The 144,179-nt window shown below is 31.4% G+C and overlaps 2 protein-coding genes across 6 annotated transcripts in view; both read right to left on the bottom strand.

The window, feature by feature from the left end:
• The window catches only part of LOC118201612 (DEP domain-containing protein 7-like), a 63,053-nt gene extending 7,926 nt beyond the window's left edge, over positions 1 to 55,127 (bottom strand). Inside the window, exons 1-7 of the mRNA XM_035373738.2 lie at positions 55,041 to 55,127; positions 46,868 to 47,067; positions 42,587 to 42,747; positions 42,262 to 42,488; positions 16,051 to 16,580; positions 8,218 to 8,377; positions 1 to 2,285 (exon numbers count right to left, since the gene is read on the bottom strand). The exon at positions 1 to 2,285 is cut by the window's left edge and continues 7,926 nt beyond it. Coding sequence (XP_035229629.1) covers positions 2,089 to 2,285; positions 8,218 to 8,377; positions 16,051 to 16,580; positions 42,262 to 42,488; positions 42,587 to 42,747; positions 46,868 to 47,067; positions 55,041 to 55,104 — 1,539 coding nt within the window. The 5' untranslated portion in view covers positions 55,105 to 55,127 and the 3' untranslated portion in view covers positions 1 to 2,088. The remainder of the gene's footprint in view (positions 2,286 to 8,217; positions 8,378 to 16,050; positions 16,581 to 42,261; positions 42,489 to 42,586; positions 42,748 to 46,867; positions 47,068 to 55,040) is intronic.
• Positions 55,128 to 63,482: 8,355 nt separating this feature from the next.
• On the bottom strand, positions 63,483 to 143,666 carry LOC118201606 (uncharacterized). Of its 5 annotated transcripts, XM_085819374.1 has the most exons (7): positions 143,409 to 143,666; positions 94,447 to 107,902; positions 80,063 to 80,111; positions 77,500 to 77,671; positions 72,240 to 72,319; positions 63,793 to 63,875; positions 63,483 to 63,713 (listed from the first exon to the last, which is right to left on the bottom strand). In XM_085819374.1, exons 4-6 carry the CDS (start codon positions 77,539 to 77,541, stop codon positions 63,794 to 63,796), a joined length of 204 nt encoding a protein of 67 aa, XP_085675500.1. In that variant the 5' UTR covers positions 77,542 to 77,671; positions 80,063 to 80,111; positions 94,447 to 107,902; positions 143,409 to 143,666; the 3' UTR covers positions 63,483 to 63,713; position 63,793. The 5 variants fall into 5 exon arrangements, 2 of the variants coding, with proteins under 2 accessions (XP_085675500.1, XP_085675499.1); XR_015041816.1 differs by having other exon boundaries at positions 63,483 to 63,875; positions 71,905 to 72,319; XR_015041815.1 differs by lacking the exon at positions 77,500 to 77,671 and having other exon boundaries at positions 63,483 to 63,875; positions 71,905 to 72,319.
• Positions 143,667 to 144,179: the final 513 nt, after the last annotated feature.

Genomic DNA, 144,179 nt, shown 5'->3' with positions numbered 1-144,179 from the left:
ATGATATATACAAGTTTGCATTTTGTGAAACGTAACGTTTTCTATAAGCATACAAAGTTCAAAAACAAAAATTTCCAAAAGTGTCCACAATTTCGGCCACCACTGTAAGTATATGATTTCAGATTTAAAAATAATGAGCCATAGTCTGCAAAGTTTTAGTCCAGAGGGGCAATTCACCCTGAAGGACTATTAATTTCGTTTTAGCATTTTGCAATGAAAACTATATATGGTGAATCACTTTTCAAACTGTTGCCACCAAATATTAGAGCCCTGTATTATATTTAAAGAAATTCAATAATGAAGAACCTGCATGAATGTATATATTTTTCTCACATTGTGATAAAACAACAGTACCTAGAGCCATCAAAATTTGAATAACAAAATCTTTCATAGAATATGGGCATGTGGAAGCCCTAATTTGAATTTGTTTTATTATCAGTTTCATATTTTGTAATGCTTTAACGAATTTTTTATTAATAAACTCGACGATTTCAAAGTGAGCAATGGCAACACTGTATGGGGGGAGGGGACATTTTTATCTCCAACAACACTCTATATCAGAAATTCTAAAGATATGCTCATTTAAAATTTATTTTGAGATATTGCTGTTGAACTGAATTTTATGGTTTGAGTACGCAGAACACGATATTTAATAAATGAAGGTAACACACAAAACGTTAAAAAAAATGCCCCTTTGGATGTAATTTAAAATCTGAAACCTTTCAGATTTTTTATTTTTGTTCATTATTTAGTTATTAGTCCAAAGGGGCTTTGCCCCTGGGGAACAATTGTTTTCATTTTGGCATTTTTCATTGAAATCTTTAAAAGGGTGTATCACTTTTCAAACTGTTGCCAACAAATATTATCGCCCTGTATTACATTTGAAGAAATTAAATAATGAAGAATCTGCATAAATGTATGAATGTTTCTCGCATTGTGATAAAACAAAGGTACCTAGAGCCATCAAATATTTGAAGTAACCCTACTGCAAATATGGGCATGTGGAAGCTTAAATTTGAAATTTGTTTTATTATCGATTTCATATTTTGTAAAACTTTAAAGAATTTCTGATTAACAAAATCAAGGATGTCAAAGCGAGCAATGGCAGCATTGTACAGGGGGAAAAAAAATAATTTTTTTTTTTTTTTTTTTTATTATTATTATCTTTAGCACTTGAGACTGTGTATCGGAAATTCTAAAGATATGCTGAATTTAAAATTATTTTGAGATATTGTTCTTGAACTGAATTTTATGATTTAAGTGCGAAGAACAGGATATTTAATAAATAAAGGGAACACACAAAATGTTAAATAAATGCCCCTTTGGACGTAATTTAAAACCTGAAACCTTTCAGATTCAAATTTTCTTTATTATTATTAGCATTATTATATTTTTTTGGTACCCTGAATGATAATGAACAAACTATGGAGGCAACTTTAAGGCTATGTGAGTCACTGTCAATTGCATCTAGTGTTAATTTTCAATACAATCAAATTATGACACTTCGTTAGTGATATTTATAGCAGATACAGGTTACAAAACATTCTATTAGATACTATTCAGCTGGCTCCTTGACAGGTAGATTTAGGTAAGCTGACTATAGTATATATTCCATTAACAATTTACTCAAGAAGGGAATGATTCTCTGAAGAAAAGAATGCCTAATGTACTTGTGAACACGTCTTCTGAGCCTAAGTGTAAATACTCATTTTTTTTCACTATTAAATCTCCTGTCTTGTATATTGTGAGAGCTCTTATCTTTTTTAACTGTCCAATACATATCAAAAAATAGAAACACGTGCAGAAAAAAGTTCCATAATGCAGAATAGATGAATCAGCATCTTTTTAAATGATTCAAAGATCCAGGTACTATATGCTTGCTTATCATTTAATTGTAAATATTAGTTTCACATCATAATATATTGCAATATCTAATATTATTATCAACTATTTCCTCTTTGGTAACTGTAACTGGAATGTAAATTTATAAGAAACATTTGGTATATATGAAGAAAGTGGAATGCAAATTTATTACGAGAAATTTAAAAAAAAAATCTTTACATGAAACATTTGGTATATCTGAAGATATCACTCTGTAAAGCAGCATGCATCATAAACTTCTGGGTGATTTTTTTTAAACTTTTTTAGCCAAGTTTTCTTTTCAGCAAGTTTAATATGAGTGCTATCAACTACACTTGTGGCTAAACTTGCTAGACATTTTGAAGTGTATTCTTTTGTAAAAGTCTGTAGGCTTTTACTCTGTACCTTTTTACATGATCCAAAACCTAATAAAATTTCAGAAAAGCATTTAGTTTCAATGAAATTAGCATAAAAAATGCAACATTTATTACATTTTATTTAATTCAAAATGTTTATAATCATAAATTATGCCTGGAATTTTCAATTATTATGTTTCAGAGAGAAATATTAAATATCATACAAATAAATATATATATTCATTGAAATCCTTAGAAAACTTTGTAATGACAATACGGGTACAATATGGTACTTCTGGTAATTAGATGTTCTCAAGATAATTTAATTACATTGGAAGCAGATGGATAATTTCAGGTTTCTTTCCACAGAAACACATTTCACATTTTGATTTTACATCAAATAGATTTCAATCAAAATAAATCAAATAAACGATCTATTGAATTTTTTTTTTAAACATCAGCCGGAATTTTTTTCAACGTTGGAAACAGGGGAAGTATATTAGTTTACATTAAATATGAATACACCGAAAATCTGCCGACCTAAAATCCCCCAACTCCTGAAATCCACGTTGCCTCTCAAAATATAAACATTCAGTTATAGGTTCCGGAAACCGCAACATTGAGTACGAAATATCGAAGAAAAAATACTTACTGAATAATGGCGTCATAATTACCGAATAATAATGAGTCATAATGGAAATACCAAATTATTGACATCATGATAGAAGCTCCCCCCCCTAATCTGCATCAAGGTAAAAAAGCAGACGATTAACTCAACTCTTCTATCAAGTTCACGATTCACGTTGTTGTATTTTCTGAGCTTTGTTATTTCACAAGATTATTTGGTGCTGCCTTCTTTTTTTATCCGAATATTTTGTGGATAAATTAAAAATATTTTAAATTTCACCCTTTTTTAATACAATTACAGATTTGAAACACACTCATGATTTTACTGCTTGCAACATTGAAAAACGTAAACACGTTGCATTAACGGTAATGCAAGAAGTGCAAATTCTGTGAAAAATGGAAACAGGTGCTACTCCTCGATTTATAACAGAATCGTATGGAATTGCGACACGATTGTGTATGATATTCATAAAAATAAAGAAAAGCTGTTGAAATTTTACAGCAACAGTGATTCTAACACCGGAATCCGAAACCAAAAATCTCTGCATGAGGCAAAATTGACAAACCTCGATGCTGTGTACATATAATAATACAATGAATAATATAATCAATTTATATATGTAATAATAATTTAACGCATATAATAAGTTATTGCAATAATGTATATAATAATTTAATAATATGTATCTAATATGCCTTATTTATTTTGCACTTTTAGTCTGAATATTATGATTTATCTTTTCTGTCCTGAAATCTGCAAAATCCTAAAATCCGCACAACCTCTGGTCCCAAGCTATGTGGATTTCTGGACTTCTACTGTAATACGAGGGTGAATCAAATATAAATGAGCTTTTACTTTAAACAAAAATTATTTAATAGGAAACATCTACATTTCTACAAATTATTTTTCTAAATAATCCTCTCCTTTTATGATACAATTTCTCTATTGTTCTGGTAATTTTTTCTTTCCACTTTCGTAGAATGAAGTTGGACGGGTACCTAAGGAGTTGCACACGAATGTTTCCACATGATCGTCGGTCTCAAATTGCTTGCCTCCAACTGCTTCTTTGAGGGGTCCAACATGTGAAAATTGCATGGCGATATGTCTGGACTGTAAGATGAATGATCAAATATTTTCCAGCATATTTCCACCAGTTATGCTGCGTTTCTTTATGTGTGGGGCCTGGCATTGTTGTGGAGGATCAACACCTGGCGGATGGGACAGTCTCGTCTTTTGCGTCGACATTGAAGCCTATTTTGATCCAAGAGACCGTAATAGTAAGTTCCCCGCAGACAATCGAGTTTTGGCTTTCATGGGGTTTTCTTCACTTTTCCACTGCCTACTTGCAGGCTTTGACTGGGAGGTCTAATGATGCACCCACGTCTCGTCACATGTGACAGTTTTATGCAAAAAGGCTTTTTTGTCTTCAAAACGAGTTTGAAGCAATTGAGAATTCGAACTAGTGCAGTTTTTTTATCATCATTCAGTAACTTTGGAACCTATCTAACTGAGTTTTTTTGAAGCCCAACTGCTTTCTGATGACTGATTGGATACTTCTATAGCTGACACCAAGTTCATCCTAATTAGAAGCAATGTGCAGCGTCCATCCCATTTGATAAGCTCACGAACACATGCAGTGTTTTCATTAGTCACACTGGTGCGATGATGAGGGAATGATCTTGATTCACAATACATTCACAGCTTTGCTTGAATTCATTGCACCACTTTCACCCTAGACCATAGAAGGGTAGCTTCCTCGAACTGGGCATGCAGTCCGTAGTAAATTTCGGCTAGTTTCACATTTTCAAGGACGAGGAACTTTATAATTATGCTTTGCTCAATAGAGATGTATGTGCACACTCCTCTCACTCATCATAAATGTTACTAAATAAAGCACTTTTACAAGCGGGCTGGTGGAGTAAGGCCATTAGTGCTTAGAAGAGGATGTTCTTTTTTATTGGAAGGTAATTTCGACCAGCAAGTCACCTCCCCAGATCATCACAAACATTTTCAATATGATTTAGATCTAGAGAATGTGCTGGCCATTAAAGGTCTTGAATATTCTCGCTATCTAGACAGTCCTGAACATCGATGATGAGGTGCATCGTAGTCCATTAAAAGAAATGTATCACCGAAAGTACCATGAAAAAAGCAAATATGAGGCAGTAGAACTTCGTCAAGGTATTGCTGGCCAGTCAACACCTGTAAGTTTCAACCACCTGTAGGGGCATGCAGCTGACCTATATTATGGTACTTCATGCAGGATATCGATCCCTTTCTTGGATATTTTCTGGACGATAAGCAGTACAACTCTCATGGCAAATCAGTTGGTCTCTACATCCTGATGACAGACTGAACCTACTCTCATCTGAGAAGAGTATGTAAGCCCACTCCTGTTGAATTCAAGGGTATTGCATGTGACACGACTGCAAACGGTGTAGTTTTAACATTGGGATACACACAACAGAGTTGCAGGCATATAGTCCTCTTTCTTGCAAATGCTTGGCTACAGTACTTCGGGAGTTCCTCTGTCCAGTGGTAGCAATAAACTTATCTGCCACCTACTGCTGTGGTGCGCCAGTTTCTTTTTGCTGATAGGGCAGTGTACCTGACTCCTATAGGCATCATACATGTAACAACCTCCTCCCACAAAGCTGGCTACATGTTCCAGTTATATAAAATGCTTTCCACAGCCATAAAATAATGCTGTGGGTAGTGAAGAAATCTCTGGAAATATCTGTTATTTTGTACAGTTCTGCGATCTTTTCACTAATATGGACACTCAGAAAATCATCTAAATGATGTCAGGAAGACATACAGAAATTTTCAAGATCATCAATTAAATCTTTGCCATAAAACTTTCACTTGATACATCAGCTTCCTGCACACGCCAAATGCTTTGAATCTTTTATCAGCACTATCGTATAATGTACAGGCGAGGAAATGAAAATTTGCATATGCACACTCCTTTTTGTTCTAATTTTCCAAATTTTGCTTCCTTTTATTTTGTGGTTGCTGTGGTTGATAGCATTGTCTGTCCTTACAATTGTCAAGCAGTGTATTATAAAGTACTTTTAACCTTTCAGTGGTTTAAATAAAAAGTTCTGTTTTCATACATTATGATGTAATTGTTTGTTGTTAATATTTGGTCTCATAAGAATGAGGTGCCAAATTATCAAAGAAAATGCAAATTCAAAAATTTTGAATTTTAATAAATAATGTGTTTATTATTGTACTTTTTAATTAAAATTATCATAATTTCATACAGTGAGGCATAAATTTCCTTAGTTTATACTGCAGAGGTTAAACCACTTCAATTTTACTACATCATGAAGTATCTAAAGCTCCTGCAAGATTAAATCTGATATAGTCTTCAAAAGAATTTGATGAAACAAAGAATGAAATGTTCCCACTGACCTTTTACTGCATCATTCGTTATTAAGCTTAGAGTGCAAACAGCCTACAAAATCAAAATACCTCAAAATTGTATTTCAATGAAAACTAAGTCATTTCTTTCATATTTTCTCAAATGTTGTACCATAAAGTGTCCATATTTTGAAAGAAAATACATTTTTTCAGAAGTTTGGTTATTGTTTTATATAAATAAAGACTTCTAGAGCATGAACTTGCAAACAGATCTTAATGAAGACAATCTTAAGTAACAGCGAGAGCATTCTTTTAAGTGCCCTGTATGCTCATTACCCTTTCTTTATATATGAAAACATGATTAAAAGGAATTATAAGATTATTTGGAGCTTACAAAACTTGGAACTTTGTATGCATAGGAAATAATCAGGCCATACTTGCAAAAACTCTAAAATGTTTTCACATATTTTGATCATTACATCAATACACACGCAAAAAAAGGGGGGAGGATACGAATATTGATTGCTGTACTTTTTTTGTTTTTTATAGTGTTGCTCAACCAGTATAGTGGTTAGCGACACTGACTGCCATGCCAGTGGGTTTGAATCCTGGAGTAGGAATAGATGTTTCTAAGCATAGAGTTTCTAAGCAATAAGGAGGCACATAAAATACATGGCAAGCCAAAAGTTCTCTGGAGAGGTTTTTAGTAGGGGAAGAAGGGTAGGAGGCCCTCAGACTACTTCCCAGGGTGTTCTCTCTCAAAACTAGGGCAGAATTGCACTGTTAGTGTAGTGGGACTATACCCTTATGACCAATTCTATGTCTTGCTCAGTTTAACTTGTATTTTTCGGTTATTCTCATATAGTATTTACGAATAGCTTACAAATAATTAAATGTGTATTTTTTATTTATTTATTTTCTGGGATTGAAAATATAGCAGGAGGTAAATTAAAGCATTTTTGAATGATTATGGAAAACGGAAATATGATAATGCATATTTTTGTATGTTCTGTCTTGAAGAATGTTTTAATTTATCATGTGAAAAACTCAAATTATATCTCAATAAAATTCCGCACAAAAAAAAAGACACATAGCAGAGTTGTTATGCAAGTCTTATAAGTTACATTTACATAAAAAGTATTTGCCGTGTAATTATTGAACTACAAAATATAAATGCTTTGTTAAAATTTTTTAATGATTTTTCTGTTTTAAGTTGCAGAACATGACAGGATTAAGAAAAAATTTGAAACAGAACAACTCCTTCACATTATAATAACATATTACAACAGCATTTCCCAAACGTCAGGCCATGACCCAGCATCGGCTCACAAAAGCAAAACACCAGGTCACAAAATTTTAAGAAATTACTATATTTGCATATTACGGTAGAATGAAATTATAGTTTGGATGACAATGGAATTCAGTCATGTCTTTATAGATGGTGGACATGTGGTACTGACCTTATCACATACTAATTTATTTCTTAATTTAATTTCTATTTTAATGTTACCAAAACTTGATTACGCTTGACTGGAGTATCTGGCAGCAGACACAACCAATGTATCTCTATAACAGCAATGACACCAAGTCTAGACTAAAGCAGGAAAACATTGCTAGGTTCTACTGCTATATTTAAAAATATTTAAAATATTAGGTTGGCAAAAATCAATTTGTTAAATTTCATTGAAAATATAGTAAAACAAAAACTAAACCCAAGTGAAAAGAACTTAAAATCAGAATAATGCTCAAATTAGGTATCATTATCAATTTTAATACTAAGACAATTTTGAAATTATTGTCAAATATTTTCAACATTTAAATTTATATATAGCTACAATTTATATCAATTATGTTTAATTTATATCAAAGAACTGAGAGAATTATTATTAAAAAAAGCTATTATAATTTATAAAAGCTCTTCCCTCATAATGAATATTTATTCAGAATCACACCAAAATTTAAGTGAAATTATAATGATAAATTAGAAATAATTAATAGTTGTCTAACCTGACTCTTTAATGTTTCGAAGATTTATGGGAATGGAAAAAACAGCTTCAGATTTTAGAAGCAGAAAATCAAATAAAATTTTCTGTGGTTCTTCAGATACCAATGGATGCTTAAACACAATGGGAAGAAAATCTCGCAAAACAGCCTCATAATTTGTTACCTGAAATAATAATATAAAAAATTAAATGACTGTTAACAATACAATCATTAAATGTCCAAATAAAATTGCTTGAAATTATGCAAATTAGTCATGAAAAGTGATAAGAATATAAACATTTGTTTTTCATAAATTAAAATTTATACACCAGCACATAAAAATACTGACAAAATAGAATTGCATGTTGCATAACAAAAGTCTGCAAAAATAACTTTCAAAATTCCAAAATAATGTGCATATTTTTCAATGCATCTTAAAAACAAATAATTTGAAAACAGCTAAGACAGACTTAGAAAGTACACTGGTATCACACATCTTAAACTTTAAATTATAACTTTCTTCATATTATAGTCCACTTCATAGTTTGGATATTGTGTTTATGTCGCCATTTAAGAAAAGAACATTTTAGCTTATTTTGCTGTTAGTCATTAAATTAAATGATGTAAAATGACAGAGCTTTTTATCATTCACAGAGATCATTATCATTTTATCATTCTCATATAAAGAGCTAATGCAACTATTTCTTCGACATTTTTCATGCAGATATCTATCAGGAAAAAACAAAAATTAAACATGCAAACTAAATATAGTACCCATACACATATATTTATATGCAAATCCATAACTTTCTAAATTACTCGATTTCTTGAAGATAACAGCAATAATTACATAGCATAAAAAATTTTTTAGCCCTAAATATGATAAATAGATATATCTTCTTTGATAAAAATATTGTTAGATACTACTTAATTAATTTATCCCCTCCTATGAGGGGTACACTAAAACAACAAGAATTTTTTTCGATACAGAGTTACAAATATTAAAATTCACATTTACATATTTCAGTCCCTTCAAAGCATTCTCTACCAGCGTAGGTATACTTTTCATAACATTTAACTCACTATTAGAAATAAATCTGAACCTCTTGACCCAGAATACTTTTTTTCAAGGCATGCAACGTATTTTCTTGCATATCATCCACATCACTGAATTGCATCATTAAGAGAGCTTTCTTTATTTGAAGAAATAAAAAGCCACATGCAGAATGATTCAATGAGTGAGACAAATATCATACATACAAAATCAGACTTTTTAAGACTTAGCAGACGCATAGAACCGTGAGGGGGGCAGAGTATTTTCATGATGCAGAAACCAATCTAAAACTTGTCCACAATTCTAAGAGATTATGATGTACTTTCCTGTGTCTCAGTTGAGGGGGGCAGAGTATTTTCATGGTGCAGAAACCAATCTAAAACTTGTCCACAATTCTAAGAGATTATGATGTACTTTCCTGTGTCTCAGTAAATTTGAGTGTTTCATTGGATTGATGCTTATTTTGTTTCTGAGTCGAGACTCGTAGCACCAAGACTCATCACAGTCACAAATTTTGTAAGGAAGTTTGTGTCAGCATGCAATTCCTGCTTCGAGTTACTGTCAACATTCACAATTTTTTCTTCTTTTTTCTCTGTATAAACATGCATGATATAAACTTGGCAGACAGCACTCTTGTTCGCAAATTCTTCAATAAAATTCCCTGGTAGGTACTCTTTGACAAATTAATTTTTTTTAAATCTAGTGAATGGTCTTTTGATGATATTTATAAAACCTTGTAGCACATTTTCAAATACTCCTCTCAATTCTATTTGTCAATGCATGGCCAAAGCATGGCTGGTCTTCAAGTGACATGTTGCTATTTCTGAATCAATCACTTCTACTCTTGTGATTTACTCAACATTCTCTTTAATGATTTGCCAAACTACAGCAACAGTCATGGCTCCTATTTTTCCTAACAAAAAAGAAAATTTCATTTACATTGTTTGCTCTCTGTAATTACCCATAATAAAAATCACAGGACCCTCCGAATAGAAATACAAACAAATTAGCTTCAAGGGCACACTACTTTGTAAGACATATTTCTAGGCAGAATGGCATGGGTAATTCCAACACTGCCTAGAATTACAATTTGTTATTGCCCGAGTAGTTTTTAAAAAATTAGTTCTGAAAATTTTAGCTCCTCTATGTTAATTGAATTTGGTATATATTTATTAATATCTCATTTTTATTAAATTTACTTGATTCCTTCTTTCACAGTTCAATATTTAGGTTCAAATAAAATTCGCAGGTATTTTCTGATTTGTTTTTAAAATTTGTATTTTTTAGTAATTTTCACAAACTTTTCGAAAAAAATTTTGTATTATAGTCTATCAAATTTTTACCATCATCTTAAAGCGGATGTATTTCTAGGCATACTTGCAACAAAATTACACAATTGCAATTTTTACAAAATTTAATATTTGGGCATAATTTGAGTCGCAAAATCGAAATCTGGAAAAAAAAACTGGCATGCCGTTTCAGAAAAAGTTTGATTTTGAGTCAAAATACCTACATTAGAACAATGCTGTCTATGCAATTCGGATTTTAGAAATTAAACCCCGATTTCTAGCAGCTATATTTATCCCTTTCTTCTGCCTCTCTGAATTGCAGTTGAAGTGAAACTGTTAATACCTCAGCAGATACAGGGTTACAAATGCACCTTAGAACTCCTGAAAATTGCAAATTAGAAAATAAAACTTTTTAAGGAGTAATTTCTTATAATAATATCTTTAGATTACTTCTAATAGAAGACAGAACGCTTAAAACACAAACTTTTATATGCAGAAGGTCTGAAAATAAGTACTTGCTGGAGCTGCAGGTGACTATTTGGCATACATCATGGCATAGGATGAAAGGAAGGCTGATTATTGAGCTTAAAGGAAATCAAGCTTTTTTTCTGAATTTAACAGTTCATTTACAGAAATTGGTCATTTACGATGGAATCATATCCTATATTTTATCACGTTGATGAGCAAAGAATCTCATAATCATGCAGTTTAAAAAAGTAGCTACTGATTGTAGGACAACTTGCATTTTCTGCACTATAAGAAAAAAAAAGTGATTCTCCCATTAACAGATAGTATTAACACTCTTCTATGAGTAAGCAACATATGCCATAGTAAAAGATTTTAGACAGAAAAAGATGAAACGTAATAGATCTGAAGTGTGCACATTTTAAAGTATGTTCCTTTACAGTTGACATGCTATGTCACCTAAACTTTCCCAACAGCAGTTATTGTAGATGCTTAATACATATTCTCACTATGCTAGAAAAAGGTGGCAAGTGCTGCACAATGGTGATGAGAAAAGATATTTTATGCAAGTATTCCTTGATAGAATACAAAAAGTCACAAGGAGTAAAATCTAGGCTGAAGCCAAATGAGTCACTTCTTTGACATTTGGGGCAGAGGAAAATTACCCATATTGTTATATGGCTCAAGCTATTATCATAGTGGACAATAGTATGAGATTTAAGTGATCATTTTCCCCAGAGTTTCTGCTGAGCAGCTGCTAAACAAAAGTGGCATTCCCTAAAGAATGGATGATATCTATCACAATATAGCCAACTTAACTGAAAAACATGGCAACCATTTGTATAGCAGCAATGTGTTCTTACTTTTGATAGCGAAGATTCATCAGTACAGGTTCATTGCATAGACTGATATTTGTACTGGAAACCTAATAATAATAATTATCAAATAAATTTCCTATTGAGTAATATTTATTGCAATCAGTCATCAAAAAACTTGAAAATATTTATAACACTTATTCACTATCCCTTTATACAGCCATACTTTATGCCTAAAGTAAAACTAATCTGATGTGAATACAAAATTGAACACAAATTTGTATTCATGCATTTTCATTAATTTGTATATTCACGATTTGATGACTTTGTATTTTGCATGATTTAATGATTTTGCCACTCCAGTATATCCTAGATGGTGAAATGATTTTAATGAATCCTTTGAAAATTTCAAAATAAATAAATAAAAACTTGTCATTTGATCTCCGGATTCTAGCTCAATATCTGAAAAAACTTGTTTACTGAAAGAAAAAACGGATTTAACCATTTTTCACTCCTAACTCTGATATATTACCATAAAAAACTGATATGCAGGTGAAAGAACAGAACAGAAAATTGTTGCAATTGACAAGCATTGCAATATTAGGAAATACATATATTTCTCATATTATTCTGATCAGCTAAACCTCAATAATTTGAAAAATGATTGAAATATATGCCAGTGTCATACTTAGCAACATTATATAAGTTATTTATAACACTGATCTGCGTTATTTGCTTCACTGCATGCAGGCAAAGTTTATGTGCGGTGGGACAAGCTTTAATTCCACTTAGTTAGCTAAGGGCAATGCTGCATTTGAACTTAAATGAACCATATGTTACTGACTCGCCATTAAAAAATGAAAGCTATTTAACTTAATACTCGTGAGATCTTTTGCTTCATTGCGCATATGCAAAGCTTGCAATAGGTTCTGCAGACAAAAGATTCAATGGCTCAAATAGCTAATCACAATGGTCGTTATACTCAGCATGCAAGTTATTCATTCACTTATAATGGAAAGCACAGATCATTCTATTGCAAGATTGGCAATAGTAAATTTGGAAGATAAATAAAAAAGATCTTAAAAATGTGAAATTGCAATAATTCTCTACTGAAGAAGTTGCAAATTTTTCTACTAATAGTTAGCTGCTTGGTTTCTGTGAATATTTTGAATGTTAAAACCAATACCATCAACTTCCATATGTTAACTCTTTCCGGCACAGTGTGCCCACTCCAGGCACACCAAAACAATTCCCTCTGTACACACAAAAAAATTTAATGAAAAAGGATTTATTTATTTTAGGTTACTTTGAACCTTGTTTATTTATACTAGATGGCAGCACAGCACAAACCAGTTCGTACATTTTAGCCATTTAGCCATTATTAGTTTTAGCCTCACTTTCCAAAGAAACCTTCCAGAATTTTTTAGGATATAAAAAGAATTGTTTGAAAAGAAATATCTACGTTGTTTTCTTGGCTGTATGCTGATTTCTTTATTCTGTATTAGTTTTAAATTTTTACTTTGAAATCTTGCCTAAAATTGGACAGTAAACATCTTGGTGAACATCAAAAATTGAACGGCCCAGAGTGGAATTGCTAAAACACTAGGACCAGACCAACAACTATATGTTTGTTTTACTGCAGTTCTCCGGAGACCTTATTCTCCGGAGAGAGAAAAGTGAGTCCACATCTGCATTTCATTTCTTGTTTTTCTTTTTGGAAGGGAGGTTTGGTTATCATTTAAGATATTGTTAGGGTGTTTTTCTGAAGGTCAGGAGTAATTTTATCAGTTAGCTGTTTGGTTTTTCACTAGAGCAGTTCTCTTTTTTTTCTTTCGCTTTCATTGATAAAAGTTTTGTTAGCTCTATGTTTTGATAGTTTTGAGTTGTAGATGGTTATTTAATTTTATTTTGTAGTTTATATTTTTTTTAGTTGTAGATAGAATATTAGTTTATTTTTTCTAATTTTTAATTATTTTGCAAATGGATCAGAGAGAACAGATCATTTCTGAAGCACTGAAAATGCTAAACGAATTGCCTTCAGATAGTGAATCTGATACAGATCCCAGTACATGTGCAAAACATGCAATGTTGGGTTGGCAAATGATAAATGATTCAATTTGGTCAATAAGTAGCACTAGTAAAATGATGACATTGACGTTCATAGTTTTATATTGTGTTATATCACTTAATTGATTAAAGATATTATATGTTAAAAATTTTATAAAAAAAATAGCAGAGAGAAATTTAACCTGATGAGCTTAGGCCATAAAAATTGTCAATACATTGATGATAGAAAGTTCAGGAAAAGATTTTCGATGCTCTAGGAGCAAAAAAAAAATTTTTTTCTGATGCCTCCAGAAGACCTGGCAACACCATACAAATACAGCTCTGACAGCCATCAAAGAATCAATTTTTAGTCAGTTTTGAGTGATTTCAAAAGAATAGCAGGTCAAAGAGTATTAGTCAAATCATGTTTTAGAATTTCCTTTGGAAACTATGTCAATATTTTATAGTTCTTATGTGTTATAGAGAATTTGCCTAATATCTGCATTTTTCTGGAGTTATTTATAACTATTTATTTTGCTGTATACTGTTATTAATTAAAACAAATAGTCAATTTCTTTCTGCTCATCTGGAGTGATTATTTAGAGAGACATCCATAAGCCTGTACTAGCAACAACTAGTGTTAAAAGTTGGATTTCTCGAATACCAATGGAAGAGCAGTTATTATTGAAATGAGACTGAGAATGAGGAGGAGCAGAATGAGAATTAAGATAAGGATGAGGATAAGCTGAGAAATGAGAATGAGTAGACTAAGGATGATTAGGATGATCAAGAGTATGAGGATAGATGTTCAGAATGAGTACCAGAATAGAGATGATGATGAAGGGGGGAAGAAGAGGATAAAGATGAAAAGGAAGCTGAAGATTAAGAGAATGAAGGTGAGAGTGACTACGGGAAATTATGAGGGGGAAGAGAATGAAATTGATGATGAGGATAAGTATGAAGAGGATGAGGAAGATGAATGTGAAGAGGAGGAAGATGATAAGGAGGGAAAAGATGAGGATCAGGAGAATACTGATGAGAGCTACAGATAAACGCAAGTGTGTTCTGGTTTGGTGGTTGATGATCAGAAACTTGTATGATGCACACACACATTCTGATTGGTTGACAAAAATATTTGAGTTTCATGTGCAAATATTTTTTCAGTGTTTCAATGAATTATATGTCCTACAATATTAAATCTGTTGTCAAACAATTATTTTGCCTTCTCATTAATCAAAGAGATAGATAAGACTTTCCGATTTCACTAATGGTTCACAACAAAGTGTTCCCTTGACTCTCAAGAATATTTTCTGCTTATGATGGTGTGACTGGTCAACTTAGGTTTCAGTTCATCAATTGTTGAGCTGCTCCTACTTCTGTTTCAACTGTCCTAATTTTGATTCCAAAATGGCCCTCTCGTTTTGTATCTCAATTCCTTTTCTTCCAATATATAACCAACCTGAAATCAAATCCATTCAGAGATGGCAGAACTTTTCATGCATAATGAATTGGAAAGCCATCCTTCAATGTGGAATTTTGCACACAAAATCCTCAAATGGTTGAAGTTCTAAAATTGCCTTGAATTCTTTATTAGCTTATTCCCAGAATCAGTATGACTTTATTTTCAATACAGATTCCAGAAATCAAAGAAATGGAACTATTCTTTCACAAGAAATTGACAGCCAAGAGCATGCTTTTGTATACTTCCAAGAGCATGCTTTTGTATACTTCCAGGAGCATGCTTTTGTAAGCCTCTCAAAGACAGAAAGAATTTACTGTGGCACCTTTTAATTATTGTAAAGGCTTCCATTATTATCTATATAGCTACTAGTTCCTGTGGTGCACCAATTATGCCATGCTAAATTAGCTAATTAATTTTAAAAATACAAAGGGCATAAAATCAATTTCTCTTATCATCTTTCAAAAATCATCTATCCTTTAGTACATTATAACAAATATAAAATTCATAATTATATCTTTAAAAGAAATTTTTTATCTTCTAGGCTTTAAGCTAACATAAAATTTTAATTTCTAAAAAGATTAGTTAGTATGTACATTAAAAGAAAATTACAGAGCATTATATCATTTTGCTTGCCTTTTTAACATAACAATAAGTAAAGCATTTTAGTATTTTGTGTTTAAAATATAACAAATTTGAGAATTAATTCTTTAATTTACAAAGGCTTACCTTTTTATCAACACTGACAAACAGATCTTGAACAACCAGGTGCAAAAAATTGAGTAAATGCTGAAGCTGATGTTTTCGTTTCCAAGGCAGATGGAAAACTAGGAGCTGCAGGGCAAGAAGGGCACGTTTCCTCTGTTCTCCTTTTAGCATCTTTACAATTGCTATGCATATTGGAAAATATTCTCCAGGAATTAGAGATTCGGGTGAGCAGGAAAAGCGTTCCACAACAGCTTTGTAACAAAGCACTTTACATGCTTGAATTGACCACAAACCAGAAATTCCTGAAGGGTGCTGTCCTCCTAAACATGCTGAAGCTGCTTTCACCCAGGGTATATCTGCAACTGGACCTCGAAAATCCTGTTTAGAAGGCTTCATTTTCCTTGGAGTAAAATCATTCTCTAATACAAATGGCTGTGGAGCTTCAGGAAGTTCTGACAGATCAGGTGGAACAGAGAGCAGATTTTCTAATACAGGAACTTCAACAAGTTGCAGAAGTACTGCTAAGGCTGTTTCTCTCAGTTGTTCAAAAGCTTAAATTATAGTTTTTAAGAGATATCATTAGCAGGTCACAGGTGCAATAAAAATAATGTTAAAAAAATTATATTAAAATAACTAATTCAAATATATACAGTTTAAAATAGAAAAAAGCTTGATCATTTAATAAAACTGGAATTTTCATAAAACCAAAGCAAATTCAGTAAGATAAACTGGATGAAAATTTAACTGCATCCATTTCAGTGCAATCAAAATAAATAGCTAAATGTGAAAAGGAAAAGAAATATAGTCTGTAATAATAATTTAAAGAAATATATACTTGTCATTATAAATAGCAAGCTGAATTATTAAATTACAAAATTGGCTACTGATTTCTTGCACTAAAAATTTCCAAATTTGAGAATAATTGCACTATGGTTATTAATAAAATAATACTATTTTTAATTTAATTTTATTTTTAAAGAACCATTAACAGTTTTTGTGAATGAATTATATTTTCAAAGTACCTATTTTATAAATGGTGCCGATGCAATACATTCACATACAAAAATCAAGTACACTGCGGGGATGGGGGATGACAGTTCTATATTTTTTGTTCTGCTGGGCCGATTGACAAAATTCAACTTTACTTTTTCATGTCTTGAAAGTGCGACTTAGGATATGTATTAGATTTGTATATAGCCTTGTTCTAACATAGGTATTTTGACACAAAATTTGACTTTTTCTGAAACAACATGCCATTTTTTTTTTTCCATATTTCAATTTTGATTCTACAACTCAAATTATGCCAAACTACCAAGTTTTGTAAAAACCGCAGGAGTAGTTTTTAAAAAATTAGCACTCAAAATTTTAGCTTCTCAATGTTCATTGAATTTGATATATATTTATTAATATCTCTTTTTACTTCCTTGTACAAAGTAAAAAAAAAGTATTGTAATCGCGAAGAGTTTCAGGCAGCATATTTCAACGAAAATATCCATTTCGACCGCTATTGAATGCAATTTAACGATGTTTTTGAGGGACATCTGTACGTAAGAACAGAATAAAAGACTCGTTTCCTCCAAAAATATTATAAAACTGCTTTAAAATTAATTCTGAAGAGAATTTTTCATAAGTACAGATTACATGAAATGTGATTACATGAAACGTGAGTACGTACGTATCTCGCATAACTCAAAAACGAGTAGCCTCACAACGTTGAAATTTTGTATATAGAACTGCTATAACATGTAGATGTGCACCTCGTATTTTGGATGCAATCGGCCGCACCAAACGTATATAAATATATTTATATATACATCCACTCTGTTACCCGGCTCAGTGATCTCAGTTTCTTTACTTTTATATATTTGTAAATTGTACATTGTTTGCTTTAAAAATGATTGAATTATGTTGTTTTTATCTTCCGGTTAAGGTTTTTATGCCTTTGTAAATCATGTATGCAATATTTTTAGAATTATCAACAATTTTAAAGTTGTTTAAGTGCAGCTAAGCCTTTTTTTTTATAGCGGCCATTGATTGTTTACATTTGAAACAGCAGACTAGTGGATTTGTTGCCAGTCTAGAGAAACTTAACTTTGCAACGACAAAGATAACGCCTTCATTTATTATTGCCAATTAAATCATGCTTAATCCTTTCTGGAATTTTTTCGAGGAAATAAGTGTTTAAGATTTACTTCGTAATTTTTAATATAGATATTTTGAGTTTTTATGTATTTTTGTCTTCTCCTGAAGTGAGAACTGAATTAATTGAATGAGAAATACTCAATCGTCTGTGAAAAACTATTTCTTTTTTGTTTTGTTTGCTTAATTTCTTTTATACATCATTCTAGCTTTATTATAGTATTTGAATAGAACATGTGGCAATGATTAGATAATTCTATTCTTTAAATGATATAAATTTTGTGCATTATGAGTTACAATATGAACGAAATATAATACTGTTAAGTGAATCTAGCGCCAGAGTGTCGCTATGGTAAAGAAATACTAGAGTGAATTTTAAAGAATGCATTTATTCTATTGTGGTTTGTGCGCTGTCGGCGAAGTAGATTTAATTCAATCCAATAAGTTTAAATGAAATGCAAGAAAAAATGCGTATAATTTAATATTCCTTACAAGGAAGTCATGTGGTGTACACATCAGATTTTTTTATTAAACTTACTTGATTCTTCTTTTCATATTTCGAAATTTAGGTTCATTCCAAATAAAATTCGCCAATTTTTTATGATTCATTTTTTAAATTTATATTTTTAAACAATTTTTAGAAATTTTTCAAAAAGAATTTTGAAATATAACCTATAAAATTTTTGCCATCATCTTAAAGTAGATGTATTTCTAAGCATACCTGCAAAATATTAGAGTTTTTTATTCAAAACTTCCTAAGATATACCGTGAATTTACATTTTGCCGTATTTATTATAAGTGATAATAACGAAAATGTGGTGTATGCATTTTGTTAAAATTCTTTGAAATTATGAACGATGACTTTGCCCCCACTCCTGCACAAAGAAAAAAGGCAAAGAAAAACAGGTTGCTATAAATTAAGAAGTTCACCAAGTGAATTATTCTTGGTGCAATCTGGACAAAAATTTACCAAGATAAATTTTTTAATTTATCCATAAATTATGAACCAAATTTTACAAAAGTTAATATTTAGGCATAATTTGAGTTGTAGAATTGAAATACGGAAAAAAATTGGCATGTCATTTCTGAAAAAGTCCGATTCTGTGTCAAAATACCTATGTTAGAACAATGCTATATATAAATCTAATATATATCCAAAGTCGCACTTTCGAGACATAAACGCAATTTGAATTTTAACAATCGGTCCAGCAGAATGGGAGATATAGAACTGTTCTTTTTTTTGTGAAGTGTACCCACTTTAGTAATTATTATAATTTTCGAAATTGAAAAAAAAAAAAAAAAAAAAAAAAAGAAGAGAGAGAAAGAAGAAAAAAGAAAGAAAGAATGAGATTGCAAGAGTCTTAATATCCAACTTCTCTTGTTATAACCAATGTCACACATATTTAAATATTTTATTTCTGTCTCATTATCTCTGTCTTGATCTCAGAACACATAAAATGAAAAATATTGATTTCATACAAATAAATACCATAAAAGCTAATTCATTAGTAAAGCTTGTGCATTATATAGATGCTAGAGATACTTGAATAAATTTAATAACATTTCTGAATTTAAAGCCATTAAACAAACAAATTATTTAGTCAAACCCTGAAATTATACCCCAGCACAAAAACTTTATAACCTTATTAATATGAAATTAAATTAGTTTAAAAAAGTAATCATTTTCATAAGTACATTGCTTTTCAAAATTAGACAATTAACACTTGTTTACTTAAAAAACATACTGAAACCAAATTGGAAAATATGCAATTAAATAATAATTCAATAATGCAATAGTGCTGATGCTGAATATATAATCATATTCATGAATGTAAATGGGGCTATAACAGCGGTAAGTATGAAAAACTATGCAGACTGGAAGCAGGGCAATCCCAAGTTCGGGTTCCAATGTAATGCCTAAGCTTGTCTGCAAACTGCAGAAATAATTTCAAAAGACCAGATCTGGAAGTCCTAGTGAAGGTAGTCTGAAAGCTAAGATCCCCATTGGAGACCAATATTTAGTATTTTTAGTAAGGTACCGAAGGACTACTGTAACTACACAGCTTTCTGGTGCACTCTTTGCTGCAACTGGAACCTCAGTTTCAAGGGTTATTATTCCTTAAAGTCATTCTAAGACACATCATGTTACCAGAAGATCTGCCATTTGTGTTGACTTTATTGTCTTGTACAAGACAGTATGTCTAGCATGGTGCAGAGAATATCAGCCATGGATTTAGCTTCGAAGGACAAGTTCTCTTACGTGACAAGTTTAGATGTAGCTTAGGTATTGATTCTCAATACACTGAAAAGAACATGGAAATCAAAACCATTCCTCTAACTTCAAGGAAAAGAACAACTGTGGTGGCAGAAATGCCATATTCAGGCAAACAAGTTGTTAGATGGCTCCTCACCATTCTCCTCATTTCTTGACAAGGGTTTTCTGACTGCTAAACAGGCATACAAAAGAGATCTAGAACCTCACAGATGATTTTCTAGGAGTACAGCCAGCTGGCTCTCAGTTCTTTTTTATGGATAACATTCATTTACATTGGGCTCAGCTAACTTCAAAGTCAGAATATTCAGCGGATGGATTGGCCAGCTAGATATCCAAAAATGAACCTCATTCAGCATGTCTGGAAGGCACTAGGAATGGAAAATGCAATTCACCAGTTACCTACAACAACAATCAACGAACTAAGAACTGCTTTGGTGTAGGAATTAGTCTGGTTACATAGGAGCTTATCAATTTTCTTATTAACAATAAGAACCCATTTGTATTTCTTAGATAATCATTAATGATTTTTAAATTTGAAAACAATCTGTCTATTGTAGCAACAGTTAGTACAATCATTAAAAAAAGCAATAAAACTGTACACATTTCATAAAAGTCCCTTTTCAGTGACTGTTACTTTTTTAACATTAAGTTTCCAATTCTTAAATAGTCATATTTTCACAAATGTAGTGCATTTATAAATTATAAAGTAAATTCTCATAACAGTGTTTCAGAACAAATATCTAATAAATTGTCACATTTTTGTACTAATCCAGTTTCCCCAGCACAGATTATATATTAATTTTTCAAAAAGCTAAACCAATCTCTCACATTTTTCATGCCAATAAATCAATAATTTATTTGTCCTAAAATAATATCTAAAATGCAGTTAAATACATTGACTTTAAAATATTCTTTACAGGATTGAAATTTATGTGTCGAAAGCTTATGAAAATAACATTTTATCTTATTTTGTCTTTTGGTTAGAAACTCTGAAGCTATATCCCATTTTATGGCCATTTATTTCAATACTGCTGAAAAAAAAAGTTCCAATTAGTTTGTAGTTTCTTTACGCAGGCATTATTTAAACATTGGGTAGCCTCATCTAGATATAAGATATTCATCTAGATGTATCCGTAGATTATTTTCATTTTCCGCTGCCAGGTGTCACTGTAATATTTTGGCGCCAAACAACCAGTTCGCGAGTTACGACGCTGAGCATCTGAATTTTTCCCGCTTAACCCTTTGACAGTTTCATTTTTTTCCAGAATTCGGTCAAAAAAATGTTACATTTTTTTATTGCATTGTTTTGTTCATTTTACATTTTTAAGTAAAGATATGTTATTAAAATTAACATTTCTAATATTTTTAAGCATTTATTATAACTTTTTTTCTTTAATGAAAATAATCAATTTTCCCTGCAAATTGTTTTTTCCCCCTACATGAATGCAAAACAGGGAAGTTACATTTACAATCAAAATAATACAATTACTTAAAAGATATTTTTGATTACAATTCAATTACATTTACTATTATGTTTTGATACAAAACATACTTACCCTTCTTTTTTTAAAGATCTGATTTAGTGTGCTATATCTCAAAGCAAGGTGACAGGCACAGTCCAACATCACAGTCTGGGCAAAAATACCTTGTCTCTTTTCTAATTCTTTTGCCGTTGTCATTTTTTTTTTTTTTTCAATGAACACACATAACACTGTCTTGCGGGTCTTAGTTTTTTCTCTTTAGGTGAAATAACCTCTAAAAAATGTCTTTCTGTTAGTCTTAGTAGAGTTGGTAAATATCCAGGATGGCCTTTTCTTTCTTCTACTGCTGCATGCCTTTCAATAAGTCAATCGATAATTTCCAATCAAAACTGTAAATTCGTATCTTTACCGCCGTGCTTTTTATACAAAACATAAGGGTTCCATAAACAGATGTCTAGAAGGGAAAAAAATATTTTTTGTAGTATTTCTTTCCTCGTTTCTTTATTACAGGATAATTACTTAGGTTCTGGTCCATTCGATCTACACCACCCATTGTGTTATTATACTCCATAACTACTTTAGGTTTTCGTTTAATTTCATTCGAAGTGGATACTTGAACCATTTCCGGATTATGTATTGTAGATATGAGAGACACGGCTTTTTTGTCCATCTATTTCATAATGCACACTTTTCCCTTCTGGTAAGCAAGCATTTGCCCTTTTTGAAGTTTTTTTGTCAACAGTGCTTTAGGAACTTCCTTTCTTTGAAGTTTTAATGTTCTGTACATATCTGTACAGTAACTAATGAGGATATCTGCTATTTCAGGAGATGAATAAAAGTTGTCAGTTGTCAGACAGTATCCTTTATGTAAAAGTGGTTGCATAAGTGTAATAACTACCTGCGAAGATTTGCTCAAATGTTTGTACCTTTCATCAAACACAGTTCCTTTTCTGGTGTATATTATCATAGACCATACATATCCAGACTTTGACTCACAAAGCATGTACAATTTTATTCCGAAGCGTGATCGCTTTAGAGGAATATACTGTTTCCAACTTAGCCTTCCTTTGAACAACATAAGACTCTCGTCTATGGTAACATCACGTTCAGGGATGATCATTTCTTCGAAACGAGTTTTTAAATGCTTTAGCACGGGCCATATTTTTGCTAATTTTGGACACTCATGAGAATTTATGTCAAAATTGACATTATCTGAAAAACGCAAAATAATAATAAATAAATTAACTGTAAATTAATTGAAAGCGGCGATATGACATCACTTTTGGGAAAAATGGAACGGATGTTGAATGCCTCTTGCTCCAATACTGCTCAACAACTGGCTTTTTTACAATACCTTGCAGACTATTCAAAGCAAAAAATACATGTAATTCATCTTTCGATGTTGGTGTCCATTTTTTGCTCCTGGAATGCCTACAAAGTGTACTGTTTTTTATGCATTGCTCAGCATATCTATTTGTTTCAAAAACAATCAGGTCAAGCGAATAATCGTCTATAAAAGCATCATAGAACTGAAGTTTACCTTTAGTCTCTTCAATATCCAAGTTAATTTTTGGAATTCCAGTTAAAGCAAATCTAGGAAGTGGATCCGAAGGATCATCACAACTAATTTCAAAAAATTGTCTTGCTTGACTAATTCCATCTGTACTACTATCCAGATCATCTAGTAAACTTTCGCTACTATCATTTACAGATAATTCAGTTTCCGATTCCGAGTCACAGTTCGAATCACAAGAAATTAGCTCCATACACTCTGAATTATCCATTATTTAAAAGTAAAAATATATTATTCAACTCTTACATCAATAAAATTATCAGGCGGTTAGTAAAATATAACCAGAAAGCTATACACTGAAAGATAACAATTCGTCTTCTGATACAAAATATGCGAAAAAACCCATGCTTTTGAACCAATAAGACAATAAACTGCAAACTGTCATTTACTGGACAACTATTGCCATCTATATGAAAAATTTGTTACTAAAATTGGAAAAAATACGGCCGAAACAGTGCAAACGAAATAGAAATCAGATTGCCCATATGCATCAGTAAAGGCCCGAAAGACGGGCAAAACAGGGAAGGGGTTAAGCGAGTGTTGTTTGTTTTGGATTTGATATGGACGTAGAATATGACGTAGAATGCAGAAAGGTTTTGTTTACTAAATTCCATGTTATTGGAAATTTTTATTTCTGCTTATGAACTGTGAAAGTAAAGTACGCTAGCAATTTTTAGATAAGTAAGGTTATAATGCATATTATGAACATCACTAATTGCATAGAAGCTGAAGTAAATTTTAAAAAATTCTTTGCGTTTCTAGAAGCCTTAAATATAAATGAAAATATATGTATATTATTAAAACTAAAATGTACTGTTACTGAAAAAATAAACAAATAAATAAATAAATAAAAAAGTTAAACAAATTAAAAAAATAATTGGTACTTTACAAATACAGGGCAACTGTAAAGAAATGTTCATAATATTTACACAAAATTTGCTATGCTTGTATACCGCTGACTTCAAGGTCATAGCTGGATAATTTATTAGAAATCTCATTTGTTTTAAAATGCCCTATGGGCAGTTATATTTTATGCATAATCCATAAAATATTGTTTTTAATTTCAAAATTCTTAATTCCTATCTCTTTTTATAGAAGACGTTATAAAAATAAGCTTTTTCTCTTTACATATACACACATTAGGTAAAGAAAATGGAAATATTTAATTAATTAATTCCTGCACTTCTGCTGGAGAGGACTGAATTTAAAAGCAATTTTTTGTTACAAAACGTTTAGGGCATTAATACTGTCTCATGTTAATTGGTAATGAAAGTTTAGAGCCGTAAACATCCCAAAGTCTGAGCACATGTATATACATTCACATAAAAGTGAAACGAAAATATATATAAATATCTATAGGGTTTCAAAATAAATTAAATTTAAATAATTCTCTTGCGCCATTGCTGCAAGGAATGAAATTTGAATTTAACAAACATTCTCTATTTGTAAAAAGCAAATTTAAAGTTAATTAAATTTAAATGAAATTTAACGCAAACAAATAAAATAATTATTAATTATTGCTGCGAACTAATCTACAATACCATTTAAATTCTGAGAGCATATGTAAATCAAGTGCAAGTATCAAAATCCATGAATAAATATATATATCCAAAAATTTATTTATCCTATTATTCACTTTTGCATTTTTATAATTTTTTTAGGATTAATAATCTATCCTATTATTCACTTATGCATTTTTATAAATGTTTTAGGATTAAAAATCTATCCTACTATTCACTTGTGCATTTTTATAATTTTTTAGGATTAATAATCTATCCTATTATTCACTTATGCATTTTTATAAATTTTTTAGGATTAATAATCTATCCTATTATTAACTTATGCATTTTTATAAATTTTTGGAATTATATATTTATTCATGGATTTTGATACTTGCATTTGATTTACATATGCTCTCAGAATTTAAATGGTATTGTAGATTAATTCGCAGCAATAATTAATCATTTATTTGTTTGCATTAAATTAAATTAAAATTTAATTTAAATTTGCTTTTTACGAATAGAGAATGTTTTTTAAATTTAAATATATATGTACAGGGTATGCTTTAAATTCGTATTATATAATTTTCAAACTTTTTTGCAGGGAAAATTTAAATAAATAAAGAGCATAAATAAAACAATATATTTAATGCATATAATAATAGAAATAAATTATAAAACACAAATATAGATCAAATTGGAACAAAAAGCTAAGAAAGTTGCAGACAGGGTGCAAAAAGCGTATGGGATTCGAACTCATGACCCCAAAAGGTAAATATTGTTACCGTCAGCTTTACCACTAAACTAGCATCACACGGGAGTCAGATGCATATTTTGGCTTATATACATCATCAAGTAAATCAATTCTTAAAACTAAATTATTTGGTCTTATTTCAGTGTGCTATCGTCTGAAAAATTCACCAGAGTTTGTTCTTCAGCTTCTAGTATATTTTTTACAAATAACATTATCTTTTAAAGTGGCGTTCCGATTGAAGTTAAACGGGCTGCTAAAAATATATTTCTTGTGCTTACAAATATATGTTAGGCAAAAAGATATATTTATAAATAGGGAAATACGAATTTAACATACTCTTTAATGCAGTGGAATATTTAAAAGGCTATCAAATTTAATTCATAATTAATGTTTTTAGATTTTGCCTCTTTCAAAAGAAAAAATAATAAATCTTTTAATCATATCTAATTTGCTATAGCAGTTTGATATAGTCAGACATTCATTTTCATTAAAGGTAAATGAGTATGCAGAACTAGGAAATAATTGTCAGGACAAATTTACTATTTCATGGACTTGGAATTATAATTTTTGCCTCTGATATTTTTTTAACTGAATTTCTTGAATGCCTGATTTTATCTGTGAACAAGTACTGTAATTGCAGTTATCTTATTTTTCTTATCTTTTTTTAACTAAATTCAGCTGATTGCTGTCTTTTTTAGCACGCAGATTTCTCGCTATAATGTTAATTCAGAAATAAGTGTTTTTAGCAAAACATTAACATTCGCTTAGGGAAACTAAGTTAGCGTTCATCGCTACGTGTGCCGCCATTAATTTTTGGTGACTACACCTGATTGCTCCTTTTTTACCATATGACCCCGACACATCCGCAGACATACGGGTAGAAGTTGAACAATGTTGAACTCCATCAATACATCATCCGTCATTGCACATTGACCGGATTGCAGATATCAGTCAAAGTGAATTCGCTTGCTGATTAGAGAAACGCATACACAGCAGTGGAAACGAGCCTTTAGTGTTTGTTGATATGGCAAGCTTAAATACTAAAATGAGAATCTGGGATTTACCGAATTCTGAAGAAGATGCTATTAAATTTTTACAAAAATATAACATTTTAACAGACCTTAGGGAATGTACCAACTCTCATCTGATGAAGCTTTATTTTGGGAAAACAGAATTTTTTGGAAGTGCAATGTTGCAAGTAATCAGCATGCAGGAATAACTGGTACAGTCAAAAGTCTTTAATCCAGACGTCCATAATCCGGAATGATCTATAATCCGGACCTCAAAGCTACAAATTTGCTGCGCATGTGTCAACGTATGATGCGTTAACACATACGCATTTGCGTCTGCACATAATACGTTTACGCATGCACGTTTAATGTATAACAGACAGTATAAGCTAAGCTAAAATTATCTAATTATCTATTTCAGTTAATGTTGCAGATTGCGCTGTTCCTTAATCTTCTAATTGGATCCTTTTTTGCAGACCGTTAGAGTAATTTTATAAAAGTAAGCTTGAACTTTCGATTATGTCCCAAAGAATTTCCGATTCTGGAGCTGCCAAAGAATCTACAAAGCGAAAGCATGCTTCGATGTCCATCAAACAAAAAGTGGAATTGCTGCAAAAAATGGATAAAGGCATATCCTTTGTTTCTCTAACCATTCCGAAATCTGTTTATCAATTTCACGCTGCTCTGCGGGAGGGGGGGGGAAGCACGCAATGAATTGGAAGTTGATCTGTAGGCATTATCTTTATCTTCAGGGCAGATGTTTTTATTTTATTCAGCTTATAATTCCTTAATAAATGTAATATTTCATCTCGATGTACTCCGTCTTTGATATGATTTAAATCAAATTCCTCGTCATTATAAATATCATGAATACACATCAAATAATTTTCTGGTTGCATTGCAATTTGCTAATTTCGACTATGCGTAATGTATGCTTTGCGCATGCACGCGTTGAAAGAAATGTTTAATAAAGTAAACAAATAAATATTAAGTTTTTTTTTTTTTTTGTAAATTTTGATACCCTTTAGATCATAATTGCTCTTTATTTCATAAATTATGGTTTCATATTTTTAATTTTATAATTTCTGCATGCCATCTTACCATATTTAAACTGATAATCTATAATCCGGAAATATTTTTATACAAATTTTGACATACAATTTTGAAATACAAATGACAATTTTGAAATACAAATGAAATATTTTTATACAAACGAGACACAGTGGAAGAGGACATTCTGAATAACCAGCCTATGTAAAGCCCATTTATAAATAACTTTCATTATAATGATGAACCTTTTTTCACCTCTTTCTTTATCAGTATTTTAAAGTTTTGTATGAGATTTTAAATCTTCCTCACTAGGCTCTTCAGCATTATCTGACTTGTTTGTCTTCAAGTATTGCCACTTTTTAACCATTAAAATTTATAGAATTAAAAAATCAGAAACAAAACAGAATAAAATACAAGAAAAAAAGAATAGTAATATAAATTGAAATAAATAACAGTAAAATAACAAAAAATATGCATTAGCACTCTGTTTAATCAATCATATGATTTTATAATTCTTGCATTAGTAATGCATATACAGTCACACTAGATTCTAGTCTATAATAACTGAAAAGCAGCCTTTGGCTGTTAGGCTATGCTTGGTTAGGCTTGTGTTGTTGTGTTGCAGGCATAGCCTTGTAATGCCAATGTACAGTTTAAAGAAAATTGTTTAAGAATAAGTTAATCTTCCTCCTTTTTTTTCTCTCTCTCTTTAAAAAAGCTGTTTGATAACACAAGTAACAAAAAAATTCATACAACTGTTAACGACAGCTGATGAGTCTAACTGAGCATAGCTGAACAGTCAAAGGCAGCTTTTTAATTATCATCGGCTAGCCTCTCACAGTCACACATGCTCCCCCCCCCAAAAAAAAAATTACTGGAGTATGATTCCAAATCAGAGAGTCCACCAGTGGCCGAGCAGTAAAAGTCGCTGAACACTGGTAGCTCGCATAGAGCTGTAATGTACTAGAGAGAGAAATGGCAACCCTGAAGGGGAACAGGAATACGAACCACGTGACATTTGGTACATTTCCCAGATCGTATTTCCCGCGAATCTTCCTTACCATTACAGTTCTATGGAGAATTTGTGAGAAGCAAGTGTTTTGTGTGTAAGCGCATTGTTTCGGACTTCAAAAATGATACTTTCGTGCTCCGCATATGGATGTAATTCCAGATATGTGAAAGATGGAGGAGTAACATTTCACAACTGAGCTTTTTCTAATGTTTTAAAACCTAATTTTATAAAATGTAGAGGTTTTTTTATCCACTCTACTTGCCTTTTTCTAATAAAAAATAGATTTTCTAATTTTATATAATATATGCATACTTGAAATAACATTTAAATAAAAGTATCTTAATATATATGTATGTTTCTAATAACTGTTTTCTGAAAAAAATGTTAAAATTTTAGTAATACAATATAATTTTAATTAGTCTAGTATTCTGCTTTGGCGACGTTTTTTATACGCCAACAGACTGCTTTGAATGCGTTTGTTTATATATTTTTTGCGTTTGCTCATGCGGACATGTGCGAAGTAGTAATGTATGTATTTAATACTTGGTAATGTTGATGTAACACTGTGTAAGAACTGCATAAAATTATGTTTTTTTTTTGGGGGGGGACATGAATGACTTTATTGATATCCTTTTCTTGCATCCAAATATAACAAATTTACCTTCAATCACATATTTTCTTTCTTATATCATGTTTCTGGCATTTATTCAAATATTAATAATTTGTTAAGTATTAAGAAAATAGCAATTATATAGCAGTTAAATTTCAAAACTTTAATAGTTTTAAGTTTCTTTTTAAAAATAATGAACATTATTTAAATTTTACCTTCTAAAATTATTTAAAATAAGTGCGACTACATTGTGCAACGTGCATAATATATATATATATATATATATATATATATATATTTGCTAGTAAAAGGAAGTCTTAATTTACCACCTTTTTGTTTCATAATTTAATTATTTACCACTCTCTCTCTTCCTTTTAACTTATATCTGCTATATTGACATTCATTTTTAGTTCATTTTATTTAATATCTTTCTCATTTTGATTTGCCTACTCTGTAGTTCTCTGTAATACACCGTATTAACACTAAATTTCCTTTTTGTATTAACATTAAATTTCCTTTTCGTATTAATATTAAATTTCCTTTTTGTACTATTTTCTGTTTTCACTCATTCTTCTTATGTTATCTATTTTTTTTATTTTTTATTCTGTCCTGAGTACTAAAAAGCCTTCTTTTTTATTTATTTATTTTACTTATTTATTTTTTAGTTTGCTATTAGTTTATTATTTATTATTTAGTTATTAGTTTATTATTTAGTTTGTTCTCTCCAGTTTTTTTAATTTTATTTTAAATTTGGTAGACGCCGATGGACATATTGCAAAATATTATTCTACAGCATGAAAATTATTTAAATTTTAAAAATTAAAATTTAAAATAAAGTTAAATTTTAAAATAAAGTGTTCAATTTTAGGGAAATTATTAATTTTGGCTGGTGTTTATCGATCTAACCTCTTCTGCAAATTCAACGGCAGCTTCTGCGAAATGACGTCTTTCCAAGTTCGCATTACGAACTGAGAGAAAAGAGAGAAAAAAATCACCAGCCATGGCGATAGTACGCCAAAATCTGGATTCAGTTCCATTTCATGCCCAAACTCCTGCAGCTCATTCCTGTGCCACTTTTTCACCCGGTTTTGAATGGCGATGCTCCGTCTAGTATATAACAGGTCTATGGTAGCTCGGTCAAAGGTTTGAATCCAGCGAACAGGCTCGCTGCATGAGCATTTTCATGGTTTTTATTATGTGTCACACATACACGAGCCAGTTTCCCTTAGAAAATTCTCCATGTAGGCATCTCTCCCTTTAAATAGATAGCCCTTGAGACTTTGCCATAATATCATAAAACCAAACCTGAACCGGAGAAAAAAAGCGTTTTTCCTTTTATCACATACGTGTTATTTCACTATTTCTTATGAAACTGCGGAAACCTAGTTGAGAAACGCTGATTTAGACTTCGAAAAAGTCATGTCAATTGTTCATATTTTGCCTGGATGTATAGCATTCTGCCCCAAAATGCCTATTTTTTATTTAGTATCTTTTGGAATTTAGCCCATATGTCCTTTTCATTTTCATCCAAATTTATTAGGAATTTTCTCATATCATCAGTACAGGGCTCGTACACATTTCTGCACACAGAAATTAAGGACTTTTAAGGACCATTAATGAAAAAATTAAGGACCTATGAGCAAATGGGAACTGAATAAATTCAATTAAAATGCTATTCTATGCCTGAATTTCACTTTTGTAATACCATCTGTTAGCAATTAATTATTTCCTTTATTAAAAACACATTCCGTCAAACATTAATTGTTAAATACTTGCTTTATTCAGAAACATTACCGTCAACATTACTGCTCAAAAAAACTTACAGTTCAAAATATTATCGTTCTGAAAAAAACTGTTGTTGCCAATCGAGAAAATACATTTTAAATAAAATTAATACGTTGCGTTTACATTCGGGCATCCTAACTTAGTTACGACCTCGGAACATTAAGAACTTAGATTTAAAAAATTAAATCTCTAATATTAATGTTTATAGTTCGAAAGTCTTTAGCTGTCATATAAATTCAATGTCGTTTTCTATTCTTTTTCTGTGTCCTAGTTTTAGTAATATGCGGCGTGTTGTTATCGTTATCCCCAGTAACACTAATGTCATCACCATCATCATCGTCTTCTTCTGATTCAGCTTGACACTGCCATGACTTTAATTGGCTCACATGAGCTGTCGTACTAAAGAAATGTCCTTTCACCTTCTCTTCTAATTGAGTCACTCTATAGGTATCACTTGGTAAAACTTCTGTAACTACTAAAGGTCCTCGATACTTTTGCTGTGTTTTGGTTGATTCTCCAGTTGATTTAGGTACTCTTCTCATAACTACTATTTCTCCTCGTTCGAATGTTAAAGAATTGCTTTTCTTCTTGTCATAATTTGCTTTCATTTTCATCTGCATATCTTCAATTCTCTTTCTAGCTTCATTCTGTAAGATTACTGGATTCTCCCATTCATCTGCGTCTTCATCTGTAATCATCCTCATCAATCCGTCGTTAAATTTTGGTGAATAACCGTGAAGCATTTCGAAAGGAGTTTTATTTGTAGTCTTATTTATCATATTGTTTAGATTTCTTTTGTTGCATTCCTTAATCTTTTTGTCCCAGTCTCTCCGATTCGGATTTTCCATACTCGTTTTAATCGTAGCCAAAATTGTTCGATTTGCTCTTTCCACCATTCGATTACCACTTGGATGCTGAGTTGAATTGAGTGTATGACTGATTCCATTATTTTGACAGTACTCTCGAAATTCCTTCGCTGTGAAACATGTTCCTCTATCGCTGATAATTTTTTCTGGTAACCCAAAATCATCTACAAAACTCTTCAATGCAACTAAAACATACTTGGTTGCAGTACTTTTCATAGGATATAAATGTGTAAATCTCGTAAAATTATCAATTATTACAAATAATTCTTTATTTCCTCTTGAACTTTTTACGAATGGTCCTAAATGATCTATATGTATAATTGCAAAAGGTCTTCTACCAGGTCTAATTGGATGCAGTACTCCTTGTTTCTTACCATTAGGCATTTTATTTACTAGGCATTCGAAACACATCGAAATGTGATGCATAACATATCATTTCATTCCTTTAAACCAGTATGATTCCTCGATTTTGGCAACAGTTCTGTCTGCTGAAAAATGTCCCAAAAGATCGTGAAATTTTACTACAATACCTTTTCTCATCGATTTAGGTATGACATATAACAATTTCTCCTTTTCCTGATCTTTCACTTTACGAAACAATCGATTATTCTTCAAGACGTAATTTTCAGTTACATATTTCTCTGCATTCGTTCTATCATTTATCTTTTTCTTTAAAATGTCTATTAATTTGCGTAATTCTGGATCTGAATGCTGAATCATAAGAATTTGTTCATCTATCATTAGCGTTAAACAAATTTCCAAGTTGTTTTCAATTATAGAGTCTAAAGTTTCTTCTGGCTGATCGACTGGCGATCGGCTCAATGCATCTATGTGACTCATTCTTTTGCCTTGCCTGTGCTTTATTTCAAGATTGTATTCCTGGATCAGATTACTCCATCTTGCTATCTGAGGATTTGAAGTTTTCTTCGCGTTTAAATAAACTAACGCTTGGCAGTCTGTAATTACCGTAAATCGGATTCCAATTAAAAATTGTCGAAGTCGTGTCAAAGTCCAAACTATAGCCATTAATTCTAATTTGCTTGAATGATAATTCTTTTCTGTTTCTGTTGTTCCTTTACTTACACAATAAACTAAACGCCACTTTCTATCTTCACCTTTTTGCAACAGCATTCCTGCCAGTCCTTTGTTGCTCGCGTCTGTGTGCACTTCAGTCTCTGCTTCGGGATTATATAATGCTAGTATTGGTTCATTAGTTAAATGATCCTTTAAAGTACTGAATGCTTCTTGCTGATCTTCGTTCCAACGAAATGTTTCATCCTTCCTCGTCAGTCTCGTTAGCGGCTCAGCTTTCTCTGCGTATTTCGGTACAAACCTTCTAAAGAAACTTGTAAGACCTAAAAATTGTTTAACTTCATGTTCATTGGTTGGTTTAGGAAAGTTTAATATGGCTCGTACTTTTCTTGGTCCAGGTTGCATACCATTTGATTTTATTAGAAATCCCAAATACTCAACTTCATCTTTTCCAAATTCGCATTTTGTCAGTTTCAATGTCAGCATTGCTCCTCTCAATCTATCAAACACTTTCCTAAGTTTTTCCATCATTTCTTCCCAAGATTTAGTCGGAATTAATATGTCGTCCAAATAGCACAGTACTTCTTTATTAAGCAATGGACCTAAAACTTGATTCATAAGTCTCTGAAATTCTGCAGGTGCATTAGCTAACCCAAAGATCATACGTTCAAACTGACCAGTATCATCTGGAGTGATGAAAGCTGTTTTCAGTTTCGCTTCTTCAGTTAAAGGAATCTGCAAATATCCATGAGCTAAGTCCAATGTAGTGAAAACTTTACACTCACTAAGACATTCAAGAAGATCATCTATCCTAGGGAGTGGAAATTTATCTTTAACAGTTTGCGAATTCAACTTTCTATAATCTATCACTAATCGTAATTCACCTGTTTTTTTCTTTACGAGTAAAACTGGACTAGCATACGGAGATCTTGTTTCAGTAACAATTCCATATTTCTTCCATTCATTTATTATCTTCTTTATAGAAGCACGCTCTTCGGCATTGGTTTTATATGACTTCATGCAAATAGGCTTACTCCCTTCAATTTCTTTAATATCCATTTTTGTTAAGTTTGTACACCCTAATTCCTCCATATTTAATGCAAAACAATCTCGATACTCATTTACCAAATGTAAAACTTCCTGTTTTCTTTCTGGCGTAGTATTGTTATTAACTTTAATTTCTTCTAAAGTAATCGGTCTCCTAAACTTCTTAATTTCATTTATTATTAGTATTTCCTTTTGACTTGAATTTTCAGTTTTCTGATCTGAACTTGGTTCAACTAATTCTGCTACTTCCGCTCTACTGATACATTGATTCTCTTTCAAAATTAGTTTTCGATCGCTGTAGTTAGTGACTGGTATCACTGTTTCTCCCTGTATTACTTCCAATAATGAGCCTAACTCATCTTCCGATCCACTTATTAAAACATAACCATTATTTATTTCATCAGTTTTAACTTTCACGAAATTAACCGTATTACTTTCGATTTGAGTTTCTTGGGAAGCCTTCAGTTTAATTCGCGGAGTGTTGCTATCATTTTGCAACTGTGAAAATGGGCAGTCATTATAGCATAGCGTATGTGCAAGGTATTTCCTATCTTGGCGTATGCAATATGCGGTAAATCAATCCATGTTCGACCAACTAAAAAGTCGCATGGTTGCGTTTCATCTCCTACAATTAGAACTGTAAAGTCCTTTTATTCCACATTATCAATCTCTAAGTTAACAGTTACTTTTCCCAATGTTCTAGCGGCTGGTTTATTCTGGTTCCCAAAGCCAAACAATTCTTCCACATCAGGTTTTATAATAAGATTCAGTCTCTTAGCCGCAGACTGTTTCAATAAACACGAACTAGAACCCGTATCTATGATGGCAGTAATTTCTTCTCCATTATTGATGCGAGCATACTTTAAATATACAGCTGGTGAAACACCTGAATTCTGGTTCACGGATAAATTATTTTTAACATTTGTCAAGTCTGGATTCTTAGACATACACTTTTTTAAAGTATGACCCTTTTCATTACATTTCCTGCAAATAATTTCTTTTTTAGGTTGAGGACAATCCATCGCTATATGTCCATAATCATTACAATTGAAGCATTTCGGCTCACCCTTTTCATTGCGGATGCCAGAATTATATTCCCTTTTCCTTTCGTCTGTTTTATAAAATTTATCTCTCAGATTGTATTTATTATTAAAACTGTTTTTAAAACCCACTTTGAAATTACCATCTGTCTGCATGGAATCGTTAACATTTCTTTGTCTTGAATACTGATTATAGGATCCTTCATAAAATTTAGAACCAGATTTGGGCTTAGAATTATGCCTAAAAGTTTTATTTTCTACTTGAAGTACTTTTATCCCTGCCCGAATATTTTCATATTCATCTAGTTTTTCAGCTAACTCTTCAGGATTAATGAATTTAGACCAATCATCAATGAAATGGTCTCGGATAGCAGCGGGGACCCTCTTCTTTAATTGATCAGTAATAATAAGTTGTTTTAAAGAGTCAAAATCTGTTACACTTAATCCAGCAAGCCACTCTTCAAAATAATTTTTTAATTCAAACATGAAGTCCTTCCACGTATTACGCAAAGTTTTAATATGATCAACGAACTTTTGCCGAAACTGTTCAGGGCTTAACTTAAATTTTCTCAGTAGCAGTTGCTTAACGTGCTTATAGTCGTTAGCTTTCTCTTCTGATTCACGGGCAATTAATTGAGTTATTTCATAAGGCAATAGACCCAACAGCTGAGAAACCCAGTTTTGTTCTTCTAACCCAATACGTCGTGCCTGTCTCTCAAATAAAACTAGATAAAAACTTATATCACCTTCATTCAACTTATGCATTAATTTACTCATATCACAAATATTACTTCTACTAACATTAGAAGGACCAGAATCATTTACATTACTACTTCTGATTTCCGCTTCTATTTTCAATTTTTCAAGTTCAAATGTTCTTTGCTTATCTTTTTCTATAATTTCCATTTCAAATGTTCTTTGCTTATCTTTTTCTTTTTCTAAAATTTCTAACTTTTCCCTGTCTAAACGATCATTTATAAGAAGCATTTGTTTAGTAAAGTCTTCGTTATAATTCTTACTATTCAAAATCATATCTCTTAAGTCTACAATTTTAATATCAGAAGGGACATCTACATCAAGTTCCAAACCAAGTTCTTTTAAATCATATTTTTTGCCTCTTGCCAAATAAGCCATCTTAGACTTAAATTTTCAAATACTAATACAATAATTATACTTAAGTTCTTTCCGTTTAATACTTAGACATAACATAAACAGTTTATAAATTCACGCACCTTTCTACTTTCAGTTTTGGCGAGCTTCCGCATTCAGTTTAGGCTTAGCGTACGTTAAGGCAATACGTTGTTAAATCTAGATAATAATTCTAGTTTATCCCACTTCTGAAATGTTAGCAATTAATTATTTCCTTTATTAAAAACACATTCCGTCAAACATTAATTGTTAAATACTTGCTTTATTCAGAAACATTACCGTCAACATTACTGCTCAAAAAAACTTACAGTTCAAAATATTATCGTTCTGAAAAAAACTGTTGTTGCCAATCGAGAAAATACATTTTAAATAAAATTAATACGTTGCGTTTACACATCCTAAAAATAAAATAGATCCTTGAGTAGTATGCATTATTAGTAAACATGAATTAATTAACATAATGATTAATAAGTTTGAGAATAAAATAAACTTTATACAATTTATCAAGTAGGATTAAATATTTTACACTTATAATAGTTGGACATATTTGAAAGAAGATGACATTTACTTACGTTTTACTAATAGTTAGCTTTATGTTGATTTTTTTATGTCTCATTTTGTTACATACTTAGTCAGTTTAGAGGTTTAATAAATAGCAGGTAGATTTTATGTCAAACAGTATAGGTTAAAATGAGAAGTAATATCATAATCAGCATGGTTCATAACAAAAGATTGAATGTTGTCAACGCTGTTGCTTGTCTAGATAGAGACCTGCTCATTAGAACAAACGCGAAAGGTCTGATGTAGACACATTTGGCAAGTGTTGAAACTTAGTCAGGCTCTGTGTGATGCAATTAGTGTCACAGCTTTGTGTAGAGTTCCAAGGTATTGTAGCCCAGTTAATATACTTAAATGTTCCAATAAGCGATTAAAGTACCAGAGATGATAAGTTGTTTTGTATTCTTTGTAAGTTTCACTAGATGCAAAGAATAAGTTTTACTTGAATTTTAAATTTTTGCGTTTTATCTTGTGACCACAGTAAGCGTCAATGAAAAGCAGTAACTCGCATTAATATGTAGAGATAACTTTTAAGAGTAAGCAGTTAGTTATAAATAATTAAATTAGGTAATTAGATAACCTTAGTCATTATGGATTTACATGGCCACTATTAAATTTTATTTTTTAACAATATTTGTTAAAAAAGCCTATTAAAATCAAAATCTAATAAAATTTCAGTTTAAAATACATGTAATTTATGACATTGATTCTTAAACGATATTAGGATACACATTAAAAGCTACAAAACTTCCTTTTAAAAACATTTATGTTTTGTAACAACACTCAACAAAATATTTATCCTTCATTTTAATTTGAAGCCTTTCCAAACATTTTGGCTAGTTTATATAGATTTCTTTCTCTTTAAGCATCTTTTCTAACAATTAGAGAGTTGTCTCAATATGCAAACCAATGCTCTCGCTAGTTTCTGCGTGCTTATCTCCTAACTTGTCAACATCTCCACAAGGTACCTATGAGGGTTTACTTGATCTGGTAAAAGTTAAATAGTCCCAAACCCCTGACTGAATCATAAACTGAAAGGGTGAAATTATAAACAATTGGGTAAGTTACATAATAATAACTGCACATATCTTTGAGGAGTAATTTTCTTTATGTACTCAGTTTCTTTCTTCAACACGGTTCCTTTTCATTTTAGAATTTTTGGATCTAATTATTTCTGTTATTCTAAAAAACACTAAATGCATTTAGAATGTATAGAAAAAGTGGCTAATTCTATTTCTTTAGTAATATGAACATTCAGAAGAAATATGAAATATATATGGTAAAGCCCGGTTACAAAGCTGGTGTGGCAGAATTTTTAGAATTTAGTGACACACCGAACAAGAAAATCTACAAATAGCAAAACGTTTAGAATTTAGGATCCACAGAGATTGCATCAGGTGGGAAAATGCCTAGTGCCAGCTCTGTGTATGATGCATTAAGGCATATTAGATGAATCTTTTAAATTGTAAGTTTTCAATTTCTTTCTTAATAAAAAAATCCCTTTCTATAATGCCTGCCCAGTGATAAGATTAGAAGCATTTTTGATATTTTTGATGCTTGTGTCTAGTGAAAGGTAGAGAAAATAAAGGGAAGATAAACATGTTAAGAAAAAGATTCTAGTATCAGGAGTAAAACATTAAAATATTATGTTTTCATTGTTCTTCCAGACGTTCTCCAAAAGGTAAGAAATTCATCGCAAACTTTCTGTAAAATGCATCTATTACGTGTCGATATCATGCAGACATTTTTCATTTTGTCACATATTTCTCAAATCTTCTAGAATCGTGGGTCTATAAATCTTGACTTCAAACCCTTCTAAACTTTCCAAGCTGCAATGTCTAAAATACTAAAGAAAAATTATCACTACCAATTCTGTAACAGCAAAAAGTCACAAATATTTTGAAAAAAAAAAAGAAGGAAGGAAAAAGTGTAAAATTAATTTTATAGAGAAAACTGATGCCTATTCTGAGAATTTTGAATATTCCGAGACAATTGCATGGGAAAAACGCTTACTATGAAAAAATTAAAAAGAAGACATTTTTAATTAATTGCATAGCTAATTTTGCTCTTGCTAAGAGCTGTTTCGTAAATTATGCTTTATAGCAATATGCATTATTTATCAGATTCATAATATTGTATAAGTTGCCAAAATGAAACTTTATAATATGACAGCAAAAAATAGAATGTTTTATTTTAATGTTATTTTTTATATATAATTTCAATATATTACCATTATTTTAATGAAATTTATGAATGTTATGATGTTTTAAAAAACTGGTTGAAAAATTGTCAGATCTCGGAATTAAAAATTTTCTATAGAAACTAATCCTAAAATCGCCAAAATATTGGCAAGTCGTCAAATTTAGAGTTGTTTAATAAAAGAATTCACATCCCCAAAAGCGAAAAGTTGTTTAAGAGTTCTTTATTAGAAAAAAAAAAATTTCGAAATGCTTATGTTTCACTTCTTGCTTAGAAACTCGAGTATCCCATCATTTTTATTAGAAATAGAAACAAATTACAACCCATGAACACATTCAAAAGATAACCATATATGTCAGTGAGTCACCAAAAATATTCCTCCAAAATGCTAAGTCACACTCAAAATGGCAGCCATAAAAACAAACAGAAATTTCAGATGATTAAAATTAAGGACCTTCTGCTGATTTTGGCCAAAGTTAAGGACTTTTAAGGACCAAAAATCAATTCCAAAAAATTTAAGGGCTTTTAAGGACTCTTAAGGACCGTACGAACCCTGCAATCTGCTGATGTGAATGCATCTGCATTACTTATTAGTGCAGCCAACTTTAGCTGATTATAGTTTTTTTTGTTCATGCTGTTCAACCTTACTGGCAGAGATAATACTTACTAAAGAATTGTTTTCCAGATATGATGTTTTAATAATAAAGTTGCTCAATTTAGGGAGCTTTTTTCTGTCTTCTGCCTGTTTTTTCCTTTTCTTTTCACTTTTGGATCCCACTTTTTTGTTTTTCTTATCCATTTAACTAATAATATATACATATATATGCTTCATCAAATTATTTTAATATTTCTTACCTACAAATTTTATTTTCTAACCCATAACTTATAAAGCAGTTCTTAAGAGTTTGTAGAGCTAAATAAGATATTTAAACTTAGCTGTTATGGTTTTGTATACACCAAATGTGCAAGTGTAACCTAACCAAAGCTAGCCTATTTAATTTGTGATAGAAAAATTTTTTTTGGGGGGGGGCTATGCTTTAATACCTTTTTATGCTCAATTTTTAAAAACACAGTAAAAGCAAATACAAAATGATTATCACAAACAAAACAGATTAGTTTTTGTTAAATTATGCTTGTCCATTTGATGAATGCTACTATAATGCAGACAGACTAATGCCTGTAAACAAAAGAATTCATTATGCAGCACTGGAATTAACCACAAATGTGATAAGTTGCTGTGGTATTCAACCCTATTTCTAATTTTTATATTATTTGAAAAGAAGATAAACTCTTTTATAATTAATAACATGATTTATTCACAAAATTTTAAATTAAATCTGTACACATAAAATATCAAAGATGAATTCAGCAACAAATTTATGAAATTATTTAATTTTATTTTTGAATATTAAAAAATCACAAAATAATAGTTCTATAACTATGTCAGTAGAGGTGATCATACTCTCTAAAATCTCTTAGCCTTCTTTTAAACGCCATCTTACAATATCAGTTTTGTCATTCCTTCTCTTATGGGCATTACTCAAAATCATGAAAAGGTACTTTCCCTGCTGTATGGCATAAACTGCTCTCTTATATTATTCTATATCCATATCAAATTTCATTCAAATCTGTCTAATATTTTCAGAGAAGTTTGGGAGGTATTTTATTATTATTATTATTATTATTATTATTCTCTTAATTTTGTATACACACAAGAGTACGCATAAATTCTCTTTGTTAAATGAATATAAACCACAATGAAGTCATTTAATAAAGAATGCAAAATTTGCAATATCAATGAAATTAGTCTTTTCCTGCCTCTTTTAAGGCTAGATACCTCTTTATTCCTTTTTTTTTTTTTTTTTTTTAAGAGTTAGTTTAGTGATCTTCTAAGGAAGAAAAGAAAAGGAACTTTGCACATAATATAAAAGAGAAGAAAAAATAAAGCAAAACAGTATTTGGTAAAATTAGTGCATTTATTTAAAAGAAAAAAAATTAAATGAATATAAAAGTTAAAGCATTTCATGGTTCTCTATATGGTCAACAGGTAGATTCTCTTATGGGCGTTACTCAAAATCATGAAAAGGTACTTTCCCTGCTGTATGGCATAAACTGCTCTCTTATATTATTCTATATCCATATCAAATTTCATTCAAATCTGTCTAATATTTTCAGAGAAGTTTGGGAGGTATTTTATTATTATTATTATTATTATTCTCTTAATTTTGTATACACACAAGAGTACGTATAAATTCTCTTTGTTAAATGAATATGAACCACAATGAAGTCATTTAATAAAGAATGCAAAATTTGCAATATCAATGAAATTAGTCTTTACCTGCCTCTTTTAAGGCTAGATACCTCTTTATTCCTTTTTTTTTTTTTTTTTTTTTTTTTTAAGAGTTAGTTTAGTGATCTTCTAAGGAAGAAAAGAAAAGGAACTTTGCACATAATATAAAAGAGAAGAAAAAATAATTAGTATTTGGTAAAATTAGTGCATTTATTTAAAAGAAAAAAAATTAAATGAATATAAAAGTTAAAGCATTTCATGGTTCTCTATATGGTCAACAGGTAGATTAAAAAATAATATTTTTTATAACTTCTATTTCTCATGTAATGCTTTTCATGAATACAAATATCGTATCACAATGACATAAACAGAATTTTATTATTAATATAGTTTAATTCTGTTTCATAGTTCAGATCTAAGCCTCTATCAGTTAAATATGTTAAATATTTATGATTTGATTGATAGATCACTGCTAATATATTAAATAAAATATCAGTTACAGCAATGAACAATCTAACTACCTGTGTATACAATGAAATATGACATTTGGAATCTGCAATGATTTTGTCAATAATTCTACTTTGGATGATTAAAAAATTTTTGTTCAGTTTTTGATCAAACATACATATGAACTCTTAAATACTTTGACTTTTAAGAACTTTATACTAAGATTAACCCTTGTAAATTCTGTAGAGTTTCAGTAATCAAATCTACTTATGTTTATTAGAGAGAATAGTTCGAATCCTTAAATAAAATTAACTAATCTTGAATGAAATTATGAATTAAAATATCTCGATATAAATTAAAATCATTCACATAAAAGCTGTTACAAAAATTAGTTTTACTATAACATGAAAGAATACCTTCATGATCAGCGTCCCGTACATTTCTCTTGGATAACCGAACTGGACTAGGCTTTGTGTCTCTCACTCGCATAAGTGGAGTTCTTATCCGAAAAGAGCGTCTTTTACTGCTTCTTTTAACACTATCTATGATAATAACCTCTTGGCTTTCTGGTGTTTGCAAATTACGATTAAGATCATATGGAGACACAATAACATTTTCCATGTCTTGTTGAAATGAAACTAACCTAAAAACATGTAATGAATGAATAATTAAATTACATTCATAACAAAAAGTTGAATTTACTACATCGCATACAAATACTATTTGTATTTATTTTCAAACCTGGAATTTTCTTTATCTTCCATATTTTCTTTTCCGGTTTCTTCCTCAGGTTGATCTTCGACAAATCTATAAAGTCGGCTAGAGCTATCTTCAAATTTAAGGTTGCCTTTTGGAACTACACTTTCAAACAGCTTCTTTTTCTCCATCAAAACTTGGCATACCTGGAAATTAATATAAGCATTACATTTTAAGATATACATTTTTATTTAAATATACATTTGAATTTATTTTTTATGGTCTTTTATACATAATTAGAGGTGTCTAGGATTTATACAATAAAGCCATCTAATTTTTCCAAGATTATAATATATTGATGAAAATTTGAAAATGTAATAAATTTCATAAGAAGGCAGCATTTTATGGAAGCAGCATCAAAAATGGAAAAGCAGCATCTATTGATGAACTATGAAAATGCATATTAGAAATGCATTCAAACAAAATCAGTACTTTTCTGTTTTGCCGGTGCAAATCTCGCCGAGCAGACTTTATCGGCGGCAACGTACAGTATACACATAAAAAATGTTAACAAATATTAGTTCTTAAGAATTTTTTATGTTGAAGGCATAAACATTTTAATATAGTTTAAAATTTTGTAAAAAGGCAATATATAAAGACAATAAATTTATTGATTATTTATTTATTTATTATTGACTACTTACTTAAGAATTTACTATGCTTTTATAGTTCAACATCCTGATTCACCGGTTCATATAACGTGACCCCAAGTGATCTCATCTCACGTAAACACTACAAAAATCTAATTATCTACATTAATTTAAAGTTAAATCTTAATTTCGAATACAAGTTTAAATGAAAGAATTATTTCAGTTTGTACGAATAGCTTACTCAGAAATTATGTAAAACCTCAGTGCTTTACTTTAGAATGTACTTTACTTTAGAAACCTCAGTGCTTTACCTCAGTGCATTTTCATTAGAATTGAAGAATTTAACCCTTTGCCTTTTCTGTATTTTCGCCTTCGGGTGTGCAGTGTGATTGCATCCTAATTGACTTAATTATTACGAAGGGCCAGGGCTTTGGGGCATAAAATTGAACTATCTGGTAAAAATTATATGTAATTGTATGCCAATATTGAAAGAAACAATCAATCTGATACGAAATGGCTGTGACTTTTTTTAAAAATGAGGTGCAAAAGGTTGCCAGTGAAGATATTTTGTTTGGTATCAGTTGTACCATTATTGGCAACTTTATCGCCTATGCTGACAAAACGGAAAAGTACCATAAAATCATATACCACATATTACAGCTGCACGATTCCTTTGCTGCAATTAATAATGATTGTACCTCAGCTTAGAAATAAGTCCAGCTTGATATATGTCTTTGTTTGGATTGAAAACCTTTGTTTAGTGTATGGTATTTGTTTAGAATAAGACTCAAGTTCGATAAACCATGAATGAATGTTCTCCTTTGTTTACCTCTTGAGACAATGCTGAGATTGCCCATGAAGATCAGTATGCCTGCTGATATCATTCAGTGAACAATGCATGCTATACCTTTTAATTTTCACATGATTTTGCTTAAATTTTTAGTAAATTCGTTAACAATGAGTTTTAAGAGTCAAACAACAAAGAAAATTGTTAGGATCACCATGGAGGTAAAAGGAGAGATTGTCGAACAGAAAATGGTGGCATGCATATCATCGACTTGGCTGTTTCATCCTATGGCAAGAAGATGGTATCTATGATTGTTAATTATAAAACGCTATTAAATCAACTAATTTTGCAAAAAGGGATGAAACATTATTAAACAAAGATGAGAAACATTAAAATATGTTAAAAAATTGCTTTTGATCTGGATAACACAAAAACATTTATATACAGTATTAAATAATGATGTAGTATTCAATCTACCACCTTTTTGTTAGTTTGTTATTTCTTAAATGGTGCCACTAAAATGTTATATGAAAAAATATATAAATAATTAAGAATACATAAATGAAAATAATTCCATTAATTAGTTTAACAACCTGTTAAATGTTTAATTCCTTTATGTTCCTTCCAATTTTACAAAACAAAAGGTGTGGCCCTTAAAAAGGCCATTTTTAATATTCAGTACATTAGATTTATACAGTCATTTTATTAATCACATGCATTATGAATGTTGTGCAGCATAGCTGAAAAATAGTTATTTTTATTAAAATATTTTCACCACACTTTTGTGAGATAACGAGAAAGCATGCTGTGCAGAATCTTTAGGTTCAAAATCTTCCAAGACAATTCAATTGTTTGAGTATTAGTACTGTGCACAGGTCTGATAAAATTCTTTTGGTAGTTTTTGATTCAATAATGGTATCCCAGTCAGTCCAGACCCTTATGAGAAAGGCACTCATCATTCACAATCATAATAAATAATCAATTAAAATTGATACTTTTCAATGCTAAATCGAATTAATCAATATGCTAATTACGATCGCATACTACATCATGACTAAATTTTCTATCTTTAAAAATATATTATTAATAGCTACCTGTATAGCCAGCTACCCAAAATAGTTATTATAAAAAGAAAAATATATAAAATGATTGCAATTTCATGGGCCGAACTTGTAATTAATTATCATGCAGATACTAATTAATAATCATACATATAATAACTACATTTATTCTTTTAAATCGTTTAGTGTTTTAATCAATAACAGACAGATTCAATTTGACAGCAAAATTCTTTGCAAAATGACACCTTACTTGCACATGAAAGATGAATGTATTTTATTTTAAATAGTGACAATATATTTCTTTTAAGTCACTGAGTTTGTGGATTAACTTTGAAATGCACAAATATCTTATGCTTTCCCGAGTGGCAAAAAAAATTTTTTTAATCGCTTACATTTTCCAGGTTGCAACACATTGCTTTTAAAATGTCAAGTTTTTTTTTACATCAAAATGCCACTGAATTTGCTCAAAATGTGAAATAAATAAAAAGCAATTGCAAAATTTATAAGTGCATATGTTTGGGCGAAGGACTATGTGTTCAAAATTCAGTGGCTCGACATGCCACCGTTTTTCCACTATGCAAGAAATACACATACATACAGATTCTATATTTAATGATTGAGATTTATTTTTTTGTTTATTTATCTTTTCTCTACTGAAGATGAGCCCCTCCGATTTATGGGATCTAGACATTTCTTTTATTTCTCTATCAGTTAATTCATCAGATGCTGAATTATCTGATATGATTAAAAATTGGAAAGTGCAACTACAGTCACCTATAAGTGACTCTAATATAAAATAATAATGGAATTTTTAGCAATATAAGAAATTAAGCATAAAAAAGAAAATTTTGTGCAAAAATAACCCAAGGAAAAGATTTTGAATCCTGTTGCATACTAGGAACTAGTAAATTATATAAGTAATTATTTTCCTTATTTGATATTTAATTTATGGAACTTAAATTATCCATGTCAAGATTGTCTTCAAACGAATATCATAAATTTCTTCCACTATCTTTGGAGACAGGCAGATAATAACCGAGATCCTTTTCAGCTTACTGCATCATGCAGTACAGGTAAAAACCAAAATTAAAACTGAAGGTTTCATATTTCTATTATATATATGTCATATTATTATTATGTATATGTCATTATTAATATATATGTCATATTTCCTTATACTTCTTATTTGCATACAAGGGGAAATTTTTCTGAAGTTTCATTAGATAGAGATTTAGCAGGTAAAGGTTTAAAAACTAAAGATTAATTATACATAAAGAAGATACCATCCCATAATTACCAAACTTGCACGGTCATTTTTAATAGAAAAGAAAACTTCCTAATTAAAACAGACACCCCACAGATCTTTGATAATATTTAAAATTTATATTAAATTTCTCAACTTTGCCAAGTTTTGCGAAAAATTCTTATGGTTGCTTTGATAAAAAAGTATCTGTTTAAGTTTCTCTAGATGGTTTTATTTGGCAGTACAATATTCTTCAAAGCAATATTTAAATTTTTCATTTTTAATATGGAGTAAAAGTAATTATACTTTGTTACAATATAATTTTTTTTTTTTTTTAAATTCCATTGAACAATGTTATCTGATGCATAGCAGAAACTGGTAAGTAAAAGAGCAATAGATAACTGTAGTCTATTTAGTCATCCATTATACAACACTTTAGGGAAATAAAATTGTTCAGACTATGTCTTTTTAAGACCGGTAAAAATGATAATAGAATAGATTATTATATAAGACAGCAGTATACTTTTTATACCATATCTTAACAAACAGAAATCTTTTGAATTTCAAAATGTCACTAAAACTTACTTTTATAGCATTAGTTCTGTCAATGCGCTGAACATCAAGTTCAGAACATTGCTTTAAGGAGGAAAAAATGACATCCACCAGATCTTCTCCATTAAATACATTGTCATAATTCTTCAGAAAATGTCTTTGTCGGCAAACTTTTACATTTGACACAGCTTCTTTAATCAATTTCTGCCATAAACGTGTTGCCCAAAAAGGATCTATAAAGAAATGTTTGCAATACTATTAGTTAATTGTATTACCATTATTATTACATTAATTATTCATTATTACATTAATTACTATTATTTATTATTAAGATCTATTCCATTAACCAAGCAAAATTACTTCAGTTAAACTTTTCATTTTTGGTTAAACCTTAAGAATTTTATAAAAGAAACTGACAACACAATAACAATAATATAGATTTAATACAGTAAGTAATAAAACATAAATATTGATGCACAATGCTGCAATGTTAAATGGAAATAAATGCAGATTAACTACCTTAGATAACATTTAATAGAAGATGGCAAAGAGCTTTATTTATTGTAGCTTACTGTTATTTGAATGTAGCAAAGCACATGAGGAATATATGCCTAAGGGAAGGGATGCCTTCATAAAGGAAATTTCTAAAGGAAACTGACTTTTATTTATGTTGCACATGGGAAAAACCAGGAAGCACATTTCTCCATGTGCTCATATAACACATGAAGAAAAACACAAACAAGGCAGCACATTCACTTGTGGTTATACCTGGATCTAAATCCCAACATTCAGTGATCTTTATCACTCGGCCACTGATGGAGCCAAAAGGTAGAAATAAGGCTTTTTATATGTATGCTATCTGATAATTATAGCAAACTTAGCACAATAATGATAAATGACAATTTAATTTTAATACATAACAAGAAAGTGCAAACTTTTTTAAAGGTATCCACTTTGAGATTAAAGCTGAAAGGAAGATCCCGCTCCTTTAATACAAATCCTAATAATTGTAACTAATAACACTGTTTCCTAATAATTGTAACTTAAAGTTCATTAGTCATCAAACAGTGCTGATCAGTGACTTGCAATCACCAAACAGTGCTGATCAATGAACATTGTGTGAATGTTAGAAAGTAAGGAATGAGGTTACGAATTTCCTTTAAGATGGATTATTGACATGTACCATGATGTTTGCAGTTTCTTCAAGTAAAAACAAATGATTAAAATTAAATGTTTAATTTTATTTGAAAATAACAGGTGAGAAATGCATGATTAATGAACTAGGTATAGATCAATCTCTAAAATTTATGTGTGCTTGAAATGTGGAAACGATATGAAATTGAGTGAAAGAAAATTTTTAATGACTTCCACAAAGATAAAAAACACATGTAGTAAGTCTATGAAAAATGAGTCTTGGAATAATAAATTTAAAAAAGTGGGTATGCAAATATTAAATATATTATGTAGTTATTAAACATATAGATAAATTTCAAAAATGTGCACCAGCATAGCAGTTTAACTGCTGATTAGAAGGCATTTTCGAATATGGTTAAACAAATAGAGTACTTGCAAAATTTGGAATAATTGTTCTGCTTATATAAAAGCAAATTTGGCAAAAACAAATATTTTGGAGAGCTGCAAGAAAATGGATTATTCTACAGCTAAACCTGACTGAGGAAACAGTAACAAATATGATAATTTAAATTCTTAAGGATAATATTTTGCATGCAATTAAAATAATTTCAGATGGTTGAAAGTTGCTGCCCAGACAGTATAGTGGTTAGAAGAGACTATTGCAGAACCAAAGGGCCTGGGTTTGAATCCCGGGGAAGGCATGGTTATAACTGTCATATGAGGCAACAGTGTTTGCGTATTAGGTGCCTCCACAATAAAATGGCCACTCTTCTGGCTTTAGGAGTGGCCAATGCTGAATAGGCAAGTGTCCATCATTATAGCTAAAAAAAAAAAAAAAAAGAAGATTGTTGGAAGTATTATTATTCCTCATACAAAAGCTTTGTATGTCACATCATGAATCATACAAATTCGACTGAAATAAAAGTAGTGTTGCAAAGAGGAATTAGTAAGATTCTCAACAAGTAACAGAGAACATTAATTTACACATGGTTAAATATTATTAATGAGAAAGTATGGACAATTCTTCGAAACTCATTAAGGCTATAGAAATTGTTTATGAGGTAACTATGATTAAAAATATATAAAATTCATTTATTTTTACACTTTGATTAAATCTTGTTTTATATTTTATACTGATCTATAATTTCAGAAATTACCCTTTTGGTTTTGTGTAATTATGGCAAAGCCTTTTGAAGGCTATCTGCCTAGGGGAAGGGATGCCTTCACGGAGGACTTCTGAGGGAAACTGACTTATATACACATTACACATGGGGAAAACCACGGAAATGCCCATGCAGCCAGCCCATTTGCAGGATTCTAACTTCAGGCCTAACTACCAGTGTTCAGCGACTTTACCGCTTGGCTGCCATTAGGCCAAAATAACTTTTTTTATTCACAGGGTTCGTACATGCTTCTGTACATGGAAATTAAGTACTTTTAAGGAAAATCAATGAAGAAAATTAAGCATTTATAAAGCAAATAGCAACTGAATAAACCAAAGCAATTATATACTCCTGAACTTCACTTTTGTAATTTGTAAGAATAAAATAAATCTGTAAGTAATAGAATGCATTATTATTAAACTTAATATAATATTTAACTTAATTATAAAATAAATTTAAGAATAAAATTAACTGCAAAATTTTTTCAAGTAATTAGCATAAAATTATAAAATTTCTTGAAACATTTATATTTTCCAGTTATAATAGTCCCACATATTTTAAAGAAAATTAATGGCTTTTTGTTTAATTTGTACTAACAGTTAACTATACACTGACTTTTTCCTTTTATGCCTTGTTTTGTCACATACTCGCTCAGTCCAGAGGTATACACAATTTCATGCCAAATGGCATAAGGGTTAGTCTATATTTTAAGGTACCCCTTGGAGTTGTTGCTTCATTTATGGTAACCTTAGAAGTTGAATATTATGGAAACAGTATTATGATGTGATTGTTTGTGTGATTGCGGTGAATTTTATTAATGGGAAAACATTTATAAAGGCTTATTTATGTGTTGGATGTTGGTTAGGAAGTACATTGCTTATTTTGTGATTTATTCAATAAAATGCTTGTTGGTGGTACAATTAACCTAAAGTTTCTATACACTTTAGAATGATTGGGAAAGAAAACATTGATTTACTGGTATGTAATATGGTATGTGTCTTTGTTCACCTCTCGGTAAATTAAGCAGCGAGATTTAAGGATTTGGAAACTGGAGTTCATATCAACACTACAGAAGGTACATGGGATATAATAAAATGGAATTTTTGAAAGAAATACAGTACGGAGAATATTTTTCATTTTTTACTTTTGAGAATTTATGTAGCAATGGCAGTATACAGATTCTAGTTTAGATCATTTTAAATACCTTTTGGATGCTGTTAAGGAATTCTGCGTGTCTCACATATCGAAGAAACAGAAATTTTTAAATAAGTCAATATTTCCTTTTTATATTGCGGAAATTACATAATATGTATTTCCATTCTTATGTTATTTCCTTGTTTGATTTAAGATGCAGTTTATTGAGATTATATATTTTTTGTTTTAATTATGTTTTGAACGCCACTTTACTGTGGAGGACACTGAATATAAACAGGAATGGCACAAAAAAAATTGCCAATTTTTGCCAAGAGGTATCCTGAAATATATATTTAGCCAGCATAAGTTAAATTGTGAAGTAAAATAATAATCAACATAACTCATAGGAGAAGCTGTTGCCACCGCAGTTGCTTGATTAGAGAGAGCCACTGATCCAAACAGATATGAATGCCCGAGACTGATGAATGTTGAAAGTTGCACTTTGTCTAACCCAGTTAATAGTTGTGTCATAGCTTTGAGTAGATTTGCTGAAGTTGCTTTGAAAAGATTTTCTGAACTGACCCAGTTAATAATATTTAATAAAGTTCCAAAACGCTACTGAAATATCAGAGATGATAGGTTATATGTATATTTTAAGTCTCGCTAGCTGTAAGGAATAAGTCTTTACATTAATTTTTACAGTTTTGCATCATATCCTGAATACACAATAAAGATTAAGGAAAGGAGATAAAACTTCTAAGTTAGTTATAAATAGGTAAATTACATAGTTAGATATACAGTCAAAAGTCGTTAATCCGGACTCATCGGGACTTCGGCGATTCCGGATTATCGATTTTTCTGGATTATAGATCATCAGTTTAAATCTGGTAAGATGGCATGCAGAAATTACAAAATTAAAAATATGAAACCATAATTTATGAAATAAAGAACAATTATGATCTAAAGAATATCAAAATTTACAAAAAGAAAAAGCTTTTTTTGTTTACTTTATTAAACATTTCTTTCAATGTAAGTTGTTTAAGTTGCTTCGTTTCATGTGATAATACTTTCTCTTTAATTCTATTAAACAGACATAATTTCTTGTTTAGTTACAAAGTTCCGCTGTTGAAGTCCTATAATTGCTGTGTTGTGAATACCGACTAATTTGTCAATCGAAATATTTTTGTTTTCAATAACCTCTGGGTCACTTTCTTAACTATCGGAAGCAAGATATAATGAGAAGGAACTTGATTTAAATCATATCAAAGACGGAGTACATCGAGATCAAATACTACATTTAGTAAGGAATTATAAGCTAAATAAAATAAAAACATCTGCCCTGAAGATAAGGATAGTGCTGACAGCGGCGCGAAATTGATAAACAGATTTCGGATTTCAAAACATACTTTCGCTTTGTAGATCTTTTACATATTATTAAATATATATTGGAAATTCTATTTGACATAATCGAAAGTTCAAGCTTACTTTTATAAAGTTGCTCTAACAGTCTGCAAAAAATAATAAGCCGGATCCAATTCAAAGATTAAGGAACAACGCAATCTGCAACATTAACTGAATTAGATAATTTTAGCTTAGCTTATACCGTCCGTTACACATTAAACGCGCATGCGCACACACATATTCGCAGCCGTAAAGGTCTTACGCGCACTCGTAAACGCCTATGCGCATGCGTGAATGCGACACATGCGCAGAAAGTTTGTAGCTTTGAGGTCCAGATTATGGGTGTCCGAATTAACGACTTTTGACTGTACTTAGCCATAATAGATTTAACATTTTTTTTTTTTTAAATTTCTAAAAAAACCCATTAAAGAAACACTAAGAACATTTTGACAGCAGTTATAATTTATGATAATGATTTTAAAATGATATTAGTATAACTAGCTGTGTATTCAGGCATTAAAAGCTATAAAAAAATGTTTTGTGGCAACAACAACCAAATTATTTGTGTGTCGTTTTAACTTGAACATGTTCTAGATATTTTAGCTAATTTAGATCAATTCCAATATCATCTTTTCTAAGTTTATTTGTTTCAATAAACAAATCAATGTTCCTACTAGTCTCCGCTTCATGTCCTAATTTGTTAATATTTCAACAATGCACCTTTACAGAATAATTTTCTCTTCCTTTATAAAACCAATTTTTTTCCAACAAATTTCCTCTTCATTTTGGAATTTTCAAATTGATTAAAAATATTTTATATTCTAAAGAACTGCTTGTACTTCGAATGTATAGAAGAAACTGCTAATTTTATTTCTTGAATAATATGTGTACTGAAAATAAACATAACATTTTATATTTATTTATAATAATATATAATGAATAATGATAATGGATAATGATACAAGGTCCAAACTGGTGCCAGAGCCAGTGTGGCAGAATTATTATAATTTAGTGAAGCAACAAAATTTAAGGCAAAATTTTCAGAATGTAGGGCCGGTGCTGAGGTATGTATGGGGCAATGACATAAATATAACGAATCTTTTAATTAACTGTTGGTTTCCAATTTCTTTGCTTTCTTCATGCTTGTGTCTAGTGGAAAGATAAGAAAATAAAGGGAAGATAAACATATTAGAGAAAGATCTCTGAGACTGAAAGAATTCAAATAATTTGGTTTTCACTCTTCTTAAATTTTTTTTTTTTTTCAAATGATAAGAAATTTATCTCAAATTTCCTATAAAACCTGACCGTTATGTGTTAATATCATGAAGATATTTTTTCATTTTGTCATATTTTTCTGGAAATTGTAGGTCTATAAGTCTTGCCTTTAGACTTTCCGAGGTGCAAGATAAAAAAAAAACAATGAAAAATTAAAAAGAAAGAAAGAAATATTATTCCTATCAACTCTGTAAGAGCAAAAAGCCAGATGATTTTTTAAAACAAAATTCATAAAAGAGAAAGGTAAAGTGAATTTTCAAGAGAAAACTGATACACATTTAAATATTCTGAAACAATTACATGGAAAAAATATATATATATCTACATATAAAGATAAATGAAATTATTTTTTAAATAATTAGAGTAGTTGCCTTATTTCTAAGAAGTGTCTCAGATACTATGCAAAATCAAAATATATCTAAGTCATAAAAATGGAAAGTAATTTGAGCTCCTGAGCAGCAAAATCCCCTATTTCAAAATGCTGTCTCTAGGAAAAAAAAAAAAAAAAAAATACTTATAGATTCTATCCATTCAGTCAAGAAAGATTTAAACAAATTAGAAACCTAAATAATGAAGCAGTTTCATCTTAACCGTGGAGAATATTGGGAACATTTCTGATATCGGGAAATGATTAAAAAATACTCGTATGTATGCTCAAGTGTGTGTATATGTATGTAGGTATGAATCTGAGTGTACACAAACACACATCAACATACATATGTACATGCACACATGCGTACATTTCTGAATCCGTTCCCAATAGCAGAAAAGTACCGAATATTATTCAAAACTTTCCTTTGTCCTGGATAAATTATACATTATCATTAATTCAGTTAGCCTTCATTTTATTATTTAGTTTTAAAAATGCATTAGTATAATTAATAATTTGTGACTATTTTATTTATTTACTTTTTACATTTTAATTTATTTAAAAACTAGTGATTTATTTATTTATTTATCTTTATAATACCCACTGATTTTCCATAGTGTTCCAGCACTTCCAATTTTAAAAATTAAGCTCTCGATACAGGCAAACATTTAGCAACACAAAGAATTAGCATCCCTTCCATGTGTAAACTAGGTATTAATTAAATCTCAGTACTACGTGAATATGAAAGCCAAAATTTTGTTTTCTATCCATGGAAATAATATTCCACTACGAATTAACCTTTTAACTGTCATGCCCAAGCACTGGTGTTTGAAAATGTCACGCCTGAGTATTTCTCGGGGTAATTTTTTTTGAGTGCATCGTATTGTCATACCCGAATATATATCGGGAGATGTTTATTTCGGCTACATTTGGTTTTTCCAATAAAAAAATTTGACAATTTGTGTACCCAAATCATCAAAATAACTTGACAGTTAAAGGGTTAAAAAAATTTGACAGAAAGACATATATTTGTGTGACCTAAAACAATAACAAAAGCAATTAATGCATTTCCCAAGTAAGTATGCTAATTCATATGATTTTAGAAGCTATTAATTGAAACACATATTTCATGAAATCATTTAATGAACAATAATTCGAAAATTATATCTTATAATTTAAGACTTTATAAAGTTTAGAACCATTTAACTGTAAATCAGCCAGTCTTTAAATGTATGTAAATTCAGTTTCTTAATATCACAGTTAATGTGATTATCTCATTAACTGTGATATTAAGAAACTGATACACACATCAGATTTCTGAAATACCACACATCAGATTTCTGAAAAAGAGCTGAAATTCAGGAATCCTATACACTATGTGATAAACATAAAAATATTTCAAATAATGTGCAATCTATCTTTACTCAATAACAGTTCATTCTTCCCTAAAGTGGGTAACAGAGGATCAGAATCAATATTTTGTTTTCAGTCGTAATGTTTTAATCACTTGTATACTAAAGCAGTATGAAACTGTTAAATTAAAAATACAGCAGTACTAAAATTTAACAAAAAGTGATTAATGCAATTTTAGCGGAAAAAAAAAAGTCCGTTAACAGCAAGAAAGTAAATCTCCTTAAATAACATTATTGGCATAGATCGATACGAAGCGCCATAAATTGAAACCTTGCTTTTTTAATCCATATCGTGAAACATAATTTGATACACAAACCTAAACGACGAGCACTAGGTTGAATTGTTGACAACGATTCAAAACTCCCACCACAATCCTCCATTTGAATCGAGATTTAATATCATTCGGAGTTGAGTTGTTTTCAGCAAAAGATCCCTCTTTGTTTTGGTCCTTTGTTTTGGTTTGAAAAGACTGCTTTAAAAATAAAGGTGTTTGCACGGAAGAAACTTTTGATGTAGCACCAGAGTGCCTGGGTCGAATATCATAAGTAGTTTTCGAAAGATAGAAAATAAAATAACTTTCATTCTGCACAGGACGTCCGGAATGAGGTTTATCTGTTTTTGGACTCGCGGCCACCAAGTTTCTGGGCCGAAGACTTTGAAAACTTACCAAAATGTTAGCAGAAAAATCATAGATTTCGGTGGTGACTACTACCAGCTCTTTTAAGGTACTGCTTTTATGTTTTTTTAATTATTATTATTTTCTAACTTAATAAGAACCTTTTTTGGCGAAAAACTTTCGTTACAGCCAGATATTTTAATTGTTTTTCAAGCGTAATTCTCCAAATTTAGGGATGCATTCTCATGTCTTTGCCAAAGCCCTTTCCAACACACAGTACACTTTACCCACGATACACAAGGGGAGTGACATTGATAGTTTGTTCAAGGACCTCACTGAAAATATACAAAATGCTTATGAGAAAGCACAAGTTGAAGTTAAACCTGATATGAAACACAAACCTCAACAGCTCAGATTATTGATTAAAGAGAGAAATGCTGCAAGACGAGCGTATCAACGTACCAGACACCGAGATGATAAAAGGAACTTCAATCGCCTGTGCGAAGCGGTCAAGTTTCTTACAAATAAACTCTCACAAGATCGCTGGACTAACTACCTCAGATCTCTTTCTGCAGAGGATAACTCTTTGTGGAAAGCAGTGAAGAGTTACAAAAAATGCTATAATGCCATTCCGCCCCTTCATGGCCCTCAACGGATCCATTACACCGGAACTGAGAAAGCAGAACTTTTAGCTCAGCATCTGGAATCTCAGTTCTGCATTAACATTTCAGACTCAGACACTGAACAGCTTATTGTTGACTTCCACTCCAATTTTACAACACAGCCATGCACAGACAACATTATCTCAGCCATGCCATCGGAGGTCTGTCTCTATATCATGCGAATTGCAAAAAGGAAGAGCCCTGGAGTAGACGGGGTCATAAATGAGATGATCAAGCACTTCCCTGTCAAGATAATACTCTACTTCACCAAGTTAGGGAATATCATACTAAGATGACAATAATTCCCAACCTGTTGTAAAACTGCCAAGATTGTCCCTCTGCTAAAGCCCAACAAGCCTGCGACTGCTCCTGAGAGTTACCGACCAATCAGTTTGCTACGCTCAATTAGCAAAATCGTGGAAGCAGTTATTCTCCATAGACTAAACATCTTCCTGGATGAGCAGAAGATCCTCATACCCTATCAGTTTGGGTTCAGGCGGAAGCACTCGACAACGCATCAACTCTACAGAGTAGTTGAGTTAATAAGCAGTGGGATACAACAACATCGTGTCACTGGGGGACTTTTCTTAGATGTCGCCAAGGCCTTCGATAGAGTATGGCTGGATGCCCTCATATACAAATTACACAACCTGGGACTCCCAGGCTACATCACAAATATTATTAAATCCTACCTAATCGGTAGACACTTTGTCGTTCATGTTTCCGGTTCATTGTCCACAAACCGGCCTATACGAGCTGGTGTTCCACAGGGATCCCTTCTGGTCCCTACCCTATTCAATATTTACGTGAACGACATCCCCACTACACACAACACAAAACTAGCCATGTATGCAGACGACACAGCGATCCTTACGCAAAGTGCATTTGTTAGTTCAGCAATACAACAGCTACAACACCACATCCACTCGCTAGAGTCAAAGTGAATGTCGACAAGACACATGCCATACTGTTTACTACTAAGAAGAATTTCCCGACTCACCTGCAAATGTATGGTGTGAACATTCCCTGGGTCAAGCAGGTCCCTTATCTTGGTGTGATCCTCAGTAAATCTCTTACATGGAACCCACACGTTACACATATTCTCAGGAAGTTTCGAGCTAGTAAAACTTCACTCTTCCCCTTAATTGCTCGAAACAGTGTTCTATCTATTGATTATAAGTTGCTTATTTACAAAACCATGTTGCGTCCAATTCTTAGTTATGCATGCCTCGTCTGGACATACTCGTGCAAAAGTTTGAGAAGGCAGTTACAAGCTGCCCAAAACGGGGTATTGCGTATGATATGTAATGCCCCCTGGTACATTCGGAATAGCCAAATTCGTAAAGAGTTAAGAATAGAGGATTTTTGTGATTTTTATTGCCGCCTATCTAGGGCATTTTATGATAAACAGGAACTTCTGGACAATCCTGTGGTTGTAACTATTGTTATGATACTAGGGACCCCAATTTCAGTAAACGCCCAAGGGCTATCCTAAATGTTAGTAATATGTAATTTTGTATATGTGTTATGCAAATTGTTGCTCAGATTCTTTATTGTATATTGTTCTTTTTTCCTCCTGATTGCATTTTTTTACTAGTGGCACTAAGGCGTCGCACTTCGTATTTTGTTTCTCTTGTGTGTACATATATTCTTCTGTGAAATAGTTGTTAAAAAAATAGTTAAGTATGTATGGATTAGTAATTAGGTACTTAAGGTAAAAAATATGTATTTAACTATTAGCAATTACGAATTTAAACCCTTACTCATTTAATTATTTAGCACATTCAGTTATATTTCTCATAATTCGAAATTTTTATCATGTTATTCGATGAGGGTTAGGACTATGGCGCCCAGGCACCCTGGTGGTTAAGCACCGCAGTTCAGTTTAGGGATTCATTCTCCAACAACATCGCGGTGGTACTTGGGTAGATAATTACCCACGGGACTGGCACCGTCAAATCATTTTTCTTCTGTGCTTACTTTATTTGCAAACTGACAGAGCAGGTTATTAACTCCGTTTCTTTTAAAACTGACAAAGCAGAGACTCTATTCTTCATTTATCATTTATTATTTTCATTACAAAGTGTATTTCAAGTTTAAGTGTTATTTTTCACCCGGCAAAGCGGGTAGAGACCTGACTACCTGACTGAGCAGGTTTGGACTTGGTGAATTTTATTATGTACATACATATATCTTCTAATAATTCTTCTTAATGCCTACCACCCCTCGTGTAATGGCAAAGTTGAGCGCCTTCATCGAACATTAAAAACAGCATTAAAAGCCCACAACAGCATATCTTGGACGGACACATTACCAACAGTACTTCTGGGTTTGCGTACTGCTATTCAAGAAGATACAAATCATTCTATTGCGCAAGTAGTTTATGGCCAGAGTCTCAGACTTCCTGGAGAGTTTTTCAGCGAACCAAGTATCCAGACAGCATCGGACACTTTTGCTAATAAATTCCAGAAACAGATGGAAGTTGTTGGACCTAGACTAATTCGTAAAAATTCATCTAAACGGATATTTGTACATAAAGACTTAAAAACTTGTTCTCATGTGTTTCAGCGAATAGATCGGGTAAAAAAAACCTTTGGAACCTCCTTATGAAGGACCATTTCCTGTTATTGATCGCAAGGACAAATATTTTACTCTTAGCATAAAAGGAAAACATGTTAATGTATCCCTAAATCGCTTGAAACCAGCATATATTTTAGCTGAGGAAAATTCCCAGTTGATACAACCCGACTACAGTAACTTACAGAGACCGAACTCAAATTCCGATGTGAATCAAAAACATTCTCGCACAGGCAGAACTATACGTTTACCTGTTAGATTCAAGGACTGACTAAATTATTCTGATAGTGGTTAACTATCAGAATAATACTAGTTACTACCTATTTCTCCATCTTCGTAACTTAGTTACTGGTGGGGGAGTAGTGTAGTGGCCCAGTTATTGCATGAGAAATAATTATTTTTTATTTCATATATTTGTTCATGTGTTTAATTATTTTATAAAATTAACTTTGATATTTTGTTACTATTCATATTTATATTTCTTTTATGGTGAATGGCAACTAGTTTTGATTCATGATTGCTGGGGTTTTGGTTTCAAAACGTTGCTCGTAGTGTCACATTTTGACAGCTGGAGAATAAAATGCAATAAACTTAGCTATTTGTTTATAATTCATGCTGTTCCTAATCATAAATTAATTTTAAACATTAGTAGCCAAGGCCACAAATGTAAATTTAAAATGTGTCTTCAATAGGAAATGATACTTTCACAGTGTTACTGCTGACCGAAGTCCCCTATAAAAAAGCACGAGCTTGTATTTATAATTCATGTTTACAATTAAAGACTAGTGTTCGCTAGATGGTGGCACTCATTCATGGATTCGCCTTTTCAGTTGTGCTAAGCCTTAATTGTGCTCTTGAACTTTGAAATACCTCCAGCGCCTACAACATGTATTGTTACATACATATGTGTACATAGACGTTCTATGGTAGAAGCTAAGGAAGAATGTGATATGATCAAGAAACTGAAGAAAATAGATATGTTGGATAGACAGCTCATTCTTGGAGTGAAATCGAGCAGATAGTCTCGTTCGTTCCTGGATCATTCCAGAAACGAATTTCATGAAAGTAGAGCAGAGACAGAAATTATGAAATAGCCGACTTAAGAAAATTCCAGGCTGCGAAGAAGTTAGTAATGGTGATGTTGAAGAATGGATGGGACAAGTTGAAAGTTGCGAAACTTAAGGACATTCAGAAATAGTTGCACTGGTGAAAGACAATGTGGATAGAAATGAAGATGAATCAGAAAACGAAGGCAAAGGAAAATCTAAAATGATGACCTATAGCGAAGGACTGAAGGAATGCTCCATTATATGGAGAAGCAAGGTGCATCTGGTATGGACATTTTGTTCTCCGTCGCTTACGGGATGAAGCTGCACGATGACGGAATGAGTGTGAGAGACAATTTACCATCACACGATATTTTTCTACGAAGAACTACTAATAATTTTTCTTCATTTTTGTATGTAATTTTTTTAGTCAATTATCTTAGAGTATTTGTTCTTTTTATGCCTCCTATTGCGCTAGAACTTGACATAAAAATATCAACATTAATTTAATCGTATGCTGTACCTTTCCCGAGTCCAAATTGTGCTACAAATGTGTTGAGTAATTTACAGTTAAATATTAAGAGATAAACCCCCCTTCTTCCGTAAAACTCGATAGTCTCTCAGTCCCCATTATATCAAGCTTGCGGGACTTTACTGTATAAACTTAGTGAAAACTGACTGTTGAACACACAGGCTTGCTCAGCACTGCAGCGCTATTGTCGTACCATAAACAAACACTTTACAATTGATAAAACAGTATGATTCTGTCCAGTTAGTGTAAAAATTATAGACTCCTTTTCTTTTACTTGAGAAAGTAATTTTGGATTAAAATGACAATGTGCATCGAAACATGAAGTAGAAGACATCATAAACAAAAAGGAGATTCATACACTAAAGTTGCAAACATATAATAAGCAAAGAATATAACAAGGCATTTTGGGAAATACACCTGAAATGGGGGTTCCTCCTCCTAGATGGCTCCACCATGCACAACAAATAATTACACTCTGTATATAGTCCCATCTACAGACAGTGGCATATCGTATAGTACAAGGAGACTTTAAAATATTTTAAATGCTTGAGTATTTCACATTCTTACTTCCTTATATGCAGTAAAGGAAGTACTCTAATCACGAAAACATCTGGGTATCATATTTCACCGAAAATATCCATTTTGAACGCAATCGAATGCAATTAAATGATGTTTTTCCATGACATCTGTACGTGAAGACAGAATAAAGGACTTTTCCCCCAAACGAATTATAAAACTGATTTAAAAAAGGATTCAAAAGAGATTTTTTCATGACGTCTGTACATATGTATGTATCTTGCATAACTCAAAAAGGAGTTGCCTCAGAACATTGAAATTTTGTATATAGGACTGCTACAACATGTAGTTTTGCATCTCCTATTTTGGTTGCAATAGCCCACACCAAAAATATATATATAGCTCTGTTATTCGGCTCCGTGAGTTCAGTTGTTTTTTAATTTTATATATTGGAAAATTGTGCATTTTTTTGCTTTAAAAATGATTGAACTATGTTATTCTTATATTACGGTTAAGGTTTTTATGCCTTTAGTTAATCTGCATGCTATAGTTGTAGAATTATCAACAATTTAAAAGTTGCTTAAGTGTGGCTAAGCTTATTTATTTATTTATTTATTTATTTTTTTTTTTACCATGGCAGCTATATTTGTTTTCATTTTGAAATTTAGCAGAATAGTAAATTAATAGTGCATCTTCAGTGTCTTTTTGCAGAGTGGGACCAAAAGGAAACTTAGTTTTATGCAGTAAAAGATCTGCGTGCTGGCCGAATCGCTTGTTTTTGCCCAGAAACTGAAATTTTAATTATAAAAATTGTTTGAACTGCTTTATCTTTTTCTATATCTTTCAATCATTATTGAAGATATTTTAGTTCTTATGAATTTTGCCTTGCTACAAAGAACTGAATGTGAAATATATCTCAAATGAAATTCGAGGAAATATGTATAAATGAAATGCAGGAAAAATGCATATAATTTAATATTCTGTACAAGGAAGTCATGTGGTATACACACCAGATTTTTAAAATATTTAATAAACAACCAATGATTTAACAAACAAATAGAAAGGAGGTATGCTGAATCAACCTTATTTGGTGTAATCTCCTTTGGAAAGCGCAGCATTTTGTTTTTTGTGTCTGCTTTTTCTATTAAAAGATGCAGTCAGTAACTATTCGTCTTTGTAAACGAAAAGCATTTGGAAGAAACCAGAAAAAATTACTACATAGGAGAATTCCCAAAGGCAGAGGAATTCTTTTACAACTTAAAAAAAAAGGAGGCTGATAAAAAAAAGTTTCATAAATGCCCAACTTCAAAATCAAATTGCTACTCAGAAGAACAAATGGCAAACGAGTGCTTCAGAGAATGTTATGCTGCATACAGTATTTACTAAATTAGCTAAGTAAATTAGTAAAATTATTAAAATTAATTAATTAGTAAAAAAAATTAACTCTTAAAGGCCACAGAGAATGCATGTCCTGCTAGCAGTTGGGACAAGTAAATAAGATGCAAATTGAACATGTTTCTTGCCCTTTCCGAAGAGAAATATTCCTATTTCATAATTAAAAAACATTGTAAAATGCATGGTATTAATATTTATAAGTGCAATATAAGCAACATCACTAATTCAAAAAGAAAAAAACTGTCAATCATTACTTCTACATGGGAAGAAGATTCCTAGCGAATATGCAAGAAAAGTATACTGTTTCTAAAGTTAAATCACTGGTTATATGAGAAAAAGCTGCTGATGCAGAAATCAATTGCAAAGTCTATAAATACTTCTGTAGCAACAATACATCAAGATGTATAACTTTAAAAAGCTAAAAAGTAATAATGTTCAGCAACTTTTGCTGAAGCATGAAGCTCAACACAGAGCAATTTGTGGAATCTTGTATGGAAACTTTTCAGCAGGAGATAAATGAAAATGCCTTCTGACCCTTGATTAAGTACAAGTTTATCTAATTGACTGAACTTGAAAAAGGCCTATTTATTACCTAAAATGAATAGAAAAAATGTACAAATTTGCAATGCAAAGAAGTTTCAGTAAATGGTTTATGATTGTTGCAGGATTGTCTAACAATGGGAAACTAAAAATAGGAAGAGTGGTAACAAAATGTTAAATTCAAATAATGTACTTTACTTTTAAGTTATATTTACAGAAAATATCTGTTCTTTTATCACGATATTTACAGACAGAAATCCGATATTTACAGAAAAAATTCCGTTCCTTTATCCCAATGACTTTCAAATAGTAAAACTTCATCAAGTCAAAGCAAGAAGTCATACTTCGAAAAGTACCACTGCATTCTTTGAAAAAATGAAGACTGATACAGATCTTGCATGTATACCTTTTCAACGCATTCCTACGAAGTCCCCTAACATTTCACCTATGGACTATTGTGCCTTTGGTCTCTTGAAAAGAGTTCCTTCTAAATGCATATCCACCATGATTGATAGATCTTGGAAAGTAGTAGGAGAGGATTTGAAATCAATAAGCCCTGTATATTTTGTGAAAAGACCTTCTAAGATGGAAATCATGATGGAGACTTAAAGTCAAAGAAAAAAAGCTATTAGCTTTTGCATTTCAAACATTAATTAAAAGGGCTTGAAATTGTTCTAAAAATGTGTAAACACCCTCTGAAAAATATTTTTAACTAATAATTATGATAAATAAATGATAAATCAAACATTTAACTTTTTTTTTTACTTGACACACAATTTATGATTTAATACATATTGAATATATATTCTTTTGTAAAAGCATGGATGTGGCGGAGCTGAATAATATCATGGTCAAATCAAAACATACTACACAATTCTCAAAACTGATTTTTAATCAGATCTTTAATTTTTGTTAGATATACAACTCGTACAAATTGCAATTTTTCGACAAGAAAAGAAATACAAAAATAGATTATAAGACACGTTTTCAAAAGTTGTTTCTTTTGGTTCCCTCCAAACAGCAGTGCCCACAAAAGATATAATTCCAAAATGCCATCCATAATAATTATGATAATATAATAATAAAAATATGATCGTATATAATATACCTTAATACATAATCATATAACAGAAAAATATTTCATGGAAAAACAGATGCATATGCATCCAAAAAATTCTGCTGGAGCTAACTTATCTTTGCTGCAAAGAAGAATTGTTGATAATCAATAAAAAATGGAAAAATCAGTACGGACGTCTTCACACCTACACTGAAATGAGAAAATAACACTATTAATTTTTAAGAGAGTATTTAACATTAGACAAAGCTTGTATATAAATATATGCTGAAAATGAAATAATCATAATATATTTGACAGAAAATTATAAATGTATTAATCCACATCATCTTTTGTATCCAAATTCATAGTGGAATAATCGCCAATAATAAAAATTACATAACTGAAATTATTAGCAATAACAAAGCTGCATGCTAAAGTAAAATCACCAATTTAATACAAGTTTGCATAATATATATATAAAAAAGGGGGGCAAGGGCTGCACTGAACTGCAGGTAGCATCTTTAACTGGATATCCCATCATTTTGATAACCGCCATGAGAAAAAATTCTGACAAAAATATTTAAATATAGTGATTCAGTTAATTTTCTTTTTTATTTAAAATTTGGGATGTTGGAAATCACTCCATTCAAAATTCAGCACATATCATATTTAAAAAAAGGCACGGGTAGCTTTATTTGCATTAATACTGATTCTTATAATACCAAAAAATTATAAATCACTTGCTATAGAAAATATTCAAATTTGGTATATAACAGCCATAGATATATGCAAATTCCATAAACTAATATGCATCAAAACAACAGACAATTTCTTTAATGCATGTCATAACTCAGTAACAGCTTTGTAAAGAAAAAAAAAAAAACATGCAGAATCATCATCTGCACTAAAGCAAATCTGATAATGAACAATACTTTTCATGGCATTCTGACAACAGCTGAATTCAAAGGATAATAATTATTTCCCTGTCAAGTAATACATAACAAATTTTTGCAACACATGAAACACCAATTTTGCAAGCAAATAAAATCTGTTCTAAAAAAATTCAGTATACTTTATAAGATTACAAATTCAGTAAGTGACACATGTATTGTCCTCTGGATTAACAAAACATTAAATCATACATAATTTGCCAATATAATGACATATGCATGAAAAACATTCTATAACAAAGACACATACATGAAGTATCAAATTATTATAATTACATACAGGACAGGAGACCATCAATAGAGCAGCTAAACCATCATTCCAACTTTCAGCTTTTGTGCTCTATTGATGGATACTATCTACCATTCACAATCAGCAACATTTATTAGATATCAAGTTTCATAAAGTTACAAAATGTAGACAGATATACATAAAATAAACATATCATACAGATCTTGTATTGAGTACAATAATGACAGGTTTACAATAATGCACGTTACATAGTATAGAGAAAAATATTACATTTGTTGAGAATGTATATTTGCAAATTTAAACATAATTTTAAAGAATATCAGAATTGCATAATAAAAATAAGCATTATACATTTTTTGAAGAATTTAGACTTAATTAGTTTAGAATGTAAATTAATACGACAATATAAATTTATGACTTAACTACATATAAAATATAAAATACTAATATATGCAGTTAAGTCATATGAACATTAATATTCATATGCCTTAACTACATATGAATAACTAAAGCATTATAATATTGACAATTAATAGGAAATTATATACATAATTAAATTAACATATCACAATCTGAAAGATTAATTGTTTTGATATCAGGAAATAGGCAAAATATTACTTCAACGAAATTAAATATCTTCAATAGAGAATAATAAAAATGATATTGATATATTAATATAAGATAGGAGAGAGATACTATTGTTTTTGAGAAAGAAGTGTAATATAGTTAATATTATTAATAGAAGAATAGAGAGATAATGTTATAGATTTTTAAAGTGTTATATAGTTAATATTACTAACAGAAGAAAAAGGGTATAGAAAAACATAGTATAGAGAAAAATATTACATTTGTTGAGAATGTTTAGAAAATGAGAAGAGTAAAGGCCTGTCTACACGCAGCGATTTCCTCGGCCCACAATATCTGAGATAGCTTGCTTGTTCACACGGAACGATTTTCTCGTTAGTACAGGAATTTACTCAGCCAATCACTGTGAAAGGAAGCATTCCCACCCTCTACAGAGTCACACTGTCTACGATTTGTAAACAAAGCTTATGGTGTTGTCAAATAGTCAAAATAATGGATGACTATTTTACTTTAAATTGCTACTATAGATACAGCTACAATTTTGAACTTAGCTACTGCTACAGAAGGGGGGGGGGAATGCGTTTGGACCAAAAATTGAGTCAAATGACGAGAAATTTATAGTGCTTTCATAATACCCTGCTCCGGGAATTGCATATTGAAGACACGGTACAATTCAGAAAGTATTATTTACGGATGATGCCGCGTTATTTTGATTTTTTGCTAAATTTAGTTTGCAGCAAAATTTTTATAAAAATATGCTTTTTCTTTGTGTACTGAGCACATAGATTACTCTTTTTTTAAATATTTTATTTATTTATTTTTAAATTTTATTTTCTGGCACTCCTATTTGTGCACTTAAATCTTGAAATAATAAAATAACCATGTTTCAGAAAAAATAAGTAACTACTGTGCTTTGAATCAAAACCTTTATTAATGAATAAATAAACAATAATGTCATGAATATCAAACCAGTATGAGTAAAAAGTAGTAATAAAGAATAAAAATTACTACATTACAAAACAACAGTGTAACTTCAGTGCAAAAATTTCAAATAAGAAATATCATAAAAGTGCAATAATATCATAAAAGTGCAAAAAAATAATATCAGCATAATTAAATAACTAATACAGTTTGAAAACTATGATCATATGACTCTATCAGTTAATCAGCTAATAAAATTTAGCAATATTGTATTAAATTGGGCTGTAAATTGTTTTCGCAAAACTCAATTAACACAAAACTGAATTTGTGACTTGTGACTTTCTTTTGAGTTGGTACGCAACTATTAAAGTTTTAACCAGTAGATCTAAAACATGGGCCAACGGCCACTTGAAGAATAAAAAGAAAGGCGTTAAAATTCAATAAGCACCAAACCCGCAGGTTTTCGCCTGCGGGTGTGGTGCTTAGGCGACAAAATAAAACGTGACTTTTAAGTCATGCAGTTCGAATTTAGCAATGGAGAAATGAAATTGAAAAGTCCTTGCAGGTGCAGAAAGTCCAAAATTAAGGTGGGGGATCGAACCAACGATCTCGATGTAAGGAGAAAACCTGCTATGGTCTTTACCACTGGGCTATGATCGCTTGCATAGGAGGTGTCGGAAAAGCTATGTGCTTCGTCACCTGATTAAGTCCCATTTTTGGCAAAGTCAATGAGTCTCTGCCCTGCTTTAAAATGGACCATAATTTTTTGACTGGAGATTCTGCTTTCTGAATTTTTTCAAAAAGTGCGACCACAGTTTCAAGTAGTTTCTGAATATTTTCATCTAGTACCCATTACACGGCATCATTAATAGTTTCTGAAACTTTTCTTGGGGGGGGGGGTAAAATAATTTTCACCCTGAATAGAAAATATTTGAATATATAAAGTAATGGGGAAGACAAAGTTTACCAAAATAAGAGAAACCCTTAATTTTTTATTTTTAAAATTTACATTACTCGTGTCCCAGAATACAACATTTTCATTATAGAAACCTATTAGTTGAAAAATTTGAACTTGATAAAGTAATGGGGAAGACAAAGTTTACCAAAATAAGAGAAACCCTTAATTTTTTATTTTTAAAATTTACATTACTCGTGTCCCAGAATACAACATTTTCATTATAGAAACCTATTAGTTGAAAAATTTGAACTTCGCTCCAACGAAATGCAGCCATGTTTATTATTCCAAATGAGGAGAAAAGCACGTGATCACTCAAAGCAATCTTGTTGGCTAGAGACTCCGATTTTATTGTACGCTAGTCAGCAGTGAACACCAGTTCTGAAATCGCGGCAAAGAACATGACCGATTTTTGGCACATGCGCAGATCCTTAAAATTGTTGCTTTACGAGAAAGTCGGCCGAGAAAATTGCTTCATGTAGACAGGCTTTAAGGGTAAGTATTAGGAGAAGGAAGTAAAAAGATATATTCAGAGAATATAGAGAAACTTAGCTATGGTGATTAATTATAATCCAAAGTAACATAATAACAGAAAATTTTCAAAACTATGTTACAGCATTATGATAACATTCTTGCTAAATCAAGTAAAAATATAAATAATATTAATATTACACAATATCCAGTGAGTAACAAGATCGGTAATATAATATTATAAAACATACACTTAGCAACAAGTCACATATACTGATGAACTATTAAGACATGTGAATATGACAGATAAACTATAGTAGAATCAATTAACAAGTAATACAATATTAGCAAGTAATGCAATATAAAACCAGTAATATGTTATTTAAATAATATATTACTGGTTTTATATTGCATTACTTGCTAATATTATAATAAATAAATAAAAATGTTCTATACAAGTGGTATTGTCTAATGGAAGTGATAAGATAAACGGAAAGATCATTGATAAGAAGTCTGTAAATTCATAGTCTTTGAAATAAAGTCCTTAAATATAAATTTTAAAATTTCATAGTCTTTGTAAAATTATAAGTGTAGTCCTGGAAATGGATAGACATTTGAGTTTTGAAGGTGGTTTGGAGAATGAAGATATTATTATTTGAAGATAATTCCTTTAATAGGCTGTTCTTGATTTGATGTAATCAACCTTAAGTTGGTATGAAGGACATTTTGCATCATCTTGCATAATTTTAACCTTTTTGTGATGTGTATCGAAATTTGTGTGATTGTGAATGTTGTTGACTTGGCAATTAATGCAAGAAGGGTAGTTTTTGGCACTGATGTTGATGTCGTGCTCCACAGAACACACATTGTATCCTGTTATTGCAGAAATTATAATTATGTGTAAATTCCTGACAATCAAAACAGCGTTTGATTCCAAAGTGTGCAGTTATTCAAATGAATTTCCATCCTATTGCTATTGTTCTTAGTTTTTGTAGGCTACTGAAGGCAGAAGATGAGCATTCAGCAATCCATTTCGAGGTGAAATCTGTATGTTCTGAAAGTTTGTGGACTAGAGTGAGGAATGACTTGGCAGTTTGGTAGTCGATGTAAGTAAATTGATAATATCTTGCTCTGTATATTTTGAAGGAACATGATGAAGATTACACCACAGTAGTCTAGGTATTGAGATTTTTAGTACAGTCAAAAGTCGTTAATCCGGACTTGTCGGGACTTCGGCGATTCCGGATTATAGATCATCAGTTTAAATCTCGTAAGATGGCATGCAGAAATTCTAAAATTAAAAATATGAAACCGTAATTTATGAAATAAAGAACAATTATGATCTAAAGGGTATCAAAATTGACAAAAAAAAAAGCTTAATATTTATTTGTTTACTTTATTAAACATTTCTTTCAATGTAAGTTGTTTGAGTTGCTTTGTTTTATGTGATAATATTCTTTTTAATTCTATAAACAGACATAATTTCTTGTTCAGTTACAAAGTTCCGCTGTTCAAGTCCTGTAATTGCTGTGCCGAGAATACCGACTAACTTGTCAATCGAAATTTTTTCGTTTTCACTAACCTCTCTGTCACCTTCTTCATGTCTTTATCCATTTTTTGCAGCCATTCCACTTTTTGTTTGATGGACATCGAAACATACTATAGTTTTGTAGATCCTTTGGGAGCTCCAGCATCGGAAATTCTATTTGACATAATAGAAAGTTCAAGTTTACTTTTATAAAATTGCTCTTACAGTCTGCAAAAAATAATAAGCAGGATACAACTCGAAGATTAAGGAACAACACAATCTTCAACATTAACTGAAATAGATAATTAGATACTTTTAGCTTATACCGTCCATTATACATAAAACGTGCACGCGAAAACGTATTCTGCGCTTGCGCACACGCATATGTGCAGTCGTAAAGGTCTTACGTGCACGCGTAAACCCCTATGCGCATGTGTCAACGCGGCGCATGCGCGGAAAGTTTTTAGCTTTGAGGTCCGGATTATAGATCATTCCGGATTATGGGTGTCCGAATTAACGATTTTTGACTGTAGTATTTCTTTGACGGAGCTGTTTAATACCTTTTCTTTTAGCAGATATACATCATTATTATTGTAACAGGAGATGGCAATGCCACCACGTCTAAGTACAGTTATTTTAGTAAGATTTATGTTTAGGTTATTTAATGGTAGATTCTGATCGAGATCTTCAAGGAGATTTGAGGTTGTATTGTTGCCTTTAGGAAACATTAGCAAACTCGGTAGCTTTTTATTGGAGACGATATCTTCATCTTTGTGACAGTTATCTTGTGCTATATTATGAGAAGGAAGAGATTGCTTGTATATAGTAAAGTGAACTGAATCATTACTAACAGGAAATTCTGGATGAGATTGTTCTTCAGTTTGTGAATCTTGAATTTTGCAATCAGGAGACAGTTAATGAATTTATCCTCTTTTCAATCTGGGCGGAATTGTTCTTCACTTTGTGAGACTTGAATTTTGCGTTCAGGTGATATTTGAAAGAATTTGTCCTCTTTTGACATAGAATTATTAAATTTGTTTGGAGAAAATCTGGTAGGAGAAACTTGTGCAGATTTTTTATCGACTTCATACTTTTTTTCCAAATTGATTAATACGGCATTTTTTAGGTTCTCGAAGATATTTTTTAAGATTTCTTGTAGGTTTAATAGAATGATGGTTTTCTTTCCTTTCTTTGCTTTTAAAAGTTTTATACCTTGATTGTAGTAATTTTCGATTTGACTAGCACGTTCTATCATATTGAAGATAAGGTCTTGTAATTCCTGGATAATAGACTCCAAATTTAGGTCAATGTCAGAATTATTTTCTGAAAGAGTGTCTATCTGACTCATTTTGAGTGTTGGGTAGATAATAAATGGCAAAAAAATGTATGACAAAGTAATTAATGCAAAGCTGTGAAAATTATGAGCAGTAACAGATCCTTGTCAGATCTTTTCTTATTTATAAAGACTAATGTAGTGTATTATATTAAAATAACGATTATATGACTGAGAAAGTAAATTACAGGTAAAGTAGCAAACTGTTTAACGTATTGTGAAAATAATAGGTAAAACTATCTTATGCAAGTTGCGAAATTAGAAGGAAAAACTTAAATCTAAAAATAGTAACTTCATAATATAGTTAGGCGAGATATTAATAATGCTTTACAGGTATGTATGGATGAAATGAATATTTATTTATATACTGAGTATTAAGGCAAGTGCAGTTTCATAATAAAGCATGTGCATTGTTAACAGTAAATTCTATGAAATTTAAATATTGAAAAATTACAAGAATAAGTAAAATCAATATAACTTTCAAAGTTTTATGAGCACAGAGATAAAATTTATTTGAAAAGAAAGAGAAAAATTTATATTATTAGGCTATTAAAATTTTAAATTTTCAACTGCAATAAGTGGCTAATAATTTAAAATGTAAACCTTTCTAGTACAGTTAATGCTGTTTTAAAGAGTTACAACAATGGGAAAAAAATTTTTTGAAGATCAAAATAATACTAAAAATTTAATTAAAAATATTAATTACTTAAAGAGGTTTGAGTTTTAAGTAGTAAAAGTTTTGAGAGAAAGAAACATTTTATTTTTAGAACCATTATAAATGTAAGATATAATAATTTAGAATAACATACTAGAAACAAGAAAAAGACTTAGATCTATAAGAACGTTAGTTAAAAGCTTCACTCGATGTTAATTAAAGCTGAAAATACTTTTAGTTAATTAATCATTAATGAAGTCTCACACGTTATGGAACTTGATATCAAAATAATCCTCGTCTCAAGGGCTCTTGAATGATAATATACTTGATGCGAAGTAAACTTTCCTTCTGCATACGAATATCCCTCAAACAAGAGCATAAAAATTTACAAAAACCAGAGATGGTAGATAGTAAATATATATCTATAATTACATGTACAAGGATTTATAGATAACAGACAAGAATCTCAAGCATTATTTAAAGCTACATCAGAGGAAAAAAACTCTTTAATTGGTAAAATAAAAGCCAACATTTTTTAATCAATATAATATGTTATCAAACATTATACTTTTGAAGAAAAATCAACATTACCAATGCTTATGTCCATGATAGGCTCAGTAGTTCACTTTTATATTTTAAATTGATACTGCAACAGTATGCATCTTTAAATGTCTGTCAAGATGATGTTGTCTACTAAAAGTTTTGTTACACACTCCACAAATGAAAGGCCGTTCTCCAGTATGAATCCTATTGTGCTCAGTTAAATGCCGTTTTCGTTTAAAATTCTTGTGACAAATTTCACAAACATAAGGTCGTTCTTCAAAGTGATGACTTAAATGTGTTGCAAGATCACTTTTCAAAATAAAAGCTTTTTTGCAAATTTCACAAAATAAAGGAGGTTCCTTCTTATGAAATAACAAATGTACCTGAAGATCATAGTTTCTTTCAGGCACATATGAGCAGAAGGGACAGCTGAAGACCCCCGTTCTAACTTGAGTTTGGTTATCTATAATATAAGAAAAAAAAATTTCAAAATGTAATATTTTATGAAAATATCATTACTTTAACAAAAATTTAACATACTTTATAATTTTTTAGCAAGAAATGTTTGAAACACAGTTTAAAAAAAAAAATCTCAAGAATTATGCCCAAATACATTTCTAATTATATTTTCGATTTGCAAAATTAAGATGACATTTCATAATTTATATAATATGATATTAGACATCATGCTTCTGAAGAAAAATCAACATTACTAATAAATACCACTAAACAATTCTGCAGTCTTATGTCAATTGCTTTCACAAACATCACATTGATATGGTATTAATTGGCATGACAATTTAAATTAACATTTAGATTATACTTTTTACACCTAAAAGATATGTTACATACTTCACAAACAAAGAGCTACTCTCCAGTATCAATAATTAGGAGATCATTAAGAACCTATTTCTACTATTGTTACAAACTTCAAAAGGGTAACACTACTCACTAGAATGAAGTTTTAAATAGGAATTAAGAAGAACACTCTTTTGAACAAATTTTTTATTACATGATTTACAACCACAGGATCATTTACCTGCATGATCCTTTAAGGATCAAGTATATGATTTTTTTTGCTGTAGAAGTTTTGTTACACATTTGGAATATCAAATCAAAGTAATACCCCCTACATGTTTTTTAAGGTTTCAAATTAAAGCTTTCTTTGCAAATATCACACATGAAAGGTGTGTGTTTAATTATGGCAAAGCACGCTAGGGCTATCTGCCTGAGGGGAGGGATGCCTTTCGTGGAGGACTTTCTAAGGGAAACTGGCTCGTATACACGTTACACATGGGGAAAACCACGAAAACGCCCATGCAGCCAGCCCGTCACACATGAAAGGAGAATATTTCTTATGAAATAGCAAATGCTCTTGAAGATTACAGCTTCTTTCAGGAGTATACCTGCTAAAAAGGTATCTGATCATTTCTTTTTTAACTTGAATTTGGTTACCTGTAACATAAAGAAAATTTTCATAATTAATATTTTAAGGAAATATTACATTTCTACGAAAAATATCACTGTGAACATAATATTTTACCAGCAGATGTCTTAATTTCTCATAGCATTAATAAAAACACTGAGTGGAGTTTCTTCCAGGTTGATGGATAAAATTGGGGAGGAAGAGAAAAAAAAAAAAAAAAAAAAAAAAGATGAAGAGTGATGAATCCATGAGGCTATTAAAAGGGATAAGTTTGTTGACTTATTTGAAACTAATTTTTTTTTTGTGATAAAATGCAAATTAATTAACTTTCTCAAAAATTCCAGTAAAATATAAGGATGAGCTCTTTACTTATTGATGTGGTACTTTATTGATTCCCCCCTTTTTAATCAGTCTGGCACAACAAGAAAATTATCATTAAAGTTTATGATTTTATAAATACTTCCACAATTTGTACATTAAAATATTAGTTTCTAGGAATAAGTGATTGTTTTAAACATGCCCCAATTTATACAATGTTTTGTTTTACTTCTATTCTTTATCCATTCATATAATGGAAATATTTAAATTTATTTGTAATATAGTAGCACTATATATGAATTAAATATACGTTTAATAATATTACGAAATAGGTAAAAAATCAATTTCTTCCAGCTGATTTTCTTCCCCACAGAAGAAATATATCAACATTGTTGAAAATATACTACTTGCAAAACCTTACTTTTATCAATATATCAAATCTTAATAATAGAAACAAATGTGTCTGCAATTTCTCGTGAACTAGGCAATGTAGCAGAGAGTGAGGTTCAACAGCATTCAAACAATTATTTCTGCTATTTAGAATTCATCCATTCAAAATTACAAATGAGCTTATTGCAGTCAATAGAAAGGAATTTTCTATTTTATTCACATGATTTTTTTATGATGTAGGCTCAATTTTGCAATTTTTCTTTTTTTAATTCAGTTCCATTACCTGTTGTCTCTAAGTACAAAGTAACCAAAAAAGTTCTTGCCGTTTCTGATATGACATTGGAAGAGTGAACTCCAACATAAAAATAGTCGCCAAACCTGGCAATGAAGTGGTTAGGATGGGAGTCTGGGCATTGACCAAAATTATAAAGGCCCGATACATCAGTACTTCAAACGTAACTCACACAGCGACTGATTGAAATAGATGCATCAAAAGCGCTCATTCAGAGATTTTAAAGTGGGCCTGTCAGCAGAAGAATCAAGTCACGGAATTTGCCAGGCCTTTGGGGATGATGATATCGTTAATGAATGAATGGCTAGGCAATGGTTCCAGTAGTCCAAATCAGGAGATATGTTTCTTAGTGATGCACCATGCAGCAGCAGGCCACAAGCACTGGATGATCAGAACCTGAAAGCAGCCAAAAGGAGACAGTAGCCAAACATGTGGTGAGCTTGCTGCACACTTCCAGGTATCTAATGAAACAATCAGACTCTATTTGCACTGCACAGGAAAGGTATGCAAACTGAGCAAGTGGGTACCCCACTCACTTTCTGATGCAAACAAGTAACAGCATGTCACTGCCTGTTTGTCATTGCTTACTCTGTACCGCAATGCATCTATATTTGATCGAGTACTTACCAGCAATGAAAAGTGGGTCCAGTATGATACACCCAGGCATTCCAGACATTGGTTGTCACCACAGGACACTGTGCCTCACACTGCGAGACCTTCTATCCACCCATGCAAGATCATGCTCTGTATCTGGTGGACTAGTCACCAAATGGTGGACTTGGAGCTCCTGCCAGTGGGCCAAACCATCCCGGCAGGCCTGTACTCACAGCAGTTGGAACATGTGCATCAGGTACTGATGCATAAAAAGCCAGCATTGGTCAATCATAAGGGTGTACTCCTCCTCCATGACAATGCGAGGCAGCATGTAGCTCGGGAGGCCAGGAATACCATCCAGCGACTGGGCTGGGAGACACTACCCCATCCACCATACTCTCCAGATTTCATGCCAACAAATTACCACCTTTTCCATTCCCTGGAGAATCACCTTTGTGGGATATCCTTCAACAACCGGCTAGACCTCAAAAAGGCCCTGACGATACTTCTTTGCATCCAAGACTCCTGAGTTTTACCATGATGGTATCGCACAGCTAGCCACTTGTTGGCAAAAGGCACTGGATCCCGGTGGTGATTACTCTGAGGATTACTAGCGATTATTATTTGTTTTTTGACTTTTTCTTTCACATTGTCAAAAACAGCAAGAACGTTCTTTTGGTTACCTTGTAATTACGCTATTCTGTTTTCGATATGAACTGAAATTCAATTTCAAAATCAAAAGAACACAAAAACACACATATATGTATATTTGACCAAGAAATATATATATTTTACTTATATATTTTAATTAATTAAAATTCTAACTTAAATTTGCATTAGACCTTTAGCTTTTCATTTCAATATTTCACTTTTCTGTTATAGCTATTAACAGACAGCAACTGTTAATAGCAAACCTCTCTAAACTGCCTCATTTCAAAATTAATAGCCTCCAGCATATGATGTGTATATAACACTGGTGATGTATATGACTTTTCAAACTGAAACTCAAACAGCCAATAATAATTTAGAGATTTATTTATTAGTTAAATCAGTCATATGATTTCAAAATTGAAATCAACTCTAAATTAAAATTTTATCTTGAACACATAACACTTTGCTTCTCTTTCTAACAAAATGCTGCCACACTGTTCTTACAGCAACAATATTAAAAATGTAAATGTTATGTTATGGAAAAGAGATAATGTGTCAAGTTATTTGTGGCTGCATCATTTAAAATAAAAGGAATATTACTTAAATCTACCAAGATTGCTTTTCATTATAGATCTTTTATAGTCTGCTTTAGATCCTGTGCCATCAGCAATTTTCCAATTTGTTTGTATTACCCAGAAAAAGGTATTTGCAGGTGCACAACTGAGACTAGTTCAATTATACAGAAATTGAAATCATTTAAATTACGAGGGCTATCCAGAAAGTAGATTACGTTTTGGAATAAAAAAATAAACAAAGTATAGGAAACAAATTTTATTATATACAGATGAAAGCCACACTCAAATACTACTTTTCTACATAGTCACCATACAAATTAAGGCATTTATCGTAGCGATGTACGAGCTTGGAAATTCCTTCGTCGAAAAATTCGGCCGCCTGCGCCTTCAACCAATTCGTTACCTCTTCTTGCCTTCCATCTTGCACAAAACTTGTGGTAACCAAGCTTTTCGCTGATGATTTCGTGCAACAAACTTCGCGAAATTTGTGGAAAACTCAAAGAAAGTTCCGTTATTGTGAAATTTCGATTTTCACGGACTTTAGCATCGACTTTTTCGAGAAGTTCGGCGGTCACTATGCTGGGTCTCCCACTTCGATCTTCGTCGTGAACATTGGTTCGGCCATTTTGAAATCTTATGACCCACTGACGCACTCCACCTTCAGTGATAATGTTGTCCCCATACACTTCACGAAGCTGCCGATAGATTTCTATCGGTTTACAGTTTTTTGCAGTCAGAAACCTTATTACTGAGCGCACCTCGCAGCTCGCGGGATTTTCAATTAACGCAGACATTTCAAACCGTCACAGTATCTGAACGGAGCACAGCACGAACCTCTCACTAGCACGGCTAGATGCAGACTGAGCTGCGCAACGCTCTGACCCCAAGATGGCCGCGCTAGCCCCGCCCCTAGCGGACACAGACGGAAACGTAATCTACTTCCTGGATGGCCCTCGTAAAAGTATAACAGTGCTAAATACGAATAAAATACAGGTATAATGACATAAATAAGTTAAAAATGTGTTCCTTCTATTTCAGGAAGAAACCTCCTTCTTCAATAGCTTTTCATGCACCATGCATGTTCTGTTTAATTGTACTAATGATTATTTTAATTTTTGAACGTTTTCTGAATTCACTTATTTTCCCTCACATTTTCTTGCCAGGATGCAAACTAAGCAGGTGAACAAGAGTATTTAAACAGTTGAAACAAAAAGGTTAGACAGATCATGATTTCGCTAGTGAAGTGCATGTCTGGCTATTTCGTCCTCCAGCTGTTAATCTTAGTGGGGCTATGCATTCTGGCCATCTAGTTAATATATCGCCATTACAGGTTTCTGAGTCAGCCTGTTAGGATTAAACTTGAATTGTGTAGTCTAGTACTATTATTGCTAAATCACCTTTAAGTTACCGCCACAAGTAGTTACTGCTGTTGTACGCATGTAAGTCTGTGCATGTCTGTTAACCCGTTCACGACGAAGACACCTCTGTTACTAAAGCATTCTCTTGGGACGGCACGTTAACCGGATACATTGTCTTGTGAGGACGGGCAATTTGCGCTGCTAAGCCTAACTTTGGGAAAAAATTCTTATAAATTAAATCCAATTGTTCCAATTTTTGGTACATTATGAGAAGAACATTCAGGTAGTTGTCAGAATTAATTTTAAACCTTTATTGTTAAATTTTCCTTAAAAATTTTATAAAATACTCATTCTAGAATAATATAATTTTTCCTTTATCACACAATTAAATATATATTGAAAAATACCCAAACAATCAGAGATTTTATTTAACACAACACATAATTAAAATTAAAAAATATTAAAACTGTCTTTCATAAAAATTCAACGAAAAGGAAGCAATATTTCAAAAACGAGACAGTGTATGATATTCTTTGAAACATGGGTGTACGCAAAGTCCAATGTTGCACAGGAATAGAATATCAGCAAATTTGACTCATTTAGCATTTGTGTATCTTCTACAGTAAGATAGTGCTTTCGTTTTGTCATTAAAAAAAAAAAAAAAAAAAAAAAAAAAAAAAAACATACAAAACGCTAAGCCATACAAAACATTCGTCTCAATGCCGGAAAAAATCTATGAGTAATAAAAAAGTCTGTAAGGACATCTACTCCAGTATATGGGGATAAAAAAAGAAAAACAAATAAAATAAATTATTTAAATTAAAAAGTATTCGAGAGCATCCAGAACATGTTCATTTGTTTATATGAAATGAGGTAGTAAGAGCCATTACGTTACTTAACACTAACGAATTAGCATTTGTTTAAATTCTTCTAAGTTCAGATACCCATATCGCAAAAATAAAAATAAAAGTACCTCAAAGATGGAGAACACGTGCATTTGTTTATATCAAATGACCCAGTTAAAGAGACATTACATTGCTCAATACCCAACCACGAATCTCCCTCTCATTCCAAAACAAAATACCAAAAATAAAAAACATTGCATAGGAATGAAGGTACACATACTTAACTTTTGATATATTTTCCCATAACAGACATACAGCTACATCTAGTGGCAACAAAAAATACTAATTAAACATTCTATCTAGAAAGTCAAATGTGGTACGCCTGGCCATCGAATGAATTAAATGGCGATTCAAATATGACACACCCGGCCGTGAGGTAATGTTCCCTGCTAATGCACATATGACACGCCCGTACTGAACAGGTTAAGTAGTTCTGATTAATAAAATGGTCTTTTACATCCTTTCTCTGTTCATCTTTATGCCTGTGCAAGAATTCACAATGGTTTGTCACTCAAGTAGATCTAGTCCTACTGTATATTAGCCAACATCTTATAGCACAAGAAACTTGAGAACCCTACTACCACACATATTTCTGCTTTTAACTCTTCCCCATAATGATTATCAAACAAATCTCTTATTAACCTAAGTAAATATTTACAACTAATATATAAAAGAAACTGAAGAAAAATACCAAAACTATATTTTTATAATACATGTTTGACTTGCAAAATAACAATAGATATAAAAATTTCATAATCAGTAGCAGAACAATATACCTATGGCAAATCATCCAAGAAAATTTTTTCATGCAAATATTTTGAAACAATATCAATAGATATGATAGGGAACAGTTTTAAGCAAAAGTATGAAATTCTGAGTTATACACAGTTAAAAATTAATGTAAAACTACTGATAGAATTATTCTAAATTCAAGTACTAATATACAGCATTCAGAAAAATCTTATTAATTGTAAATAATAAATTTTTTATAAAAATTATTAACTGCTTAAATTACAAATTATATCAATTACATAATATGCTGTTGTTACATATGGCTTTATTGGAAGGATCAATCCATACATATAAAACAGCTGAAGCATTACACAAGAAGAATGATATATAATAAAAGGAACAAACATTCAATTACATAATATAACTCAAAATAAAATCTACTCTTTATGTATAAATCAGTGAGATCAAAATTCTTAAAGATAAATTTTTCTACATATGCATCTTTAAATGATTATAAAGATGGTAAAAAATGCCAAAAGTTTTCGTATACAATTTTCCCAAATAAACAGCTTCTCTTCAGCATGAATCATAAAATTTTTAACGAAGTGTTGTTTTAGGTTAAGTGGTTTGTTATATATTTCACAAATGTAAGTTTACTCATCAATAATGAGTTGTTAAATGAACTTTAAGAGTATATTTCCGAGAAAAAGCTCTCTTAACATACTTTACAGATAAAAGGCCGTTCTCCTGTATGGATCTTACAATGTTAAAAAAAATGATGTTTCTGGATAAAAGATTTGTTACATATATTGCAAACGTGAGGCCGCTTTTCAAAGTGAAACCTTAAATGATATTTAAGCTTAGTTTTCAGAGAATAAGCTTTCTTGCAAATGTCACAAATGAAAGGAGGGCTTTTTTTATGAAGTAACAAATGTTTATGAAGATCAGGCATACAAGTAACATACAAGCAAAAGGGACAACAGATGACTTCACTCTTCATTGGAATTTGGTGACCTATAAAATAAAATTAAAAAATTGGTGTATATTATTTCTTAAATGATAAATATATCACAGTAAAAAACTGATATAAAGACACACTAATAATATTTATTATATATGCATTTTAAAGGATTTATCAGTTCAAAAAAAATTTTTTTTACTTATACAAAATATTTTACTATTTGTGTATACATTTTCTACTCTTACCATAAATTAGAAGATTCTAAATCTTATACTGAAAAAAACTAATGGGCAAAATATGTGAAGTGGAGAAATAAAGAGTAAATGCATAGTTTTTTTAAAAAAATCAATGTCTAATATTTTATAAAAATAACAAATGTTTCTCCAGAATTTAATACACTAATTTTGTACAAGCAAATGGCATAATTTCTCAGGATGGAATTATAAAAACATTTGGGCAATTTTTTAAAATAATTTGTGTGTCTTTTTTTAAAATATTCAATTAAAAACTCATGCATAAAGAACACAGGAAACACAAATTTGTCATAGAAATAAAGCTTTGTAACACAAGAAAATCCCAATAGTAATTCTGAACTAAATCTTAAAACATATTTTTATGAGGAGGGATAGATGACATTTTATAATCAATGCAACATATTGAATATCATGCTTTTGAAGGGGAAAAAAACTTTATTAATGAACATTAACATAACATAATTTTTATTAATAGTTTTATTAATCCAGTTTTTAATAACATAACTTTTATTTATTTAATAACATAATTTTTATTACACTTATTACCACAAACACATTTATATGACAATTCAATGGTATAAATATTTGGTACTTCTTTATTAAAATGGCCCTCAAAATTTAATTGCTCATCAACTGAAATGTAACATGTAGCGAAGTATCACGTAACAAGATATCTCGGTTGATGAACGATTCAATCTTAGGGTTGCTAAAATAAGGAAGTAACAAAAATTTAAATCAACATTTAGATTATATTATTTTTTTCCAAAAAACTTTGTTAAATATTTCATAAACACAATGCCACTCTCCAGTGTGAATAATTCAGATATAATCAGAACAAATTTCTGAATAACTTTACCTAAACACATCTTATGCTTAAAATTGCTAACCAGAATTAAAGTTTAAATGGGAATTAAAAACATACTTTTGAATAAATTTTTTATTACATACGTTACAAACACAGGACCATTTTCCAGTCCTTAAATGATCAACTATATGTGGATTTGATACACAATTTGAAAACGTAACACTGTGCATCAGAGTGATACCTAATATTAAATAAAATTACAATTCGGAGTAAAAAATATTTTGCAGACATCACAGATGAAAGGAAGATATTTCTTATAGCATAGCAAATAATGTGATGATCAGATGTCCTTTCAGCAACATAAAGTAAAAAGGACAATTGAAGACTTCACTATTAACTTGAATCTGGTTAACTATAAAAGAATTTCTATCTATAAATTTAAACAAATTTAAAATTAAGTACTTAAAAAGATATCCTAATTCTATTCCACGAAAAATTTAACTATGACTATAACTTTTAACGAGCAGAAATCTTGAAATCTCACAGTTGGTTAATAAAAATTTTAAGCCATCATACACATTTCTACCTTTGACTTTCTTAAATTAACTACTCATATATAGAGATAAAAAATTACAAGCATCAAGCAAATCTATTTTTTTATACACGCTAGGATTTATAAGTAATAAAAAAGAAAAGGCACAATAATATGAAACTATACCTTAATTTTTGGTTTACAGAATAAAAACATTTGATAATTAACAGAAGAACCATATACCTGTGGCATATCATTCAAGAAAATTTTATTTACTTAGATACTTTAAAACAATGTCAATAGATATAAGCAGAAACCTGAAACTCGCACACTATTAAAAATATAATTAGAACTATTGCATATAGAAGCACTAATATACTGCTTTAGAAATACCTTTTTATTCACAAAAAACTTATACAAATTATCATTTAGATATAATTCAAATCATATGAAATAGATAATATTATACAGAATAAAAGGTACTCTCTGAATACAAAACAACACAAGCAAAACTATGTTGACAAATTTTTCTCCAATAAAAGAATTAAAAAAAAGTAAATACCAGAATTTTGCAAACAGTTACAACATAGCACATTCTTCAAATTCTAATAAAAAAAAAATCGCTGAACACTAGTAGTTCGTTCCGAGGTTCGAATCCCGCGAACGGGCTGGCTGCATGGGCGTTTTCGTGGTTTTCCCCATGTGTAATGTGTATACGAGCAAGTTTCCCTTAGAAAGTCCTCCACGAAGGAAATTTAGTAAAAATGTTCAAGAGGTAGCTTTAGTAGATTTTCCCCTAATTTAATAAAACTTAGTAGCTTCAGTAGATTTTTCCTGATACAGATATGGTTAAAATACATTTTACTGTAGTAGCAGTATTTTCACTTTTGTCACATCACGAAAAAAAAAAAAAAAAAAAGAGAGAGAGAGAGTATGAGAGTTAGAAATAACAAATGAAAAGAAAAAAAATTAGCCTCTTCTGAAGCTAATGTGAAACAATTTATATAACACATAATACAGGAATCACTAAAACCAAACCACTGCATCTGTAATTCTACCCAAGATTTCACTGTAGGTTTTATGCTTCCCTTCTTCACAGAAAAAAAAAATTATATTTAAGCATTCTAAAAAGAAACAACAGAAAAACATTACAGATCCATGACAATATTGTAATTTACAACATTACACCATTTTAGTTTATGCAAAATTACCTTAATTATCCATCATGATAAATAAATTTCTGGCAATTTATTTATTCAACACACCATTTACATTTGTTGCACATAAAAATGCACACATTTTACAAAAATATGGATTTTAGGAAGCCTGCAAAATCTATGTATAAATTAAAACTGAAACCCAGTATGTAACATTTAGCATAATTCTGAAACATGGTTTATATTAGATATGCAACTAATATAAATTTTAATGCCCTTTAACAATAAAATGTGTACAAAATAACAAACATCTTCATCAAATTTTAATCCCCCTCAAGCAAGCTTCCTTCAGAGTACTAATACACAAACTAATCATTTTTAATAATAGTACATGAAGAAGTGTGAGCAATATAAAATAAAAAGAGCGAGCTGGATATACACAAAGTATAATTTCTAAATACATTTCACAGTGATTATTGTACATCACAAAATATATGTGGGACAAAAGGAAATCCAATAAAAATATTTCATGGAAAATATAAGCAATAGCACCAAATATATTCACTGGAGCAAAATAATCTTTAAAAAAAAGTACACAGCTCATTTATCAAGAAAACAGAAAAACAAGTACAGAATTCTCCTGTAGCAAAAATCAGCAACAAAAATGAGAAAATAACACTAGTACTAAGAAAAAAGACAAGGAGGAGCTACTAGGAGAGCACAAAGAACTGTGTAGACACTTTTTTGACACTTCACTAAACCTAGCTATGAGCTATTGTTAATTCTTATAGAACTGTAAAAAGTCATACATTATCCGCTACAGAGTAAAACAATCAATGTATGCAAAATCCCATTAATTAATATTTATCAGGCAACAGTTAATTTTTGACAACATATAATTCAAAAATTGATTTGAAATGCATGCCAGCAACAATCCAAATGAAAAGATTCATGAATTGTGGCAGGTAAAGATAGCTAGCAATGCTCCAGTTTCTAATTTTATGCCTTTACTATGGAAAATGCTTCCCAGTAATAAATCAAATTGTTCTCTTTTTGCCAATTTTGTGACTTTCAGGCTAATTTTTCTTTTTAAATTCAATCTGAGCTGTCTTAAGTACTGTAGACGTTTGTAGAAATTTTAATGAAGATTCAACCAATATTTTGTATTTTAATCTTCTTTACATTTGTTAATGGTACATTACTAAGATTATCTATGCAATTAGTATGTACAATACTGAAATTTAAAATATCCATTTGAATATTAATATACTATTTTAGATCAAGACCATATGCTCTGAACTGTGCATTACACAGTGAATTTAAATCTAACAGAAGGTCTTTTGAAATGGCATTGTAAAAATATCCCAGAAATTACCTGCTTTTTATATTTCAGGTTGACAGTTATACCATTGAATAAATGTATCTGTGCTCTTTTTAGGATAAAAATTCAAAACATAAAATTTTAGTGCATTAATTATTGTGGTATTGTGTTTTATAATGTGTAACAGCAATTTTAATATTCTTCAAAACTATTTTATTTTGATGATGATATACTGATTATGTAACGTGTTCTATTTTACAAATCAGAAATATACTTTAAGATATAGTTGTTAATATTCTTTGGGATTCTTGTTAATTTCATAAAAATTATTGATTATGTTAATGTAAGAAACTTGATGTTTTATGGGTAATTTAATAATTCACCAATATAAAAATTTAAATCAACATTAGATTACATTATATTTTCCCTAAATGCTTTGTTTCATACTTCACAAACATAAGGCCACTCTGCAGTCTTAATAATTAGAAGACCATTAAGAACATATTCTTGAGTAAAATTTTAGTTACATACATCTCAAGCCTAAGATCACTCACCAGAATTAAGGTTTAAATGGAAAGTAAGGACTTGCTTTAGAGTAAATAGTATGGTATATTTAAGATAGTATATACTTCATATACTATACCAATACTACTATTAGTATGCTACATACTTCACACAGATATACTAGTATGCTATATACTTCACAAACATAGGACCGTTTTTTCCTGTATGATTCTTTAAATTATCAGATACATGACTTTTTTTTTAACAGTTTTATTCCACATTTCAGAAATCAAATGAAAGTGATCCTATATCAGGAATCGGCAAGCTACGACATGCAGGTCACCAAGTGAAACACCCGAGTTCCAAAAATATGTAAATTATATAACAAACATGTATATACGTAAAAGGCAAATTTAAAGTTAAAATAATTAAAAAATGTGCAAACATATAAAAGATTTAATTTTTGAACTAATCTACAATATCATTTAAATTCAGATAGCATAAGTAAATCAAGTGCAAAACCAAACCATGAAAATAAATTCACCAATTTAGCAAATTAAAATTAAGCAGGCAGGAGACAGACTTATCAAGGGGAAGTTGCCTCCAAACCTAACTCTACAATCATTCAATTCGTGTTTCGTCATTCATGCAGGCAAGGGTAAGGGGTCATGCAGGCAAAACCAAAAGTAAATACATAGTGAAGAATGTCCAAAAAGAAATACCAATAAAGTGGTACCTTGAGAAATTGGTCTAAAAGGAAAATACCAATAATGAAGTATTTTGAGAATTAAGCAATGTAAAGTCTAGTATTAAATTAACTTTTTTAAAAAAAATTTAGAATTAAATTTTTCAGAAAAATTAATTTAGAAATCAATGCATTTCATTCCTTCCAGCAATGGCACAAAGAATTAATTAAATTTGTATTTAAATTCATTTATTCTTTTGAAATAAATTATATAACATATATTTATGACTCCTAAGGGCCTTTAGCAGTATATTTCACTTTTCCCCTTGGGCTTAATGAGATGAAAAATGTAAAGACAAGGTGGAAAATCTTATGCACTAAAGTGCAGCTACAATCAAAAGTCGTTAATCCGGACTCGTCGGGACTTCGGCGATTCCGGATTATCGATTTTTCCGGGTTATAGATCATCAGTTTAAATCTGGTAAGATGGCATGCAGAAATTACAAAATTAAAAATATGAAACCGTAATTTATGAAATAAAGAACAATTATGATCTAAAGGGTATCAAAATTTACAAAAAGAAAAAGCTTAATATTTATTTGTTTACTTTATTAAACATTTCTTTCAATGTAAGTTGCTTCGTTTCATGTGATAATACTTTCTCTTTAATTCTATTAAACAGACATAATTTCTTGTTTAGTTACAAAGTTCCGCTGTTCAAGTCCTATAATTGCTGTGTTGAGAATACCGACTAATTTGTCAATCGAAATGTTTTCGTTTTCAATAACCTCTGGGTCACTTTCTTCACTATCGGAAGCGAATTATAATGACGAGGAACTTGATTTAAATCATATCAAAGACGGAGTACATCGAAATGAAATACTACACTTAGTACGGAATTATAAACCAAATAAAATAAAAACATCTGCCCTGAAGATAAGGATAGTGCTGACAGATCAACTTCCAATCCGCGGCGTGAAATTGATAAACAGATTTCGGATTTCAAAACATACTTTCGCTTTGTAGATACAAATTACATATTAGTAAATATATATCGGAAATTCTATTTGACATAATCTTTCTAATCTATCATAATCTAATAATGACGTTTCTGCCCCCCCTCTGCCGCAGAGCAGCGTGAAATTGATAAACAGATTTCGGATTTCAAAACATACTTTCGCTTTGTAGTAAATATGTATCGGAAATTCTATTTGACATAATCAAAAGTTCAAGCTTACTTTTATAAAATTGCTCTAACAGTCTGCAAAAAATAATAAGCCGGGTCCATTTCGAAGATTAAGGAACAACGCAATCTGCAACATTAACTGAATTAGATAACTTTAGCTTAGCGTATAACTCCGTTACACATTAAACGCGCATGCGCACAAACATATTCGCAGCCGTAAGGGTCTTACGCGCTCTCGTAAACGTCTGTGCGCATGCGTGAACGCGACGCATGCGCAGAAAGTTTGTAGTTTTGAGGTCCGGATTATAGATCATTCCGGATTATGGGTGTCCGAATTAACGACTTTTGACTGTATTTCCTTACAGTATTTGATATAATTAGCATGCAGGTGATGTAAAATAATTTCTGTAGAACCTACTTATAATATTTAAAAGCAATTATGATAGCATTTCATAGCAATGCGGAATAGTTTCTGCACCATTATTTCTGAAGTACTTTTAATTGGCAGAGAAGCATTAGAGCAAACTACTTTTGTTGACAACCTTATAGAGTTCCTCACTTTTATTCTGTGAAATTAAGTGTTGTGGAACCTAGTGAACTGTTAAGCGAATAATCGCTTAACCTTCCAGTGGGCGTGCGTATGTGTGACATACACTAGATTTTAATTTCGCATTTTTTTCATAGACCAGAAGGCGCTATGACCGCGTGTTCTTGGCTATTCTCTCCTCTTCGTTCGCCCTTCTTTCAGTCATCTGCTGGATTTCGAGGGGTTAATGCGAGTCTGCAGATTTACTATTTGTATTCCAGAAATACGCGCGACCGTTGAAGTAAGTTTTTGCTATATCTAATTTCCTTTTTTATTATAGAAAATCTTTATTCTTTTGCATCTAAATCTTATAATTTGTGTGCATAATTACTTTTAATGATAAAATAGAAGCACTGTATGCGTCACATAACGCGTGACCATGTATGATATTTTTGTTCTTTTCTTTTCAGTTATGGCGAATAAAAGTAAAATACTTGACATGAATGATCCGAAGGATCTTGAGATTATAAAAAATATACTTTTATGTGACAGTGATGACGATGAGGACATTATTTTAAATGAAAGCATTACAGATGAAGAAGAGCGAATTTCAGAAAAAGGTGATTCAGAATTGGAGATAAGTGCAGAGGGCAATTCTAAAGAGGGATATAATGATGATAATTCTTCCGAAATGTATATAGTTCATAAAACAGAAAAGTCATTGATTCTTGGACATGGCATAAAAAGAAAACTAAATTAAATGAGAGCCTCGTAACATATGTGTTCATGTTTCTGGAGTCATCGGTGAAGCTAAATATCTAACAGATATTTTGGATATATGGAAATGCTTCTTTACTGATAGTTTGATAGAAATCATCGCTGAAGATACGAATAAGTTTATTTCTTCTGTGAAGTCTAATTATTCTCGTATAAGGGACAGCAGAGAAACGAATGGGCAGAAATAAGCTTTTTTGGGCTTACTTTACTTAGCTGGTATTTATCACGGTAACAGAGTTCTGGAATCTTGAGGAACTGTGGAGAATGGAGGAATTTAAAGTAGTAATGAACTTGAAGAGATTTTTGTTTTTACGGTTTACGGTTTGAGCTGTACGGTGTGATGACAAACACAAGAGCAGAACGAAGAGAAGTCGACCGCTTGGCTCCAATAAGAAACATTTTTGAAAAGTTTGTCTCTAATTGCCAGAAGTGCTATTCACTTGGAGAGAATGTCACAACTGATGAGAAATTAGAAGGATTTTGAGGAAGACGTGGTGTCATTCAATACATTCCCAAAAAAACCGAACAAATATGGCATAAAAATTTATGCCATGGTAGACGCTCGTATGTTTTACACATACAGTATGGACATTTATGCTGGAGCGCAGCCAGATTGTCTTTTTACGTAAGCAACAAACCACAAGATGTAAAAAGGTTGACAGAACCTATTGATAACACTGGAAGAAATGTAACCGCAGACAACTGGTTTTCAAGTTTTGAGTTAGTACGAGAAATAGATGAAAAAAATTGTCATTTGTAGGTACTTTGAAAAACAATAAACCTCAAATTCCGGATCAGTTCAAGCTGGTGAAAACTCGGGAACCCAATACGAGTCTTTTTGGATTTAGAAAAAATATGACACTTCTCTCCTATGTACCCAAACGTTATAGAAACGTCATATTGATTTCAAATCTTCATGATGACGTAGCAATAGATGAAAATACCCAAGACCAAAAAAAGCCTGAGATTATCACATTTTACAATCGTACTAAAGGAGGTGTGGACTCTTGTAGTTTTCTTCTCTATGCTGAATATAGCAGCAATCAACAGCTACATAATTCATTCAACGAATAATAGTGAAAAATTAATTAGAAGATAATAGCTGCGAAAGCTAGCAAATGCTCTTGTGAAGGAAAACGTTGAAAGAAGAATCCCTAACTCTCTTCAAAGTGAGCTGAAATTTAAATTGTTGAAACGAAAAGCAGAATTAGCTGTTGTTGAAGAAATGACTTCAGGAAAAAAAAGATGCAGACCCTGCCAAAATGACAAGCATACTAGAATTACGAGGTTCAGCTGTGAGATTTGTTTAAAATTCATTTGTCTAGAGCACTGTAAACATATTTGTTCAGACTGCACCGATGCAATGAAGTGACTATGAAATTGATTTGTTATGTAATATTTAATGTGTTTTTTCACTTACATAAAAGTTCAATTGAAATATTGGCAGTTTAATTTTGTTTTACTTTCAAGTTAGTTTGATAAGTCTTTAGTCCATTTTATATTGTTTTTTTTTTCTTTATACTTATTTTATTTTCCTTAATTTAAAGTTAATATTGTTTAACTCAATTGTACTTATTAACATTTAACTATTTACAAGCTAATTTTAATATTTTTGCTCTGGAAAATTTATTTTTTATAATAGCGTATCTAAGAAATACGCATGACCTTTCTTGTTGGTGCAGAAGGCGCGCCCGCTGGAAGGTTAAGTGCAAAAACAGAAACGTAAACTCAAGAATGGTTAATTGCCCTTTATTCACTCAAAATAAGATTAACAGTCAGCCCCTTTCTTAGGTGTACACCAAAGCCTTCACTTGGGCTTAAATTCAAAAGTAAGAAATAAGAACTAACTAATGATCAACTAAGAGGTTTGGCCGAAGTTAACACATAGTTGGCCCGTAATATTAAATTAGCCAGTGAACTAATAAAAGACACGTAATATGGCCAAACGTAAATATAGCTTAGAGAGACGTAGCCCAAAGGCAAACACGCGTTACTCAGGAATCCTCACTTTCTCTGTCGAAGTCAGTTGAACTTGACTTGAATACTATTCTCTACCTCATTTGCATTTAATGCGATTCTAAAGACTCATTATGGTAGGGAGTTATTTTGTATAATAAAGATATGTATAAATCGAATTGCAATTCTGGAAGAAGAATTATCGTATGGTATTTTCTTACAAATGATGCAAGGGTTAAATTTTTGAATTTTTTTTTAATTTTAAAAATAAGTACCACTGAATAGCAAACTTAATGATGAAACTGAACTTCACTAATTTAAAACTTGTTCACAATTCAGTTTATCAAACTTGAAATCAATTTATCAGAAAATCCGAATTTTTATATTTCTAAAATTTGAATGTTTTTCCGTGTAGTCATAAGTATTTTTATTTTATTTGCATACATGTTATATTTATTTATATATCTTTTTTTTTTGTATTCATCAATAAAATTAAAAAACTTAATTACCTTTATTTAATTAAAAAATTAGTACAGTGCATTAAAATTAAAACTCCTGTTGGGCATAAACTTTTGTCATTATCTTTTAAATTTCTGCATATTTTAAACCTTTCAAGCGATGAGAAAAACAGAACTTCAGTACCATGACATTAAGAACTATATCAATAATCATAAAACAGAAGTTAAATTCCAAATTGTCAGAGTTATACTTTTGCTAATCCTAGTGAGAGGATATATGCATCTTTACATCATGTTACAGAATCTCATTAATAAATTATACGAAAAATCAGCCCAGACAATTCTTTTCCGGTAAATTAAAATTCTGCTTAGGATATATTTACGTTAAATATATCAGTTTAAAAATTATTAAAGTATAATTTTTTAAAGAATTTTCAAGAGAATTTCATGCAAAAATCTCTACATCTAATAAAAGAAAGAGTCTGTCTGTGTGTGTGTCAGTGTCTTTCGTTCGCATTGCACGTAAGCTAATAGACCCACAGCTACGAAATTTGGTACATAGGTGCATCTAGACAAGAGCCAGTGCACCTCAAAGCGTCTTTTTTTTTTTTCAAAATTCGAATTCGAATTTTTTTTTTTTTTTTTTTTATGTTTCGTGACGAAATTGCGTCATTTTGAGACATAACAGACTATACGAAAGCGAGATTTTACTCTACACACTTCATTTTCACACCGTCATGAAACGTAGGCACTTAGCTATTTTACGAACTGAAAATAAATTTCATGTTTCAATAAATCGATTAAATACGAATTTATTTAACAAAGTGAGCTTAACACCTTTTCAACGGGATTTTTTCTAAAAAAGTTTATTTTTAAAAATGTACAATTTATTTTTCTTTGATTTTTGGACACGTTAAACTTTCATCCTTGCGAATGCTTTTACAAAAAGAATTTTGGAAAAATGATATTTTGTAATTAAAAAAAAAAAAAAATAAAAAAAAAAATAATTAAATGAAGCTTCCGAGTACACTTCTCACATCTTTAAAAATGTGATTTTGGCAACAATTTTCCTTTCTTATTGTTGTTGATAGATTTTTGATGAAATCGCATCATTTTGAATAGTTTCATTCTTTTAGAAACATGAGTTTGGCAACAATTTTTCATCGTATTTCTTATGTCACTGTTTTTAAGAGATTGGCATATTTCATTGTAATTTTTTATATATATAATACATTTTTATTGATTTTTTTATGAAGTTGTTCTGCAGAGTAAAATTCTACGCAGTTTTTAAATTTAACGTTTGGTGTTCCCTTCAGCCATTTTTCGGTACATTTAAAGGCCAGACGAAGGCTGGCAGCAAAGCTGCTAGCCTTCGTCTGGCCTTTAAATGGCTTTAAATTACTGGCAGCAAAGCTGCTAGTACAATAATATAATACTTACACATTATTCTATTTCTTAGCCACAGTTCTTAATAAAAAACTTAAATTTCAGGAGTGCATATTAATCTTTGGTATTTCTTTTTTCCGTAATCTGAAGTGTAAGGTTTGGAAATAATTATATAAGAATTTAATGGCCATTACTAAAAACATGAACTATTTTAGGAAAAATTTAATGCTCAAAATATAGCTGGTGCGAAGACATATGAAACTAAAAATTCTGTTTAAAAATATTAACTATTAGTTTTTGCATATCTGTACAAAAATTATTTAAGATAAATATTTTTATTCAGATATGAATATTAATATTGATTAATTGAGTTAAATGCATGTATCATAATTATGAAAAAAATGAAATTTATTATTTAAGTATTTGCTCATCTTTTATCCTTTGTAACCTACTATATTATTAATTGTCTCATATCACATTTACTTCACAACTGATTTAATTTTATGATATATTTATTACATATTTAATTGATGCAAAACAACTTACTTAACACACTGGTGCAAAACAATTTACTTAACACACTAAAAAAGCATCTGCATAAGGGAAGGAATGCCTTCGTGGAAGATAATATACAGTTCACAATCTCCTAATCACATGACACATGGAGAAACTCATGTAGCCAGCCCGTTCACCTGGGATCAAATCCAGGTTGAACACCTGGTATTCAGCAAAGTTAACCCTCTGCCATTGGTGGAACCTCTAACACTTAAAAGAATCCTAAATGCAAATTCTAAAAGCTAGACAATCTTTACAATACCTTGGTTTTAATCTAATATTCTTAATTATCCATTATGGCAAATCAAATATATGGCAAATTGCTTACTTGACATAATATTTACAATTTAAAATTACATTTACAAATTACATACATATTTTAGGAAATCATGGATATTAGGAACTAAAAAATCTGTACAAATAAAACAAATTGGACCCCAGTTGCTTAAAGTATAAAAAAAAATTGAAAAATTCAATTTTTATTAGATATGCAACTTGTAAGAATTTGCATCTATTTAATAAGAAAGTAGTGGCATACATTAACATCAGTTTTTAAAATTTGTTTCCTTCACTTCCCATTAAACAAGACTTCTTTACACTGTTAATATCCATACCAATTATTACTATTGAAAGAGGACTTTGACCAATTTAAAAGAAGCAGTACACCACACACAAATATCATTACAAAATACATCCAATTATCATATAATTTATAAAATATAAACAGAGAAATGAAAACTACAAAAATATTTCATGGCAAAATATAAGCAAATGCACCGAGAAAGTTCTGAGATTTAACTAATTTTTGCTGAAAAGAAGGAGTAAAGCTCATTATTCAAGATAACACAGCAAACAAGAATAAAATTCTTCATATCAGTAATAGATATAAGAAAGTAGCAATACTACTGTTATCAAAAGGATGAAATTTGAAATTAAAAAGTGTACATAAAATAGATGTGGGAAAAAAAATCTTATCTGTAATTACATTGAAAAAACATCAACGCATAAATTTACAGTACATGTTGCATCAAATTTTGTGGAAAACACAGTAGTCCCAATGATAAGAATTTAATAACAAAAATAATAAATCCACATGTTCAAAAGAAATCACCAATCCATAAACTATATACAGTCAAAAATCGTTAATTCGGACACCCATAATCCGGACCTCAAAGCTACAAACTTTCTGCGCATGTGTCGCGTACACGCATGCGCATAGGCGTTTACGAGTGCGCGCCTTTACGGCTGCGAATATGTGTGTGCGCATGCACGTTTAATGTGTAACGGACGGTATAAGCTAAGCTAAAATTATCTAATTCAGTTAATGTTGCAGATTGCGTTGTTCCTTAATCTTCGAATTGGATTCGGCTTATTATTTTTTGCAGACTGTTAGAGCAACTTTATAAAAGTAAGCTTGAACTTTCGATTATGTCAAATAGAATTTCCGATGCTGGAGCTCCCAAGGATCTACAAAACGAAAGTACCTTTCAATGTCCATCAAACAAAAAGTGGAATTGCTGCAAAAAATGGATAAAGACATGAAGAAGGTGACAGAGAGGTTAGTGAAAACGAAAAAATTTCGATTGACAAGTTAGTCGGTATTCTCGGCACAGCAATTACGGGACTTAAACATCGGAACTTTGTAACTGAACAAGAAATTATGTCTGTTTATAGAATTAAAGAGAAAGTATTATCACGTAAAACGAAGCAACTTAAACAATTTACATTGAAAGAAATGTTTAATAAAGTAAACAAATAAGTATTAAGCTTTTTTTAGTAAATTTTGATACCCTTTAGATCATAATTGTTCTTTATTTCATAAATTACTGTTTCATATTTTTAATTTTAGAATTTCTGCATGCCATCTTAAGAGATTTAAACTGATGATCTATAATCCGGAAAAATTGATAATTCAGAATCGCCGAAGTCCCGACGAGTCCGGATTAACGACTTTTGACTGTATTATACAAAAAATGGGAGAAAGATAAACACATTAAGCTGCATTTAACATCAACTGGATAGCCATTATATTTATAATATGCACTAGTAAATATCAAAACATTCTCGCTAAGCTATCATTTTGAAAAGTTATCAGAAATACGAAATACTCAGACATCTAAAAAAAAAAAAAGTGTTCAGCTGAATTTTTTTAATTTAAAATTCGGTGTGTTGGAAGTCACTTAATTAAAATTTCAGCACATACAGTGTTTCAAAAAGGAAGGGGGGGAGATTTTTTTTGTTTGTAATACTGTTATTTTCAATAATATAAAAAATCATAATACTTACGTGTTATCACAACCACCTTAGTAGAAGTCATGAGATTTTCAGAATGTGCCAAACACTGGCATCCTTGCTAAGACCACTCTCATAACAATCCTTCAGTTAAGCAACATTGCCAGTTTCATATGCGTTCTTTTTGTTGTATTCCAAGTTCCAAAAAATTTTAGAGAAAATCCGTGGTATTTTTGCTCTTAATTTTAAAACATGTGCTTGTGGACTTTGTCAACAATGGAAGAAACTAGGGAAATTTTTGAAGGAATACAGATTTCTTTTCTGTAAAATCTCTGAAGAGATACATTTTATAGATAGGCAGTGCTGCCAAGGTTTGAGCGACGTCAAGTCTCCGACTTTTTTTTAAGTGAAAACAGATCACTACTGTGTAGTTGAGGGGGGGGGAAGAAAAATGCAGAAAGATTCGGAGACAAATGTGTTTTATTTATTTAATATATCATGTAATCCTTATTTAAAAATTAAAACTCTTACTTTCAATAATCAAAGTATGTTGACTTTTCATTATGTTGATAATGTTTACCAACTTAAAATTATTATCCATGCTTTAAGAACCTTTTTTGAAAAAAGTAGCAAAAAAAAAAAAAAAAAAAAAAAAAAAAAAAAAAAAAAAAAAAAACCAACTTGCATCCTACCACTTTCACCTTTTCATCTGCAAAAAATCATAGGATTGTGCCAAGGTGTTTGTGTTAATATTAAGTACCAAAGTACTATATAAGTATCAAAGTACTGAAAGAAAAGAGCGAAATTTGCTACACAAAAAGCAATCAATAAATTTAACTTCTCATAAATTAGCAAGCACCAAGGCAGCATAAACTTCTGAAAATACATGTTGTAACAGAGTAACAGTTTTGAAATGCATGGTAGCAGCAGCAATCCTTAGGAAACATTCTTTCACTTATACATTAGCATACACAACAGCAGCACGTTCACATTATCTAACAAGTCACCATGAGAACAAAATATTACGATCAGCCTTCTTCTACATTTCAGAGAATTTAACAATAAGCAACCATTTTGCTCATAAATTTCTGATACTAATTAAAGTCATGGACATACTCGCTTCCACCCCATACAAAGTGATATATAACACAATTTGTGTCAGGAAAACAGGAATTATGCAAGGAAATAAAATCACTTCTAAAAATAACCTTCATACATTTTTAGAAGACTTGCAAATTTAGCAAATGACATAAAAACTTCAAAAAGTCTTAACTCATATATAATTTCACATTTGCTACTCACTTATTATGCATTAAATATCAAGCTATTATAATAGCATAGAAAAATTTATGTGAAATTAACAAAACACCCCAAGAACTAATTCAAAACCACATCTAAAAATACATTTTTGATTTGCAACATAAAATAATTTTTTTATCAATGTAACATGACATCAAACTTCCAACTTTTACACAAAAAAAAAAAAAAAAAAAAAAAAAAAAAAACACTGTGAATGCAGATGACCATAATAATAACTTAGCAATTCAAGGTTACGTTTCAAATTGATACCACAAACACTGTACATTAATATGACTGTGCAATAATATACAACTTTAAATGATTATCAAGATAGTGTTGTTCATTAAAAGTTTCCTTACACACACTTCACAAATACAGTCAAAAATAGTTAATCCGGACTCTTCGGGACTTCGGCGATTCCGGATTATCGATTTTTCCGGATTATAGATCATCAGTTTAAATCTCGTAAGACGGCATGCAGAAATTCTAAAATGAAAAATATGAAACCGCAATTTATGAAATAAAGAACAATTATGATTATCAAAATTTACAAAAAAAAGCTTAATATTTATTTGTTTACTTTATTAAACATTTCTTTCAATGTAAATTGTTTAAGTTGCTTCGTTTTTACGTGATAATACTTTCTCTTTAATTCTATACACAGACATAATTTCTCGTTCAGTTACAAAGTTCCGCTGTTCAAGTCCCGTAATTGCTGCGCCGAGAATACCGACTAACTTGTCAATCGAAATTTTTTCGTTTTCACTAACCTTTCTGTCACCTTCTTCATGTCTTTATCCATTTTTTTGCAGCAATTCCACTTTTTGTTTGATGGACATCGAAAGGTACTTTCGTTTTGTAGATCCTTGGGAGCTCCAGCATCGGAAATTCTATTTGACATAATCGAAAGTTCAAGCTTACTTTTATAAAATTGCTCTTACAGTCTGCAAAAAATAATGAGCCGGATCCAACTCGAAGATTAAGGAACAACGCAATCATCAACATTAACTGAGATAGATAATTAGATAATTTTAGTTTACACCGTCCGTTATACATAAAACGCGCATGCGAAAACATATTCTGCTCTTGCTTACGTGCACGCGTAAATGCCTATGTGCATGTGTCAACATGGCGCATGCGCAGAAAGTTTTTAGCTTTGAGGTCCGGATTATAGATCATTCGGAATTATGGGTGTCCGAATTAACAACTTTTGACTGTATATGACCTCTTTCCAGTATAAAACCCAAAATGTTTAACTAAATGTCATTTTAGTTTAAATGATTTTATTCATATTTCTCAAAGGTAAGGTTTTTTATGCATCCATAAATGAACTTTAAGATTATGTTTCTGGGTAAAGCCTTTCTTACACACTTCACAAACAAAAGGCCGCTCCCCAGTATGAGTCCTAATATGTTCAACTAAATGATGTTTCCGGTAAAAGGTTTTATTACACATATTACAAATGTGACGCCGCTCTTGAAAGTGAAGCTTTATGTGAACTTTAAGGTTATTTTTCTTAGTAAAAGTTTTTTTGCAAATATCACATATGAAAGGAGGGTATGTCTTATGAAATAGCAAATGTTCATAAAGATCATGGTTCTTTTCCGTAACATATGAACAAAAGCAACATCTCAAGACTTCACCCCGAACTGGAATTTGGTGACCTATAAAATAAAATTTTAAAATATATAAATTTAAAAAAAAATGTAACAAACAAATTCAATGTGCAATATTTTATGAAAATATGAAATTTTTTTCCAGAATTTAATAAACTCTAATTGTATACCAGCACATGACATAAATTCTTAAATTAGAATTGTAAAAACATAAGGCCATCTTTCTATTTTGGGTCTTTTTTATAATAAATATTAAAAATATAAGAATAAAAAATACATGCACAAAACACAAATTTATCATACAAATATAAAGATTTATTAATAATATTAGAGAATTCCAAGAATAATTTTTAAAATTAAACTAATAAATTAATAAACTAAACTTTGTAATATATATTTGATTAGTTTTAAAAAAGATAGCATTTCATAATTAACGCAATACGAACATCATACTTTTGAAAAAGAAACCCAACATTATTAATAAACATCACCAGGATAACAGTTTTGCACTTTAATGTCTATACTAGTTATCAAAAATAATACATCAATATGATAATTCATTAGTATAAAAATTTAAATCAAGTTAAAGATTCAATTTCTTTCCTACAAGGTCTGTTACATACTTCATAATGCCACTCAGCAGTATTAATAATTAGAAGACCCTTATGAATGTACTTCTGAACAATTCATTCATTTCTGAGTAATCACACAGTTTTTAGTTACACACTTATTAAGCTTAAGATCACTCATCAGAAAGGTTTAAATGGAAATTAAGAACATGCTTTTGTGTATATCTTTTGTTACATACTTAGCATAGGAATATTTTCCAGGATGGATTCTTAAATGACCAACTGGTTTTTGCTTAAAAGTTTGTAATCTGTTTTTGAAATCATAAAGCTGCACATCAGACTGATACCCAATAAATTTTTTTTAAAATTATAATTTAGAGTAAAGTTTTTCAGGAAACATCATAAATGAAAGTATGTCTTATGGCATAACAAATAACCTGAAGATAAGAATATTTTCAGCAACAAAGAATAAAATCATGATAAAGCCTTCATATTTAACTTGAATTTGCTTATGTATAAAACAAATTAAAGAAAATTTTAAAAATTAGTATTCTTAAAAAATATCACACTTCTGTGAACAATTTAATTATGCTATAACTTTTTATCCACAGATGTCTTGTTGTCTCACAGTTGGTTAATAAAAATACTAAGTGACCACACACATTTTGACTCTTTCTTATGATGACTATTTAAATAGAGGTATAAAAATGTGCAAGCATCAACATATCTGTTATTAATAAGCAGAGATTTACGAGTAATAAAAAGAGAAAAGGTAAAATAACAAAAAAACTATAGTTTACAGTAAAATTTAGATTTGTAAAATAAAAATGATAATAAACAGCAGAATCTCAGGCAAATCATTCAGGATAAATTTATAAATAAAGACTTTTGAAACAATATCAACAGATATGATCAGCAATAGATTTAAGCAGAAATATGAGACTTAAAAATATCAATACTCCACACTGAGGTATTAATATACTGCATTAGAAATAATACCTTTTCATTTACAAAAATGAAAGAAATTTTTGCAATGATGTAGCATGCGATCTAACCCCTTTTTTATCCTACCCTACAATCATCAAACTGTAAATAAACAAAAGAACGTTTTTAATCCTGCAGATGGTGCTAATACTCAAATAACTGAATTTGGCTGGGAAATTCTGAAGCTAAAGATTCTATACATGGGGAGCACTGCACCACAAAATGATTCCACACTTTCTCATAGAAGCACAATGCACATCTGTTAATAGAAGTGAGGACTATTTGGACATACTGCATGACATTCATACTGTATACAAGCTAAATGACTCATAAAAATAGACCTTTTAAGGGCCACTCCAGCATTAATTTTGTAAAATTTGAAGCAATTTAAATTTAATGGAATTATAAATTTAATAATTTATATTTTATTATAAATTATTTACTATTAATTAATTAACATCACTTTCAATCATGCATTCTTAATTATAGGTATTTATTTTCATATTTAAAAATAGCAGGTTTGGGGCTTATATAAGAGGTACTGGAAGACATAACTAAAAGCTGCAGATCACATACTATACCAAAACCAAAAATTTTATAAAAATTATCAGTAAGATATATTAAAAATTATATGATATTAATCAAAATGCAAGCTCCTCTTTAAGTATAACTATCAAAATTGTAAAGGCAAATCTTGTCGAAAAAAGAGAAATTAGAAAAAAAATTAAAAGTTAGTACCAGAATTCTGCAAGCAATTACAACCATGTGCAGCCTCTAGCCCATTTTTCAAATTCTAATAGTGTATTACGCAAACATGCAAGAAATATTTTTATATTTTTCTGCAAGAATACAATATTTAATAAATTATCTGGTTTTATAATTTCAGGTCAAATGTTTGTTGTTTATAAGTAAGAGTTATTTATTTTCTTCAGATTACTTTGCTTTAAATAAAAGAAAGAATGATATTTAAGTTATATAATTTGAAACAAGCTTGCTAGTTTAAAAATTACTCCCCCTTTTCACTCTAAAGATATATAACATGAAATTCTGTACTTAAAATAAGTTGTTCAAAATTGTAAATGCTAATAATTATAAAAGGAAACAGCTCTGCTCTAATAACTTTTCTGTCAAAAATTAACAGCAGGTGCAGATTTATCCACTTATTTAATAAAGAAAATGTTCACAATGGAGCGGTACATTTACCTCAGTGGATTACTGATTAGAGAGAGAGATAGCATTAACAAACCAAAATTTAAAAAAAATAATAAAAATGGATAGTACTCAAACCAATATTAAACAACTTATATAACACATAGTAAAGGAATCACTGAGACCAAAACACAGCAGCTGTAATTCTGTTATTGGTTTCATTATATAGGATTCCTGTTCCCCTTCTTCACACACACAAAAGAAAAGACAAATAATAATTTTTAATAAGAAGCAGAACTATAGATTCATAATAACCTCCATAACATTTTCATTTATGCAAACAAATCTTAATTATCTATCCATCATAAGAAACCAAATTTCTGGCAATTTATTTCTTTGGCATACCATTTACAATTGTTCCACATAAAAAATATACACATTTTACAAAGATATAGGTTTTAGGAAGCCAGACACAAATTAAAACAATTAGAACTCAGTATGCAATATATAACATGATTCCAAAACATGGATTTTATTACATATGCAACTTATAAAAATTCTAGTACCTTTAATATGAAAATGAGTACAAAATTAGTACTAGTAAACACTATCATCAAATTTCAAAATTGTATTATTTCAGTCCTTCTTCCCCAAGCAAATCTCCTTCAGACTATTAATACACAAACTACTCATTTTAATAGATGAAAATTGTCAGCAATATAAAATAAAATAAAAGTTTGTTGAGAAGTTAAGCACAAAGTATAATTTCTAAATAAATTTTGCAGTAATTATCATATACCACAAAATATATACAGAATAAAAAGAAATCCAATAAAAATATTTCATGGAAAATATAAACAAATGTACCATATAGTTTCACTGCAGAAATACAATCTTTATTATAAAAAAGATGCAATTCATTTATCAAGAAAACATAAAAACCAGTATAGAATTCTCCAGCAGTAAAAATAAGCAATCAAAACGAGAAAATAACGCCGTTACTACACAAGAAAAATAGAGCTACTAGAAAAGTAAAAAAAACTATTGAAACTTTTTTTGTGTGTGCTTTTTATTATACCTAGTAAAGAGTTATTGTAAATTCTCATAAAACTGTTAAAAGACAGATATTACCCGCAACAGAAATTATTAAAATTTGCAAACAATCCATGCAACAAAAATTTGCAACAACATCCCATAAATTAATATTCATCAAGGCAACAGATAATTTCAGACAATATAATGCTGTAATTTAAGAATTGCTCTGAAACGCATGATTGCTACAATCCATACAAAAACTTTTTGTAAGGCGATGGGGTTAGAGACATCACCTATACAACATTTAACAAGTCAAAGGAAAACACTAGCAGAGTCATTAACTACATTTCAGTAAATCCAGCAATGAGCAACTTTTATGCTCATAACATGCTGATACTATTTAAACTCAGAGGTAAAACATTTTTCTTTTCTGTATACAATGATATATAATAATTTTTTGATTTGCATAAATTACATATTTTGCACAAGCAAATAAAATCTTTTGGTCTAAAAATGTATGCATATATTATTTAAACATTTAGGATAGCAACATAAAAATTTCCCATATTAAGTTAACAAAATATTACATTTCCCACTTCTTTTTGATGATACTAAGATTCCTGCACATACAAAATATGCATGAAACATGAAGCTCCTATATGAAAATATACAACAATTTATATGAAATCATGAACCCTAATGATAATTAAAAACAACTTTTAATCTTTCTGATCTATACAGTAAAAAACATAAACATTATGCTTTGAAGAAAAAATTATAATTACAAATGCTGTATATATTATAATTACAGATACAGTTTAATTAAGATTAATTATATTACAATAACTGTACCGCACTAAAATTTATCATAAAAAGTGCACTGATATAATTATTCACAGGCATAGCTGCAACCGTGAAATATGAAAAACAGGCTAGTTCTCTGAAGAAAAACTGGGAGTTTCTGTGATATTTCAAAGAACTCCAATTAGACTTAAATTTACTTTATAATGCATGATTCAAGTTACTAAAATATTTATAACACTATTCTGATATAAAATATATTAATATTTAATTTGAAATTCTAAATTCTATGTTCTTAGGGTAATTTTATTCTACTTTTTTACACATTTATACTGAGAAAATTCTGAGTAAGGCAGGAAAGATTTTATTTCTCAAAGTACTCTTAAATACGACAAAAATAAAATTAGTTAATGTACATACTATTGTGGGGATAAACTCCGTAATGTATCATTAATTGAGGTAACAGAAAATTAAATATAAAAATTAACTGATTAAATATTGGCTGAATCTTCATAAAAATTTTTACAAATGTCTATGACACTAAAAAAAGAACCTCAGAGTGAATTTAAAAGAAAAAATATATTGATAATCACACGTACGTGAAAATGGAATTTGAAAAACTGAAGTATCATTAACTCAATAAATTTCATTTATTGCTATAAAGCATTTTCCTGAATAAAGGCTTAAAATTAAAAACAGGCAGATTAGGTGATCTGCCAGTTGATTGGGAAATGTGATGAAAACTGAAAGTTCTGCTGTAAACACAAGACAGTAGGCAGCTATATGTTGATATGCATCTTCAAATGTTTATCACAATGGCATTTTCTCCTAAAACCTTTGTTGTACACTCCACAAACATAAGGCCACCGTAATTTGTAGATCCTTGGATGTTAATTCGGAACATTTATTTGAGTAAAGCCTTTGTCATACATTTAACAAACATAATACCATTCTACAGTATGATTACTTAAATGTCAAATACAAGATGTTTCAGTTTAAATAATTAATTACTTAAACATAATGTCACGCTCCAGTATGGGCTTCAACCCTTTCCGCACACTACCTTTTAAAGTTGGAATTTCGACAAAAAAAAAAAAAAAATAAATAAATAAAATAAATAAAATAAAATAAAATAAAAAATATTTAGTCTAATCGGGCCTGGAAGAGGACACAAGTAAAATTTTGTGAAGACAGCACTTATCATTTTAATTCTGCGGATGCGCCCGAAGCAGGCACATTGAGTGAAAAGAGCTTTGAAAAGAGTGTTGAAACGAGCGTTGCTGGGAAGCACGTAAAACAGTAAGACATTTTGCCTACAATTAAAAAACACTAGACTCTAAATACCATAACAGATATGGCATTACCCAGGGTGTGACACGAGGAGGCCTGTTACTCTACAACCCCCTAAAATAGCACTTTTTGGTTATATGATGAATGCATACATATAAATGAAAAAAAAAAGTAACTTGGGTATATGACAGTTACATTATTTACAGTTCATATTTACACTTTCTATTTTTCCATGGTGGTACTTTTCGAAGAAAGTGGCACCACCTTCAAAAAAGCACAACCCAACACTGCATGTTTTGCACATGTACGGGATCTGTATCAGATTCGCTATCTGAATTCAATTTGTGTGGCACTTTCAGTGCTTCAGAAATGGCCCGCCCTCTCTGATCCTTTTAGAAAATAGTTAAAAAGTCCGGGGGGGGGGGAACTAATATTATATCTACAATATAAAACTAAATTAAATAAACATCTACAACTCAAAACTAACAACACATAGTGCTAACGAACTTCTTTGAATGAAAGCGAAAGAAAAAAGAGAACCACTCTAGTGAAAACCAAACAGCTAATTGATAGAATTACCCCTGACCTTCAGAAAATCACCCTAAAAATTTTTTAGTTGATAACCAAACCTCCCCCACCCCCCAAAAAAGAAAGAAAAACAGGAACACAGATGTGGACCCACCTTTCTATTGTGAATGAGCTGACCAGAGAGCTGCAGGGAAACAAAGATACAGTTAAGACACAATAACATGCCGAACAAATACTAATTCAGAAGTCAAACAACAAAAATCAGCGTTATATTTTCAAATTTTCACAGGTGAAAAACTGAAAAATTCACAGGCTGTGAAAATTTGAAAATATAATGCTGATCTTTGTTGTTTGACTTCTGAATTAGTAAAGATACAGTTGTTGGTCTGATCCTAGTCTCTCATGATCCCCCTCTGGGCACACCTGATGTTTGCAGTTCAATGTAAAATTTAAAACTAATATAGAATACAGAGATTAGCATACAGCCAAGAAAATAACAAAGAATTTTTTTTCAAACAATTCGTTTTATATCCTTAAAAATATCTGGAAAATTTTCTTGAAAAATGAGGGTCTTAAAAACTATACATGGCTAAAATATATGGACTGGTTTGTGTTGGGCTGCCATCTAGCATACATAAAGAAGGTTCAGAGTAACCTATAAATCCTTTTTCATTCAATTTTTCTGTGCATACAGAAGGAAATGTTTAGGTGTGACACTATGCCACAAAGGGGTTAAATGTTCAACTACACGTTGTTTTAATTTAAATGATTTGTTACATATTTCACAAACTCCGTAATGTATCATTAGGCCTTTCTCCACTATGAGTCATTAAATGATTAACTATATCATGCTTTAGTCTAAATGATTTATCATATATTTCACAAACATTAGGTTGTTCTTCAGTATGAATTCTAAAATGTTGAACTAAATGATGTTTCCAGAAAAAAGTTTTGTTACACACATTGCTAACATGGTGCCATTCTTGAAAGTAAAGCTTCATATGAACTTTAACATTATTTTTCTGAGTGCAAAATTTTTTGCAAATATCACATATGAAGAGGGTATTTCTTATAAAGAAGCAAATGTTCATAAAGCTCACAATTCTTTTTTGTAACATATGAGCAAAACGAGCATCAGAAGACTTCACTTTCTAGTCAAATTTGGTGACCTATAAAATAAAATTATATTTTTTAAAGAAATGTTAAAAAAAAAAAAAAAAAAAAAAAAAAAAAAATTTAATGTATAAAAATTTTATGAAAACATCAAAGCTGTTTTCCAAAATTTAGTGAACAGCATCATTTATTACCAGCAGACATAGTTTTTCAAATTTGAAATGTAAAAACATGTTTTTTTTTCCCCTTTTGTGTGTGTCTTTTTTATTATAAACATTAAAAACACAAGCATACAAAATACATGCACAAAACACAAATTTGTCATAAATATATAAATAAAGATTTACAAATAACTTGTTTTTCGGATTGCAAGATTTCTTGCAAATATCACATATGAAAGGAGATACCCTCCTTTCATATGTGATATTTGCATTTCATATGTGATTCTTACAAACAAGACAATCCCAAGAATAATTCCAATCAAAATCTTAAAATATATTTTTCATTAGCAAAACAAAAGACAACTTTCCATAATTAATGCAATATGACATGAAACAGCTTACTTTTCGGGAGGATTATTAATGAGTATGACCAGAATGAAAGTTGAATAATTTGATACCTACACTTGTTACCACAAGCAATACATTGATATCATAATTCATAAAAATTTAAAGTGACATTTGGCATACATTATTTTTTCCTAAAAGTTTTGTTGCAGGCACCAGTTAAGTAGTACTAATTAGGAAACCATTAAAGACATACTTAAAATGAGTAAAACTTTAGTTACACACTTCTTTCATCAGAATGAAGATTTAAGTCAGAATTATGATTACGCTTTTGAGTAAATCTTTTATTATACACTTCACAAATACTAGACCATTTTCCATTATGGGTCCTTAAATGATCAACTGCATGTGGCTTTGCTCCAGATTTTCAAAACATAAGATTGCATTTCATAATACAGTCAAAATTCTTTAATCCGGACTCGTCGGGGCTTCGGCGATTCAGGATTATAGATCATCAGTTTAAATCTGGTAAGATGGCATGCAGAAATTATAAAATTAAAAATATGAAACCGTAATTTATAAAATAATGAGCAATTATGATCTAAAGGGTATCAAAATTTAGAAAAAAAGAAGCTTAATATTTATTTGTTTACTTTATTAAACATTTCTTTCAACGCACGCATGCGTAAAGCATACCTTATGCATAGCCGAAATTAGAAAATTGCAACCAGAAAACTATTTGATTTGTATTCGTGATATTTATAATGACGAGGAATTTGATTTAAATCATATCAAAGACGGAGTACATCGAGATCAAATACTACTTTTAGTAAGGAATTATAAGCCGAATAAAATAAAAACATCTGCCCTGAAGATAACGATAGTGCTGATAGATCAACTTCCAGTTCATTGCGCGCCGCAATGTCCCCCCCCCCGCGCGCGGAGCAGCGTGAAATTGATAAACAGATTTCGGAACGGTTAGATAAACAAAGGATATGCCTTTATCCATTTTTTGTAGCAATTCGTTTTTTGTTTGATGGACATCAAAACATACTTTCGTTTTCTAGATCCTTTAGGAGCTCCAGCATCGGAAATTCTATTTGACATAATCGAAAGTTCAAGCTTACTTTTATAAAATTGCTCTTACTGTCTGCAAAAAATAATAAGCCAGATCCAATTCAAAGATTAAGGAACAACGCAATCATCAACATTAACTGAAATAGATAATTAGATAATTTTAGCTTACACCGTCCGTTATACATTAAACGCTCACGCGAAAACATATTCTGCACTTGCGCAGACGCATATGCGCAGTCGTAAATGTCTTGCGCGCACGCGCAAAACGCCTATGTGCATGCGTCAACGCGGCGCATGCGCAGAAAGATTTTCGCTTTGAGGTCCGGATTATGGGTGTCTGAATTAACGACTTTTGACTGTAGTATCTAGTATGTCTCAAAATTACAATTTAGAGTAAATTTTTTCTGCCAGTATCACAAATGAAAGGAAAATATTTCTTATGGCACAGCAAATGATTTGAAAATCTGTTATTCTTTCAGTAACATAGAGTAAAAAGAATATCTGGATTCCTAACTTAAATTTGGTTACTTATAAAATAAAGCTATATGTATAATATAAAGAAAATTTCAAAAATTAGTGTTTTAAAAAAATTCCACAATTCTATTATCTGAACAAATTAATTATGGCTATAACTTTTTATCAGCAGATATATCTTGATGTCTCACTGTTAATACAAATTCTACCAGCAAATAAAATTTTCTGATCCAAAAATTCCTGCATAAATATTTTTGACATAAAAACTTCCCATAGTAGGTTATTGAAACACCAAGTCATTTATTCTTCTATAACTGCTGCTTTCTTTTAATGATACTAAAACTCCTGTACATAAAAAACACTTGTGAACCACAAAGCTCTTACAGTAACATAACCATAATATGAACTCATAAGCATTAAATGAAATCAACAAGAATGCCAAGGATAATTAAAAACTACTAAAATATATTTCTGGTTTGAAAAATAACAAAATATATTACATAATCATATCAGATAAAACATCATACTCTTGAAGAAAAATTAAAATGTCTGAAAAATAACAAACTATATTACTTAATTGTATCATACAAAACATCATACTCTTGAAGAGAAATTAAAATTACTGATGCACATAACCATAATAATAGTAATGCATTAAAATTTTAGGTTTCTAATTTTTAACATAAAATGTGCATTGATATGATTATTCCCTGGTATGCATCTTTAAATGTCCATCAAGATGGGATTTTATCCTGAAACTTTTGTTATACACCCCACAAACATAAGGCCACTTTCCATTTAGCATGGATCCTTAAATGATCATGTATATGTTGTTTTTGTTTAAATTGATTTGTTACATGTTTCCCAGATATACGGTCGGTCATCAGCATGAGTCTTTGAATGAACCAGAAGATTACATTTCTGAGTAAACGTTTCCTTGCAAATACCACAAATGAAAGGAGAATATTTCTTATGAAATAACAAATGTCCTTCAAGACAATGGGTCCTTTCAGCAATATATGAGCATAAGAATCATCTGAAGACTTCATTTTCAACTTGATTTTGTACCCTTTAAAATAAAGAACATTTCAGTAATTCAGATTTTATTTATTATCATAAATTTTAAACAGTTTCATTTTGCCCTTTTTCGTGCAAAAGACTTATTTCTAACAAAAATTTAATATTAAGCACAATAAATATTTTTGGTTTTGTTTCATTCTTATAATAACTATTAAAACATACAACATACAGATAAATAACACTATCTTCCAACAGTTAAACACACAATAGTAAAATCAACAAAAATTAAAAAAAAGGTTCATTTAATTCCAAATTACATACAAAGGTAGCAAATATGTTTATGTGTGGAACAGAAACAAGCATTATGTAGACAGATGAAAACTATATTTAAATTTTTTAAATTTTATACTGACATTACATTTGGGGAAAGCCTAAAATGGCTGGTGCTCGCCATAAAGAAAATTATGACATTTCATTTGCGTCATTAACAAATTGGTGTTTAAAGCTAATAAGAAATAAACAAAACTTACATTAATAAGCCAAGTCACCACCTCAGACCTTTACATAAATTTTACAGCAACTGCACATGCTTTCAATGAGGAGATCAACTATTACAAGTGCTAGCAATGGCTATTCTTCCATTAAGGCAGATTCCAATTGTCCAAGTCTGGCTGGAGGAGATAAACATGCAGAGACAGCACACCTGAGGGCATCACGAAAACTTCCATTGGGATTAAGATCAGGAGAATACAGTGAACATTCTACATAAGAAACATCCTTACTCTCTAGGTACTCATTAGCGATGTTGGCTCAATGGGGATTTGTATTATCATCCATCATCCATAAGAAGGAAATCAAGACCAACTGCTGTGGCACAGAGTCTCACAATGGAATGTAGGACTTCGGTCTGATATCATGCATCTGTCACAGAATCTTCTTTAAATACATGCAGCTGTGTGTGTTATCCCACTGAAATTCCAGCCTACACCATGATGCTACCATATCTAAATGTGTTATCTTCGATAATGTTCTGGGCCTGATTCCGTATACTTTGCTTTCTCTATATTCTTACACAATTATCATTAGATTTCAGGATAAATCTTGACTCTTCCATGAATAGGTTATTGCATCAATCTGAGACAGTCCAATTGAGATGTTGAGGAGACCACTTTATTCTTACTTCTCCTCGTGGTTAGTAGAATAAAAATACTTGGTTCTCTCATGCGAGGCCAGTGCAGCCTGTTCGGGTGCATCAAACGGCAGGATTTAGGGACAACAAAATTTTTAGAACTTACACAGTCATTGGGCAGCATAACTTGCAAGCCACAGATATTGCACCAGGCAGCAAAATGTCTAGTCCCTGCCCTGTCTTTAGCCGTACAATCTCTTCATGTGTAACTTTGGCACCCAGTGCTGGCAGTTATTGTCTTACCAAGAGATGATGCAAACATGAATGTAACAGCTGTGGAATATCACTCATTGATTATACATGGCTACTAACAATATATATTACTTGGCTATAGCTACTACTTAACTACAGCTATATGCAGATCTTCAGAAGGGGATGAATCCTTGATCGACTAAGCACAGGTCTCCAGACAACTGTTTGACTTGTTTGGAATTGTTTCTACACACCAGAAATTATCGAATGATAGGAAAAAGAAGCAGCATCTTTGATTGACTGCCTTGCTTGAATGTGTCCTACAACATGCCAGCACTCACTACCTGCTTCTTGTTTTATTTCATTCACATTAACAGAAATGAAAATCTATGAATAATACAAAAAAAATCCATAAAGAATTCAAATCTGTTTTAAATTGTATTTCTGATTTACAAATTAAAATCCCTACTTCATAATCAAAAAAAGAGCCACACATTTAGGTAAATCATTCAAAAAAAATTGTTATTCATGCAGAAATTTTGAAATACCTTTTGTAGATAAGAAATGGTTTTTAGAAGTTTCCTTGTAGCAAGAATAAATTTTAAAATATTGTGGTTCATACTAATACATTGTATCAGAAAATGTATTTTTATAATTTAAAATAAAATTACATCAGTTAAATACTATTCAGAATAAAATATAAAGTAGCACGATCAGTAAAGACAAATTTCTTTGCTACAAAACATTATTCTACATTAGTTTTAAATTTTTACCTTATTCACATTCCTTATTCTATATTAGTTTTAAATTTTTACTTTGAAATCTTGCCTAAAATCAAACGGCGAACCCTAGGTATGGCTAAAACGGGCTCACCAATAATCTAGGACAACTGACAGTCTGTATTCTTTGTTTCTCCGCATCTCATCGGTCAGTTCATAGACAACAATACTCATTTCAGCACGCTTTTTGAAGCTCTATTCAATCAGTGTGCCACTTTGGGAACAGCCACAGAATTAAAACGATAAGTGCTATCTTCACAAAATTTTCCTTGTGTACTCCTCTAGGCCTAATTAGACTTCCTACCTTTTCTTTAAATCAAAACTCTGACTTTAAAAGGTAGCATGCCGGAAAGAGTTAAAGTTCTCATGGAGTTTTCCTCTTACGATGCAGGGTGAAAATCTGACGTGTGGCAAACAGATTTGTTGTTACCTCTCCTGGCTCTCAAGCTAAGGTAACGGCAAATCTGGCTACTGAATCTCTTTGTAGAGAGACATGAATGCTCTTGGCAAAGCAAAACGAAATTCCTCTTGACAAAGCTGAAAAATACATGAGAGAAGGTTTCTCTATTTCCACTGCAACTAAATCATTAACTAACTCTTGCTCTAACTGGAACTGCATTCCTTGTTTTTGTTCAAGTTGTTCTGGGCATATTGGGATGATTTCCTTAATTCTCATTTGTCTGAAATTTTTCTGAGTGTCTCTCGATTGGTGAGAGCACTCTGACTAACCGCAGATGTGATGACGACAGGCCCGAGAACTCTCCTTGAGAATTTTCTGGTTCCAGATTGAGACTCAAACCAGGTGATCTGTGACAATGCATAATAAAATACCTATAAATAGATGTAAGGGATGGAAACAATGTTTCTCTTTCGGACAACTATGAAGGAAACGAAGACTTGAGACTGACACATGAATGCAGGTCACATTCAGCTTTCCCGAGAATTTCTAAATGGTCCTTAAGAAATATCCTTTTTTTTCCAAGAACTTCTGAGCCAGTCATCTGGAAATAGCTGAAAACACGATAGCTGGCTACAGACTTCGGAATGGTACGTGATGGCAGATCACGGTCAGTTTTCTCGAGAACTGCTTATTGATCGTTAGGAAATACTCTTTTTCTGAGAACTTTCAAGGTGGTCATCAGAAAATAGCTGAAGACATTACATCTGTATTCCTTATCCCTTTTGAAGAACTTTTCTCAAGTTCAGACAAGAGAACTCACCTCACATCTGCACTAGTTCGTAAAAATAACCTCACAGGAGGTAAAGTCCTCTGTCATCTAAATAGTATCCTCAAAGTACATTTGTGCAAGGACATACCTGCTTTCAATAATACTAATAATAATAATGTCACTAATAGACAATTTACATATAAATAAATTAGGCATACCTTTAAAGGTGAGAACATATATATACACCACAATATGCTTAACAAAACAAACAAAAAAAGATAACTAATATACTAGGCTGGTATAATAATTACACATTATAAAAATACATATTCAATAAAGGAATGGGAACAATCACATCCTAGGACATCACATTTCCTCTATTTTGAGATGAGTCAGTCATCGGCATTTTTATCTAGCCTGCCTGGATGGTAAACAACCTCACAGTTGTAAGGCTGAAACTGTACTATAAAACTAGGGAAACACAATAAATCCTACATAGTTCTAATATGACCACCACACAATACGCAAATATGAAATACAGTACAAAGTCCGTAATCTGGACTCGTCGGGACTTCGGCGATTCCGGATTAGGGGTTTTTCCAGATTATAGATCATCAATTTAAATCTGGTAAGATGGCATGCAGAAATTATACAATTAAAAATATTAAACCATAGTTTATGAAATAAAGAGCAGTTATGATCTAAAGGGTATCAAACTTTAAAAAAAAGTAATAAAGCTTAATATTTATTTGTTTACTTTATTAAACATTTCTTTTAATGTAAGTTGTTTAAGTTGCTTCGTTTTTTGTGCTAATACTTTCTTTTTAATTCTATAAAGAGGCATAATTTCTTGTTCAGTTACAAAGTTCCACTGTTCAAGTCCTGTAATTGCTGTGTCGAGAATCGAGAATACCGACTAACTTGTCAATTGAAATATTTTCATTTTCAATAACCTCTCTGTCACTTTCTTCATTATCGGAAGCACGCATCAGAAACACGCATTAAACACGTATGTGTAAACACATTATGTGCATGCATAAAGCATACAAAAAAAGTTTGTCGCTTTGAGGTCCAGATTATAGATCGTTCCAGATAATGGACGTCTGGATTATGGACTTTGTACTGTACTACAACAAATATTGTACTAAAAACAAGTTCTTTGCTACTATTGGGACCAAATTCAGATGAAATCTCAATTTATTTAGTGCATCTTCACACCTTAGAGCCTTTAATGTGTCTGTTAGTTTGCTATTTACAGCTAACAATGGTAGCCTAGCAACACTTACTGTTGCCAAAGCCAGAAATATAAATAGCAAGCTTCATAAATATGTATCTATATAAATGATTTGTGAAAAATATTCATATTTGTAAAGAAATTAATGGAAAAGGTATAAAAGGCTTAATTAAAGAAGGTGACATTGTACGATGGTTATGAGATAAAATAAATCTTATCGATATGCATTTAAGGTGATATCAATGATAGTGCATTTATAAAACTAGAAAAAAAAAGTTGATAAAGTTAGAATAAATATAATAACTTGTAACTAACTTGTAAAGAACATGATATAAAATACAATAAAACAAAGACGCATATTGGATCAAGAATAATAAGATGATTTAAATGAAATTAAAATCCAACTATAGAAGAAAGAATAGGTAGAACTTATTATTAAACCTCTTTTGAAAGCTAAAAATATGCTTGGCATGGAAGGATTTCAACCTAAATGAGAAACAAAATGTTGAGTTATTGAGTCTCATGTAAAAAGAAAACAAACTAAAAATTATCATAAAACTACCTCTATGAACGGGAAGTCTATGGGAAAAGGAGATTATGTAAAATGGGAAAGAAAAAAGTACTTTTTTTAGCCAAAAAGAAAGGATCCTAGAGGAAGCACATTATATAATCTAGAAACAGTTTATTGTGGAATTAATTAATTAATGAGGAAATTACCAAAGAAAGAGGTTAGAATTGACTTTAGGGTACCGCTTGTATTATAGCGAGGTTGTTGTTTCATTTATCGCCAAGTGTTGTTTCGTTTATTGCCAAGAAGTTGCTTCATTTATGGTAACCTGAGTAGTTGAATATTATGAAAACCCTATTATGACGTAATCGTTTGCATTATTCCAAGAAATTTTGAATCATGCGATGTTTTGTAAGGTCTTTTGTGGTGTGTGTGTGTTTAGGAAATACATTGCTTGTTTCATTGTTTACACGGTAGAATGGCTGAATGTAATAAGATTAAATTGAAGTTTCTGTATGATTTGGGACGAAAGGGGAAAAGTGCATTAATTGACTGGTGTGTAAATGAAGGTGTACTTAGTAGCCATTTTCGGGATAGGTCGGAATACATAGGATGTTTTTGACTCTTACTTTTGTGAATTTATGTGGTGATGCCGATATACAGATTCTAGTTCAGATAATTTTAGGAAGTTTTTGGATGCTGTTAAGGAATTTCATGTGCCACAGAGGTAGGTGGATATTTGCTTTGTGTAATGCTTAAATGCATAATCCTTTTTTTTATATTATTTTATTGTTTGGTTTAAAATGTAGTTTATTGAGATTATGTATTTTTTGTTTGCCTCTACTGTAGAATTGGGCGCTCCTTTGACTTCTTAAGTGAAAAATATATCGGTGCACACTGCTAAAAAAAATGGGACAGTGCTGTATCTCCCATTCTACTGGGCCGATTGACAAAATTCAAACTGCGTTTTTCATGCCTTAAAAGTGCGACTTAGGATATATATTAGATTTATATATAGCACTATTCTAACAAAGATATTTTGACACAAAATAGGACCTTTTTCTGAAATAACATACCAATTTTTTTACATATTTTGATTCTACGACTCAAATTATGCAAGAATACCAAGTTTTATAAAAATCGTACGAGTAGTTTTTAAAATATTAGCTCTCAAAATTTTAGCTCCTCAATGTTAATTGAATTTGGTAAATATTTATTAATATCTCTTTTTTTTATTAAACTTTTATTATTTTTCCTTTCATATTTCGAAATTTAGATTCATTCCAAATAAAATTTACCCATTTTTTGTGTTTTATTTTTTAAATTTCTATTTTAAAATAATTTTTATAAATTTTTCAAAAAAATTTTGATTTATAACCTATAAAACTTTTACCATCATCTTAAAGTAGGTGTATTTTTAAGCATATCTGCAAAAAATTAGACTTTTTTATTCAAAATTTTCTAAGATATACACGAATTTACATATTTTCGCGTTTTAACACTTGGCATCTTTTTTTTGGGCGATAATAACGCCAAATGTGGTTTATGGATTTTTGCTACAGTGAATTGCCACAGCTATTTTTAACCTTAAATTTCAAGTAAAATTTTACGGAGAATTAATTATATGAAATTTTTTCCCTCAATGATGCGTAATAAATATTTATTAATACTATATGAAAAGCTATTTTTTTAATTATAGATGATATTATTAAAAATTTTAACTATTTTTTTTAATTTCTCTCTTTCTTCCTTTTTTTTAAAAAAATAAGAGTAAATTTTTACCTTCGGCGTTTTATCATCTGCTACTTTGCTTCGTTTAAATCGAATTGTCTAAAATTGAGAATTTTCATTTGATGTTTATTTGAATTTTATGAAAATATTTTATGACATTAACTGCATAATTTATTTCTAAACAAACTGTTGCTTATGAAGTGGCTGAAAGAGCGGCTGATACTATCATCCATATTTTTAAAGCACAGTACGTTTTTATAGAAACATAAAATTTAGAATAATCATTTTTATAAAAGCCAAATTATGATATAAACATACAACCCTCTAGAGACTGAATTAATGGAAGTTCAATGGTTATGTAGAAATGATCTGCAGCTACTTAATGGCTGGATAAGTCAGCAGGTTCTGTGGACAAGTAAGAATAATTATATAAACGACACTCAACATTCTGGATTCAATTAACAACGAGGATATGATGTTTATTAAATGAATTTAAGAAGTTTAAAACATAAAAAATCAACTAATTCTTTATCCTAAAATGTATTTTTGTGCATAGCGTATTTTCATTATATCCTTAAAATTCTAATTTAGAATGTAATTGTCAAGAACTGAATCCTAATCATCAGTAATATAATAAGTAATTATTATGGTTATTAATAAATCCTTCTTATAAAGTAATTGAAAATATTTCAAAAAAATGTTCTGTCTGAATGCAAATATTTTTCTATGGAAATATTTTTAATTTTATATTAATCAATATTTCACACAATATTATTTATTTACACTTCAGTTCTTACCATCAGCTCTAGTAGAAATTACACATACATTATATTTAATTAAGAAATGACCATCTAAGTTTAGAAACAGCGTACCGTAACAGCAATTCAATTATTGATACCATATCTTTCATGTTGCTCCCAATTGGCAAGCTACATGATTGTTAATGAATATTCGGGTTTTGCTAGTAACTTCTCTTGGAAATCACGCTTAAACTAGGTTAGTTGGTTATTTGAACACAGAAAGAACATGGGAGCTATTTGATTAAGATGCTTTCATAGAGAACATTTGTAAAGAGAACCTAGAAAACTACGAAAACCAACCATGCAGCCTGGGTTAGACTTCGCAACAAACAATTAGTATTTAACAATCTTCAAATGCTAGGCAACTGGTGAGGATACAATTAAATCTCCAATTTAATATTTTATTTGTAAATATTTAAAATATTGTTGTATTCTTAGACACACAAAGCAGAATTTAAGTTTTGTTAACTCGTTAGTTAACTACCAAGCCATAGTGCAAATGAATATTCAATTTCTTTTGCAATAATTGTATTCACTTAATATTCTTGGAATATGAGCTAAAGAAGGAACATTCTCGGAAGATTAAAGAAGTGTTTAAATCCAGTGATATTAGGTTTTTCTTACAAGCTCAGAATCAAAACGAATCTGCAATTGCCCGAGTAGTTGACTTGTAAATGGCTGTGAATTAAGCAGATGACTTTAATCTTACGTTTTCAGTCAGAAAACGTATTCTAAATGTTTTATATTGCATGATAATGCATCTTTTCATTATTCAATAACCAGTCGGAGAACCGCTTGTGTTCCGAAAATAAGTATGTGTACTCAATCGTCCTGCATGTTCTTCAAATTTGTCTTCTTGTGATTTTTTTTCTTTCCCAAAAACTAAAGTTGCCTCTCAAAGGAAAGTTTTTTGACATTGAAGAGACAAAAGGAGTATGACATCTACTTTTAGAGGCATGACAAAAACAGATTTCTACAAGCTTTCTCTTCTATTACATGTTGTGCAGTCAAACAAAAAGTTGCATCACCGTAAATTCTATAATCTATTTTTATTACACTCTGATTACTTAATTAACATACAGTGAATATATACTAAATCTTTTACTTCAGCTTAAGTAATTCGGAATTTTGGATGGAATTGTTGTCGGATATAGGACTTAGAAGATAAATCAAATTGAATATTTCGATAACTCAATAAATTCAAGATGGAAGTTTCAATATTTTATTTCAGGAGGGAGGGGAAATTTTTTCAGTTTTTGTCCATTATCCTAAGTTTATTTGCTTTGATTCTTTATTTTTCCATAAAAGCAAAAATTTTATGCATGGTATACATATAACACATAGCTTCAAATTAAAATTTAATAATATACAGAATGGTCATAATTACAGTTCCACATTGAAACGGTCATAAAAGGAAAACTACTGGATCAAATGTTATCAAACTTGGTAATACTGTAAAGGAGGTCATGGGAATTTATTTTCCGTGAAAAAAAGGAAGTTTGAAACCTCACCACCAGGGGGGGAATAGCGCTGTATGCAATATTGTTAAACGAAATATGGGTTGGAATCTAACTTAACCTTTTGTTACACGGGTTTAATATGTTGTATACCATTAAGAAACTTTGAAGTAAGCAAATTACCATTTAAAGGTGTTAAATTCGATAAAAGTCGAGTGCGCCATCCATGTAAGTGAGAAATTCATCCGTGAAAACCACGAATTAGCGATTGAAAAATGCGAGATCGCAAATCACTCGCACAAGTACAATCTAGAAATTGTTTTCTTACAGATCGCTAATTTGTAATTTTTGAAGCCTGAATTCGGCCCTAACATGAGGATACTGATTCAAAACGCTTTTAATCAATTTGGGCCAAAGAAATCCCTCATGTTATCCCTTATGTTATCTATCCTCATATTTTCCATTGCATTCTCATACTGCATTCGATTGCATAGCAGTCATTCCACATCGTCTGGTGTTGAATCACAGCTAGTTTTACAACTGAACCATTTTTCTCTGAAGAGCAGTCGACAGCTGGACCGCTGTGATTGCAGCTCACTTAGAGTCAATGTTAAAATGTTTCATGATACATGAACTGCAGTAACGTGGCATTTTAGATACTACGACTTTTAGGCAGGGCTGCGCCCCACCTCACGTGTGTCACTCAGTTACTTAGGCAACATTTCACGAATAAACGTCTTATAGGCCGACACTTTCCCTCTTCCCACCAGACCTCAACCTCTGTGACTTTTGGCTATGGGGTTATCTCAAAAGCACTGTTTATGGTGATAATCTAAACAATTTGGCAGAAATGAAAATTGTGATACACTGACATGTTCGTAACATTCCTCCTGATATGCTAAGAGCTGCTGTTGAGAATGCAGTAACAGGATTTAACTTGCTTTCGGAAAATACTGGACGCTACATTGAACATGCTTTGTAACACGTTTCGGAAACTATTAAACACATTTTAAACAGATGTTTTCAATTCTTATTTCATTTAACAATATTGCATACAGCGCCATTTTTCCCCTGCTGGTGAGTTTTTTAACTCTTTTTTTTTTTTTTTTTTTTTCTGCGGAAAATAAATTTCCATAACCTCCTTTACACAATTCCCAAGTTTGATAACATTTGGTCTGGTAGTTTTCCTTTTATGACCATTTCAAAGTGGAACTTTAATTATAACCACCATGTAAATTAAACTTTAAAAGTTTGACAGTTTGGTTCAAGTCCCAGTTTTAAAAATATATATATAAATATAATCTTTTATATTAATACTCTTAGAAAGAATGTTTTAAGAAGCTAATATTTCTCTCGCGTTATAGATTGTACAAAAAAACATGATCTTTAATATGATTTAGATTGTTTCAGCCAATATAAGAATCGGGTCACTCTATGGTACAGAATAAACCTGGACTGTTTTATTTCCTTGTCATTTAGCAAAAATATTTTAATTAAAATATTTATCCTTTGGACTTTGCTTTAAACTTTATTTATAGTTAAAATAACTAGAAAATGAAAAACTGTCTTCAGCTGAAATGCAAATTATGTAATTGATATTTTAAAAAGTTGACAAGAATGCAAAATTTATGGAAGTCTAGCAATCGAAAAATCTTAATTTTCTTGTGTGAGCACTGACAATAACTGTAGAAGGAAAGAAGAAAATTAGGGAGAAAATTAAGCAAAAATTTGCAGGGAAATTTGGCTGTCAGATATACCAAGATGTTTAAAAAAGTTGGACTCATTTGAATATACTTTCAGGATACTTCAAAGAATTTACGTGTTCAAAGAATTTACGAGAAAACACTTGGACGTGTAAACCAGCATATACCATCAATTGAGCTTGTGGTTAACAGAAAAGACAAAAACGATATCATTGCAGATTAAAGTGAAGAGCGACTGGTTTTAGACTATATGGTTGTATAAATTTAAATTATGTTATAAAACATCATATCGTATCATAAATAGAGAATCCCATGATTTTCTCAGTCGAATTATTTGAAGATTCAGGAGTTTATCCAGTGATGTATGTCAATGTCACCTAAAGATTTTTTTTTTTTTCCTCCTGATGAAACAGCGGCCGAGCGGTAAAGTCGCTAAACACTGGTAGTTCGGTCCGAGGTTCGAATCCCGTGCACGGGCTGGCTGCATGGGCGTTTTCGTGGTTTTCCCCATTGTAATGTGTATGCAAGCCAGTTTCCCTTAGAAGTTTCCTCCACGAAGGCATCCCTTCCCTTTGGCAGATAGCCCTAGTGTGCTTTGTCATAATTAAATAAACCAAAACCTCTTGATGAAACCAGTCTTTCCTTTCATCTCATACCTACAAAATGTTTATCCTCTAAAGACTGATAAAGGCTCTGACCAAATACTGATGAAATGGATTGAACTGGATTATTAAGTTACAGCAAAGCAGGGCTATCTGCCTAAAAGGAAGGATGACTTCGTGAAGGACTTTCTAAGGGAAACCAGCTGGCATATACGGTACACATGAGAAAATTCACGAAAACGCCCATGCAACCAGCCCATTTATCGGGATTAGAACCCCGTAGTGAACTACCAGTGTTTAGCGACTTTACCGCTCGGCCGTTTATGGGCCTTTATGAAATGGAAGGCAATAACTTTATTTAAAATGATTGTCAGAAATACCAAGATATTTCGAAAGGTTGGATACTTTTTAATATACTTGCAGAATGCCTAAAGAAAAAGAGCAAGAATAAAGTGGAATGCCTGAAGAAAAAAAGAAGAAAAAATAAATTTTTGCATAAAATTTAGTATTTGTATTTTTTTTTTTTTTTTTTTTTTTTAAATTTAAAACCTTTTAATCTTATGATATTTGATTCTTGCGATTTCAAAAATAAAATATTTGACTAAAATGTGAATAACATTTTAAGAAACCAAATGTAGGATAAAATTGTGTAAAGCAATGGGCACAATGATAAAAATGTTTAAAGCAGTGTATGCAAGTCATCCTAAGTTAAAATGTCGGTTATACATCTCTCTTATTTATATATATCTTTTCTGAACGGAACATTGAAAGGTGTGTTAACTGTGCTTTACTTTATTTTCTCTTTTAATATATGCAGTTTTCAAACACATTGTAGTCTGGGTTACAAAGTATTCTTCCGAAAGAAACGCAATTCAAATAAATAAAATCAAATTCTGGAAAATTTATATTCATAAATACATTTAAAATGCTCAGCTCGAAGGAATAAATAGAAAATTTTAAAACAATTATCTGAAGAGACAATACAACACAAACAATTAAAATAAAAGTATAAAAATTTAAAAATTACCCAAAATAACTATGACAAAAATATATATACAGTCAAAAGTCGTTAATCTGGACTTGTCGGGACTTCGGCGATTCCGGATTATCGATTTTTCCGGATTATAGATCATCAGTTTAAATCTCATAAGATGGCATGCAGAAATTCTAAAATTAAAAATTTGAAACCGTAATTTATGAAATAAAGAACAATTATCATCTAAAGGGTATCAAAATTTACAAAAAAAAAAAGCTTAATATTTATTTTACTTTATTAAACATTTCTTTAAATGTAAGTTGTTAAAGTTGCTTCGTTTAATGTGATAATACTTTCTCTTTAATTCTATAAACAGACATAATTTCTTGTTCAGTTTCAAAGTTCCACTGTTCAAGTCCCGTTAATTGCTGTGCCGAGAATATCGACTAACTTGTCAATCGAAATTTTTTCGTTTTCACTAACATCTCTGTCACATTCTTTATGTCTTTATCCATTTTTTGCAGCAATTCCACTTTTTGTTTGATGGACATCGAAACATACTTTCGTTTTGTACGATCCTTTGGGAGCTCCAGAATCGGAAATTCTTTTTGACATAATTGAAAGTTCAAGTTTATTTTTATAGTATTGCTCTTACAGTCTGCAAAAAATAATAAGCCGGATCCAATTTGAAAATTAAGGAACAACACTTATCATCAACATTAACTGAAATAGATAATTAGATAATTTTAGCTTATACCGTCCGTTATACATAAAACGCGCACGCGAAAACGTATTCTGCACTTGCGCACACGCATATGCATAGACTCCAACCTTCAGCAAACCTTGTCAGTAGTCAACGCGCGAACGACATTTTTACAACTTTGAAAATGTGCGCGTAGCATATGTTGTAATTAACCATTCATTAATTTTAAATTAATAATTAATTGTAATCAATTTTATTACATTTAAAATCCATATACATATAAAACTGAATAATTAAAAATATACCTTGTAAATTATATGCACATTTAATTAGAAATTTTCTTTTAACTCCTCAAGCATTCACTAATAAAAAGTACTTCAAATCACTACTAATCATAGAAAAAATCAGAAGCTATAAATCATATCTTTATTCTGGATATGATTTCTACAGGGAAATAAAATTTAAATAACCAAGAATGATACATATAAGTATTAAACAAAATACGCATAATTTATGAATGCAAAGATTTATATGTAGTATGCTTAGCAAGCTTAAGTTCTGATTTTGAGAATGTTTTTTTATAACACAGTTCTTCATTTGCCTGCATATTTATTTTTTCAATCAAAACTGCTTCAAGAGTTTTAAGACCTAAATTTGGTCGAAATTCCGTCTGATTTTTTTTAACAATAGAAAAAATTCTTTCGCAAGCTGCATCTGAATGAGGTATTATTGAGACAGCAAGCATTACAGAAGGCAATACTTTGTATTTAATACACCCATTCATATTTTTTAATTTGGCAATTTCTCCCCATGCTATATCAATACGCAAATCTACAATTTCTTTCAAATCATCTACTTGATACATGGAAAATTCAATTTCTACTTGATTAAGACATTTTTCATCAATAATGGATGGAAAAGTATTCATCAAGTAAAGAACAGATGAAAATGAGACTTCAGTTCTCAAGTTGATGTCAGCAACTTCAGCATGTTTTAGAAATGGATCACTCAGTGGAAATTTATCAATTATATATGAACATGCAGTTACAAAAAAAGCTTGCACAGAATTGAAAAATGATTTCACTTCCCTTTCATTCAACTTGGCATTTTTTAAATATAGTCTTGTTTCCGTACCAATCACTAAATTTTCATTTTCTTTTTGTTTACTATACTTCTGAAATGGAATAGACGTTAGAGTAACATCTTCATTTTCTTTAGAAATTACTGATGGTTTTACGAATCTAACAAATAAATTCATTAAAAGTTCAAAAAGTTCTCTTCTCAATTTATGTATATAAGGAGCTTGTTGTTGCAAATTAATATTTACTGTTATAAACAAAGGCAAAGTATTTTTCAAAAATAACAAGTACAATTTGGTGGTCAGTGACTGTAAAATTTTTTTAATGTTTTGCAATCTCTTTCCTTCATTCTCACTGTTATCTGGTTTATCTCCAAAAAAATTTATCACAGCATCCCACTGTTCCAAAATCCTTGTTATAGATTCTAAAAGAGACAACCATCTCGTACTGCAATATTTCAAAATTTTATGAGATTTTGCATTCTGTCCCAAAATTTGTTGAGCAACTTTGAAGCTATGCTTCCGTTTCGAACTTTTCTCCAAGTAAAAATATATATCTATTATCAACATTTCAATTTCTGAGCCAATTAATTTTTCAGTAGCTTTTTTTGCAGCTATATGCAAGAGGTGGCACGGACAACCTCGGGTGATTATACTTGGTTGATGCATTTTGATAAATGATGCTACACCTTTAAACTTTCCAATCATATTACTAGCATTATCTGAAGAAAATGATAAGCAATTTTTCCATTCTAAACCTTTGTTTTTAAAGTTTTCATTTATACAATTAAAAATACCTTCTCCTGTATTATTCGTGCATTCTAGAATAGAAATCAATGAAGTAATTATCACTCCCTTTTCTTTACTGTAGTATGTTATAACCAATGGGTACAGTTTGTTATCATTGTTATCATTACTTCCATCAGTACTTAGAGAAAATGATGTACCGCACACTGATTTTATAATATCAGCTACAGTATTTTCTGCAAGCGTTTTCACAATAGCAGCAGTTTTGGTATGACCGCAGCTAAATTTTTTTGCTATGGCAGAATCCGGAAACATTGCTTTGAAAAGCTCTTTGGAATGATCCAAAACAGAAAGTGGTAGATTATGTTCAATTAAAAAATGAACAAAATAGCATTCGGCTTTTATAGGATCTGTTTCATCATCTTTTATTAAGAAATTTGTTATTTCTTTAGATTTTACGGTGCCAAGTTCTATATGCTTTTGAGAAAACACATGCCGTTTACAGTCATCTTTTCCGCCATGAGCAACTGAGAAGTCTTTGTTGCATACACTGCAGTGTGCGTGATTCACAGAAATTTCGGACGCTTTAATGCATGGAAATTCTGAAGAATATGAATCTTTAAACTTCTGCTTTGATAATTTTGGCTTCTTCGTTCGAGGCAGCATTATGATTAAAAATCTTTCACCTGATTCACAGTTCACAAGACACACGCTAAGCTCTCGCCGTAAACTACACAATGCAGCCGAATGCAGCCTAAACACGCATCAACGAGGAACCTGGGAGACAGACAATTGGGTGGAACTATTGATAAGTCGTTAACGGTTGGAGTTACTGATCTACGATTGGCTAATTCTTCAAAACTAGGAACGCACTCAACACGTGATATATGATAACACGAGTATTCAGCCAATCATCGGATGAATTAGTTGGTTTCGTTTTGCGTACTGGTTCTCCTGCTCTTGTTTCTGTAAAATCCGTAGTTTTTTCCATACTTTTCGTAGCTCGTAGTTTTTCATGAATTTCCGTAGAAACTACGGAGAATCCGTAGTAGTTGGAGTCTATGCATATGCGCAGACGTAAAAGGTCTTACGCGCACGCGTGAACACCTATGCGCATGTGTCAACTCGGCGCATGCGCATAAAGTATTTAAGCTTTGAGGTCCGGAGTATAGATCATTCCGGATTATGGGTGTCCGAATTAACGACTTTTGACTGTATAAAGAAAACTATTTGGAAAAAAGTAAACGATGCACCTTTATTTATGCAGTTCGAATAGGTAAATAGAAATTTTCAAAACAGTTATTCGAAAAAAACCATGCAACTTGAACAATTAAAATGAAATTCGAAAAAGAAAAAAGTACTTAAAATAATAACAGTTATAATTAAAAATATAATATAAAGAATATTATTTGGAAAAAAGGAACGATTGTGACTTTTTTCCCTCTCACGGGAAAGGAAACTAGGTTGCCATATATTAAGAAGTTCGCCAATTCTTGGCGCAACTGAAAAAAAAGTGCCAACATAAATTTGCGAATTTCTCTGTAAATTTCACTCCAAATTTTACAAAATTTCATATTTAGGTGTAATTTGAGTTGTAGAATCGAAATATGTAAAAAAATTGATATGTTATTTCAGAAAAAATCCGATTTTGTGTCAAAATACCTATGTTAGAATAGTGCTATACGAGGCACATCCAGAAAGTAAGTTCCGTTTCAATTTATCTCCGCTGCAGCTCTGCGATCGCAGTTCCGCACATGCGTAGTAGACGCTCTGTATCAAGGAGAAGAAACGCGCGCCATTTGGAGATCGCTGTCAGTCACATATGCTTTGTTGTGCTTGTTTACAATGTCGGTGTTGATTGAAAATCCCACCGCTTGTGAAATCAGATCTGTGATTCGTTTTCTGAATGCAAGGAATGTGAAACCTAGTGAAATTTATCGGCAAATTTGCGATGTTTACGGACCAAAAGCGATGAGTGATTCAATGGTGAGAAGATGGGTCCGAAAGTTCAATGACGGACGTAGTGATGTGCACAATGAAGAATGAAGTGGGCGTCCATCTTTGGTTACAGAAGAACTAGTTCACGCGATTGATGACAAGATATATGAAAACCGAAGGTTTACAATTAGTGCTCTCGCTATGGAATTTCCCCAAATTTCATGATCACTAATGCATGAAATTGTTATCGAAAAACTGAAATTTCGTAAACTTTGCTCACGTTGGGTACCAAAGATTCTTACTGAGCAACACAAAACAAAACGGATGGGTAGTGCACTTCAGTTTTTGACCCGTTATGCTGAAAGCAGCGAAGAATTTCTGACACAGATAGTCACAGGAGATAAACTTGGGTTTCTTATGACACCCCTGAAAGTAAGTGGCAATCAATGGAATGGAGGCACACTTCATCCCCAGCAAAGGTTAAGCCGAAGCAAATCTTGACACCTCGAAAAATGATGTGCACAGTGTTCTAGGACTGGAAAGGCATCTTACTCATTGATTTCTTAACGCGTGGTCAAACAATCAGAGCAGATGCTTATTGCGAGACACTTCGGAAATTGTGCCGCACAATATAGAATAAGTGCAGAGGATTGCTGTCAAAAGGTGTTGTTTTTCTTCACGACAACGCATGACAACACACTGCAAATGTGACGAAAAACCTCCTACACGGATTTGGCTGGGACGTGTTTGACCATCCTCCGTACAGCCCTGACCTCGCTCCTAGTGTCTTTCATCTGTTCTTCCATCTTAAGTCTTTCCTTGGCGGTTAACACTTGAACAATGACGACGAGCTGAAAGAAACTGTTTCCAACTGGTTGAAGACACAGGCGGCAAATTTCTATGAAGAAGGTATACAAAAACTTGTGCCCCGCTATGACAAATGCCTGCAATATTTCGGCAGTTATGTGGAAAAGTAGTTTAAGAGTTGTTGAATTTTGTGCAATAAATAACTTTTCTGTAGCTGTACACAATTTACTTTTATTACCAAATGGAACTTACTTTCTGGACGTACATTGTATATAAATCTAATATATATTTTAAGTCGCGCTTTCGAGACATGAAGAACGCAATTTGAATTTTGTCAATCGGCCCAGTAGAACGGGAGATATAGAACTGTCCCCCCCTTTTTTTTTTTTTTGAGCAGTGTACATAGACAAACTCAAGGGAGTGCACAAAGTCTAATTTGTGCAATTCTGATTTTTTTTTAAGTGAAAATAGGTCGATGTGTACATGGGAGTGAGTGAGTGAGAGGTTATTGGCACAAAACCAAAGATGATAATAGCGCGCCAAACACGAGATGGGATGATTACAATTGATGAAATTAAAATACAATAAATAAAAACAAGTGGACAAATGTACCAAATCCAGAGGATGAAGTCATATAAAAACAAGTTAAAAGCACACATTAAAATTCAAGACACAATCTTCAAAACAAATTACATTAGGTAATAGAAGCCAGTCTCTTTTAAATAATAAAATTAATTACAATTGACTTCTCTTCCAATTAAACGGTCGAGAGGTAAGTCAAAGCTATTAAAATATGTCTGGCGAAGACTATTAAAACATGGACAGACTATTAAAATATGACGAACAGATAAACAAACATTACAAATTAAAGCAAATGGGCTCATTTTCAGCTTTCAGACGATAGTTTGTGTCCCTCTAGTGAGAATAATTCTGAGGCGAGTCAAAAGAACTTCCTCCTTACGTTTTCCAGCAAAATCCCAATGCTCAATTCTAGGCTTGACATTTCTCAACTTGTTGTGAAGCTGAACGTCCCAAATTTGCTGCAATTTTTTATGGATCTTCCCCTTAATGACACAGCAGATGTCTCTAAAAGGGATGAGGTGACTGGACAGTTCAGCAGCAGATTTTGCTGCGATATCTGCAAGCTCATTTCCCTTTATTCCCACATGTCCAGGAACCCAGCAGTACAGGACTTCATATCCTTGAATCGTTAAATTTATATGAACCTTGAGAACATCCACTACCACAGGATTCTGAGTGTCGGGAAAAGCTTCCAACGATTTAAGAGCAGTATATGAGTCTGTATAAACTTTTTGTGGCAGAGTTTTGAGATGTACAAAAGACCATAATATATTGCAGTTAGTTCAGATGTTAGGACTGAGAAAGCATGGTGCAGACATCTGCCCTCTTTGTAATCTACAAATACAAATGCCATCCTGATATGATCATTTGACTTGGATCCATCTGTATATATCAGATAACTGCTATATTTGTGCCTGTGCTTAGCGAAGATTTGTCTATAATGATCTCGTTAGTGCTTGCCTTCACGTGATGTTTGAAAACATGAAGAAGTTGAATCCATGCATTTTCCCAAGGTGGGATTTCAAAATTCTGCACTACTTGGGGGCGCATATCAGAGAGGGAATGTTCCTCAATGATAGGGCGAACTCTTAAAGGAAAGGTAGGAACACAGGATGGACGTGTTTCAAATAAAGTGTTACATACATTATCAAGTAAGTACAGCTTATTGGGATGTTCAGGTTGTGATAGAATATTAAAATATTGCAAAAGGGACAATTGCTCACGCCTCAGATAAAGTGACGGTTCGTTAGAGTCAACATACAGGCTCTGGACAGGAGAAGTTCTGAAAGCTCCTGAACAAATCCGCAGAGCTTGATGGTGAACAGGATCGAGTTTTAACAAAACTGATGACCGAGCGGATCCATAAACAACTGAGCCATAGTCCAGTCTAGAGCGAACAAGGGCTCTGTAAATTCGAAGCATGGAGCAACGCTCTGCACCCCAGGAGGTGTTCGCCAACACTTTTAAAATATTTAGTGTTTTTAAACACTTCTTTTACAGGTTTAAAACATGAGGAAGGAAAGTCAATTTCTGGTCGAACGTCACTCCTAAAAATTTTACTTCGCAACTGGAATAATTGAATCATTTAGATATAACTCAGGTTCAGGATGGAGACCTCGCTTCCTACAAAAGTGCACGCACACAGTTTTTTGTTTGGAAAAAGTAAATCCCTGTTTGTTTGACCATTCTTGGATCTTATTCAGAGCCATCTGCAATTGCCTCTCTACGTATCTCATGTCTGCCCCTCAACAGCTAATCTGTAGATCATCAACATATAGCGATCCCAAGATGGTGGGAGGAAGTTCTTTTAATGGAGAGTTTATTTATAAACTGAGCAGGGTTACACTAAGCACACAGCCTTGAGGCACACATTCTTCCTGTTCAAAAACATCCGACAAAACAGAGCCAATCCTTACTTGAAAAGTTCTAGTGTTCAAGAAATTCTGAATGAAAATTGGTAGGTTGCCGCACAAGCCAGTCTTGTGAAGATCCTGAAGTATAAGGTATCTCCATGCCTTATCATAAGCTTTCTCAAAGTCAAAAAAAAAAAAAAAAAAAAAAGAGACAAGGTGACTTCTTACAAAAGCTTTTCGAATGGATGTCTCTAAGAGGAGCATGTTATCTACGGTTGTTCTCCCCTTTCGAAAATCACTTTGATAAGGCGATATGATAATATTCTTTTCCAAGAAGTAGACTAGGCGGCTATTTACCATTTTTTAAAACAGCTTGCATACACAACTCATAAAGGCAATTGGCCGATAGTTGGACGGATTTCTTGGATCTTTCCCTGTCTTAGCAATAGGAATTACAACAGCTCTCCTCCATGCACTGGGAAAAGTACGCTCCTTGCACACTCTATTGTAAAGAGCGAGGAGAGCAGTCAGTGAATTATAGCACAGATGTTTTAGCATTTCATAATTCAAGCCATCAAGACCCGGAGAAAACCTATGCGTCTGCAACAAAGCTCTCCTTAACTCAGGCATAGTAAAGTCTCTATTGTAAAGTTCAGATTTGGAAGAGTTGAATGTGATGGGATTTATTTTAGAGTGCTGCTTTATAGATAGAAATGGAGGTGAATAGTTTCTGCTGGAAGAAACGACAGCAAATGTCTCACCAATGGTATTTGCAATTTGTTCTATTGAGCTAATCACTTGGCCATCTTTTTCCAAAAAGGAAAGTGAGTAATCTTTACATATTCCGCATGCTTTTCGAACTCTTTCCCAAACCCGCTTACTAGGCGTAGAGGATGTTATTGACGACACATATGAAATCCAAGAATTCCTTTGCCTCTGCTTTTTACTTTTCGTGCATTTGCTTTGCCTCTCTTAAACGCTATGAGGCTTCACAGAATAGGATATCCACGAAAAATACCCCGTGCTTTTTTCTGTTTTTTCAGTGCTTCATGACAGTCACGATTCCACCATGGTTTCATATATTTTAGTATTTTTCCTGATGTTCTAGGAATGGAAAGCATAGCTGCCTGAATAATAATATTAGTAACAGCTTCAACAGCATCATCGATATGCACATCTTCTACCATTTCATCTGTGAGCTCTGCAACGGAAGAGTTCCCAGTCTGCCCTATCGAGTATGAACCTAGGGGATCTCAACATGGGGTTTGCTCCTCTTCGTGAAAGAGATATAAAAATGGGATAGTGATCACTGTTGTAAAGATCATTTCCCACACTAAAAGTGCTCAATGGCAACAGAGATGGTGAACAGATGGCAAGGTCGAGAGCGTGGAATGTCCTTGAAGGCTCATGGAAATAAGTATCCTGCCCATTATTCAGGAGACAAAGGCCCATTATTCAGGAGACAAAAGCTAGGATATTCAATCGTTTGCTCAATTTGTCTTCCTCGGCAATTTGTATCTTTACTACCCAGAGCGGACTATGGCCATTAAAATCTCCTATTATGATGAAAGGCTCTGGCAGCTGCTCTATAAGACCATTTAAATCTTGCTGATCAATGTGCTCATTAGGAGGCAAATAAAGAAAAATGGCTGAAACTACAATATGAAAATTTACTTGTACAGCAACAACTTAGAGGGATGTCATCAAAGGAAAGGAACTTGAAAGATAGTCTAGTAAGGCAAGGAGACCTACACCTCCACTGGCACATTCACCTGCAAGGTAATCCTTCCTGACAAAAGAAAACCTCCGAAGTTTTGCTTGTTGATCCGTTTTCAGATTTGCTTCCTGTACTGCCACACACACAGGATAAGCGTTGATCATAGCTAGCTTCCACCGAAATTTCCTTGACGTCAAGGAAATTTCGGTGGAAACTGCGACAGTTCCATGAGACGAGGGTGGCCATTATGTTTGATGTTTGTTCTTTCTGTGTTGCTTTTTAGTTTTGCGCAGAAGCAGATGTTCGGGAGCTTCCTGACCCTCTTCCACTTCCATACTATCTGAATCTGCAGATTCAGAAATCATTTGATCTACGGAACTATTGCTGGGACTTCTATTTTTGTTAATTGATTTTGGAGGGACATTTTTTGGTTTGCTTTGAATAACTATTTCTTTATTTTGCACGATGTGTGGATTTTCCTTTTTCTTGCTTGCAGGTTGCTGGGTTTTATTTTGTGATGTTTGTGTACTTATTGAGGTTTGGGTGGCAATGGTACGTGTTGATTTAACAGCACTGGCATATGATTTGTTTGATTGAAGCTGTGTGCTTTGAGCTAGTTTTCTGGCTTCAGTATGTGACTTTTAACATCTGTACTTCCTTTTCTTTTTTCCATTTTGGGCATGATCGGGAAAATGCTGGATGTTCACCCTTGCAATTTATACACAGTGTCACAGCAGTGCAATTATCACTATCGTGGCCAACCAATGAACATCGAGCGCATGTCAGGTTCCCACGACAGGACATCTTGAAATGGCCGAAACACTGGCACTGGAAGCATTGCATAGGATTTGGAATATAAGGTCTTATGGGGCAATTAAGATACCCAGCCTTGATATTCTGCGGCAGATCAGGCGACTTGAAGGTCAGGATTACGTGTTCCGTGTCAATCAACTGATCTTCCTTATGCATCTTGATCTGCTTTACAGCACAAACCTTTTGATCAGCTAATTCGAAAACGAACTCTTCTTCAGGAACAGACAGAAGGTCGACTTCCGAGATCACATCGCGAGAATAATTCTTATGCAATAATGTCTTATGAACTGTTACAGTGACAGTTGCTTTAGCAAGTTTGGTTATTTGAAGTAAGGAAGCAGACTGGGTGGCCAGAGTTGTATCAATAAGCAAGTCTCTGGAGCGGCGACGCTTAATATTTCTGGGCTCACCAATACAAGAATGGATATATTTATTTATAACAAAAGGAGACATCTTTTGCAGCTTGCCAGAAGGACTAGAGACAACAAGGAAATGGGGACTATTGTTAGGATTATTAGCCTTTGCATCTATACATACTTTTTTAGGGTCCGACGGCCCTGCCCACCAAGGGAACACAGATTCCTGTGTTAAGGCTAGCCGGACCTATACGCAAACTGAAGCCCCACAGTCGGCTTTCCCAAAAGAAAGTACTCTCGAGAGCTTATCCCCAAGCCACTGACACAAGGACTAGTGACCAGCCGACTGACACCCGTGAGGACGACTAAGGTGCCTCCCATTTAGCTGAAGCAGAGGCCAAAGTAGTTAGTGTGTTGGGGACAGTACCTCGCCCCTCAACTACCAGGACCCTCCTTTCCAGCGACACGGGTCTCCACGCATGGCAAACACGCGGGCAGTTTTCTCGCCACTCAAAAACTAGAGACAAGGGCTGTCCCAGTTTCTTGTGAAGAGCCCCAAACTCTGAAGAGAGAAACCACAAGGGAGAAGGGAAGGGGAAAAGTTCCAGCCAAGAGGAAAGGAGACAGAAAAGAGGATAGATCACTGGGGCTCCAGGATCGTGACACCTGTCTCACCAAGAAGATGATCCCCTGAACGGCTAGGGTACCTCGGGATTACCACACCCGTACTCACAAAAGTGAGGCCCTGAGGGTCGATGTGTACATGGATAAAGTCAAGAGAGTGCGCAATGCCATTTTTGTGCAATGCTGGGAATTTTTTTTTACAGTGAAAATAGGTTGATGTGTACATGGGTACCGAGTTTGGGCAATTCTTTGTTTTGTTATTTTGGCTTGTGTAGCGGCGATTTCAATTGCCGCTACACAAGGAAAAATAACAAATTAAAGACTTTCACAAATTCGATATTCACGTACCGCCAAAAATCGCCTAGGGGTACCCTCAAATATACTTTTACCAAGAAAGGTGCTGGAGAATACTTAAGTACTTAAGATGAATTTATGCAATATAAACCCATTATATGTAAATTTAAAAGAATTTATGTACCCAATTGTAATAATCAATTTGATGCTGATTTCTTTCTGAACCAATTTGATTATTTCTTAAAAATTATAGCAAATATAATGCTGGCACTAATTATTTGTTAACAGTTATTACAAATGCATTTAATAAATATGCTTTACTTTTCTTATAAAAAAAAAAAAAACGTCTGAAGAAATAGTATGAGGTTTTAAACAAGTTTTTAAAGAAAGAATACTGAAATTTATATTAATTTTCTTGCAGTTTCAGCAGAAAGTGCTGAAACTGTAAGAAAAACTACACAAAAGCTATTTAAAGATTATAATATAAAATGGTTTATAACTAAAAATAAAGAAATTAAGTCTGCTATAGTAGAAAGTTTTAATGAAACTGTCTGGAAAAAATTTTAAAATACATGCATGCAAACAACACTAGAAAATATACTGATGCATTATAACAAATACTTCAAAATAACAATTCATATCACAGATCTAAAAAATTACACCTGTCAAAGCTAGTAAGCCCAAAAATTACCGTATTTACGCGAATCTAATGTGCATCGTTTTTGGCCAAATGTAGTATTCAAAATTGGGGTGCGCATTGGATTCGATGGCGCATTAGATTCGAGTGCTAAGTTCGCCGATGGCGTCAACCAAATTTCTCGACTACATTTACCATTACATTTATCGTTGACACATTATTGCATAGAGGATACAAACTGCAGAGTACGTAGTCACAAAATGGAGGGCAAAGAGAGAAGAATGTCATATGACGCTACTTTCAAACGTAAAGTAATTCTTTATGCTGAAAAAAATGGCAATAGAAAGGCAGGGAGAGAGTTCAATGTAGCTGAGAGCAATGTTCGCTTGTGGCGGCAACAGAAATTGGCACTGTTTGCAACTAAAGCTAGTAGAAAGAAATTCACTGGCCCTCACAAAGGAAGACACCCTAAAATTGAAGAAAACGTTTTGGAATTTGTACGTGAAAGGAGGAAGAATGGACAACCTGTGACTAGTGACACCATAAGAAATAAAGCAAAAGAGGAGGCTGAAGTTCTTGGAATACCGAAACAAGAGTTTAAGGCTAGCCGTGGATGGGTGGATCGGTTTATGAAGCGGATGGGTTTATCTCTAAGACGCCATACAACAATATGCCAAAAACTTCCTGCAGATTTTGAGGGAAAACTACTAACATTTCAGCGGTATGTCATCACACTTCGGAAGGAAAAGAATTTTTCAATGGGGCAAATTGGCAACGCTGACGAGACGGCAATTTGGTTTGATATGCCTCGTAACTGCACCATTACAGAGAGGGGGACTAAGGAAGTTATCATCAAAACTTCGGGATGTGAAACACAACGCGTAACATTGATGCTGGCAATAACAGCAGACGGGTGCAAACTTCCCCCTTTCTTAATCTTCAAACGGAAAACATGCCCTAAATCCCCTAAGAATGAAAAGCTGTTCCCAGATGATGTCCTGATTCGAAACCAAGAGAAGGGGTGGATGACGGAATCATTAATGCTTGATTGGCTCCGAAATGTATGGAAACGCCGTCCCGGTGGGCTCTCTAATACACCATCAATGCTTTGTCTGGATGCATTTCGTGGTCATCTCATCGACGACGTAAAAAAAAAGATGCACAGCCTAGGCATTGATCTTGTTATCATTCCTGGAGGGATGACGTCTGTGTTACAACCCCTAGACGTTAGTATAAATAAACCTCTTAAGGGGTACGTTCAGGCGGAGTACGAAAAATGGTTTTGTGAGCTAAACCATGTATTGACCCCGACAGGAAAAATTAAGTGTGCTGCACCGCACATTGTTGCACACTGGGTTTTTGCTGCCTGGAAAAGCATCAAAGCACCAATGATTGTGAAATTTTTCAAGAAATGCTGCATTTCAAATTGATTGAATGGCAGTGACGATGACGATGATGAGGAAAGAATAAATGAATCTGCTTCTGACGAAGAGAGCTGCGAGGATTCCAGTGATGAAAACATTAGTGAATAAAGACGTTTACTATTAATCACTGATTGTAGAAACTGTTATCTAGATAGAAATGTTACGATTTATTTCATGTTCATATTTTACGATAGATACCGTATATACGGTAGTGCTAATTAACAATGATTGTTTCACATGACAATAGCCCACTAATAGGTTAATTCTATGTTCTGCTACTTTATGTATAAATCCATTGTTGTATAAAATATGATATCTAAATTTAAATAAAATTATCATACCATTAATTGATAGTTTATATACAAATCCATTGTTGTATAAAATAAGATTAAATAAATTCCTCATATCATTGATGCGCATTACATTCGCCGACAAACAATTTTTTTATTATTTAAAGTTTTAAAATGGGGATGAGCATTAGATTCGATGGCGCATTAGATTCGCATAAATACGGTAGTTTATTGTAATTTATATATATTTATATTACTATAAATATATATAAATTTATTGTAATTTATATATATTTATAGTAATATATATTTATTGTAATTTATATGTAGATTCTCTAGCCAAAAAAGCCTTTAAAAAGTTCTAAATATAAAATAGGAGTTCTTGTTAGAATATTTAAATTTAAAATATTTTTTACGAAAGGATCTGATCCAATATATAGAGAAGAAACTTTTTTTGTATCATATATTACCGAACCAAAAATATATCCATATGCATACAGTTATAGAGTAAAAGATTTAAATGGGAAATAAATTGAGGAATATTTTATGACAATGAAATAAAAAAAATTTTTTTAAAAAGATGACATATACAGAAAGGAAACATATATTCAGTAAAATGCTTAGGTTATCCCAAATCTTTTAAAATACTTCGGTGGATAAAAAGAATTGTCTTACACCTCAAAGATAGAAGAATTCATCTCAAATAAATGGCTTTTCTTATTCTAAACTATTAAAAAAGATTATAGAAAATCTGAAGATTTTGTTTCATTAAAACAATCATTAAAAAATTATGAAATTGCTTTAAAATCATTTAAAATGGGGGTTTCTTGATTTAATATAATTGAAAATTTTAATCATAATTATCTTTACGGCAAACAATGTTGATGGTTCTAGACAAATAACTATACCTAATGAGTGATTACAGGGACAGGATTAAATGGATATTTGATGAAATTATTAGGAAACAATCCTCCAATAAAATTTTGTATTGTAGAAGTAAGACAAAGATTATGTATTAAATTACCTAAAAAGGGATAGAAAATAACTCAAAAAAACTGTGGCTTGCATAAAATTATAGGATTTAAAAAAAAAAAAGAAAGAAAGAAATGCACAGGGCTAAGATTGATGAAACAGAGAAAGAAGGCGAATATAAGGTGCATATATTGCTGATATAATCTAATGGAAATGATAATATTTATATTCTGTGATACAGAAAAAGGGGCTTATGTAAATGAAAAATCTACTGAAGTTATTTTTTCATTCAAGTAATATATATTCACCAAGCAGTATGATTTCAAAAGCATTTGATAAATCGTTACCTATCTTAGAACAATATTATATATAAATCCAATGTATATATTAAGTCCCGCTTTTGAGACATAGGTCGATGTGTACATGGATACCAAAGTTTGTGCAATTCTTTGTTTTCTATTTTGGCTTTATGAAGCGGCAACTTTTGGCACAAAAATCGCCACTACACAAGCTAAAATAACGAGTCAAAGAATTGCACAAACTTTAAATATATTTTTAGTGAATTTACATTTTTATGTTATTTTATTGTTTGATTTAAAATATAGTTTATTGAGGTTATGTGTTTTTGTTTGGCTCTACTGCAGAACTGGGTGCTCCTTTGACTTTTTAAGTGAAAATAGATCGATTTATGTGTACATTGACAAAGTCAAGGAAGTGTGCAATGCCAAGTTCGTGAAATTCTCCTTTTTTTTTTTTTTTTTTTTTTTAAAGTGAAAATATATACATGGATACCAAGTTTGTGCAGTTCTTTGATGTCTTAGTCTGTCTTTGTGTAGCAGTGATTTTTGGAGTAAAAATCTACACAAAGCCAAAATAGCAAGTCAAAGAACTGCACAAACTCGGTATCCATGTACCACCAAAAATCATCAAGGGGCACCCATAAATATATTTTTACTCAGGTGAATTTTTTGTAAAAGCTCCTCCAGGTGGTACTGTTTTTATTCCTTATTTTTTTATTTTCATCTTAAATCTTTGGAGCTATTTTAAGCACCCAGTTCATCCTCACCAAACTGTCTCTGAGGGCCCAGAAGGAATTGCTTTTTTAAAAAGCAGGAACTTAACATTTGCTCTATTTATGTTTGACTTTCAAGTTATTTTGCTGATTTGGGTGCATAAATTGTCACTTTTTTTTATTCCAAAAATGAAACGTTTGCTACGTAATCAAAAAATTTAAAAAAATGCCACACACTTTGAACTTTAACTTCTATCCTTTGAAACCTTCAGTAAAGTGCTTCCATCTGTTGAATTGAAGCCAAAATGAACTTCTCATGATATATATTCGGGTATAACAAATGATGCACTAAAAAAAATTAGCTCAAGTAATATTCGGGCGTGACATTTTGGAATACTAGTGCTTTGCCCGAGATTATTTCAGGTATGACAGTTAAAAGGTCAATAGTATTCACCTAGCTGTGTCTTAATAAACTAATATCTTTGATGAAAAATATATTTCAAAAAAGTATTCAATTTATGATATTATTGATATATTTATAGATAAAAAGCATTCTAGTCAAAATAACCTTTAAAAGAATGTTTCCTAAATAAATGGAAGAATCCAACAGTGTCAGTGTTATCATAAAACTTTAAAAACTGAAAAATTTAAATCCTGGGAGAAATGATCTGATCTTATTAAGAAAAATTCAAATTAAATATAGATTCATGTATTGTAGAAATAGAACTGCATGATAAAGAAAAAGCAGTATTTTCTCATGGAGGTCTTTAACACAATCATGAAAATTAATAAAGGAAATTACGGCTGATCTTTAGAATATGGTAACTGGTAGTTTGGTGACATTTTGGAGGCGATAAAGGTTACTACCTGGGACTTTGGCAATAATGTGAGCATTACTCAGTTACGATTACGCATTATTTTGTGTGAGGGAGAGAGATCATGGGATATGTCATGTGATATTAATGGACGAATTACGGTTCTTTAATCGGAAAAGGGGGGAATTTGGAAAAATATCTGTGGCTGTATATTATTTTGTATTAAGCTTCATTGTGTGAAGTAGGGTTCAATAATTTTGGGATCGTATGGCGCTGTCTAAAGTGAAAAATCGTACGAATGTTTGGAAGATGAAGGTTTTAAACATCTTGCCGTGAACCACAAATATTATTTTAAAGATCCGGAAACAGGTTCACATACCAATACAATAGAGAGCACGTGGAGTGCTATAAAAAGCGCCATTCCGAGGCATTGTGATAAAGAGAATTTTGCTTTTTATTTAGCGGAGGAAGTGTGGAGGAAAAATTCGCAGAAAAAATCGTTCAATAATTTTATTGAATACATAATAAAAGTGTATCCACCATGTAAGCAAGATTCTGAAGAAGATTAGGTAAGTTAGTATTTTTAATTATTTGAGGATATTATTTTTATGCATTGTTCTAAATACAGTCAAAAGTCGTTAATTCGGACACCCATAATCCGGAATGATCTATAATCCGGACCTCAAAGCGAAAATCTTTCTGCGCATGCGCCGCATTGACGCATGCGCATAGGCGTTTTACTCGTGCGCCCAAGACATTTACGACTGCGCATATGCATCTGCGTAAGTGCAGAATACGTTTTCGCGTGCGCGTTTAATGTATAACGGACGCTATAAGCTAAAATTATCTAATTATCTATTTCAGTTAATGTTGATGATTGCGTTGTTCCTTAATCTTCGAATTGGATCCGGCTTATTATTTTTTGCAGACTGTAAGAGCAATTTTCTAAAAGTAAGCTTGAAGTTTTGATTATGTCAAATAGAATTTCCGATGCTGGAGCTCCCAAAGGATCTAGAAAACGAAAGTATGTTTCGATGTCCATCAAACAAAAAACGAATTGCTACAAAAAATGGATAAAGGCATATTCTTTGTTTATCTAACCGTTCCGAAATCTGTTTATCAATTTCACGCTGCTCTGCGCGGGGGGGGGGGAGAAGACGTCGCGGCGCGCAGTGAACTGAAAGTTGATTTGTCAACACTATCGTTATCTTCAGAGCAGATGTTTTTATTTTATTCGGCTTATAATTCTTTACTAAATGTAGTATTTAATTTCGATGTTCTCCGTCTTTGATATGATTTAAATCAAATTCCTCGTCATTATAAATACCATGAATACAAATCAAATAGTTTTCTGGTTGCAATTTTCTAATTTCGGCTATGCGTAAGGTATGCTTTACGCATCCGCGCGTTGAAAGAAATGTTTAATAAAGTAAACAAATAAATATTAGGCTTCTTTTTTGGTAAATTTTGATACCCTTTAGATCATAATTGCTCATTATTTTATAAATTACGGTTTCATATTTTTAATTTTATAATTTCTGCATGCCATCTTACCAGATTTAAACTGATGATCTATAATCCGGAAAAATCGATAATCCGGAATCGCCGAAGTCCCGACGAGTCCGGATTAAAGACTTTTGACTGTATAAGGTGGAAGTAAAGTAATTTGGCATTATTGGGAAAATTGTTATTAGCAATGATTTAGTTTAAAGTAATTAGGATTGTAAGCTAATTTTTATTAATTTAATGTATGTGCTTATTTATATTTTAAGTAGTGTTTTTGAATTTAATTATATTTTAATTAAATGATAGTTATTTTGTGAATTTTATGTTTGAAGGAATTTGGTATATGTTTTAGTTGAAGTAAACGTGCATGGAAATAATTTAAATATTTGACATTAAGTATTTGTAATGTTTGCGGTATGAATTCGTTGGTGACGTTTATAATATAATAGATAATTTAGAGGTAAAAGTTTTTGGATATTTTATTTATGGAAATGTTCATATTTGGAAAGGGTTATATACTTTTTCGTTATTAGGTAATTTCATATATGTTCTTTTTAACGGGTTTAAAGATTCAGAAAATTGTCATGCATTTTCGTGAAATTTTTCTAATTTATGAGAAAAAAGCAGTGTACATGGATATGGTGAAGAGTGTGCGCAATGCCATTTTTGTGCAATTCTGGGATAAAAATAAGTTGACGTGTACATGGTTTAGTGATATTTTAATTAAATGATAGTTATTTTGTGAATTTTATGTTTGTAGGAATTTGGTATACGTTTTAGTTGAAGTAAACGTGCATGGAAATAATTTAAATATTTGACACTAAGTATTTATAATGCTTGCGGTATGAATTCGTTGGTGACGTTTATAATATAATAGATGATTTAGAGGTAAAAGTTTTTGGACATTTTATTTATTTTATATGTGGAAATGTTCATATTTGGAAAGGGTATATACTTTTTCGCGATCAGGTAATTTCATATATGTTCTTTTTACCGGGTTTAAAGATTCAGAAAATTGTCATGTATTTTCGTGAAATTTTTCTAATTTACGAGAAAAAAGCAGTGTACATGGATATAGTGAAAAGTGTGCGCAATGCCATTTTTGTGTAATTCTGGGATGTTTTTTTAAGTAAAAATAAGTCGACGTGTACATGGTTTATGTGTATGTGTTATTTTGAAAAACGCGTAACGAGTATGGTATTGTGCACTTTTTCCCAATTTTGCAGTGAATATTTGTCAAGATTAAGCAGTTTTGTTAGATAAAATTTCTAGCATAAGTGTAATTCGGCTAGTAGATTGTTGGAAGAAGTGTTCAGTAGATAAAAAGAAAAGAAACATGACTTTACTTCGTGAAGACAAAATGGCGGCGGGTAAAAAAAAATAGAGGGTTGCTGTAGGAGAGTTGGTCGCCAAATTTTTGCCAAAAAATCGCCAAGTTACCATAATCTAAAGATCAACCGAAATTACATATTCAACTATAAAGGCATGATGAATGGTCAATATAATTATTAATTAGAAGAAGTTTGAACTCCCTATTTCATTTTGTAAGCTATGAAAACAAATTGTTCATTCTATGTATTTTCATATGAAATTTTTAGATGATGGGCCATTTCAATCTGTCAAATACAGATAGAAATACACTTAAATCCCAATACGTTTCAGAATTTTCAAGGTGAAATATTCCCTCTTCCTGAATCTTTCTATATTAAATTTCAGTACCCAATTTTGATTCAAAATGTCATAATAGAGTTGTAAGAAAATGTTTAAACATTGTTGTTTTTATAACTATTTTAATATTTGTCTTTTTCATATTCAAATGAAATAAAATTCAGTATCAAATTTTGACAGAGTCAGAATAGGGCATTAAATGAGTATAATGAGAACATATGAAGACTGTCGGGTATTTTGAAGATATGTCAGGTATGACTTGTGGAAGTTTGATATTCTTAGTTGCAAAATCATTCAAGTTACACGAGTTCTTATAACTGTTCCTTTAACTTTTCTTGCACATATCTTACAGATGCTTTAATCTTAAAGAAGATTTAAGGCATTCAAGGTATAATTGGAAGCACTTCCAACTAGCAATCAGGAGATTTGGGGTTCAAATCAACAGTAGCATTGCTGATAGCTTCCAGCTATGAAATAAAATTAATGATTGTATAAATTTCGGCATTTGGCTGACTATCATAAATTCTCAATATTTTTAAATATGTGACATTGTTATAAAAAAAATCATATAGTTCAAAGCTATTCCTGGATATTTTTTCTAAATCTCATTTCAAAAGTTATTTGATAAAGTTTACAATTTCAAAAAATTTCACCTTAAACAAGCTCAAAAAAGTATCGGATAGTCTTTAATATTTCATTACCTAAAACTAAGATACTGCTCTGTTATCAGGACTGAATTAAAAAATGTGCGAATGTCTTTATGTATGTACGTGTTTATGTACGCATTTCATTACATACGTGTCGTGTGTAATGAAAGTAAAATTTGGAAGTACTGCTGTGAGAACACTGAGATTTTTAGAATAAAGAGGAAATAACCAAATTAAAAGTGAGGAATTGGATTATTATTAAATTAAATCATACAGCTGATTTACATAATTTTTATCTTATATATGAGCCTCTTAATTCCTCATTTTTAATTTGTTTATTTCCTCTTTATTCAAAAAATAATAATATTTCTGGACTGCATCACGTCTAGATTAATCTATACCACACAGCTTGTGTAACGTTGATGACGTAGTTTCTTCGGAACCTAAACTCTGAGAACTGAAACCTGTCTTAACTTAAACCTTTCTTTTAACAGAGTGCCATATTGGATAAATGCATACTTTTAGCTTCACCCTTTGTGCTGCTTGGATGCCATCGTGCTTTCTTCCTATTGCAATAGCATTCAAAAATTTAAATGTCATAGTAATATGCATGGTTAGAATGTTAAGTGAACTGTGGCTATTAATCTGAATTTAAATAAAAATGGAAACAGCCTCATCTGCCAACTTTCTTAGTCATTACAAATTCTACATTCTAAGTATCAAGCCATCAATATCTCTGTGTTTCTGCATCTCAGTGTTCTCACTTTAGTACTTCCAAATTTTACTTTCACATCATGTATACACACACATACATCCATGTATATATTTCTAAATCCAGTCCTGATACCAAAACACTACCAAAACTAATCTGCAAGAGTTTCAACATTTATTTATTTAAAACTACTCTACTATTAGAACTACAATTACATTTCTCTATCAGCAGAAATATACAGCATACATTAATCTAAAAAAAAAAAAAAAAAAAAAAAAAAAAAAAAAAAACTCGTCTTTATTAGTTCAGAGTGAAAAAAAAAATCACAATTAAAAAAGCAATTTTTAAAATTTTATCTGATCACTCTTAAAGTTTCGGGTAGTCTATATTTTAGGGTATCCCTTGGATAATTGCCAAGTGTTTCATTTATTACTATGTTGTTGTTTCACTTATGTTAACCGGAGTATTTTACGTTGAATGTTATGAAAACCCTATTATGATGTAATTGGTTGTAATGCGCGATTGTGGTGAATTTAACTATTGGGAAAATATTTCTCAGGGCTTTTTTATGCATTGGATGATGGTTAGGAAGTATGTTGCTTATTTTGTGCTTTACACCATAAAATTACTTCTGGTGGTATAATAACCTGAAATTTCTGTACTCTTTGGAACAAATGGGAAGAAAACATTCATTGACTGTTGTGTAAAAGATTTAAATGTCTTTGTTCACCTCTCAGTAATTTACACAGTGAGATTTAAGAATTTGGAAACTGGAACGTATACCAACACTATGGAAGGTACTTGAGGTGTAATAAAAAGGGAGTTTCGAAAGAAATGCCGACAGTTCAGAGGATATTTTTTATTTTTACTATTGTGAATTTATGTGGCAACTGCAGTATAGAGATTCTAGTTCAGATACTTGTAAACAGTTTTTAGATGCTGTTAAGGAATTCTGTTTGCGACACAAAAATTTCTACATAAGGTAAGTTGATATTTCCTTTTTGTATGTACTGTGCAGATTAAATAACGTGTATTTCAATTTTTGTGTTATTTCCTTGTTTTATTTCGATTTAAAATGCAGTTTATTGAAATTATAATTTTTTTAATGTTTCAATGCACAATTTCTAGGCGGCTACTACACAAAGCAAAATAGAAGTCAAAGAATTGCACAAACTCGGTGCCCATGTATACATCGATCTATTTTCACTTAAAAAAAATTAGAGAATTGCACAAACTAGGCACTGTGCACTGCCTTAATTTAGACCATATACACATCGATCTATTTTTCACTTGAAAAAAATTAAGGAAGCTAAAATAAAGTTAAAAGTATCATGGTAACTAGAAATAGGTTTCATCGCCCAAACTGAACAATTTGTCACTAATCAAAGAGGCAACCAATTCTACACTAGAACCGCTATTTTCACTTGCGAGGGCATTGCACGCAAACAAGAATGCCACCACAAAATTTGCCAAGGGATACCCTAAAATCTATTTTTCCCCAGAACTGTATTATGTATTACTAGTAAAAACCATCAACAGCACTTTTATATAAAGAACAAATTAACATTATTGGTGAATTGACTTTCTTCAATCTTTATTGATCCAACATTACATTCTTCAATCTTTATTGATCCAACATTACATTCTTCAATCTTTATTTATCCAAAATTAATCTAACGTTAGAATTATAATTTCTTTCCTAAAATCTATTATATGTGTATAGTTACAGATAAATTTTGTCATCAATTTATATGTGTCTATTCTACAAGTGTGCATTCAGAGTAAAAGATTCCCTTGTCTCTCCCCTTTTTTGAAAAAAAATATGTGTACAACATTTGAATAGTAATCTATCTACTTGCTTCAAACAACTGCTTGGGGTTTATCGCTTTTCAGTTCAAATGAATTCCACCAACATCAAGTTATCCAAACACTCTCTCAATAACAAAGCTACCTGAATTAAAAAAAAAAAAAAAAAACCCTACAAATATAAAATAAGAGAACTAAGAAACAGGCAACATACAGACCACTCATGTATTTTGTCCAGAAAATGTCAACCTACAAATGCTTTGCATTCTCTACTTCAACACTTCATGAAAAATAAAATAAATAAGCAACAGCAGTTTCCCTAAGGCTGTTGAACACATACTGATATGCAATTCTGCTGTTTCGTCGAGGTACGATAATCAATTTCTGATGGTGGAATTTACGAAATAATTTTCGAAATATTTAACAAAACAAATTTTATTTAGTTCAAAAAGAGTTCGCAATTCTAGCCACAACAACCAATGTTGCCAGAAATAATGCAGATTTCAATACATATAATACTATGCATGGGTAGTTTAAACTACTTTAAGAACAGGCAATACTTTCAATTTCTGTTCTGAGAATATATTGATGCAAGGTTCCTTATCAATGCTTTTTGAAGAATAAAATATTTAACATAGTTTAGTTTTATTTTCTTAAATGAAAATTTAAATTTTCTTTGCAACCAGCTCTCTTCATATACATCAAGAACTCTATGACCCAGCCCTACCGTTAGACGTTATGATATTTTTAAAGTGTTAATCAAACCTGGCAACAATTCTCAAGCATGTTGCTTATATTGTCCCATCAGCGTTTTTTCAGAAATAGTTCTGGTTGAAAAGTGCAATTTTTTTTAAAGCATTTTTCATGATTCTTTGCGTTTAGATGCAAGGAAGCTGAGTGAGAAAACAGCTGCCTTTTTTTTTTTAGAAATGTGGTGTTTTAATAGTATTATATAATGCTCAAGCATTATTGAGAATATTATGTA

The sequence above is a fragment of the Stegodyphus dumicola genome, chromosome 6 (genome assembly GCF_044657685.1).
Source record: "Stegodyphus dumicola isolate Sdum_Otavi_A_Nest chromosome 6, ASM4465768v1".
NCBI lineage: Eukaryota > Metazoa > Arthropoda > Arachnida > Araneae > Eresidae > Stegodyphus > Stegodyphus dumicola.
This window is presented reverse-complemented; position numbering and strand designations above follow the sequence as displayed.

Excerpts from the sequence above, each read along its gene's own strand:
- LOC118201606 (XM_085819373.1), bottom strand. The coding sequence starts at position 94,477 with ATGACTTCTACTAAGGTGGTTGTGATAACAC. Across the intron at positions 72,320-94,446 it reads TAAGGTGGTTGTGATAACAC|ATAACCAAACTCAAGTTAGA; the intron begins GTAAGTATTATG and ends CTTATATTATAG.